The sequence below is a fragment of the Tamandua tetradactyla genome, chromosome 6 (genome assembly GCF_023851605.1).
Source record: "Tamandua tetradactyla isolate mTamTet1 chromosome 6, mTamTet1.pri, whole genome shotgun sequence".
Taxonomy (NCBI): domain Eukaryota; kingdom Metazoa; phylum Chordata; class Mammalia; order Pilosa; family Myrmecophagidae; genus Tamandua; species Tamandua tetradactyla.
Window position 1 is genome coordinate 167,756,386 of NC_135332.1, and position 117,801 is coordinate 167,874,186.

General features: G+C 37.8%; 2 protein-coding genes and 1 long non-coding RNA gene across 10 annotated transcripts; 1 reads left to right on the top strand and 2 right to left on the bottom strand.

Moving 5' to 3' along the window:
• Window positions 1-3,377: 3,377 nt before the first annotated feature.
• Window positions 3,378-67,243, bottom strand: C6H8orf76 (chromosome 6 C8orf76 homolog). Its single transcript, XM_077167582.1, has 6 exons — window positions 67,065-67,243; window positions 61,042-61,137; window positions 59,963-60,106; window positions 53,793-54,235; window positions 20,226-20,358; window positions 3,378-3,731 (listed from the first exon to the last, which is right to left on the bottom strand). Exons 1-6 carry the CDS (start codon window positions 67,179-67,181, stop codon window positions 3,534-3,536), a joined length of 1,131 nt encoding a protein of 376 aa, XP_077023697.1. The 5' UTR covers window positions 67,182-67,243; the 3' UTR covers window positions 3,378-3,533.
• Window positions 67,244-79,247: 12,004 nt separating this feature from the next.
• Window positions 79,248-99,659, bottom strand: ZHX1 (zinc fingers and homeoboxes 1). Of its 8 annotated transcripts, none has more exons than XR_013178467.1 (5): window positions 99,362-99,656; window positions 92,716-92,832; window positions 83,156-85,986; window positions 82,699-82,765; window positions 79,248-79,517 (listed from the first exon to the last, which is right to left on the bottom strand). XR_013178467.1 is itself a non-coding variant. In XM_077167580.1 (5 exons), the coding sequence occupies exons 3-4, from the start codon at window positions 85,772-85,774 to the stop codon at window positions 83,159-83,161; spliced, it is 1,206 nt and encodes a 401-aa protein (XP_077023695.1). In that variant the 5' UTR covers window positions 85,775-85,986; window positions 92,716-92,832; window positions 99,362-99,659; the 3' UTR covers window positions 79,248-79,517; window positions 83,156-83,158. The 8 variants fall into 8 exon arrangements, 6 of the variants coding, with proteins under 6 accessions (XP_077023695.1, XP_077023691.1, XP_077023694.1 ...); XR_013178466.1 differs by having other exon boundaries at window positions 82,670-82,765; XM_077167580.1 differs by lacking the exon at window positions 82,699-82,765 and having other exon boundaries at window positions 83,156-84,192; window positions 85,603-85,986; window positions 99,362-99,659.
• LOC143689014 (uncharacterized) lies at window positions 84,130-92,672 on the top strand. The gene is made up of 4 exons (XR_013178469.1): window positions 84,130-84,192; window positions 85,603-85,730; window positions 91,401-91,561; window positions 92,515-92,672. It is a non-coding gene; the product is annotated as an uncharacterized LOC143689014 (long non-coding RNA).
• Window positions 99,660-117,801: the final 18,142 nt, after the last annotated feature.

The window sequence follows — 117,801 nt, forward strand, 5'->3', positions numbered from 1 at the left end:
CAGAGGGTTAAAAGCTAAAAGCTAAAAGCATGGTTAAAGTTGGCAAGTAGACCAGGATGGAGACAAGTCCAAGACAGACTAGGGGAAAAGAGCATTTCCGGGGGGCCTAGGAGAATGGGAGAAAAGGGTGTAGCTACCAAAAAAAAAAAAAAAAAAAAAAAAAAAAGGCAGGGCTTTCAAATTGCCCTAGCACTGCAATAGATCTATGGAGTTAATATGTTGCACCAACAAAATAAGATGCTGGCCAATTAACTCAGCAATTCTGTTCAACAATTATTTATTGAGATGCCAGGTAGTCTGCCCTTGGGATTCTAATATGAACAAAACAGTCACAGTCCCTGATATTACAAAGTTTCAAGTCAATCATGGCAAACAAATGGGCAATTTCAATACAGAATAATAAGGGTTGATATGGGAGTAAAAGGGTAGTAAAAGAGCACAAAATGGGGAGAACTGACACCAGTTGGGGTTTAGGAAGACTTCTGGGAAGCTAAATCTAAGTTGAAACCTAAAAGATGCATATGAATTAGCCGTATGATGGGGGCAGAGGAGAGGTTCGGACTGACAGCACGATGTGTGGAGGCCGAAGGGTGAAAGACACAGGACATTAATAGTGGGGAGGGGGGCAGATGAAGAAGCTCTAGGCAGGTATCTGAAGGGCTCGACAAGCCATGTTAGAGTTTAGACCCCCCTATCCTGAGAGTAATTCACAATTTAAACATTACTCCATAATTGGTGTTTCGATAGCGACAATACAATGCTTGGCACACAATGGGAGATTGTTAAATGACTGACTGACGGGTAAAAGGGAGAATTTTAGGTTGTATATAAGTTATCAGAATAAAATTGACTGAATGGATGGTTGGCAATGGAGAGATACTGAGGGATTTTCATAATTTTTAATGGTTCCTAATATTGAAATATCTATTAATCTTGCAAAAGCTATTTTGGATTAAGAGAGAAAAGACTAAACTAGCTGGTCATCATGCTAGCAAACCTATTCATACTAAAAAATGTAGTCAAATTATAAACACAATCATTCCCCTGATTTGGTAAGGGTACAAGAAATGGAGAAGTGAGAAGGAAGGCCATGCAAGAAAAATCCTGATGAACTCAACATTCTCCTAAAATTCTCTTGCATCTGCTGAGAAAAATTGAATATAAGCTGTGCAGGACATTTGACAAAGTTTAGTGATTTATTATTATTTTTAGCATTTTAGACATTTAATATATGCCAGATGTTATCATTTCCATTATTGTCATTATTAATCTTGAGTTGTCATTTTTAATCTTGAGTTATGCTAAACCTGGGGTATTCCAAGTATTATTCTCTGGCCTTTTATCTTTACTATTCATAAGGATCCACTGATCACTGATATATCACTTTTTCATGCCTATGGTTGAATGATATCACCTGACATTAAAATCTTAGGGAACTGTCCATGCATCGCCTGCTTAATAATTACAAGGTTCAGCTGACTGTCTGTATACGGACAGAGACAAAAATTCAGGTAAAAGAAACAGGAAGCAATCACTTCAGAAAAGTGTACTACCACATGTCTGACCAGCCATTATAGTTAAATGTGTGCCACTTTAAAGCCTCAGGCCTCAGATCAAATAACTTTCAGAAAATGTGGAGTTGGGCTGAGGGTACCAACCAAGGGCAGAACAATGCAAAAGCAAAGAATCAGTAGTACTGACATCCCACGACACTGTAATTTGCCCATCTTATACACAGCTCTCTGAGCCAGCGCTTCTCGTCTATGTGGCTCATCCAACAGAGGAACCTGGGTCTTCATCCCGGTTCATCCGAGCTGTTTACTGTGCCCCTGTCTAACTATGGTTGCTTCATTTGTATTTGGCACCAGGGTCTGCTAAAACAAGGTTGAGTGACTATTTACTAACAAGATATTACTTTCTGCTGATACAAAGGCATTTGCAGAAACTGGAGTGTGCCTTCCTTGGAGGGGAGTCATTTTGTTACTTGTTTGAGCAGCCCATTGTCAAAATCACATTAACATGGACCCTGTAGCCTTTTTTTTTTCTTTTTTCCATTTCAATATCTGCACATATCCTTTCTGATTTGTTTTATATTTGTGAAAGACCTTTTATTTTCCTAGAGCTGTTTAAGTAGCATCATAAGTTTGAATGTGTGGTTTTCTCTTTATCTTTCATCAAAATGACGAAGTGTTATAAATTAAGGATGGGTGTGGTCTTCCAGCTTATTTTTAGCTTCTGAACCTCTGGTATTTCAGATTATAGATCACAAACAAAACAGGTGGTGTGTGTACTAAGGCCTAACTAAATATTCCTGAGAAGTGATTTCTAATTGGTGCCAGACATTTGAGAGAGATTCATCATGTCCTTATCAACAGGATTGGAATATTCCCAATCAACTATAAATCTTCAGGGTTAAGCTTTAAAAGTTTTGTTTTTCCCATTTCTAGGGCTTCAGAAAAAAAACTGAAGAGTGAAGTTCCAGATCAAATGTTAAGTGGGCCCTGGATGTTTGGTTTAATTTTATATTTCATTATTCATAAAGGAGCTCATTCATCCCAGATAATTCATCAGATAAGGTTAGTGGCCCTTAATATCTGAAAAGGATGTAGTAGTTTGTGATTATCCTTTGTGTGGCTGAAAGGAAAGGATAATCACCCTGTAAGACAATGTTCCATGGGTCCCTTGCAGTTCTGCCTGTCTTACGAGTAAGGCACCAAATGTTCTTTGTTTCACACTACCTTTTCAAGGATGTTTGTGTAGCAAACTGCCTAAAAACAGTGATAGGGTCTCCCTCTGGAGCAAAGGGCAAACATGCTTAATGCCCATTATAAAATACTTAGGTTTCCTAAGCTCAAGACTCCTCTCTTGTAACGCACCCCACTCCATGTGCAGGCACACATCTGGACTCATCTATGCCATCCCCTTGGGATTTGGAGGCAAGAGCAACTGACAAAATACCCTGAAGCTTATACTGCTTGCTGGGCCATGAATAACAAGTCCTTTGTCTCTGATCCAGGAGCCTTACATCTTCTACCAGCATCCATGGAGCTCTGGCAGCCTAACTTGTTAGCTAGCAAGTAGGGTAAATCTCAGACTCTTCACAGTTCTTGACACATCCTTCTTAGGAATGTTTTACCATCACATTACAGCATTCTTGGTCATTTCTGATTTATTTACCAAAACAATATAGATTTTTATGCCATTTGATTATGTATAATAACTGTTTTTATAAGAACCACAAAATTTAAAAGCGTCTTTTATACACCCTGCCCACTGGTATATTCTGAAGGGTTAGCATGTACCAAAAAGGCTTACTAAGATAAAGTTTTTAAAAGTGAACACCAAACATCTATTAAAAAAAAAACCAAAACACCAAATTCAGTAAAAATAATTGGTGAGAAAACCATTTTTATAAAACATAAGTAACTGCTGTTAATCATTATATTCCAGTAACAGCAATGGCTCCTGTCTGAGGTAAACAAAGACAATTAATACAGTACAAGATGTTTTCTATTCTATCTTTAAGTGGATCACTAAGCCAAGATTTGTATCTCTGTTTGGAAGTGATTTTCAAGGGGACAGAACTGGTCTTTGATCTTTTTGAACCATTTGTCTTCAAATTCTTTCGAAGATGCAATCACCAAGGCAGCCAGGGCTTCAGAGTCTACACACTTCACCTCAGCATGAACTTCATCTTTTATTTTTTCTGGAATGATATCTTCACCCATAACCTATAAAAGGAGGGGGAAAGAAAAAGGATGGCCCAATAAAAGCAGCAGCAGACATGAAATGAAAGACTATATTATTCATCAATTATAAAGGCTTTCATACAAAGCAGAAAATACTTTGGTAGCCAGGGGACACAGTAAAAGAGATATTCCATCAGAAGAAATGATCCAAGGTCCACATATGTAAAACATCCCATATCTTTACTCATCCTCCCCTGGGTGGAAGAATCAACTGATTCAAATGTGGCAGCAAAACGATTTTGCCTACAGGTATACTGAGTCAACCTTTTTGTATCAAAGAGCACATTCTGTTGGCAAGAATACATCTACGAATGATTCTCCCTCCTTAACCCAGAGAGAGATCCCAATCCCTCTATAAATGTTACTATTTCCATCTCAGATACTGAAGGAACATGTTGATCCAATGAAGGCACGACTGGTCCCGAAGGGTCACAATGAGGCCCAGATAAACACAGGGTCACGGCCCCAGAACAGCAAACTGGACTCTGGGTTAATTTCTCCTTGAGAGACGTTCACAGTTAAACTGTAGAAAGCTTATACCTGAACGCTCAAAGTGTTCGGCCCCACCATTGTTAAGGATGATGAATTAAAATTAAGTTCCAAAACATTTCATACCATTTGTATGAAAGGTTACATAGCCATTAGGCAGGGATGTCATTTGGGAATTTAAGCCACATGGGTTTGGACTAGATAATCTCTAAGGTTCCTCTAAAGGCTGGGTTCAATGTGCTTATGAAAATGCAAATCATAATGTATCAGAAGTAAACTCAGAGAATGGTTTCTACTGGCTTTAAATCTTCAAAGACGATATAGTGTTTGAGGCAAGAAGAGATGAGATACATAGCTTAAGGAGGCACCAATCAGCATAAATTTATAAAACCACGATATTTTATCAATTCTAAAATACTTTTAAAAATGTATTTTGACATTTCTGAAATCAACATAACCACTGGTGAGCCACAGAGTAATAAGCAGCTTTTTATTTTTTAGTGGGACTAAAATAATGAAGTGTCATATATCTGATGACTTTTTGCATTCAATGAAATTTAATATTTTAAAATCTGGGATAAGACACCAAAATAATCTTTCTATAAAAAAATAGAGAGAATTTAATATAATAATTATATCCCAACAGTGCCATACTCCAAACAGACCCACAGCATTCACAGATGTCAAAAAGTCTGCTAAAATATTTGGCTATTAAATATTTTTTATATTTAATATAAAACTTTAAAACTTCTACCTGCCAAAGAACATCATAAAATATTGCATACATAAACAGTTAGTAGGTCTAATATAGACAGGGTTTTTAAAAATTAATAAAGAAAACAAAAACATACTAATATAATAATTAAAAAATCATGATGAGGCAATTCACAAAATGCAAATGGTCAATAAATATACTTTTTAAATGTTCATCTCAATAGTAATCAAAGAAATGAACACTAACACAAAAAATGTCATATTTTAACCTACCAAATTTATAGATTTTAAAAAAGTAATAATATTAAGTTGAACTATACAAAATTACTACTTACAGGTAAAAAGTTACTGAATATTGGACTTCCAGGAAGATGGTAAAATAGGACAGACTGAGTTCACCCCTGCTCCAAGGAACAGCTAGAGAAGTGACAGAAAAACGACCAGGACAGCAATTCCAGGGTTCAAATGACCTGAGAGGGTCTTCTACACTACAAAGGGAGGTCCTGGATGGAAAAGCTGATCAGTCCCTCGGCTCCACAGCCTGGAGCTCCCTTGGGCAACCGGAAGCCAGTAAACTAGCTTTCCCTGCTCATAGAAATCATCCAACCAGTGCAAAGAACTTACTGCTCCCCTTTCCAAATGGAGGTCCAGAAACCAGGAGAGCACAGACAGGGAGGCAGTGATGAGGAAGGAAACCAAGCTGCACTCCTTGACTGCCCCACACCCACGTCACCCCACGCCTCTCTGGACCCCACAAACCCGTGCCCCACCCTCCCGCACCTGTGTCCCTATCCCCCGCTCCCCAAGCACTCATGGTCCATCCCACCTGCACCTCGCCCCTCATCCCTGTACCCCACGCCCCCAAAGCATGTGTGCCCTCCCACCCCCATCCCACTGCCCTATACCCCAGCCTGACCCCACGCACATACGCACCCATGCCCCATTCACCCACACCACGCACCTGCCCGACCCCAGTGCCCACAACCCCTACACTCCATGCACACTGCACCCACGTCCCCAGGCCCAGCGAACAGTCTCCCACATGCTTCAATGTCCCCTGCGCCACGTCCTGCACTTGAGCCTTCCATGCCCCTCATGACTCCCCACTTGACTCTGCACTCCATGCCCCTGTACCAGCGAAATGCCCCTACCCCGTATGCAGCCCTGTGTGGTGCCCCACCCCTGTGCTGCTGTACCCCATCCCACAAATACAAAACCTTAGACAACAGAGGAAAATCAACTCCCAAAGTAATCCTATCAAGATAATTAAATGCACCAAGGTCAACAAAAAACCACAAAGCATATGAAGATGCAGAGATATAGCCCAGGCTATATCTCTGGGTTATATCTGGGCCAAGTTGAAACACCAGAGGAGACATAATCTTTGCAACAACCAGTCAAAGATATTGATACAATGCTACTAAATGAACTCAATGGTTTGGCTAATGACATAAGGATATAAAAAAGACACTAGAAGAGTATAAAGAGAATTTGAAAGAATAGAAAAACAGCAGATATCACAGAGATGAAAGAGACTGTCAACCAAATAAAAAATATATTAGACACAACCAACAGCAGATTTGAGGAGGCAGAAGAAAGAATACACAAACTAGAGGACAGGACAATTGAAGTCAAATGCACAAAGGAACAAGTGGCAGAAAAGATGCAGAAATTTGAATCGGATCTCAGGGAAATGACAGACAACATGGAGCACAAAAACATAAGAATCATTGGTGTCACAGAAGGAGAAGAGAAGAGTAAAGGGCAAGGAAGACTAGGCGAGGAGATAATGGGGGAAAACTTCCCAACCCCATAAAATATATATGCAAATCAAAAAAGTCCAACAAATCCCCCCCCAAAATAAATCCAAATAGGCCTACATCTAAGACACATACTAATCAGTCCATAAAATGTTGAAGAGAAGCAGAAAATTTTGAAAGCAGCAAGAGAAATGTGACTCACCACATACAAGAGAAACCACGTAAGTCTGATTTCAGAATACTCAACAGGCACCATGTAGGTGAGAAGGTATGATATATTTAAAATCCTGAAAGAGAAAGACTTCCAGCTAAGAGTTCTGTATCCAGTCAAACTGTCCTTCAAAAATTGAGGGAGAGATTAAAATTTTCACAGATAGACAAAGCCTGAGAGAATTTATCAAGAGACTGGCCCTATAAGCAATACTAAAGGGAGTTCGGTCAGCTGGGAAAAAAAAAAAAAAAAAAAAAAAGACAGGAGAGGGAGGTCTGGAGGAGGGCACAGAATTGAAGAATATCTGTAAGGGTAACTTAAAAGAGAAAGAGGAAACAGAATATATAGATCTGACAAATAAAAAAAGGATAAGAGATTCAAGAACTGCTTTTACAGTGATAACTTTGAATATTAACAGACTAAACTCACCAATTAAAAGGTACGAATTAGCAGAATGGATCAAGAAATATGATCCATGTACATGCTGTTTACAAGAGACTCATTTTAGAACCAAGGATACAAATAGACTGAAAGTGAAAGGGTGGAAAAAGATGTTCCATGCAAGTTGTGAGCAAAAGAAAGCAAGAGTAGCTGTATTAATATCAGACAAAATAGACTTTAAATGTAAAGATGTAATAAGGAGCAAAGAAGGATGCTACATTTTAATAAAAAGAACAATTCACCAAAAAGAATTAACAATCATAAATGTTTATGCGCCCAATCAAGGAGGTGCAAAGTGAATGAGGCAAACATTGACAAAACTGAAGGGAGCAACAGACATTTCAACAATAACAGTGGGAGACTTTAATACACCACTCTCTTCCAAAGATAGAACAATCAGACAGAGGATCAATGAGGAAAGAAAGAACTTAAACAATTTGATAAATGAATTAGACTTAATAGACATATATATAGATCACTGCACCTCAAAATACCAGGATGTGCATTCTTCTCTAGTGCTTATGGAACATTCTTTAGGATAGAACACATGCTGGGGCACAAACAGGTCTTAACAAATTTTAAAAGATTGAAATTGTTCAAAGCACTTTCTCTGATCACAATGAAGTGATGCTGGAAATCAATGAATACAAAGAACCAGAACTTTCACAAACATATGGAGATTAAATAACATATTCTTAAACAACCAGTGGGCCAAAGAAGAAATTGCAAGAGAATTCAGTAGCTATTTGAAGATGAATGAAAATGACAATATAAAATATCAGAACTTATGGGATGTGGCAAAGGCCATGCTGAGAGGGAAATTTATTGCCCTAAATGCCTATATTGAAAGAAACAGCAAAAATGGAGGATTTAACTACTCACCTGGAGGAACTAGAGAAAGAATAGCAAACTAACCCCAAAGCAAACAAAAGAAGAGAAATAACAAAGATTAAAGCAAAATTAAATGAATTAGAGAACAAAAGAATAACAGAAAGAATCAATGAAACCAAAAGTTGGTTCTTTGACTAAATCAATAAAATTGATGGACCCCCTAGCTAGGCTGACAAAGAAAAAGACAGAGAGGATGCAAAAAACAAAATCAGAAATGAGAGAGAGGTCATTACCACAAACCCTGAAGTAATAAAACCAATCATAAGAGGCTACTAGGAACAACTATATCCCAACAAACTAGACAACTTCAAGGAAATGTACAAATTCCTAGAAAAACACGAAGAACTTACACTGACTTGAGAAGAAACAGAAGATGTCATCAAACCAATCACAAGATTTAATCACTCATCAAAAATCTTCCTAAAAAGAAAAGCTCAGGGTAAGATGGCTTCACAGAGGAATTTTATAAAACATTTCAAAAAGAACAAACATGTTTCCTGCTCAAACTCTTTCAAAAAACTGAGGAAAGAGGAGGTACACTACAAACTCATTTTATGAAGCCAAGTCACTCCAATGCTAAAACCAGGTAAAGATGCTATAAGAAAGGGAAACTACAGGCCAATCTCCCTAATGATACAAAAATTCTCAACAAAATCAAATCAAATCCAAGAACACTAAAAGAATTATATACCACAATCAAGTGAAGTTTATACCAGGAATGCAAGGGTGGTTCAACACAAAAAAAATAAATTAATATAATATTGTACATCAAAAAAATCAAAAGGGAAAAATCAAATGGTCATCTTCACTGATGCTGAAAAGGCATTTGACAAAATTCAGCATCCTCTTCTGATAGAAACACTTCAGAAAGTGGGAAATGAAGGAAACTTCCTCAAAATGATAAAGGGCATATATGAAAAACCCCATAGCCAGCATCGCACTCAATACTGAGAGACTGAAAGTCTTTCCTCTGAGATTGGGAACAAGACAAAGATGCCCTCTGACACCACTACTATTCAACATTGTACTAGAAGTTCTAAGTACAGCAATGAGGCAGGAAAAAGAAATAAAAGGCATCCAAATAGGAAAAGAAGATATGTAAAATTTTCATTATTTGCAGATGACATGATACTATACTTTGAAAATCCTGAGATATCTATGATAAAGCTACTTGCCTAATAAACAAATTCAGCAAATTGGCAGGATATAAGATTAATGTGAAAAAATAAGTAATGTTTCCATACACAAACAATGACCTAACTGAGGAGACAATTAAGGGAAAAAATCCATTCAAAATAGCAACTAAAAGAATCAAGTACCTAGGACAAACTTAACCAGGGATGTAAAGGACTTGTATACAGAAAACTACATAATACTGCTAAAAGAAGATCTAGATAGGTAGAAAGACATCCCTGCTCATGGATAGGAAGTTAACTGTAGTTAAGATGTCAATTCTGCTCAAACTGATCTACAAATTCAATGCAATACCAATCAAAATTCCAACAACCTACTATGAAGACTTGGAAAAGCTGGTTATCAAATTCATTTGAAAGGGAAAGAGGCCTCAAATAGCTAAAAATATCCAAAAAAAGAATGGGAGAATAATCAGTTCTTGACTTTAAAGTTTATTATAAAGCCACAGTGGTCAAAGCCACATGGAACGGGCACAAAGATAGAAGGACTGACCAATGGAATTGAATCAAAGGTACAGAAATAGAATACCAAATTTATGGTCAACTGATCTTCGGCAAGGCCCCCAAATCCAATGAACTGGGACAAAAGGGTCTTTTCAATAAATGGGCATGGGAGAACTGGTTGTCAATAGCCAAAAGAATGAAAAAAAGGACCCTTATCATAAACGCTATACAAAAATGAACTCAAAGTGGAACAAAGACCTAAATAAAAGAGACAGTACCATTGATTGTACACTCTGGATGGACTCTGTGTGTAAAGATATCTCAATAAAAATATTAAAAAAAAAACGCAACAAATGCTTCTATGCCTCACAAGCCTTTGTCAATAAGTGAAGAGGTAACCAACTCAGCAGGAGAAAATATTTGGAAATCACATATCAGATAAAGGTTTGAGATCTGTACACATAAAGAAACCACACAACTCAACAACAAAAGAACAAACAACCCAATTATAAAATTGGCTAAAGATATTGTTCTAGTTTGCTAGCTGCTGGAATGCAATATACCAGAAACGGAATGGCTTTTAAAAAGGGAACGATACCTTAGACTGGACATTTCTACAGACGTGAACTGAGACATTTTCTGGGTCTTAGAACTGTAAACTAGTGACTTATTAAACTTCCCTTTCTAAAAGCCATTCCGTTTGTGGTATATTGCATTCCAGCAGCTAGCAAACTAGAACAGATTTTGGTACCGGAGAGTGCGGTGCTGCTGTGGTTTACAAATACCAAACATGTTGGAATGGCTTTTTAAATGGATAAGGGGAAGAATCTGGAGGAATTGTGATTAGCTTGATAGAGAAAGCCTAGAATGCTTTGAAGAGACTGTTGGTAGAAATGTGGATGCTAAAGATACCTCTGACCAGGCTTCAGACAGAGATGAGGCACAGAGAGGTTTATTTTAGACAGAGAGGTTATTGTAGACTGGAAGGAAAGCAAGCCTTGTTTTAAAATGGCAGATAATCTGGCAAAATTGACTAGTGGCTTTGGCTGGAAGGCAGATTTTAAAAGCCGTGAACTTGGATATTTAGCAGAAGAGATTTCCAAATTGAGTGTGGGAAGTGTAGCCTGGTTTCTCCTTGCAGCTTATAATGAAATGTGACAGGAAAAGAGATAAGTTGAGAACTGAACTCTTGGATACAAAGAAACCAGAAATTGAAGCTCTGGAAAATTCTGGGCCTCCGGAAAGGGAGACCCCAGAGAAAAGTGCTTCATGTGAGGATTTAACCAAATGTGGAAACAGCCAGTCATTTCAGAGAAAGTCAGGCTCGGACATGGAGTTATCCAGGAAGGATTTGTGGAAACTCCTCATGTCTGATGGGCATGATCCAAGGCTACTGCATAGAAAGCCAACGAGAGTGCTGTGGGACCTGTATAAACAGAGTTCCTGACAGTCTGTACTGGGCGGGTTCAGAGAAGGGACACACTGGAGGAAAAGTAACTTCAGAGGCAAAACCATGGAGGATGAGGTCTCAAGTCAAGAAGCCTTGGGCCAGGAGAGTGGACCCACACAAGCCCCTGGAGAGGGTAAGTTTGCCCCAAAGGCAGAGGATGGGCCTTCTACCTAGTTGCAGCGGAAGAGTCATGCTGCCTCAGGCCTTGGAGATGAAGCACATTCCTTGGGGTTTGGGGAGCTTGGCTGCCACCATATGGAAGGGTTGAGTGTGTGCCCCGGAGATGGCAGAGAGCCTGAGTGCAGCCCTAAAATGCTTGGAAAGAGTGAAGCCAAGAAAAGGTGGTCTCCCCAATGTTCCCTAAGTTTGTTTTCGGAGAGAGGCAGGCCTCTGCGTAGGCCCTTGGGAAGAGTGGGACTGCAGCTTTCAGAAGCCCCAAAGATAAATGACTCTCAGACTCTGAAATCTAATGGACTTTGCCCTAAGGGTTTTCGAAACTGCTTGGGTCCTATGACCCCTGTGTTCCTTCCTCCCTATGGAACTGAGTAGATGTATCCTGTGAATGTTCCTCATTTGTATGTTGGCAGCAAATAATTTGTTTTGCGTTTTTATAGGTCCAGAGCCAGAGGATAATTTTGCCTTAGAATAGACCATGCCTGTAAATAACTTTGATAGGAGTTTGTACATTTCTAACTTTGTATTTCATGTATATTGCTACTGAAATGGTTTAAGGACCTGTGACATTGTTATGAAATGAATGTATTTTGTATACGGAGAAAATATGTCTTTTTTAGGGTCCAGAGGGTGGAATGCGCTGGTTTAAAAGGATGTATGTCCCCTAGAAAAGTCATGTTTTAATCTAAATCCCATTTCATAAAGGCAGAATAATCCCTATTCAATACTGTATGTTTGAAACTGTAATCAGATCATCTCCCTGGAGATGTGATTTAATCAAGAGTGGTTGTTAAGCTGGGTTAGGTGACAACATGTCTCCACCCATTTCGGTGGGTCTTGATAAGTTTCTGGAGTCCTATAAAAGAGGAAACATTTTGGAGAATAAAAGTGATTCAGAGATTTGAAGAGAGCAGAACAACATAGCCATGAGAAGCAGAGTCCACCAGCCAGGGACCTTTGGAGATGAAGAAGGAAAATGTCTCCCAGGAAGCTTCATGAAACAGAAAGCCAAGAGAAGAAGCTAGCAGATGATGCCATGTTCACCATGTGCCTTTCCACTTGAGAGAGAAACCTTGAACTTCATCGGTCTTCTTGAACCAAGGTATCTTTCCCTAGATGCCTTAGATTGGACATTTCTATAGACTTGTGATTAGGACATTTTCTTGGCCTTAGAACTGTAAACTAGCAACTTATTAAACTTCCCTTTTTAAAAGCCATTCCATTTGTGGTATATTGCATTCCAGAATCTAGCAAACTAGAACAGATATGAATAGATATTTTTCTGAAGAACAAATATAGATCAACATGGATGGACCTTGAGAACATTATGCTGAGTGAGACTAGCCAAAAACTAAAGGACAAATACTGTATGGTCTCATTGATATGAAATGACATTAGTGAATAAACTTGGAATATTTTGTTCGTAACAGAGACCATCAGGAGATAGAAATAGGGTAAGATATTGGGTAATTGGAGCTGAAGGGATACAGACGGTGCAACAGGACTGGATACAAAAACTCAGAAATGGACAGCACAATACTACCTAACTGTAATATAATTATGTTAAAACACTGAATCAAGCTGCATGTGAGAATGATAGAGGGAGGAGGGCTGGGGACATACTGAAATCAGAAACATAGAAGTTAAAGATTGAGATGGTATAATCTAGGAATGCCTATATAATAACAGTGAAATGTACAAGGTACAATTTTAAAAATGTTCTTGCATGAGGAAGAACAAAGGAATGTCATTATTGGAGGGTACTGAAAATAGATGGTAATTAATATTTTAAAATGTCACCTTCTGTGTGAGACTAAAGCAAAAAATGTTTATCTGTTACAAAATTAATATTTTGACTAGTGCATTTCCTAATATAACTTATGTAGATAGTTTGATTGAACACCATAAGTACTTGGAATCTCAGGTAGGACATGAGATTTTGCTGGTTTGTCCAGAGTGATGCCCTGATGAATCCCAGAGTGATTTGATCAGTGAGTGGAAAAGTATCCGCAAAGCCCCCTTCGGGGAATGGTGAGAACAGGGAGAAATTCAACTTCCCCAAGTTGAATTCTTGATATTCTCACAAACAGTGTGGACAACCAAAGCTACAGGCAGAGCCCCCAGTCTTGGGGTTTGTTCATGTGAAACTTAACGCTGAAAAGGACAGGTCAAGTCTACTTAAAATTTAGGCCTAAGAGTCACCCCCAAGAGAGCCTCTTTTGTTGCTCAGATGTGGCCCCTCTCTCCAGCCAACACAACGAGCAGTCTCACCACCCTCCCCCTCTCTACCTGGGACATGACTCCTAGGGGTGTGGCCCTTCTTGGCAACATGGGACAGAGATCTTGGAATGAGCGGAGACTCAGCATCAAGGGATTGAGAAAAACCCTAGAATGAGCTGAGACTTAGCATCAAGGGATTGAGAAAACCTTCTCGACCAAAAGGGGGAAGAGAGAAATGAGACCAAGTGTCAATGGCTGAGAGATTTCAAACAGAGTCGAGAGGTTATCCTGCAGGTTATTCTTACACATTAAGTAGATATCACCTTGTTATTCAAGATGTAATGGAGAGGCTGGAGGGAACTGCCTGAAAATGTAGCGCTATATTCCAATAGCCATGTTTCTTGAGGATGATTGAATAATGATACAGCTGTCACAATGTGACTGTGTGATTGTGAAAACCTTGTGTCTGATGCTCCTTTTATCTACCTTGTCAACAGATGAGTAGAATATATGGAATAAAAATAAATAATAGGGGGAACAAATGTTAAAACAAATTTAGTTTGAAATGCTAGTGATCAAGGAAAGCGAGGGGTAAGGGGTATGGTATGTAAAATTTTTTTTTTCTGTTTTTGTTTTATTTTTCTGTTGTATTTTTATGTCTTTTTCTGAATTGATGCAAAAGTGTGGGAAATGATCATGATGATGAATATGCAACTATGTGATGACACTGTGAATTGCTGAGTGTATGTGTTGGGAATGTTTGTGCTTCTCGTAATTTTTTTTTTAATTAATAAAAAATTTTAAAAAAAAGCACATGAAGAGATGCTCATTTTCATTAGCTATAAGGGAAATGCAGACCAAGATAGTTTGATTGAACGCCATAAGTACTTGGAATCTCACGTAGGACATGAGATTTTGCTGGTTTGTCCAGAGTGATGCCCCGATGAATCCCAGAGTGATTTGATCAGTGAGTGGAAGAGTATCTGCAAAGTCCCCTTCGGGGAGTGGTGAGAACAGGGAGAAATTCAACTTCCTCAAGTTGAATTCTTGATATTCTCACAAACAGTGTGGACAACCAAAGCTATAGGCAGAGCCCCCAGTGATGATATTGTGAATTGCTGAGTGTATGTGTTGGGAAGGTTTGTGCTTCTCGTAATTTTTTTTTTTAATTAATAAAAAATTAAAAAAAAAAAGCACATGAAGAGATGCTCATTTTCATTAGCTATAAGAGAAATGCAGACCAAGAATGCAATTAGACATCACCTCACATCTATAAGAATGGCTGTAATCAAACAAACAGGAAAGTATAAATGTTGGAGAGGATGTGGAAAAATTGGAACACTTATGCACTGCTGGTGGGAATGTGAAATGCTACAGCCAGTATGGAAGATAGTCTGGCAGTTCCTTAGGAAACTAAATATCGAATTGCCCTATGACCCAGTAACACCACTACTCGGTATATACCCAGAAGAGCTATAAGCAGTGACAGAGACATTTACACACCGATGTTTAAAGCAGCATTATTCAGAATGCAAAACAATGGAGACAATCCAAGTGCCCATCAACAGACACGTGGATAAACAAAATGTAGTATATATACATAATTGAGTGTTATGCAGCCCTAGGACAAAATGACTTCCTAAAGCATACGATAACATGGTATGTTCTTGAGGACATAATGTTGAGTGAAATAAGCCAGACACAAAAGGACAGATACTTATGATCTCGCTTCTATGACCCTGGTAAACTCAGAAGCTTATAACATAGAATATAGGGGACATAGAGATACACAGAAGCTAGAAGTGGCTGAATGGTTACCTAATGAGGTTTAATTTAAATGTAAGGGAATGGATAGATGTGAAAACAGCTCATAATTGGGTCTCTAAGTAATAACTCCATATGAAGAAGAACATGATTGAAAAGGGTTGTATAGATCCATGTATCCCACTGATTTAACACAACAAATAGAAATAAGTTCTTTTTTTTAATTAATTTTTAAATTTTTTTAAGTGTAACAACAAACACAAACATTCTTACCCTACGAACATTCCATTTTACATAGATAATCAGTAATTCACAATATCATCACATAGTTGTATATTCATCATCATGATCATTTCTTAGAACATTTGTATCAATTCAGAAAAAGAAAACAAAAAAATTCATACATATCATACCCCTTACCCCTCCCTTTCATTGATCACTAGCATTTCAATCTACTAAATTTATTTTAACATTTGTTCTCCTTATTATTCAATAAATAAATTCTTACATGAACTACTTCAAAGGGATGAATCTTGTACACAGAGTAAATAATATCATGGTATATGGGGAAAACTACAATTGCATGCCATGATCTATGTTTAACAGGAGGATATCAACAACAACAGAGGGAAATAACTGAAGAGGGGAAGGAGAAGAGTTAAGGGGAGGCTTGGATTTTCTATTTGGTGAGGGTGTGTTTATCAGTTATTTTTTCTCTTTGGAGCAATGAAAATTGTCTAAAATTGAGAGTGCTGACTAGGTGAAGATAATGTGAGACACGGATTGCTGACTTTGGATATTATACATGATGCCTAGTGGATGGAGGTGGATGAAAGATACACTGAGAAACAGAATAGCGAACTGTAATGTATACATATGATCAAATATTGTGCAACTATAGAAAGAAAAAAGTTGTGAGGCATGCAACAAGGCACATTACATGATGTAAAATAAGCCAGAAACAAAAGAGCAAATATTGTATGGTCTCTTTCAGAAAATAATTAGAAGAAAATTGGGGCTAGATTGTAAGTTCTAGTCTTCTGTCACATTCACTCACATTTAGTCTGAAGCTGTAATTGTTATTTCCAGATTTTGAGAGGCTGTGCTATGTATGTATAACCTGGTATTTCCTGGGAACTTTGGGTACCTGTGTGACACCTAAAACTCAGAGTTGGAGTTCTGCAGCTCTGAAAGTCAACATTCCCACATATAACAACTATTAAAGAAACTGAAAGAGATGAGGCTTCAATTAGAGATAAGAATGAAACCAAACAGGTTGGGACTAAGGTAAATTAGAATACAGGGGTAAAGAGGATGTTTCTGTATTTTAGAACTTCACCTACCCACTCAGACCAAAGAAAGAGGGGGTTATTTTGTCTAAAGCCTAAATTTTCTGTAGCACATGATCTAACTCAATCCGTCTGGATAGATCATTTAAACAACCCAAATATTTAAACAACCCAAACATATGGAGTCCAGAAAGGGAATGAAGGCTTGTAATTCTGTATAGCTTAATGTAAAGCCCAGAAACATCCCAGAATGCACCAAGCAGATAATTAAAAAGTATTGCTAAAATATCCATTTTAGCTGGTTAAGATTTTCATAGGTTAATTGTAAAAATATTTCCTGAAATCAGGAAAATAGTAACACAGGTCATTACCATAGCAATGCAAATATTTGTAAGAACTTTCTCCTGGATAGTTTGAGCACATTCACAGTTTTGACAGCTGATCAAATGGTATTTAAGTTAGTGTTTAATATTTTAGAATTCAAGAGCTTTGCTATCTGAATTTGTAGATTTTTTCCTTGTTGCCTTAATTTTAAATTGGTTTATGAAACTTATTGTGCAAACACAGGTTTTACAATGATTATATGGACACTTTATGTAAATATGCCTATGATTAAGCTAACTAAGATATCCATTGTTTGTGGTCCTAGTGCATTGTTTTTTTTAATTTTTTAATTTTATTTTTTTTAAATACCAAAAAACACCTAACAAATGCAAACATTTCTATTTTGATCATTCTGTTCTACATATATAATCAGTAATTCACAATATCATCACATAGTTGCACATTCATCATGATCATTTCTTAGAACATTTGCATCTATTCAGAAAAAGAAATAAAACGAAAACAGAAAAAAATGTATACATATCATACCCCTTACCCCTCCCTTTCATTGATCACTAGCATTTCAAACTAAATTTATTTTAACATTTGTTCCCCCTATTATTTATTTTTATTCCAAATGTTTTACTCATCTGTTGATAAGGAAGATAAAAGCAGCATCAGACACAAGGTTTTCACAATCACACAGTCACATTGTGAAAGCTATATCACTATACAATCATCTTCAAAAAACATGACTTGGATTATGTCATTGGTAACAGAGACCAGCAGGAGTTAGAAACAGGGTAAGATAATGGGTAATTGGAGCTGAAGGGATACAGACTGTGCAACAGGACTAGATACAAAAACTCAAAAATGGACAGCACAATACTACCTAATTGTAATGTAATTATGTTAAAACACTGAATGAAGCTGCATCTGAGCTATAGTTTTTTGTTTGTTTGTGTTTTTTGTTTTTTTCCTTTTTTATATATATATTTTTATTTATTATTATTAATATTATTTTTATTTTTTCTCTATATTATCATTCTATATCTTTTTTCTGTTGTTTTGCTAGTTCTTTTCCTAAATCGATGCAAATGTACTAAGAAATGATGATCATACATCTATGTGATGATATTAAGAATTACTGATTGCATATGTAGAATGGAATGATTTCTAAATGTTGGGTTAATTTTTTTTTTTTTCTTAAAGCAATGCTTTAAGAAAATTAGCCCAGCAGCAATGTTCAAAATAGATCAAGAGAAGTAAGCAAGGAGGCAAGGAGAGAAAGCCAGGAAGTCACTGTGACAGGAGGTGCCAAGGGCCTGGGCTAGAGTGCTAGCAGAGGAAGAGAAATCAGAGGTGGACCCTGAAGGAAGGGCGAGCTTGGTGTCTGGCTAAAGGGAACAGACTACAGAGGAAGAGACTCAAAGATAATAAGGCTCTGTTGCTGAATATAAAAAAAAATGATAGACAGCATAAGAGAAAAAAATTAAGTCTGGAAGGAAGAGACTGCTTCTTCTTAACAAATATTTACTAATGGTGAAGTCTATGAAAGAAACCATACTCATGCTAGGTACTCAGGGGAATAGAAAGATTGACTGCCTGGGTTTTGATGAGTAATTCCATTTTAGACATTGTATACTGGAAGTGATAGTAGAATAATCAAGGGAAACGATCCAGTGGGTAAATAATTATGTGAGAAAAGTATTCCAGAGATGGAACAGAGATACAGATTGGAGAGTACTGAGTCCTGATATGAATATGGTTATGATTTCTGTGAGAGAAAGGTAGAGAGAACAGAGAACCCAAATTAAACCTTAGAGAATGTCATTACTTAAGACACAGAAAAAACTAATAGAGGGTGGTACAACAGTGACTCAGCGGGAATAATTCTCACCTGCTGAGCTGGAAACTCGGTTTCCGTTCCCGGAGCTTGCCCATGCCAAAAAAACCCAAACAAACAAACAAAAAACTGATAGAGTCCCAAAAGGCAGAGAAATATTAAGAAATATAGGAGACTGGCTCAGCAGGCAGAGTTCTCACCTGACCCGGGTTCAGTTCCTGGTGCCTGCCCATGTGGAAAAAAAAAAAAAAAGAAATATAGGAGAAAAACAGACTAGTGAAGTCCCTCAGAAGTAAAGAGAAGAGGAAATCAAACATGAGTGGTCAATAGTTACAAATGCTACAGAAAGATAAAGGAAAATCAAGACAAAGGGAAACTTACAAGAAACAGGACACCTGTGCACATCTGTGGGCTGGTACAAGAGAAGAGTTGAAAAGGCTGAAAGAGAAGAGACAGGAGAGTGTAGTCCTGGAACGGGGAAAAAGAATCACAATGAAAGCTAGTTCAGCTTTAGAAAGGAAGAAGAAACTAGCAATAGTAAGTATGCAATAGGCATTTCTTGAAAGAATGAATGGATAGAGAATTATACTCATGGGAAAAGTACTTGAACTATAGTTTCAATTATATGCTAAAAGGAAGTAGGATGAATAACTTAAAAATATAATCTGAAAATGCCATCCTAGACATTTCAATATCTTATTTTACCAAAATATAGCTTTTTTAAAAAGCTAATTAAAAGTTAAAAAAAAAAAAAAGGACATTTGAATTTCTCTGCCACTATCAAAGCAGTGGAGGAGAAAGAAAATGTACTTGGAGCTGAAAAACATGGGCTACATCCCCATACCAGCTCTGCTACTTATCTTTGGCAACTCTCGACCTCTCCAAGCCACAGTACCAGAGCTGCCTATCTCACAGGATGTTACGAGAATGAATGAAGATAACAAGCAAAGGAAAATAAAAATCAAAAACTGCTGCACAAACCTGAGTCTTCATTGATTCACTGGGCATCTATGATGTTCAAGCAGGAAGACACTAACAGCACCAACAAGTAAGTTAAACCCAGTCCCTGCCTCCTACAACACAGTAGGAGAATGGCAATGAAGAGGCTGACTTCGGTGATTGTTAAGTGATCAAAAGTCACACAAAAGAGGGAGAGAGAAGTTCTTTAGCAGATATGATTTGGCCAAGTTTTTAAAAAAAATGATATCAGAGCCAAGAAAAATATCTATGATGCCTCACTGCACATACAGCATCAGGGATACTCACCTCCGAAATCAACAGCAAAGTTTCTTCTTTGAAGTTGAATCCTTTCATTTTATCTTCAATTTCCTGCTGAGTTCTCAAGTTTTTCTCCAAAGCAAACGATGTTTGCTGAGACTGGGTGAATTGAAGTAAAAGCCTAAAAAATAGAAAAGTCTCAACGTGCAGGCACCACATAAAGGAAAGCAATAAGGAAATGCTCATTTACAGCATATGCATTTAGCTGCATGTTAGTCCTACTAGGCTAAAAAGAAGGCACCCTTTGTCCAGCTGACCAAGATGGTTACATAAGATGCTCCAGAGTGCCATTTCCCGATCAAAATCTCTGAACAGCTAGCAAAACTGGCAGAGCCATCTTCCTCAGAACCCAGGAAAACAATTAAAGGGTTACAGTAACTGGGTGAGCGCCAAATCAAGAAAACAGTTTTAAATGAGAAGTGAGGCTCATGGTGCCTTTTCTGGCTTCTCCCACAACCCATCCCTTTGTGTGGTGTGGAGCCAGAATGTGCTTCTATGTGGGCCCCTGGCCCAATTCTGGAGGAAGCAGAGTGACCCTTATGCGCATAGGTGCCTGAAAGCCAGTACCCATCTATCAGGTGGCAGCCAGAAAGACCCGACCAGGACACTTGCCTCTGGCCCACCCTCCTAGAACTTGCCCTGGAGGGAGAAGCAGTTGGCAGACTGTGTAAGAAACAGTAAGTCAAAGTAGCCTGGGAAAAAGGATTACAGGCTTTAGGACATGCTACAGAGGCATAGGAAGGAGAGATAAGTCTACTTCATAGGGAGTAGAAAAGATATTAGGAATCCTGCAATGGGGGAAATCCTAAAGCCATGAGAAATCTGAGCCAAGGACAAAACCCAAGCTCAAAAGAGAGAAAAGACGTTGCACCTTAGGCCAATCTAGATAGGAGGGCTAACTTCTGAAGACGAACACCAGCCAATGCAGAGTCAATTTGCAAAAGCTGTGAGAGGTATTTTCTGCATTTGTTTGTTTGTTTTTGTTAGCACCTGGTGCTCAAGGAAATCTCTGTTATAGCACTAAATTTGGATTCAAACTTAAGGAATAGACAGCTCAGAGACTAAACCCCAGAATTAACACAGTAAAATACTAAAAAGTAAAGTGTGTAACAAAAATTTAGAAGACAAAGAAACAGGAAATGATAGCCCATACAAAGAAACAAGATAAAAATTAAGACACCATCAAGTAAGAACAGATGTTGGATATACTAGACAAAGACTTTTTTTTAATTGACAAAATAAAACAACATATAAACACGAACATTCTTAATATATGAACAGTACATACTTGGTGTATAACCAATGGCTCACAATATCATCAAATAGTTGTATACTCATCACCATGGTCATTTCTTAGAACACTTGCATCACTCCAGAAAAAGAAATAGAAAGAAAAAACTCATACCATAAAACATACCATACCCCATACCCCTCCCTCTCATTGACCACTAGTATTACAATCTACTCAATTTATTTTAACATTTGCTCCCCCTATTATTTACTTATTTTTAATCCATATTTCTTCTGCTAGCTGCCAGAATATGATGTACTAGAATAAGAATGGCTTTTAAAAGGGGGAATTCAATAAGGTGCAAGTTTATAGTTCTAAGGCCAAGAAAATGTCCCAATTAAAGCAAGTCTACAGAAATGCCCAATCTAAGGCATCCAGGGAAAGATACCTTGATTCAAGAAGGCTGATGAAAAAAAAAAACCAAAAAACAAAAAAAACCAAACATGAACATTCTTAACATACAAAAAACAAACAAAAAACATGAACATTCTTAACATACAAAAAAAACCAAACATGAACATTCTTAACATACAAAAAACAAACAAACAAACATGAATATTCCTAATGTACAAAAAAAAAAAAAGAAGGCCGATGAAGTTCAAGGTTTCTCTCTCAAGTGGAAGGGCACATGGAGAACATGGTGAGGGTTTCTCTCTCAGCTGGAAGGGCCATGGTGAACACAGCATCATCTGCTAGCTTTTTCTCCTGGCTTCCTGTTTCATGAAGCTCCCTGGGAGGCATTTTCCTTTTTCATCTCCAAAGGTCACTGGCTGGTTCTCTCTGCTTCTTATGGCTGTGTTGTTCTTCTCCGCTCTTTCTGAATCTCTCATTCTCCAAAAATGTTTCCTTTTTTATAGGACTCCAATAAACCAATCAAGACCCACCCAAATAGATGGAGACACATCTCCCCTAATTCAGCTTAACAACCACTCTTGATTGGGTTACATCTTCAGGGAGATGATCTAATTACATACAGTATTAAATAGGGATTATTCTGCCTTTACGAAATGGTATTAGGATTAAAACATGGCTTTTCTAGGGTACATACATCCTTTCAAACCAGTATATTTACTCATCTTGGACAAAGACTTTTTAAAAATGATCTTCATTATGCTCAAGCAGATAAAGGAAAACATGGAGAAAGTAAAAGATATCAGAAAAAACATGAATGAATGATATGAGAATCTCAATAAAGAGACCGAAATTTTAAAAAGGAACCGTACAGAAATAATGGAGTGGAAGACCACAATAAGTGAAATGAAAATTCCCTGCGGGATTTCAACAGCAGATTGGAGCTGGCAGAAAAAAGAATCAGTGAAACTAAGAAGACAACTGTAATGAGGAGCAAAAAGGTTGAGGAGCAAAAAGAATAAAGAATTAAAAAAAATGAATGCAGCGTAAGAGACCTGTGGGACACCAACAAATGTACCAATGTATGCCTTATGGAAGACACAGAAAGGAGCAGAAGAATAATCAAAGAAACAATGTCAGAAAAGTTTCCCAAATTTAATAAAATACATGAATATATTCATTCAAGAAGCCCAGTGAATCCCAAAGATGGTATGAAGAGAAGCACACCCAGACACATAGCAGTCAAACTGCCAAATGCCAAGGACAAGGAGAGTGCTAAAGGATACCAGAGAAAAGCAATATGTTATTTACAAAGGAGTTCCAATAAGAGTAAGAGACGATTTCTCATCAGAAACCCTGGTGGCAAGAAAGATTACAGGATGGAATATTTAAAGGGCAAAAAGAAAACAACTGCATCTGGCAAGGCTGTCTTTGAAAAAGGAGGGTGATCCCAGGATTTGCCAGAACCTGGCATTATGGCATTGAGAAAGCCTTCTTGACTAAAAGGAGGAAGAGAGAAATAAGACAAAATAAAGTTTCAGTAGCCGAGAGATTCCAAATGGAGTTGAGAGGTTTTCCTGGAAGTTATTCTTATGCATTATATAGATATCCCTTTTTTTTTTTTTTTTTTTTTTTTTTTTTAAAGACAGAGAGAAGGAAGGAAGGATAGAAGGAAGGAAGGAAGGAAGAAAGGGAAACATCTTTAAACATTTTCTTGTTTTTATTGTATTCTGTTTCTCCGTTTTTGTTACATGGGCTGGGGCCGGGAATCGAACCGAGGTCCTCCGGCATAGCAGGCAAGCACTTTGCCCGCTGAGCCACCGCGGCCCACCCCTAGATATCCCTTTTTAGTTTAAGGTGTATCAGAGTGGCTGGAGGGAAATATCTGAAACTGCTGAGCTGTGTTCCAGTAGCCTTGATTCTTGAAGACAACTGCATAAAGATATGACTTCTACAATGTGACTGTGTGATGGTGAAAACCTTGTGTCTGATGTTTATCCAGGGTATTGAGAGATGAGTAAATAAATATGGATTAAAAATAAATAAATAATATGGGGGAGAAAAAAAGAAAAAATTAAAAATAAAAAGAAATATTACGGGGGATAAGGGGTAAAATAAATTGGGTAGATTGAAATACTAGTGGTCAAGGAGAAGGAAGGGTAAGGGGCATGGGATGCATGAGTTTTTCTTTTTTCTTATTTCTTTTTCTGGAGTGATGCAAATGTTCTAAAAATGATCATGGTGATGAATACACAACTATGTGATGATATTGTGAGTCACTGATTGTACACCATGTATGGACTGTGTATGTATAATGATCTATCAGTAAAATATATACATTAAAAAAAAAGGAGGATTAGATTAAGACATTCCCAGATAAACAGAAGCTGAGGGAGTTTGTTACCACCAGCAAGCAATGCTAAAGAAACTTCTCATACTGAAAGGAAAAAACACTAGACAGGGTGCTGAAATGGAATAAAAAGTAAGCATCTCTAGTAAAGGTAACCAGATAAGTAATTATAAATATTAGTACTGTTGTATTCTATTTTTTAAAGTAAGTCCACTTTTTACTTCTGATATTGATAAAAAGCAGTAGGTTCTCTGCCCAACATGCTCAAATGACTAATTCCTGAGACACCGGGTGTGACAGTTTGAATCTGGTGTGGACCCCAGAAAAACCATGTCCTTTAATCCTCTTACAATAGTGCTGGCTGGAGCTTTTTTGATTGTTCCCACAGAGATGTGACCCACCCAATTGTGGGTGGTAACTTTTGATTAGATGGTTTCCATGGAGATGTATCTTTACCCATTCAAGGTGGGGCTGCTTACTGGAGCCCTTTAAGAGGGAACCATTTTGGAAAAAGCTTAAGAGCCCACACTACCAGAGACCTTTGGAGATGAAGAAGTAAAACGCCCCCAGGGGAGCTTAATTAAACAAGAAGCCTGGAGAAAAAGCTAGCAGGCATTGCCATGTTCCCACATGCTTTCCCAGCTGAGAGAGAAACCCTGAATGTCAATGGCCTACTTGAACCAAGGTATCTTTCCCTGGATGTCTTGTATTGGACATTTCTATAGCCTTCCTTTAGACATTTCCACAGCTTTAGAACTGCAAACTTGCAACTTAATAAACTTCTCTTTTTAAAAGCCCTTCTGTTTCTGGTAAATCACATTCCGCAGTCTGCAAACTGTAACACTGGGGTTCCAAAGAAAGAAAGAGTTTATTGCTAAGCATGAAGCAGAAGATCAGATAGCCTAACAGCCAAAAAATCTGTCTCACTGAACTGCAGTAACTCTGTTGTTTTATAGTATCAAAAGATGGTATTAAGCAGATAATCAACAAGTATTGGCAAAGTCCATTGAGGGATGGGAGGAAAAAATATGGAACTATTAAACTTTATCACCAGAGAAGCCCTTAATACTGTGTCAAACATTAAGGACACCCAAGCCAATAAACCAAGCCCTGTTCTTGAGGCTTGCTCTTGTGAAGCTTATATAGGTAGTGGAGAAGCTTAGCCTACCTATAGGCATGCCTAAGAGTTACTTCTGGAGGACCTCTTTTGTTGCTCAGATGTAGCCTCACTCTCTCTAAGCCCAACTCTGCAAGTGAAATCATTGCTCTCCCCACTACATGGAACATGACATCCCAGGGTGAATGTCTCCCAGGTGGCATGGGAGATGACCCCCAGGGATGAATCTGGCTTTGGCACCGTGAGATCAACAATGCCATCCTGTCCAAAAGGGGGAAAAGAAGTATAACTAATAAGTTATCAGTGGCTGAGAGAGTTCAAATAGAGTTGAGAGAATACACTGTCTACGCAAGCTTCATGAGATAGGTAGACATTGCTACCTATCAAAACTTCCCAAACCACAACCAAAACCATTCCAGCCAATCCTAAAGAATACCTAGAGCAATATATAAGATTCCACAAAGGTTCCATTCACTAGGGTAACTTTCCAGAAACCTACAACCTCCAGATGGGTTCTTAGACCAGATAAATCCTGCACCTGGCAGGCCAGCCTCTCCTGAATATCAGCTAGCTCCATCTCCCTACCCCATATTATTATTACTTTTAAATTAATTTTTAAATTTAAAAAATATGACAAGAAAGAAACATAAAAATTCTTAACATATGATCATTCCGTTCTACATATATAATCAGTAATTCACAATATCATCACATAGTTGCATATTCATCATCATGATCATTTCTTAGAACATTTGCATCCATTCAGAAAAAGAAATAAAAAGACAACAGAAAAAAATTCATACATACCATACCCCTTACCCCTCCCTATCACTGATCACTAGCATTTCAATCAACTAAATTTAATTTAACATTTGTTTTCCCTATTATTTATTTACTTTTTTGCATTTTTAATTAATTTCTCAAGTTTTTAAAAAAGATACAACAAATGCAAACATTCTTAACTTATGATCATTCCGTTCTACATATATAATCAATAATTCACAGTATTATCACATAGTTGCATATTCATCATCACGATCATTTCTTAGAACATTTGCATCCGCTCAGAAAAAGAAATCAAAAGACAACAGAAAAAAATTCATACATACCATACCCCTTACCCCTCCCTTTCATTGATTACTAGCATTTCAATCTAAGCTTATTTTAACATTTGTTTCTCCTATTATTTATTTTTATTCCACATGTTTTACTCATCTGTTGATAAGGTAGATAAAAGGAGCACCAGACACAAGGTTTTCACAATCACGGTCATACTGTGAAAGCTATATCATTATACAATCATCTTCAAGAAACATGCCTACTGGAACACAGCTCTACATTTTTAGGCAGTTTCCTCCAGCCTCTCCATTACATCTTGAATAATAAGGTGATATCTACTTAATATGTAAGAATAACCTCCAGGATAACCTCTTGACTCTGTTTTTTTTAAAAATTTAAGCCCTATGATAAATACAAAGAAAATATCTGAAAAACATCTACAAAAGGAAGTAAGAGGGAAGTCAAAATCGTTCACTGCATAAAATCAAATAAATATGAAAGTGGACATAAACAGAAGATTTGAGGGACATAAAAGGTTTAACTTACAAAGACAAAACAGCAAAATGATAAGAGAAAGCCCTGGATTATCAATAGTTACTTTAAATGTAAATAGTTTAACTTTCCAGTCAAAAGACAGAGGTTGGCAAGATAGTTAAAAAAGCATGACCCAACTATATATTATTTTCAAGTGATTTACCTTAAATTCAAAGACATGAGTAAGTCCAAACGAAAGACTGGTAAAAATATACTACGCAAACAGTAACCAAAAGAAAGCTGGGGAATCTATACTAATATCAGATAAAACAGACTTTAAGTCGAAAACTTACAAGAGACAAAGGTCACTACACACTGATAGAGGGGTCAATTCAACAAGAAGGTAACAAATATACACATCTGATGGCAGTACCTGAAAACATATGAAAAAATATTGACTGATTTGAAGGGAAGAAATAGACGATTTTACATTAATAGTAAGAGACTTCAATATACGCTTTCAATAATGGTTAAGACAGCTTATTAGAAGATTAATAAGGAGATAGAAGACTTGAATGAAACTATAAACTAACTACACCCAACTAGCATATATAGAACACTTCACCCAATAGCAGCAGAATACACATTCTTCCCTGGTCCACAAGGATCTTTTTCCAGTATACACTAAATGTTAGGTTACAAAACAAGTCTAGCCACAGTGACTCAGCAGGCAGAGTTCTTGCCTACCATGCCAGAGACCTGGGTTCAATTCCTAGTGCCTGCCCATGCAAAAAAAAAAAAAAAAAGCATTCAAAACAAGTCTCTATAAATTAAAAAAATATTACACTAATACAATGTATTTACTCCAACCACAATGGAATGAAACTAGAAATTAATAAGAGAGAGAGAAATGGAAAATTCACATATGTGGAAATTAAACAATGCACTCTCAAACAACCAATAGGTCAGGAAGAAATTACAAGGGAAATCAGGAAATATCCTGAGGTAGATAAAAATGAAAACACAACATACCAAGATTTATGGGATGCAGCAAAGGCAGTACAGAAAAGGAAATTTATAGTTTTATAAGGCTACATTTTTTTAAAAAATAAAGATCTCAAATCAGAGCCCTAACTTCATAACCAGAGAATCTAGAAAAGGAACAAACTAAATCCAATGTAAGCAAAAGAAGGAAATACAGATTAGAACAGAGATAAATGAAACAAAGAATAAAAAAAAAGGACAATCATGAAACCAAAAGTTGGCTCTTCGAAAAAGGTCAATAAAATAAAAAACCCTTAGCTAGAATGACCAAGAAAAAGAAGGAGGATGCAAATAACTAAAACCAGAAATGAAAAGGGGACAGCACTACCAACTCCACAGAAATAAAAAAGATTATAAGAGGATACAATGAGCAACTGGACACCAACAAATTAGATAAGGCAGATGAAATGGGCAAATTGCTAGAAACACACAAACTACCTACGTTGATTCAAGAAGAAATTTAAGATAACACACCAATAACAATTAAAGAGACTGAATGAGCAATGAAAACCTCCCAACAAAAGAAAACAGATGGTTTCACTGATGGATTTTACCAAACATTCAAAGAAGTATTAACATCAATTCTGCTCAAAGTCTTCCAAAAAACTTAAGAGGGAACAGTACCTAATTCATTCCACAAGGTCCACATCATTCTAATCCCAAAGTCAGATAAAGACACTATAAGAAAAAAATTACAAACTAATAACCGTTATGAATACAGATGCAAATATCCTCAGCAAAACACTAGCAAACCCAATCCAACAGCACATCAAAAGAATGACACACCATGATCAAGTGGGATTTATTCCAGACATGCAAGCATGGCTCAACATAATAAAATCAACACAGTACACCACAGTAACAGAGCAAAGGGGAAAAAAAACAGGTTTATCTCAATTGACACAGAAAAGATATTTGACAAAATCTAGCATCCATTCTTGATAAAAAACACTTAGTAAATAGGAATAAAAAGAAACTTTCTCAACGTGATAAAGGGCATATGTAAAAAAACCTCAGCTTTTTTTACTAACAACATACTCAGTGGTGACAGACTGAAAGCTTTCCCTCTAAGATGAGGAACAAGATAAAAATGCCACATTCACCACTGTTATCAACACTGTACTGGAGATTTTAGCCAAATAAACTAGCCAAGAAAAAGAAATTAAAGGCATCCAAATTGAAAAGGAAGACATCAAACTTTCCCTATTTGCAGATGGCACGATCCTAGATATAGAACATCCTGAAAATCTACAACAAAGCTATTAGAGCTAATAAATATCAGCAAAGTGGCAGCGTATAAGATCAACATGCAAAAATCAACAGTGTTTCTATATACCAGTAATGAATAATATGAAGAAGAAATTAAGAAAAAATTCCATTTACACAGCAACTAAAAGAATCAAATATCTAGGAATAAATTTAACCAAGGATGTAAAGGACTTACACACGGAAACTATACAACATTGCTAAAACAAATCAAAGAAGTGGAAACACATACTATGCTCATGAATTGGAAATACTATCAAGATGTTAATTCTATTGTTTAAGATATGGAGTTGTGAGAAAGGTACTTTGAAAGAAAATTTTGAGATACTTGAAAGAAAATTTTGAAAGGCTCCTTGTAGATATTCTTATTCATCATCAAGATGTAGTAGTGTTTTTCTTCAAATTCCCAAGCATAACATCTTTCAGCCTGGAGTCCATGCAAAACTATGAGAAGTGATGTAACATGAGGTATAAGAGGCAGTGCTTCTCTCTCTAGTGATGACACTTGAGGCTGTCCACAGAAAACAAAAGGACAATCTTCCAGTGACACTGTCCCTTTGAAAGGAAAGGGAGTTTTAATAGGGAAAAATACCAAATGTGGGAATGAACAGTGAAAGAGAACTATTGGCTGCTTAAGAGAGTTGTAAGTCACTGCATTTGGAAAGACCTGGTTTGTCATAGAATGAAGTGAAATCCTAAACCCAGCACTGCCTGCTTAGCCCCCTAAATTAATAGAGCCCTCTTGAGACATGCCCTGGTAAAGCCAAGGGAGAACAAGAAACTCCAGGGCTTGAGCGAGCTCCCTTGGAGAAAAGGAGGAGGAGCCCCCATTACCACATTCAGCATGGAGCCTCTGCAACATCCCATGTTCCTGCACCAGTACTGACACCTTATCATTTTGATAAGGATCTTGTCTTACTACCAACTTAGTATTTGAAGTAATAGGATAGCCTGTCTATTTGCTGTTGCAAGACTGTGATATATTTTGGCTTGGTTTAAAAAATGAAGTTTAATTTTCCCACCCCACCCCCTCAAAAAAAAATGTCAATTCTACCCAAAGTGATTTACAGATTCGATGCAATCCCAATCAAAATTCCAAAAGCCTTTCTTGCAGAAATGAAAAAGGAAACCATCAAATTTATATTGAAAGGTAAGAGGTCCCTAACAGCCAAAACCATCTTTAAAAAGAATGAAGTTGAACTTCCAAGAAAATGGCAGAATAGGATAGCCTGAGTTCACCCCTGCTCCACAGAACTAGAGAAGTGACAGAAAAATGACTGATACAGTGGTTCCAAGGTACAAATGACCAGAGAGGGACTTCTACATTATGTAAGGAAGACCTGGATGAGAAAGCAGAGAAGTTACAACTGGGAGAACAGGGTGAGTTTACCTGGTTGTGACCGCACCTGGGGTGGGTGCTTCCACACTCCTAGTGCCCTAACAGCATGAGAGATCTCTCTCAGCACTGCAGCAAGGAGCTCCCATGGAGAACCTGGTCTCTGTGCTTAGGTAAGCACAGAGACCTTACTGCCAGAGCACAATGCCTACCTCCCACACCTGAGTTAGGCTGCTGTTGGTGACCGATTTGCACTGAGACGGGGGGCACTCCTTTTTGGGGGGGAGGCTGATCTGACAGTTGGCCAGCGATAGAGACTCCCTGGATCCTGCTACCTCTATCCTTTCACTGTGGAGCCCCAGGGTGCTCAAGGCATACAAGGGCGGAGAGGCGGGGACACGGTACTGAGCTGTGCCACACCACCCAGGCACTCTCTAGCTGGCTGTGGGCAGGGGTAGTTTAAAACTCAGTATACAGCCCAAGGTCATTCCACACAAGAGTCTGGGGACCACCAGATCCATCATGCCCACAAGTGGATTCTCTGGAGAAGTATACACACCCTATGGTTGGTGGCATTCAGTGTACACTGAGACCTGTGGCCTTGACTGGATTTGCACCTGGTTAGGTCCATGCCAAGTGGGCCGAATTAGTTGGGGAAAGTAGGGCCTGAGGGGAAGAGGTAGCCCAAGATCATCACGTGTAGGGAAGATGGGGAAAGTACAGTATAGCAAACTGCCTTTCTGCTTAGCTTTAAACAGATCTCCAGTTAGAACTGTTATCTCCCGCATGAGGTCCTGGACTTGGTTTGGAGCGTAATTACTGACAAAACTGATGCAAAAGGCGACCTTCAGCGCAAACCCAAAAACAACAAAATCTTAGATGAGCAAGGGAAATCAACTTTTAAAATAACCTTATCAAGATAATTAAATGCCTTGAAAGCAGCAGAAAATCGCAAAGCACATGAAGATGCAAGAAAATATGGTCCAGCCAAATGACCAAATTGAAACAGTGGAGGAGACACAGAATTTGGAATAACTAATCAAAGATGTCCACACAAATCTCTTAAATAAGTTAAGTGGGTTGGCTAAAGACATAAAAGATATCAAGGAGACACTAGAAGAGCATAAAGAATTTTAAAGAATAAACAAAAAAAATAGCATACCTTACGGAAACAAAAGATACTGTAGCTCAAATTAAAAATATCATAGAGATACACAACAGCATATTTGAAAAGGCAGAAGAAAGAATAAGTGAACAAGAAAACAGGACAACTGAATCTGAATGCACAAAAGAACCAATGGCAAAAAAGATGGAAAAATCTGAATTGCATCTCAAGGAAATGATGAATAACATGAAGCACACAAAAAATAAGAATCATTGGTGTTCTAATTTGCTGGCTGTCAGAATGCAATATACCAGACACAGAATAGCTTTTAAAAAGGGGAATTTAATAAGTCGCTAGTTTGCAGTTCTAAGGCTGAGAAAATGTCCCAATTAAAACAAGTCTATAGAAATGCCCAATCTAAAGTACCCAGGGGAAAGATACCAATGAAGTTCAGGGTTTCTTTCTCAAGTGGAAGGGCAGATGGCAAACAAAGTCAGAGTTTCTCTCTCATCTGGAAAGGCACATGGTGAACATGGTCAGGGTTCCTCTCTCACTGGGAAGGGAACATGGCAAACACGGCATCATGTGCTAGCTTTTCCTCCTGGCTTCCTGTTTTATGAAGCTCCCCAGGAGGCATTTTCCTTCTTCATCTCCAAAGGTCGCTGGCTGGTGGACTCTATGCTTCGTGGTGCTACAGCATTCTCTGTACTCTCTAAATCTCCTTCATTCTCCAAAATGTTTCCTCTTTTACAGGACTACAGAAACTTCTCAAGACCCACCCAAATGGGTAGAGACATGTCGTCACCTAACCCAGCTTAACAACCACTTTTGATTAAATCACATCATCCAGGGAGATGATCTGATAACAGTTTCAAATATACAATATTGAACAGGGATTATTCTACCTTTATGAAATGGGATTTTGATTAAAACATGGCTTTTCTAGGGGACATACATCCTTTCAAACCAGCACGACTGGTGTCCCAGAAGGAGAAAAGAAAACTTACGGGCTAGGAAGATTATTTGAGGAAGTAATTGGGGAAAGCTTCCCAACCCTTATAAAAGACATAACTATGCAAAATCAAAGAAGCCCAAAGAACGCCAAATAGAATAAAACCAAATAGACCCACTCCAAGATACCAACTAATTAGATTGTCAAATACTAAAGAGAAGCAGAATATCCTAAAAACAGCGAGAAAAGTGATTCATCACATACAAGGGAAACCACATAAGATTAAGTTCAGACTATTCAATGGGCACCATAGAGGCAAGAAGGCAGTGATATACCTAAGATTCTGAAAGCGAAAATTTTCCAGCCAAAAATTCTTCATCGGACGAAGTTGTTATTCAAAAGTGAGGGAAGAGATTAAAATTTTCACAGACAAACAAATGCTGAAAGAATTTACTAATAAGAGACCGGTACAAGAAATACTAAAGGGAGTTCTGTAGGCTGAAAAAATAAATAAATAAAAAAACAAACAAAAAAGGAGAGGGTGGTCAGGAGGAGGGCACAGAGTTGAAGAGTATTAGTAAGGGTAATTAAAAGGATAAAAAGGAGAGGGAAAAATACATATATAGATCTGACAAATAACAACCAAAGGATAAGGCAACAGATTTAAGAACTGCCTTTACAGTAATAACTTTGAATGTTAATGGAATAAACTCACCAGTTATAAGATACAGACTGGCAGAATGGATTAAAAAATATGACCCATCTATATGCCATTTACGAGGGAGTTGTATTAGACCCAAGGATACAGATTGGAAGTAAAAGGATGGAAAAAGATATTCTAAGCAAGCTGTAACCAAAAGACAGCAGGATAGTTACACTAATATCAGACAAAATAGACTAAATGCAAAGATGTTATAAAAGACAAGGATGCTACATATTAATAAAAGGGCCAATTCCCCAAGAAGAATTAACAATCATAAATGCTTATTCCCCAATCAAGGAGCTCCAAAGCACAAGAGGCAAACATTGACAAAACTGAAGGGAGCAACAGAGGTTTCAACAATTAATAATGGGGGACTTCAATACACCACTCTCTTCCACAGACAGAACAACCAGACAGAGGATCAATAAGGAAACAGAGAACCTAAACAATGTGATAAAAGAATTAGACCTAACAGACATCTACAGATCAAACACCAGAACATACCTTCTTCCCTAGTGCTCATGGAAAGTTCTCTAGTATAGATCATACACTGGGGCATAAAACAGTTCTCAACAAATTTGAAAAGATTGAAATTATTCAAAGCACTTTCTCTGACCGTATGGAATAAAGCTGGACATTGACAACTACCAAAGAACCAGAACTTTTATCAATATATGGAGATTAAATAACTCACTTTTTAATATAATCAGTGGGTCAAAGAAGAAATTCCAAGAGAAATCAGTAAATATCTGGAGATGCATGAAAATGAGAATACAACATATCAAAACTTACAAGATGTGGCAAAGGCTGTGCTGAGAGGGAAATTTATTGCCCTAAATACCTACATCAAAAAAGAAGAAAGACGAAATTTTGAGAACATTGACAGTTTTAACAGCCAATCAAACGGTAATTAAATTAGTTTTTAATACTTAGAATTTAAGAACTTTGCTATCTGAATATGCAGATTTTTTTCCTTGTTGCCTTAATTTATTAAACTTGTGCAAAAACAGGCTTTACAATGATTATATGGATACTTTATTTACATGCCTATGGTTAGCTAACTAAGATATCCATTTTTGGTGGTTCTAAGTGTGTATTGTTTGTATTCTTTAATAAAAAATATAGTTTAAAAAAAGAAGAAAGAGCAAAGGAAGGACTTAACTGCTCACGTGAAAGAACTACAGAAAGAACAGCAAACTAACCCAAAAGTAAACAGAAGAAGTGAAATAACAAAGATTAAAGCACTAATGAATTGGAGAACAAAAGAACAATAGAAAGAATCAATAAAATAAAAAGTTGGTTCTTTGAGAAAATCAATAAAATCGATGGACCCCTAGCTAGGCCGACAAAGCAAAACAGAGAGAGGATGCAAATAAATAAAATCAGAAATGAGAAGGGGGTCATAAGAGGATACTATGAACAACTATAGGCCAACAAACTAGACAATTTTGGTGAAATGGACAAATGCCCGGAAATACACAAACAAGCTACACTGACTTGAGAAAAAACAGACAATCTCAGCAAACCAATCACAAGTAAAGAGATATAATCTGTCATAAAAAATCTTCCTACAAAGAAAAACCCAGAGCCAGATGGCTTCACAGGCGAATTTTATCAAAGATTCCAAAAAGAACTAGCAACATTCCTGATCAAACTCTTCCAAAAAACTAGCAAAAAAGGAACATTACCTAACTCATTTTATGAAGCTAATATCACTCTAATTCCAAAACGGGAAAAAGATACAAGAAAGGAAAACTACAGGCCAATTTTGCTAATAAATATAGGTGCAAAATCCTCAACAAAATACTTGCATATCTAATCCCACAGCACATTAAAAGAATTATACACCATGACCAAGTGGGCTTTATTCCAGGCATGCAAGGGTGGTTCAACATAAGAAAATCAATGAATGTAATACAACATATTAACAAGTCGAAAGGGAAAAATCACAAGATTATCTTGGAAACAGACCCCCAGATCTATGTTCAATTGATCTTCAACAAGGCCCCGTTATTGGTTTGGTTCTGGCATCAACTTGGCCAGGTGATGGTGTCCAGTTGTCTGGTCAGGTAAGCATTGGCCTAATCGTTGCTGCAAGGATATTTTGTGGCTGGATGACAAACCAGAAGGCTGGTTTATTAAATCATCCGTCAGCTGACTGCAGGTATGGCTGATTACATCTACAATCAACTAAGGTGGTGCCCCACCACACCCCACCCCCACAATAAGATAATCCAATCAGTTGGACTGGATTCAATCAATTGAATACTTTTAAAGTGAAGAGGGCAGGCGGGCCACGGTGGCTCAGCAGGTAAGAATGCCAAGCCTGAGGACCCAGATTCGATTCCCAGTGCCTGCCCATGTAAAAAAAATAGTAAAAAAAATAAAAATAAATAAATAAATAAAAATAAAGTGAAGAGGGAATTTTCACTGCTTCTTCAGCCAGCGAGCCTCTCTTGTGGAGTTTGTCAAAACCCTTCACTTGAGTTGCCAGCTTCACAGCCTGCTCTCCAGATTTTGGACTTTTACATTCTCACGGCTGTGTGAGACACTTTTTTTTTTTAATTTATTAATTAAAAAATTAAGAAACAAAATAAAACATCAACATACATAATCAGTAATTCACAATATCATCACATAGTTGCATATTCATCATTTCTTAGAACATTTGAATTAATTCAGAAAAAGAAATAAAACGAACACAGGAAAGAAAAAAAAAAGATTATACCTACCATACCCCTTACCCCTCACTTTCATTGATCACTAGCATTTCAAACTACATTTATTTTAGCATTTGTTCCCCCTATTATTTATTTTTATTCCATATATTCTACTCATTTGTTGACAAGGTAGATAAAAGGAGCATCAGACACAAGGTTTTCACAATCACACAGTCACACTGTGAAAGCTGTATCATTATTCAATCATCCTCAAGAAACATGGCTACTGGAACACAGCTCTACATTTTCAGGCAGTTCCCTCCAGCCTCTCTGTTACATCTTGAATAACAAGATGATATCTACTTGATGCATAAGAACAACCTCCAGGATAACCTCTCGACTCTGTTTGGAATCTCTCAGCCACTGACACTTTGTCTCATTTCCCTCTTCCCCCTTTTGGTTGAGAAGGTTTTCTCAATCCCTTGATGCTAAGTCTCAGCTCATTCTAGGGTTTTTCTCAATCCCTTGATGCTGAGTCTCCGCTCATTCCAAGATCTCTGTCCCACGTTGCCAGGAAGGTCCACACCCCTAGGAGTCATGTCCCATGTAGAGAGGGGTAGGGTGGTGAGACTGCTCGTCGTGTTGGCTGGAGAGAGGGGCCACATCTGAGCAACAAAAGAGGCTCTCTTGGGGGTGACTCTTAGGCCTAAATTTTAAGTAGACTTGACCTATCCTTTGCAGGGTTAAGTTTTATATGAACAAACCCCAAGACTGGGGGCTCAGCCTATAGCTTTGGTTGTCCACACTGCTTGTGAGAATATCAAGAATTCAACTTGGGGAAGTTGAATTTCTCCCCATTCTCACCATTCCCCGAAGAGGGCTTTGCAGATACTTTTCCACTCACTGATCGAATCACTCTGGGACTCATCGGGGCATCACTCTGGACAAACCAGCAAAATCTCATGTCCTACCTGAGATTCCAAGTACTTATGGCATTCAATCAAACTATCTACATAAGTTATATTAGGAAACGCACTAGTCAAAATATAAATTTTGTAACAAATAAACATTTTTTGCTTTAGTCTGTGTGAGACACTTTTATAAATCTCGTATTTACAGATCTTTCCTATTGGTTGTTTCTCTAGAGAACCCTAACACAGCCCCCAAATCCACTGAACTGGAACAGAATAGTGTTTTCAATAAACGGCACTGGGAGAACAGAATATCCATAGCCAAAGGAATGAAAAAGGACTCCTACCTTACACCTTATACAAAAATTAACTCAAAGTGGATCAAAGATCTAAATATAAGATCCAATACCATAAAACTTCTATAAGAAAATATGGGGAAACATCTTCAAGACCTAGAAATAGGAGAGTGCATGTTCTAGTTTGCTAGCTGCCAGAACACAATACACCAGAAATGGAATGGCTTTTAAAAAGGGGAATTTAATGAGTTGCTAGTTTACATTCTAAGGCCGAGAAAATGTTCCAATTAAAACAAGTCTATAGACATGTCCAATTTAAGGCATCCGGGGAAAGATACGTTCGTTCAAGAAGGCCAATGGCATTCAGCGTTTCTCTTTCAGCTGGAAGGGCACACGGCAAACATGGCAGCGTCTGCTAGCTTTCTCGTGGCTCTACCAAAATGGACTCTCTCCAAAATGTTTCCTCTTTTAAAGGATTCCAGCAAGCAACTCCACCTTCAGTGGATGGAGACACACCTCCACGGAAATCATCTAATCAAAAGTTACTACCCACAATTGAGTGGGTCATATCTTCATGGGAACAATCAAAATGCTCCCACCCAGCAATATTGAATGAGAATCAAAGGGCATGGCTTTTCTGGGGTCCACCACAGATTCAGACCAGCATAGCGCATCTTGGACCTTACACCCAAAGCACAAGTAACAAAAGAAAAAATAAATGGGGACTCATCAAAATCAAATACTTCTGTGCCACAGAGGACTTTGACAAAAAGGTGAAGAGGCAGCCCAGTCACTGCGAGAAAATATTTGGAACCCACATATATGAGAAGGGTTTGATATTCAGTATATACAAAGAAATCACACTACTTAATAACAAAAGAACAAACGATCCAATTATAAAATGGGAAAAAGCTATGTAGAGGAAATACAAATGGCTAAAAAGCACATGACAAAAGTTCATTTTCATTAGCTATAAGGGAAATGCAAATTAAAACCACAATGAGATATCATATCACAGCTATAAGAATGGCTACAATTAAACAAACAGGAACCTACAAATGTTGGAGAGGATGTAGAAAAATTGGAACACTTACGCACTGTTGGTGGGGATGTATAATGGTACAGCCACTATGGAAGACAGTTTTACAGTTCGTCAGAAAACAGTATCAAGTTGCCCTATGATCTGGCAATACCACCACTAGGTACAGATCCAGAAGAGTTGAAAGCAGGGTCACGAACAGACATTTGAATGCAAATGTTCATAATAGCAATATTCACAATTGTCAAAAGATGGAAGTAAGCCAACTGTCCATCAACAGACGAGTGGAAAACAAAATGTGGTGTGTGTGTGTATATATTATATATGTGTATATATATATATGTGTGTATATATATATATATATACACACATACACATATATATAATGGAATATTATGCAGCAGTAAGAAGAAATGAGATCCTGAAACATGACAACATGGATGAACCTTTAGGACATAATGCTGAGCAAAATAAGGCAGACACAAAAATAGATACCGTATGATTTTACTAATTTGAACCCCCTCAAAAATGTAAATTCAGAGACTTAAAATGTAGAATATAGGGGACCCAGAGATAGAAAAGAACTAGAGGAGGGGAGGAGTTACCAAATATGTACAGACTAATTAACGAGATTGAACTTAAAAGTATGTGAATGGATAGAGGTGATGGTAGTTCATTAGTGGGTTTATGAGAAATAGTGCCACATTAAAGATGAATAAAACTGAAAGGGGTTATTTAGAGCCATGTACCTCACCAAGTGGCACTACAAGTATAAATTCTTACATAAACCACTTCAAAAGTATGGCACTTGTACAAAGAGTCAGTAATAAAACTACTTTATTGCATGCTATTGTCTATATTTAACTGGAATATATCACTAGTACCTCAACAATACCAGGGGTAAATAATGGGGGTGGGGGAGAGGAAAAAGAGTGAAAGGAAGTTTTGGATTTTCTCTTTGGTGTAGGTATGTCTGTTATTTTTCTTTCAAACAATAAAAATTATCTAAAATTGAGAGTGATGATGATTGTACAAAAGTGAGGATCCTGTGAAACACTATATTTTGGATAGAATATATGCTGTATGAATATATCTCAATAAAATCTCAGATTCAAAATAAGTAAATAGATTCAAGTGCTAGAGAAACTGCGAATGGAGAAGTGTATCTATTCAAGGGTAGCAGAAGGGGGCAGATGCTCTGGAGAAAAAGGTATGGATCCACAGGAGGCTATCAAGGGTCACCATATGATTAGGCAACCCTACTACTGGGCATATACTTGTAAGAACTGAAAGTGGGGTTCAAACAGACATTTGCACACTTACGTTTGTGGCAATATTATTCATGATAGCTAATGGATGGAGGTGGCCAAAGGGTACACTGACTGAGAAGAATAAGGGTGAACTGTGACGTATACATATGATGAAACATTGTGAAGCAACAGAAAGGAACAAAGTCATGAGGCATCAATGAGGTGAATCAACCGTGAGGACATTATGTTGAGCAAAATAAGTCAGAAACAAATGAACAAATATTGTATAATCTCTTAGAAAATATTTATGAGGAAAATTGGGGCCTAGATTGTAACCTTTTTCAGCAGTTACATTTATTCCTCAGCTTTAAGTGTTATTTCTAAATTCTGAGATGCTGTGCTATATATGTAGAACCTGGTATTTCTTTGGAATTTTGGGTACCTGGGTACCCAAAAGACACAGAGCTGGAGTTCTGTAGCTCTGAAAAGTCAAAATTCCTACATTGAGCAATTATTATAGAAGCTGAAAAAGAGATCAGGCTTCAAGTAGAGGTAAGAATGAAGCCAATCTGGTGGGACTAAGGTAATTCAGAATTCAGGATAAAGGGTAATACTGTCTATATTTTAGAACTTCACCTGCTGTATGACACCGAAGAAGAAAGATTTATTTTTTCCAAACCTAAATTTTATATACCACAATCTAGTTTAACCTGTCTGGCCATTTCAGTTAAATAACTTAAACACATGGAGCCTAGAATTGAGAATGAGGTCTCGCAATTCTGTATAGCTTAATGTAATACCTGAATACATACATTCCAGAGTATGTTGAGCCGATAATTAAAAAGTACTGGCAGACTTCCAGGAAAATGGTGGAGTGGAGTGAATCCTGCTCCATGGAACAAGAGAGGGGACAGGGTGAGAATGACCGGAACTGAGGTCACGGGGTGTGAGTAATCAAACAGGGTCTCTAAGGAGTTTGGGGGTAGGGAGCAGAAGGGGAATCAGGAGGGGAGAAAGGGATGGGTGGGTTGACCCACTGGAGGTGGGCTGTGGCATGAGAACAGGTGCACCTGGAGGGAACTGATCGTCCCTCTGCTCCAGCTGCCCCAACTGTTGGCTGGGGAAACCTTGCTGCACTGGCCTGTAGTTGACAGTGCCCCCGGGGAGCCCAGAGATGGACCAATCATCCAAGGTGGAGGGTGGGACAGACTCCTGGGCGCTGGGATCAATCACCTGCCTGGAGTGCTGGGAATAGTCGGCACCACAGGCACGGTGTCTGGTGGACCCACTGGGTGCTGGATACTGGCCAGCTCCTGAGTCCCTGGCAGAACCAGTGCAGCCCATGTCCAGAGACTCAGGTGTTCCCCCTGCTGTTGAGAAGCGGTAAATGCAAGTTGGATGCTACAGTAGCAGAGGGGGGTGCCTGAGGGGAGGAGGTGCCTCGGGATCGCCACCTGCTGGGGAGAAGGGGTAAGTGCAGGCAGGCTTCCTATCTGCCTAGTTTTTAGTTATTATTTATTTTCCTAATAGCCTTTTTTTCCTCATCCCCTTTTTATTATGAAATATAACATATATAAAAAAAAGCAATAAGTTTTCAAGTACATTTGAAATGAAATATCAATATTCAGCAGTCATATTCATTTGTTAAATCTTATCTTTTCTTATACTCCTCTCTTATTTTCTTTTTTTGTGAAAAATAACATATATACAAAAAAGCAATAAATTTCAAAGCACATAACAACAATTAGTTTTAGAATAGATTTTAGAGTTTGGTATGGTTTATAATTCACAATTTTAGGTTTTTAGTTCTAGCTGTTCAAAGGTATTGGAGACTAAAAGTATCAATATAATAATTCAGTATTCATACTCATTTATTAAACCGTCTCAGTATAATTCCACTATCACCTTTGATCTTTCTCCCACTCTTTTTCAATGTATTTTTTATTAGTAAGATAATTGTTTTTTTCATTTCTTTTTGTCTTTATAAATATTTTATATTTTCTTATTTTCCTGATTGTATATATTATTATTTTGCTGTTTGTTTAGTGACTTGGTTTATTAAAAATTTTTACACACAGCTATTCAGAGTCATCTCTGCGCACAAAATGAACATGACATGTATCCTATTTATACTTAGGGGAATATACGGATCATTGCCTTGGAAAATTCTATTCCCTTTTCTTTTTTAACTTTTTTTATTGTATAGTATAACATATATACAAAGCAAGTGTTCAAAGCACTCTTCAACAAGTGGCTACAGGACAGATCCTAGAGTTTGTCATGGGCTACCATACAATCCTCTCATATTTTTCCTTCTAGCAGGTCCAGAATATAGGAGGCTAGAGGGCTTAAATATTTATCATCACAAAAATAATTGACTTTTGATTCAGAGACAGCAGAACGATGTAGCCATGAGATGCTGAGAGTCCACTGAGCGAGCAACCTTTGGAGACGAAGAAGGGAAATGCCTCCCGGGGAGCTTCATGAAACAGGAAGCCAGGAGAGAAAGCTAGCAGATGACGCTGTATTCACCATGTGCCCTCCAGCCAAGAGAGAAGCCCTGACTGTGTCTGTCATGTGCCTTCTCACTTGAGAGAGAGACCCTGAACTACATCGGCCTTCTTGAACCAAGGTATCTCCCTGGATGCCTTTGATTGGACATTTCTATAGACTTGTTTTAATTGGGACATTTTCTTGGCCTTAGAACTATAAACTAGCAACTCATTAAATTCCCCTTTTAAAAAGCCATTCTGTTTCTGGTATATTGCATTCCAGCAGTTAGCAAACTAGAACAAATGGTAAGGTGCCAGCCAAGCTCTGGGGTCATGGGAGAAGGAGCTTTTATGGGAGGACTCTGAGACCACCAGAGAGAAGAGGGGACCGCTCCCTCCTGGGCTTGGGAAAGTGCTGAGTGAAGATGGCAGAGTAGGTGCCATTAGGTACAAAGAAGTGGGGGAGGACAGAATTCCCTGGGGCAGGAATCCACAGCCCCCTGCCCTAAACAACCCAGAAGAGACCCTGGGTATGGTGGAGAAAGAGGCCTCCTCTTAGCCCCCAACTTGCCAACTTACATGGGTGTCATTGTCCTGCCTGACCTGTGCACCGCTGAGTGACAGGGGATGTCATCCACAATACAGCCGCCTTTATCCCCTCTACCTCTTGGAGGAGAAAACTACTAAGAATACAACTGGCGTCCTGGGCCCCGCTGCCTGGCCTCCAATAATGGTCGGGAACCAGAGACTGTGCTGGGCCTGACAGAAGCGGATCATTTATAAAACATTAGCATTTCTTGTAGAGACATTTCACTCCCATATTACAGGACTCACTAAGTCTTGAAAAAAAAATTTAATCAAGTGCTTATACTCTTAAAAAAAAAAAATCGACTTTTCTCCCCTTCTTTTTGTGAAAAATAACATATATACAAAAAAGCAATAAATTTCAAAGCACAGCACCACAATTAGTTGTAGAACATATTCCAGTTTGATATGGGTTACAATTCCACAATTTTAGGTTTTTATTTTTAGCTGCTCTAAAATATTGAAGACTAAAAGAGATATCAATTTAATGATTCAGCATTCATATTCATTTCTTAAATCCTACCTTCTATGTATAAGTCCACTATCGCCTTTGATCTTTCTATACCTCTCTTTAGGGTTATTTGGGTCATGGTGATTCTAAGTTTTTGATATTGGAAGGGTCTGTCACTAATATGGGGTAGGGAGACGGAACCATCTGATGTTCTGGAGAGGCTGGGCTAGGTTTCAGGACTTATCTGGACCAAGGACCCATTTGGAGTTTGTAGGTTTCTGGAAAGTTACTCTAGTGCATGGACCCTTGTGGAATCTTGCATATTGCCCTAAGTGTTTTTAGGATTGGCTGGAATGGTCCTGATTGGGGTTTGGCAGGTTACGATAAGTAGTAATGTCTAAGTAAGAGCAACCTACAGAGTAGCCTCTCGACTCTATTTGAATTCTCACTGCCACTGATACTTTATTAATTACACTTCTTTTCCCCCTTTTGGTCAGGATGGAATTGTTGATCCCATGGTGCCAGGTCCAGTTTCATCTCTGGGAGTCATCTCCCACGTTGCCAGGGAGACTGTCATCCCTGGGTGTCATGTTCCATGTAGCGGGGAGGGCAATGATTTCACTTGCAGAGTTGGGCTTAAAGAGAGACTGAGGCTATATCTGAGCAACAACAAAGGTCCTCCAGAAGTAACTCTTAGGTATGACTATAGCTAGTATAAGCTTCTCCATTACCTACATAAGCTTCTCAAGAGTAAGCCTCTTAATTGAGGGCATGGCCTATCGATTTGGGTGTTTCTATATTATTTTTTATTATTCAATTTAGTTTCATTTATTTCTCTTATTTCTTAATTTCCTCTCCCTTTGGTGGGGATCAGTCTGAGTTTACTCCCAATATATGTTGGGTAATTATAAAGGGCATAATATGAAAAACCCATAGTCAGCATCATACTTAATGGTAAGAAACTGAAAGTATTCCCCCTACGACCAAGAACGAAACAAGGATGCCCACTGTCACCACTATTATTCAACATTGTTCTACAAGTTCTACTAGAGCAATTAGACAGGAGAAAGAAATAAAAGGCATCCAAATAGGAAAGGAAGAAGTAACACTTTCATTATTTGCAGATGACATGATCCTATACTTAGAAAACCCTGAGAAATCTATGACAAAGCAACATGAGCTAACAGCAAAGTGGTAGAATACAAGCTTAATGAACAAAAATTAGTAATATTTCTATACACAAGCAATTATTTACCTGTGGTGAAAGGAAAAAAATTCCATTCAAAATAGTGACCAGAAGAATAAGCCTAGCCAGGGATGTCAAGGACATAATACACAGAAAATTACAAAAAAATGCTAAAAGAAATTTAAAAATGACCTAAATAGATGGAAAGACATTCCATGCTCATGGACAGGAAGGTTGAATGTTGTTAAGATGTCAATTCTACCCAAACTGATTTACAGATTTAATTAATGCAATACCAATCAAAATTCCAATAACTTACTTTCAAGACTTGAAAAAGCTGATTATCAAATTTATATGGACGGGAAGGAGACCTCAAATAGCTAAAGATACCCTAAAAAGAAGGGTGAACTGGGAGGACTATCACCTCCTGATGTTAAAACTTACTATAAAGCCACAGTGGTCAAAACAGCATGCTACTGGAAGTATTGACCAATGGAACAGAATTGAAAGTGTACAGATAGAACATCAAATTTATGGACATTTGATTTTCAATAAGGCCCCCAAATCAACTGAACTGGGACAGAACAGTCTTTTCAATACATGGGCATGGGAGAATTGGATATCAATATCCAAAAGAATGAAAGAGGACCCCTTATATCCCACACAAAAATTAATTCAACATAGATTAAAGACCTAAATGTAAGAGCCAGTATCATAAAACTTCCAGAAGGAAATCCAAGGAAACATCTTCAAGATCTAGTAATAGAAGGTTGCTTCTTAAACTTTATACCTAAAACACAAGCAGCAAAAGAAAAAATAGACAAAAGGGAACTCCTTAAGATCAAGAGCTTCTGTGCTTCAAAGGACACTGTTAAAAAGGTGAAGAGGCAGCCAATTCAATGGGAGAAAATATTTGGAAACCATTTACTGAATAAAGGCTTGAAATCCTGTGTATGCAAAGAAATTATACAGCTCAACAACAAAAGAACAAAAAATTCAATTATAAAATGGGCAGAGGATATGAATAGACACTTTTCTGGAGAGCAAATACAGATGGCTAAAAAAGCACATGAAGAGATGCTTATTTTCATTAGCTGTAAGGAAAATGCAAATTAAGACAACAATGATATAACCTCACACCTATAAGAATGGCTGTTATTAGACAGCTACAAATGTTGGAGAGGATGTGGAGAAATAGGAATACTTATTCACTGTTGATGGGAATGTATAATGGTGCAGCCGCTGTGGAAAAGAGTTTGACTATTACTCAGAAAACTAAATACTGAGCTGCCCTATGACTTAGCAATACTCAGTATATATCCAGAAGAGCTGAGGGCAGTGACACAAAGAGACACTTGCACACTGATGTTCACAGTGGCACTATTCATAATTGCCAAGAAACAGAAAAAGTCCAAGTGCCCAACAACAGACGAGCAAATAAACAAAATGTGGCATATACATACAATGGAATATTATGCATCAGTTAAGACAAAACGATGTCCTGAAACATATGACATGTGGTTGAACCTTGAGGACATAATGCTGAGTGAAATAAGTCAGTCACAAAAGGACACATACTATATGATTTCATTATTATGACTCTGGTAAAGGTAATTTCAGAGGTTACACTGAAGAATACAGCAGACATAGAGGTACACAAAAGCTAGAGGAGGAGGAAAGGCTACCTAAAGAGGTTGAGTTTAAATGCAAGGGAACGGATAGAAGTGATGATAACTAATTAGTGGGTTTATAAGTAACATTGTTATATTGAAGGTAAATATGATTGAAAGGGGATGTATAGTGCCATGTATCCCAGTGATTAGATTATAAGTAAGTTTTCACATGAACTATTTCAATGTTCGATAGTGGACAAAGAATCAATAGCAAAGAGAAATAAGGGAAAACTTAAAATGCATGCTATGGCCAATAGTTAATGGGAAAAATCAATAATACCACAGGCAACTAACTGGGGGGAAGGGATAAGCAATAAGGGGTATTTTTTTTTCATTTTTAATGCAAAATTTCCTTTGCATTTTTATTTATTAGATTAGGAATAAAAGTCAAATGCATGGCAGACTAAAATCAGCAGTATTATGTAAGGGAAGATGACATTCTATAACAGGGAAAGCTGAGGACATAGAATGTCTGGAAACAGATAGTGCACGTGCAGTCCTGCCTGGAAGCAGAGGACTGCATGAGACAATTTCAAGTAGAGGTAACAATTCCAGGCTTTGAACATGCATTGCCTTAGGTGAGCCCACAACTACCACATAAGCAATGTGCAACTTTTTCCTTTTACAAAATGATGAGAGTTTGGCCATTACTCTGAAAGAAATGTCTACTAAAAATCTTAGTGTACATTATTTCATCCTAAAAAAAAAAAACGTGGAGTGTTTAGTTTCTGTCTTTGTAGGATACAGGCTACAGACAGAATTACAATAACGTGCACATACTACCCATCAGCACAATCAGAAAACAGGCAGACTGTCAGCATACAGACTGTATGAGAACATGTCAATCAGTCAGTATACGGACACTACCAGAGTCTGTCAGCCAGTGGGCGGGCAGACCCTGCTAGAATCTGTTAGTCAGCCAGCATACAAACACCACTACAGATAGTGTTCTACTATTACGAGTCTAAACTAAATTCCTGGACATTTCTGATGTCTTTGTTACCCCTAGGGGAAGTCAGAGATGTACCCTGCTGATGTTGCAACCTGGCTCAATTGTTATGTATTTAAAAAATACAAGCAGGTAAAAAAAAACTACAAACAAATCAAAATGCATACTGAAAAAGCCGCACGAAATTATCAAATTTCCTGACAATACATAACAAGGCTTCTGAGCTTAGTAAAGACAATGGAGTGTGGATAAGACTTCATAACCCAGATATAGTTCTCTCAATTATTGGACACTTTTCCCCTTGTCCCTTGGCTACCTGAAGCACCGATGAGTTTTTCTGGGACTTGAATCTTCTGCTCGCACAGAAACCACACGGCATATTTATTTCCAAACAGCCATAGCATATGGTTCTTCAAAATGCCAGTGTTTCTTAAGAGCAGATGTGGGTGCAAAGACGATAACTAGACCCTCCCTTGGAAAACCCAATCATTGAGACTAGCGGTACTACTATATTGTATATTGTATCTCAATCATTGAGACAAGAGGTACAACTAGATCGTAACTCTAACTTCCTGCAAAAACATACACAATAATATGGTGCAGACCCTGCACACAATGCATGGTCTTAAAAGATTTTCTTATACTGCTTTTCAACTTTCTGTAAAAACAAAACAAAAAACAGTACAGCTGAATTACAGCTAAACAACAACTTGGGACCTAGGAGATAGGAACAGAAGTGTATCCCCAAACTCTGCTTTAAATTCCTCTTTCAAATCTGTCAAAGAATTCCCCATTCAGCTTTGAAGAAAAGAATATAAAGTGACTTTCCTTTCTCCATTTTATACCAGTAAATTAAATGCCTGAGTCTTCATCTATTTCTTTCAAAACAAAATTTACAGTTTCAGCAAAGAATATTCTGGAGTCCATCTTTTCTTTGTTTGCTAAACCCCAATCAACATCAGTCTTGACTTCCTGGAACATATATAATTCCTGGAGGGTTCCTAGGTCAGATAAATCCTGAAACTCAGAAGGAACAGCCTCTCCAGGATTATCAATTAATCACATTGCCCTGCCCTTTGGGGACACCCCTTCTCAACACGAAAAAGTCAGAACAGGCATTCCACAAAGATACCTATAGACTGGGAGAAGAATGAAAGGAGGAGGAAGTATACAGAGAAAATGGGATTTAATAAACAAGTATGGCTGCTGAATCACTATATTAATATTCTATATTAATATTCCTTCTAGCCACCAGTGTTTTGGAGCAGCTAGAAGGAAAAATCTGAGATATTGGAACAGCAGCCCATGACAAACTCTGGGATCTGTTCTGTAACTACCCGTTGAAGCGTGCTTTGAAAATTATTGCTTTTTTCTTTCTTCGCTTTGTATATATGTTATATTATACAGTAAAAGAAGTAATAAAAACAATCTACCTCTAAAAGAAAAAAAAGGTACTGGCAAATCCCTTGAGAAAAAAATATGGAGAAAAAATATGGAACTATTAAACTTTCCCACCTGGGAAAACCCTGGTACTCTCTCAAACATTAGAGACTCCCAAGTTAATAGGCCAAGGCCTTGATCTTGAGGCTTGCTCTTGCAAAACTAATATCTGTAATGGAGAAGTTGAATTTATGTATAATAATGCCTAAGAGTTACTTCCCGAGAACCTCTTTTGCTGCTCAGATGTAGGCCTCTCTTTCTCTAAGCCCAACTCTGCAAGTAAAAACACCAACCTTCCCTCTATGTGGGGCATGACTCCCAGGGATGAGTCTACCCCTGGCACCAAGAGATCGACAATGCCTAACTGACCAAAAGGGAAAAAAAAACTGTAACAAAATAAGGTATCAGTGGCTAAGAGATTTCAAAAAGAATTGAGAGGCTATTCTGGAAGTTACTCTTATGCCAACTTCAGCTAGATATTGCTAATTGCGATGGTACGCCAAGCCCCAAATAAGTATTCCTATAAATCCTAAAGAATACCCAGGGCTCTATTCAAGATTCTATTAAAGTTTCACTAATTAAGTTTATTTTTCAGAAACCTATAACCTCCAGATGGTTCCCAGGCCAGATAAGCCCTGAAACCAAGAGTTACAAGTCTCTTCAAGAGTATCAACCAGTTGCATTCCCCTACTCCAAAATGTTGACAACCCCTTGCAACATGAAGCAGTTAGAATGGCCACTGTCCAAATATCCCTAAAGAGCAGGAGAAGGATCAAAGGAGGAGAATTTAACAAATGAGTATGACTACTGAATTATTATATTGATACTTCTTTTTAGCCTTCCGTGTCTTAGAGTAGCTAGAAGGAAATATCTGAAATACTAGAACTGCAACCCATAGCATACTTTGAAATTTGTTCCAAAACTACTTTTTAAAATGTACTTTGAAATTTATTGCTTTTTGTATATACGGTATATTTTATAATAAAAAATGTTAAAAAAAAAAAAAGAGAGAATGAAGTTGGCAGATTTCCTGATTTTTAAACTTATTACAAAGCTACAGTGGTCAAAACAGCATGGTACTGGCACAGGATAGACTTACAGACCAACAGAATTGAATTGAATAGAGTTGAGAAACAAATCCTCACATCTATGGCCAATTTATTTTTGATAAGAGCTAAATCCACTCAATGGGGATGGAATAGACTCTTCAACAAATGGTGCTGGGAAAATTGAATATCCATATGCAAAAGAAGGAAGGGTGACCCCTCTCTCATACTACATAAAAAATTAATTCAAAATGGGTCAAAGACCTAACTAACTACAAGAACCAGGACTACAGAACTCCTAGAAGAAAATGTAGGAAAGTGCCTTTAGGACCTTATGTTAGCTAATGGTTCTGCTCAAAGCAGGAGCAAGAAAAGAAAAAATAGATAAATGGGACTTTATCAAAATTTTAAAATTTTGTGCATCAAAGGAAGTCATTTTAAAGTAAAAAGGCAACCTAAGAATGGGAGAAAATATTTATAAACTACATTTCTGATAAGGGTTTAATATCCAGAATTATAAAGAAATCCTTAACAACAAAAGACAAACAATCCAATTTTAAAATAGTCAAAAGATCTGAATAGGCATTGGTCAAAAAAAGATACACAAATGATAAAAAAAAACACATGAAAAAAGGCTCAACCTCATTAGCCATTAGGGAAATGCAAATCAAACCCACAATGAGACACCATTTCACATCTAAGAAAATGGTTATTAATAAAAAGCAACAACAAAATATCAAGTGCTGGAGAGGATATGGAGAAATAGGAACACTTGCTCATTATTGATGAGAATGTGGGAAAACAGTTTAGTGGTTCCTCGGAAAGTTAATAATAGAATTACTCTATGACCTCGCAATCCCACTTCTAGAACTGAAAGCAGGCACTGCAACAGACGTGTACATCAATGTTCCTAGCGGCCTTATCCACAACTGCCAAAAGATGGAAACAACCCAAGTGTCCATTAAAAGATGAATGGATAAACAAAAGGTGGTATATTCATACAACGGAATACTTTTCAGCTGTAAAAAGGAATGAAGTTCTGATATATGTGACAGCATGGGCGAAACTTGAAGACATCATGTTGACTGAAATAAACCAAACCCAAGGGACAAATATTGTATGATCTCATAAGATGAAATAATTAGAACAAGCAAATCCACATTATCAGAAATTAGAATACAGGTACCAAGGGCCAGCATAAAGGTAGGGAATGGGAGTTAATGCTTAATTGATAGAGTTGCTGTTTGGGGTGATAGAAAAGGATGATGGTGATGGTAGCACAATATTGTGAATGCAATTAACATCACTGAATTATACATGTGAATGTGGTTGAATGGGGAAATTTAGGGTGTGTGTGTGTGTATCTGTGTGTGTTTGTGTATATGTAGAATAAATATTCAAAAACACAATAAAACATAGGTAGGACTGTACAATACAGTGAACCCTAATGTAAATCATAGACTATAGTTAATAGTATAGTTATAATATTGTTTCATCAATCATAATAAACGTAACAAACTAATGTAAAGTGTCAATGGTAGGGAAAATTGCATGGGAGGGTGACATATGGGAACTCTGTATTTTCTGTAAGTTCTATAAAACTACAACTTCTGTCATAAAACAAAAAAAAATGGCACCCACCCCCACTAGAAATATTATTTGAATCCTTAAAGCTTTTAATTCTGAACAAAGTGTTGCCCAATTTTACATGTGAGATTCATCTTTTCTAAACTTAATAGACCAAAGCTCCTCAAAGAAACCTTAGGGAGTAAAACCTTAAGAGGTTACAGCCTCAAAAGCGCTTCCTTTGGAAATCAAGCGACTGAAAACACAAATAGTTTGGAGTGAAAAGAAGCCTCCCAACTTCCATGGAAGCGTTCCAGATTTGTCTTTTGAAGTCAGTGGTCTAAAACCCTTCCATCTCCCTGATTCCACAGTTCCCAGACCTCAGTGACGAAGCAGACTGTCTAGCACACTTTGGTTACCCAAAGCAGGGCCAAATCTTGCCTCTACTGACCACTCTGCAATTGCCTCTCCATTACTTTCCCATCATGTTCATAACCTGGCCTTCTTCATTCTTGCTCCCTATAGTTCTCCTCATACAGCTCCTTCTTTTTATTATTATTCTTTAGAATATTGAATGCAAAGTCTTTTCCAATCACTTTCAGGCCTTGCTGGTCACCCTTCTGTTATGCCCAGAAGCACTCAGCTCTTGTCTTCCCTCATTTCACGTACTGAGGTATGTGCCAGACACTGCTTTAGGCACTGAGAGAGATTGGTGAGCAAAACAGACAGGTTCCTGACTCATGGAGTAGAAAGAGAGAAACTGAAGACCTCCAAATAAATGAGGTTATTTCAGATAGTAACTAAGTGTTACAGAAAAAAAATCCAAGACAGGGTGGATGCAGTGTTTCCTTTCAACAGGGTGACAAAGGAAGGCTTTCTAAGATGACAGTCAGGTTAAGACCTAAAATGATGAGGAGCCAGCCACAAAAACATCTGGGGGAAGAAGCCTTGCCAAGAGGCCCTTACACAAGAACCATCTTCATGTGTGGTCACAGACAGAGTGAGGGGAAAATTCTCAGTAAATGAAGTGAAAGAGACAGGCACGGCCAACTCATGTAAGACCTTGCAGGCCAGGGAAAGAAATTCAGATTTTATCTAAGTACAATGGGAACCCACTGGAGATACTTATAAAGGGAGTAATATAACCTGCTTTACATACAAGATCATTTTGGCTACTTTAGTCTAACTTTTTTATATTACCCACCTGGCCTCTATGAGCATTTAAATTTGTGGCCCCATTTATGTACTTACTTTCTCCCTTCTGCTCCTCCAATTACTTAAAAATGCAGCACATACTAGTTCTTCTATTTCATGCTCATTTGTTCCTCAACTGTGCAATCTTTCACCCCCCCACTCTACTAAAATTACTTCCTCAATGGTCACAAATGATCTCCTAGATTCCAAATCCTCTTTTCAGAATTGACCCTGCCTGTCTTCTCACAATCTTCTGCTTATGGGCTGCATAAACTTCCCTGAAATTTTTCATCTCTAGCTCCTTTATTCTGAGCCCCAGATTCCCATTAATTTCTAATGGAAAGCTCCAGCTGGATGTCCTACAGACACCTGAAACTCAGTATATCAAACCTAAAAGCAGACCTCCATCCCACATCTGCTCTTCATCTGGGTGTCCTACCTTAGGGAAAGGTGATGCCATCCACCCACGTGTCTGACGCCAACTCTTCAGTCTTCCCTGACTCTTCTGTTCTGCCTGCTCCCCAGCCCAGCCCCTCTCCCCACACAGTCACTGGCCACCAAGGCCACCCATGTCATCCTGCAATGTAAGCCATTTCTTGTTATTACCACTGCACTAGCCTAAGTCATCTTCTTCCTCAGCCTCTTTACTGGTGTCCCAAATCCAAACATCTTCTAATCATCAACCCAGCCTCCAGTCTCTCTAAATTAAAGGTCTTGTCACCTCACACCAGTATTTAAAACTTTCACATATTCATCAGGCCTTCAGCATAAGGACCAAACCCATTTAAAGTTCCAAGCTAATAAAAATAAAAATACTAAAAAAAAAAAAGTAATAACTAACATTTACCAGGCGCTTTCTTTATAATGTGCACTACAATAAGATCCTTGGATACTTTTAATTCTCACAACCCCATGATATAGGGATTTTCCCATTTCTCCATCTATCAAGATGAGCAACTGGAGATCAGAGAATTTAAGCAATTGGTGCAAGGTCACAAAGCTAGTAGTGGAGGAATTCAGAAGCATCCAATCAATTACAATTCATTAGGTGCCTACAATTCAATGTACTTCTGAATTAAAGTGACATAATCAATGCTAAATAAACACTTGCTAAATAAATTTTAAAATTTGGCAAATAGATACCACTCTCTGTAAACCTCACTATCAGTAATATTTTTTAAATTCTTCTGAGTTTGAAAAAGAAAAGCTCTCTGTTCCTTGGTACTATTTGATATAAAAGAGTATGGTTCGTCTCTCATAAATTACAGAACTGATCAATCAACCCCTTCATTCAAACTCTTATACTTTAAGGCTCCAAAGCCCTCAGAATCCCTAGGGGCAAATAATGGGAATACTCTGTAGTATGGATTCTCATTATTAGTAATTCCAACATAAAAACAGATTTTCCTCTTTACCAGACTTCTGTGAAACAGATAAGTGAAAAATTCCTTATTTAAAATGCCTCTTCTACATTTTTCAGTGTTTTACATATTTAATTTTCTTTTCCTAATTTTAATGTTTTCCAATTTCAACATTCCACCTTAGGCAAGGACACAAGTTGTATTCTTGAGCAAATATAGTTTTGTTTCTAAATCTTAAATACTAAAATGACACACCTTCAAGTGATTTTGTTGAAACCAGAGGGGAAAAAATCTCAAAATATATATACCAAGTATCTAGCTTAGAACTTTTTGAAGCTTAAAATTAGAAAAATAAAACCTTTACTCTGACCTTATTATTGTGTGTTATTTAATCCATTCTTGGCTTACCTGGTTCTTATAAAAGAGGCACATGCTTTCATCCGGGTCTCTATCAACACTGCCTCTTGCTCTTCTGCCGTACAGTTTTGAGTATTTTTAAGAGGTTTTTCATTTTTCTGACGGTTACTGCTATTTTCTTTCCTCTCAGGCAAGGTTTCAGAGAAAAACAAAAGACAGTCTTTTCCTGAGTGTGATAAGGAGGGTTTGGTAGTTCTGTCCCTTGAGGTAAAACTGCTCCGTTTCTGAGATGACGCAAATGATGCTGAAAGAGCTGGCTCCAGAGCCAGGTATGCCTCTGCCAATCTGCCCCAGTTCCAAGGATTAAAAGGATGCAATGAAATTAGTTTCTGAAGGCAGAAAATTGTTTTCTCCAAGTTCTGCAAACTTGAACAAATAGCAAACTGGAGGTAGAGCACAGTGGTTAAATGGTCTGTGTTGGTTGCTTTATTTTCCTAAGGAGAAAAAAAAATTTTAAACTTTAAGTCGCTTTCCCATATAAAAATTGAGGTACCTAAAATCCAAGTTGTATATGTTATAAATTAGTCAGAAGCTACACAAGTAAAGTGAACTTAATATATTTCAATAGACTTCATCTTTAAACTATAAACCTATGAAAATATAGTATCTAGTGAAACAGTCACCAGCCCTTTCTAAACTCCTGAGGTCATAAAGATGATCCACATGACAGTGGCCTGACAAGTTCAGCACTATATAATAATATAAATGTCAGTTTCTTTTCAATTTTTATTATAATCTTTATTGTTCTCGGCTAGAGAGCTGAAATACTCAGACCAATATTTTCAGAACCTGGACTAAAGATTCCATTTCAATTTTCAAGGCTTTCTAAAAATCCAAATGACAACTTCCTTAAGAATTTAAGCAGACTCTATTTCCAAATTTACTTGGCTTGTACATCTTGAAGAGGATAGCTCTGAAGCGCTCAGTGCTTTGTGATGCATCATGATTAAATCCATATGCCTTTCCTGGTAACTATTATCAAGGCCAATTGTTTTTGGCCAGGGAGTTTGCTTACTTTCCTTCCGATCAGAAAGTTCTCTTTAAGTTTTCTTAACCATAACCTCTTGTCTAATCTCCCAAATGGCAAATCCCCTCTGGATGAGGGGAAATTGGCCTTCTCTTTCTAAGTTCAAGTCTGTGGAGAGCAGATGACAGACTAAAATTACCTCTAACTTGATTTTAAGTCTAAGGAAAATCTGGACTACTGGTATTCAGATTAAGCTCCCATGGAACCACACTTAGCATGAAGTATGAGCAAAACTCCCCATTGGTAGCCCAAAGAAACTGATAGATCAGTAAGTAAAAGCCTGCTGAGGTCTCTAAATATTCATAGATTGGGTGAAAAAAATATAAAATAAGCCCCCATGCAACTTATTTGGTCATACTGTATCTTCCCAATGACAGAACTACTCTTGTTTTATTATTACCATTGTTTAGTGTTCTGTCCTTCCCAGTAGACCAAGATGCTCTCCATAACGGCTTTTGTTCAATGCTGAATTCCTAGTGCAGAGCACCGGACCTACGACCCAACAGTTAGGAATTTTCTACAGTCAAATCATGTCTCCCATGTAGATTTTATAAAAATACAATAAATAAAAGAAAGCAACATGTTTAGATTGTATCTATAACAACTGCAACTTTTCTTCTGAAACCAGTCTACAGTGCTTTATATTTTTCTAAACATTTTCATATCAATAAAGCAAGTGTGTGTTGGTATGGAGGTTGTTTCATATAAACCAAGATTTCAGTGACAGTTTTTTAGCATGATAAGTAAATAACTCTCTGGAAATTAATTCCGTTGAAACAAGTTTGAGTGATTTTTCCAAAATACTGCAACTCCTGTACTGTAATGAGGATGACAGTTAACATTTACTGAGTGCTTATTATGTGCCATATACCTTTCTAAGTGCTTTCCTCATTTATTTTCATGACCATCTATCCGATAAGATAGATTCTGTCATTATCCCCATTTTAGAGATGAAGCACATTCAGATGGTAACCAGCAGACCACAGTCAGTCATACTATTTGTCAAGAATAAAGGGTACTTCGGAGGAGCTGGTGCATTTTAATTAGCTTGGGATTCCCCATTATGAGCACTGGATATGAATGGTATGGATGTCTGTAGTTGATGACTTAGTATCAAACCCACAACCAGGCACGTAGTAGGAAGGAAATGTTTGTTAAGTGGATAAATGAGAGAGAGTCACTCACTGCAGAAAGCAGTTTTCTTAGCATAGCTTCAACAGGTAAACTTCTAGTTTACCAGTCACTATAAGGAACTGTTTGAATTATATGTTTAAAATATGTTATAATTTTTATCCAAAAATCATTAAAATGGATAGAGACAAAAGAATAAAATATTTAGGAATAAATAAAGAAGGATACAAAAGACTTATACAAAGAAAACTGCAAGAAATTGCTAAAAGAAATTACATAAAGACCTAAATAAATAGAAGAGCATTCTGTGTTCATGGATTGGAAGACTAAAAATAGTTAAGATGTCAATTCTACCTAAATTGATTTACAGATTCAATGCAATACCAATTAAAATCCCCAAAACTTACTTTTCAGAAATAGAAAAACCAATAATCAAATTTATATGGAAGGGCAGGGTGCCCTGAATAGCTAAAAATACGCTGAGAAAGAAAAATGAAGTCAGAAGTCTCACACTACCTGACTTTAAGGCATATTATGAAGCTACAGTGGTCAAAACAGCATGGTACTAGCATAAAGATAGATATACTGACCAATGGAATCGAATAGACTGTTCAGATGCAGACCCTCTCATCTATGGACAATTGATCTTTGAGAAGGCAGTCAAGCCAACTTGTGTGGGACAGAACAGTCTCTTCAATAAATGGTGCCTAGAGAACAGGATATCCACATGCAAAAGAATGAAAGAGGATCCATATCTCACACCCTATACAAAAATTAACTCAAAATAGATCAAAGACCTAAACATTAGATCTAAGACCATAATACTTTAAGAAGAAAATATAGGGAAATATCTTATAAATCTTATAGTAGGAGGCGGTTTCCTAGATCTTACACCCAGAGCATGAGCACTGAAGAAAGAAAGAAAGAAATAGGAACTCCTCAAAATTAAACACTTTTGTGCATCAAAGAACGCCGTTAAGAAAGTAAAAGGACAGCCTACATAAGGGGAGACAATATTTGGAATTGATATATCAGATAAAGGTCTAGTATCCAGAAATTATAAAGAGATTATTCAACTCAACAACGAAAAGACAAAAACCCAATTACAAAATGGGCAAAAGACATTCTAAGAAAAGGAAATACAAATGGCTAAAAAGCACATGAAAAGATGTTCAACTTCCCTGGCTATTAGGGAAATGCAAATCAAAACCACAATGAGATATCATCTCACACCCACCAGAATGGCCATTTCAATAAAACAGAAAATGACAAATGCTGGAGAGGATGTGGAGAAAGAGGCACACTTATCCACTGTTGGTGGGAATGTAAAATGGTACAACCGTTGTGGAAGGCAATTTGGCGGTTCCTTAGGAAGCTAAATACAGAATTGCCATATGGTCCGGCAATATCATTGCTAGGTATCTACTCCGAGGACATGAGGGCAAGGACACAAACGGACATTTGCACACCAATGTTTATAGCAGCACTATTTACAATTGCCAAGAAAGGAAAACAGCCCAAACAGATGAGTGGCTAAACAAGGTGTGGTATATACATACGATGGAATATTACGCAGCTGTAAGACAGAATAAAGTTATGAAGTATGTAACAACATGCATTGACCTTGAGGAAATTATATTGAGTGAGATTAGCCAGAAACAACACTGATATGAACTAACATTAGTGAATGAATTTGGAGAATTTCAGCTAAGAACAAAGACCATCTGGAGATAGAAATAAGGTAGATATTGGGTAACTGGAGCTGAAGGGATACTGATTATGCAACAAGACCGATTGTAAAAATTCAGAAATGGATAGCACAATACTACCTAACTGCAACACAATGTTAGTACACTGAATGAAGCTGAATGTGAGAATGATAGAGGGAGGAGGGCTGGGGGCACAAATGAAATCAGAAGGAAAGATAGAAAATAAAGACAAATGGTATAATCTAGGAACGCCTAGAATGTACAATGATAGCAACTAAATGTACAAGTTAAAAAACATTTTTGCATGAGGAAGTACAAAGGAATGTCAGTATTGCAGGGTGTTGAAAATAGATGGTAATTCATATTTAAAAAAAAAGGATAGAGAGAAAAGGTGAACAAACTTCAACAAAGGTTGTGAACACAAATGTTCCTATTTAACAGGCACTATGGGAATAACTAAACTGTCCATTTTGCTCAAGATTGTATACTGAATTGTCCCCCTACAAAATGTGAGGGGTCAGTAATTATGGTGACAAAAAACAGAAGTGGGCTAGAGCTAATACTGAAAGAAGAGAGTTCTCAAATAGGCAAGAAATTTAAAAGACAAAACAAAAAAAAATGGGATGTCAGAAAAGGTGAAAATGATGCAGATAGATAGGCTCCACCAAGATAATTATGTAAATACCCAAAGAAGGGGTAAGACTCATTAGCCTGTGCTGCCCATTAGCCTTAGCTGCCTGTCCTTCCCAGTAGGGTGCCCAGAAGCCTGATGAATTCTCCATGTCCTGACATGGGTGCTGGGAGCCTTCTATCAGGTCTTTCCCTGCCTGATAACCACCTGAGCCCTGGAGGCCTGGCATCTGCTAATCAGCAACAGATCTTCTCTGAGCCACAGGCACAAATTTACTGAGCTAGAAGGACCACAGAGCCCCTGTCACTAATTCGGTTGTTGCTGCCATCAGTGGTCTACAGAACACAAAAGTGACATGCAGGAGAGGAGGAGAAGGAATGCTGGGAGGAGAGAACTGACGGAAGAGTGGAATAGTAATGAAGGAGGGCGAATGACATCCGAAAAGGACTAAATGGGTCAGAGTGGCTGTTAATTTGCAGATCAGGGAGACTGGGGATGAAAGTGGTTAAATTCCATCAAGTTCACTGTTCATACCAATGTTCCCTTAAAAAGACAATCTATTTGCCAGCTTAAGAATTAACCCTCAATTAATAGAGAGTAGAAAAACACTGTGTTTTTCAGGTTCTTGAGACAAATACTGGCAAGATTTCTTCTCACGGGAAGCGGCTGAAGTCCTGTGCAAATAACAATGCAAAGCCCTCGCCAAGTAAAACTCAGGAGTTCCTCTTAGTTAACAAGCTGGAGGAGGACAGCTTGGTTGCATGCACACTAGATCCACAGGGTTCGTGATCAGTGCTATAGTGCCCCACTAATTTCCCTTGAAGAGGAAAATACACTGGGATTGGCCAATTTAGATTTCTGTAAAATTTACACACCCAAGAAAACAGAAGCCATAAATGCCTTAATCTGAAAACAAAAGCAAGCAGAATATAGAATTGCAAAGAACAATTGCCTTTCTTTAAACTTGAAAAAAGATTCAACACGTTCCATTTAGGAATTAAAAACACTATTAAGCTTGGCATAGTATAAGTATTTAGTCACTTTTTTCACAAATTTTTTTTTCTGCTTACAAAACTAATTTGTGTTTACTGTAGAAATTTTGAAAAATAAAAAGTCTAAAGAAGAAAAACAAATCACTCTTAATCCTTCCATTCTGAATATTCATTCCTAATGAGTAAAATATGAGGTTTTCAGGCAATAAAGAATTTTGAGCATTACATAAGAAAAAATATTAGAAAATTATGTCTACAGCTAGTGGTAAATGAAAGCGCGGGGTAAGGGGTATGGTATGTATAACTTTTTTTTCTCTATTATCGTTTTATTTCTTTTTCTAAATCGATGCAAATGTTCTAAGAAATGATGAATATGCAACTATGTGATGATATTTAGAATTACTGATTATATATGCAGAATGGAATGATATCTTATTGTTTTGTTTGTTGTTAATTTTTTTAATTAATAAAAAAAAGGAAAAAAAAGAAAATTATGTCTACAGCTCCAAACTTTTCATCATAATAAAGTTCTTACACTATTGATATATTCCTTCTGCTTATTCAAGCAGATTTTGTTGCTAACAAGAAGATTTTTTTGTTTTTTTACAAATGGACTATTCAACCATACTTGGTACAGGAACGTTATGAAAATGAGCAATGAAAACACTCACCAAGTTTGAAGCGACCTCTAGTGCTTCTGTGTGCCTTCCCAGGTGAGCCAGACACCGTGCCTGGCCTTCCTGGACATCCCTCGTCATGGCCAAATTGGTAGACGACAGTTTTTCGGAGATGCTGGAATACTCTTGCAGTGCTTTCTGATAATTGTTCATTAAAGAAAGGAAGGGAAGGAAGAAGAGAAGCAAGGGGGAGAAACATAGCAGAAGAGAGGATTGAGTAAAGGGATTTCTTTCTAAGTAGAAGGTAATATTATACTTGACCTGTACAATGAAAGAAGATGAGCTTAGAAAAGAGACTCTCCAAGTATTTCAAAGTTAGAACTATTTTTCTAAAAGGCAGGGAAGGAATGGCTGGAGAATACAGCCACTACGACTTTTGGAAACATTATAATACAGTAGAAAGGTATTTTGGAGTCAAAGAGACCAGAGTTTGAATGGTTATGTTATACCTTATTTGCTATATACATAAGCAAAATTTATACAGCTTTTCATCTGCAAAACAATAATACCGGAAATGTTTGTGAAGAGTAAATGAGGAGGGTGCACGGGTAGGTCAGTGGTTAGAATGCCTGCCTTAGGGCCATGGTGGCTCAGCAGGCAGGAATGCTCGCCTGCGATGCCAGAGGACCCAAGTTTGGTTCCTGGTGCCTGCCCATGTAAAAAGAAAAAAAAGAATGCCCGCCTTACAAGCAGGAGACCCGAGTTCGATTCCCAGATCATGTACCCCTCAAAAAATAAGTGAGGCAATATGTGTAAAACAACATGGCATCAAGGTTTGCGGTGTTTTGCTTCTGTGGTACAAAAAGTTATCTGTGTTGGCAGCTTCTATGTAATAAGAACATACAAAACCTGAGGGAAACAGATCTATAACGACTCCCAAAAGACTGAAACTTATTTTGGGGTTAGAGGGAACAAATTATAGGGAGCCACTTAGAAAAAAGACAGAAACTTGAGATTCTGCAAACAAACATAAAAGATTAAATTCTTCTTCATAAACAACAATATAAAAAATATGCTATAATGATAAAATAAGAGCCTGTTCAAGTATCACAATCTTATATATGTAATTCTACCTGATACTCTTGTCGTCTGTACGCCAGGTCCCCTTTGAATTTCTTGGAAGTTAGAGCTTCAATGTTATCGCTGCTGCCTGTTTCTTCATAAAACCACTAAAATTTGTGAAAACAGCATATTACAGAAAGTGAATCTGTGCTTTCGCATCTCAAACTCAGAAACAATTTCCCATAACTAAGCCTCAAAACAGACCCTATTTCTTCAGGATGAAACTCAAAGGAAAACATGACAAAGAAGAATGCCAATTTTAATGATAGCTGGATTTTTATTACAAGTTATCACAAGTAATAAACATAATTTGACACCTGTCAACTAAAAAAGCACACATGTACAGGTTTATCTACCACATTTTCAATATAGGGTTGTGGTGCCTAGGAACCTGTGTTAATTTGGCACAGTTCACACTGGTTCTTTAGCAGTTTTCTTATAGAGGAATTTTAGAGAAGATGAACAGGGACTGGCAGCTCTTTTTGGAAAGGACATAGGAAAGAAGAAATATAGTCATGGTGCTATTGTGAAAATGCTGCAAAGACAAAGGAAAATAAGCAAAAGGAGATATGAATGAGGGCTGAGAGGAGGCATCACTTCAATTAAATGCCAAGGACCTTGAGGAAACAAGTCTGAGGAAATGCCCATCTGAGGTATTTTATTCTCTTTCTTTAATTGAGAAATCTTTATACACATACATTCTATACATGGTGTACAATCAACAGCTCACAATATCATTACATAATTGAGCATTCATCACCATCACCATGATCATTTTTTAGAACACTTGCATCACTCCAGAAAAAGAAATAAAAAGGAAAAACTCATACATACCAAACACCATACCCCTCCCCTCATTGACCACTAATGTTGTTTCCATCTATCCAATTTATTTTACCCCTTATCCCTGCTATTATTTATTTATTTTATCCTTTTTTTTTTTTTATTCATGCCTTGGATTTACAGGGCATCAGACACAAGGTTTTCACAATTGTACAGTCACATTGTAAATGTTATATCTTTATACAATTGTCTTCAAGAATCTAGGCTATTGGAACACAGCTCAACAGTTTCAAATACTTCCTTATAGTCATTCCAATACACCTAAAACTAAAAAGAGATGTCTATATAATGCATAAGAATAATCTACAGGGGGGTGCGAGGGTAGTTCAGTGGTAGAATTCTCACCTACCTTGTGGGTGACCCAGGTTCAATTCCCAGCCCACGCACTTCCCAAAAACAAATAAACAAGCCAAACAAAAATAGAAAGAACAAACAAAAATTCAACAAATGATGATGCAGAAAGAGGATACTCACACAGAAAAAGAATGAAATGTGACCCTGAGCATATAGTATATATATATAAAAAAAGAATAACCTACAGGATAACCTCTTGACTGTTTTAAATTTCTCAGCCACAGAAAATTTATTTTGTCTCATTTCTCTCTTCCCCCTTATTGGGTTTCCCTTGTATGTGATGGATTGCTTTTCTCTTGCTGCTTTCAAGATCCTCTCTTTCTCTTTGACCTCTGACATTACGACTAGTTAAGTTTCTTGGAGAACGTCTATTTGGATCTATTCTCTTTGGGGTATGCTGCACTTTTTGGATCTGTAATTTTAGGTCTTTCATAAGAGTTGGGAAATTTTCAGTGATAATCTCTTCCATTAGTTTTTCTCCTCCTTTTCCCTTCTCTTCTCCTTCCGGGACACCCACAACACGTATATTCGTGCGCTTCATATTATCATTCAGTTCCCTGAGTCCCTGCTCATATTTTTCCATTTTTTTCCCTATAATTTCTGTATCTTGTTGGATTTCAGATGTTCCGTCCTCCAGTTCACTAATCCTAACCTCTGTCTCTTGAAATCTACCATTGTAGGTTTCCATTGTTTTTTTCACCTCTTCTACTGTACCTTTCATCCCCATAAATTCCATGATTTGTTTTTTCAGACTTTCCATTTCTTCTTTTTGTTCATTCCTCGCCTTCTTCATATCCTCCCTCAATTCACTGATTTAGTTTTTGATGAGGTTTTCCATGTCTGTTCGTACATTCTGAATTAGTTGTTTCAGCTCTTGTATCTCTTTGAACTATTGGTTTGTTCCTTTGACTGGGCCATATCTTCAATTTTCCTGGTGTGATTTGTCATTTTTTGCTAGCATCTAGACATTTAATTACCTTAATTAGTTTATTCTGGAGATTGCTTTTACTTCTCTTACCTAGGGTTTTCTTGCTAGATGAATTTGTTGTCTATTTGTTCTTTGACCTTCAGTTCAGCTTTTTCCGGACCTCTAGCTTAGGTTTTGTTTAACAGAGGATAATTTTTCAGTTCTTGTTTTCTTGTTTCTTGCCCTGCTTGCATGGTGCCTTTTCCCTCCCCATCCTTAGGAGGGTCTACGTAGGTATTATAGACTCCAGTCAGGTTTTCCTGGACTAAACTGGCCTCCTATCAGGGGGAAGGAGTCACCTGTGTCAGTTTTCCCTGAGGGTGAGACCCAGCAGGTTAAAAGACTTTCCTGTGAAGTCTCTGGGCTCTGTTTTTCTTATCCTGCCCAGTGTGTGGCCCGTCTGCCTGCAGGTTGCACCAACAAAAGATGTTGTGGCACTTTTAACTTTGGAAGACTCTCCCTGCTGGGGGCGTGGAGGAGACAGAGAAGAGGTTGTAGGCTGGTTTTAATGGCTTCAAACTGCCAAGCCCTGGGGTCTGAATTCCTTGAGAGAGGGATTCTACCTGAGTTGGGCTCCACCCCTTCCCTGGGGAAGGCACAGGTGGGAGACAGCCCTGAAAGCAGTCCGTTTCTGCCTATGCCTGGGGCAGCTGCCGCCCAAGAAGTCCCGCTGCTGAATCCAGAGGCTGCCAAGTCTCCACAGAAACACAGCCACTAAAACCTCCGTTTCCTCCCCTTTCCTCTTTTTCTGTGAGCCCAATAAGCGAACTCCGCCTTGACCAGGTTTAGAGTCTCTTTCCTTTCCCTCTGGGAAGCTGCCTGTGGTGGAGGGGCGCCGGGCGCCAGCCGCTACAGCTTGGGGAACTCATGGTTTGGGGAGGCTTGCAGTCGGTCCAGTTGGTCCGGACTGGGGTACGCTGTGTGTCCGGTCACTGACGTGGCTCCGGAAGCTGTTCTGTACTGTTTCTGGTTATTTAGTAGTTGTTCTGGAGGACGAACTAAAACGCGCACATTGCTAAGCCGCCATCTTGGCCCCTCCCTCTCTCTCTTCCCCCTTTTGGTCAAGAAGGCTTTCTCAATCTCTTGATGCTGGGTCTTGGCTTATCCTGGGCTTTCTGTCCCACATTACTAGGGAGATTTATACCTCTAGGAGTCATGTCCCAGAGGAATGAGGGCAGTGAGTTCACCTGCTGAATAGACTTAGAGAGAGAGGCCACAACTGAGTCACAAAAGAGATTCTCTGGCAATGACTCTTAGCCCTAATTTTAAGTAGGCTTAGCCTATCCTTTGTAGGAGTAAGTTTTATAGGGGCAAATCCCAAGATTGAGGGCTCAGCCTATTAATTTGGTTGTCCCCGCTGCTTGCGAGAATATCAGAAGTTCTCCAAATGGGGAAGTTGAATATTTCCTCTTTTCTCCCCATTCCCCCAAGGGAACTTTGCAAATACTTCTTTATTCACTGCCCAAATCACTCTGGGATTTATCAGGGTATCACACTAACCTGGACAAACCAACAAATCTCACACCCTATTCATGATTCCATGTACTTATGAGGTTCAAATAAACTTACCATACAACTTAAATTAAGAAATGCACCACCCAAAATATAAATATTGCATGGGGTATTTTATTCTTATCTACTGATGTAAACCCTATGGATAGAAAGAAAAGTAGGAACAAGGTATTTTGACTAAAGTGGGATTGAGGTTTCTTGACTAAAGAAATAGATATGAAAAGCAACCTGGGTGCCAGTTTTCCAGCTCCCAAGAAGTAGCTCATATTTCCTTCAGCTTAAACAGTGAAACACATTGAGGCTACAGGGTCTATTCCCAGTTAAATACTAATAATTCAAATGTAACCATATTTGTAATAGTTCCATGATGTCAACAGTGCTTGCCTCTCTTTCTAAGTGAGCGGCCTGAGTCTCGCTGTCCTGGTTATCTCTGTAATATTACTTTCTCTCTGAAGTAATATTACTTCAGACCCATCAATGGAGAAAGCTAGTAACTAGTCTTTCTGCTCTCCCCTAAGTGCAATGTAACTCAACAACAGTCTGTTTACTTAACCCACAATTTTCCTTTGTAATCCAGTCACACACTGGATTAGACAAGCCAATCAAAACTTCTTGAATATCTCCATACCTAAAAACTTCCACCAAATTTTCATTATCCTATTGAGAAATGGTCAAGTAAAGTTGGCTTTCAAATGATTACTTTTATTCTCCCACATAACCTGCAGGCCCACACAAATTCAGACAAAGGATAATTTCGAATACCCTCTCTGTTGAATGAGGAAGAGCTAAGAGGTGAAGTGCATGGATGAGGTATACATTTGGTGCCACTGAGAATCTGAGTGTGCTGGGATATAGGAAATCTTCCACCTGAACTCCTAGTTTTACACTTGGGGAAACCAGATGAATTGAATAAAGCCTCTCCTAGTTCACAAGCAGTATATTTTCCTACTCATATACCAGACAAATTTCAAAGAGAAGTGCTTTTGGGATTTTACTTTACAAGTGTAGAATATATTAAACTTGACAGAGTAATATCACTTAAATTATCTCATTTCACTCACACAAAGACCCTGTGGGCCAACAAGTATTTTTTTCCCCCAAATGACATATAAGGAAGTGACATCTAGGAAAGTGAGAGTTAAAGTCAACACTGGAGTTCAAGGGTCCTATCTCATAATCCAGGCTTTCTAATGCTCCACCATGTGGCTTCCCAATTCCATTCCCTTATTTCAGTCTGCATAATCTAGTGTAACCATAACTTGCAAAGACTGCATGTGATAAGGAAAAAATACAAGTGAAAACAAACAAAAATATTCACTCACTATAATTCAATAAATAGTGAGTGCCTGACATCTCTAAGTACAATTATTGCGAGGAACACATGAGCCAACATATGCAAAGAGTTCAGCACAGAGTCTGGTACAACTAAGTTTTCTATAAACATTAGTTATTAGTGGTGAGATGAGATTTACACACATGAAATACTACAAGATAATACTCTACTAATTCAAGAATATTCAGAGTTCCTATGATGAACAAAACCTATAAGGTGTTGCAAAGGGCATAAAGTTAAGAACTCACTCCATGCGATCATTTAGCTCTCGGGTCTAGACATTTTGTGAGAATACTGACAGGTGCCTTCATAGAAGCTAAAAAGCGAAGCGGAGGTGCCTGGCAAGACAAAAATGTGACTGGAAGGAAATATCAGAAAAGATTTCCTGTAGGAGGCAGCATTTAGGACAAGCCTTGAGGGGGGAAATGCAGATAACCCAACAATTTTAACCTTCAGAGTGGGGGTAGATATTCTGGACTGAGTAATTCACCCAGCAATGAATGAACAGCAGGGGTGGCTGCGGCCCATTGGTGGGACGTTTCCGTTTGGAGAGCAGACAACACCAAGGTTTGAAAAGTGGGCGGTGGCCGGATTTCGGAGAGCCCGGACTGTCCAACCTCACTGAAGGTTTTAGAGCAGGGGGAGAGGGGCAGCGGGCTGCAATCAGACTGACCAAAAGCTAGGTGGAAGTAAGACTGCGGACCCGGGCGCCCTCGGCGTCAGGAGTCGGCTGCGAGCACTGACGGGCGGACCGCGGATGAGGCCTGGGAAACACAGTTCCTCGGTGGCGGGGAAGGCTGGGGAGAGGCACCGCCACGCCGGGGAGCGTCTGAGCTCGCGCGAAGGGGAAGGCTGGGGAGAGGCACCGCCACGCCGGGGAGGGTCTGAGCTCGCGCGAAGGGGAAGGCTGGGGAGAGGCACCGCCACGCCGGGGAGGGTTTGAGTTCGCGCGGAGCGGGGCGCGGGCGAGCGGCGACGACGCGCTGACTGGGCCGCAGCCCGACCGAGGACGAGGCCTCCCTCACCTGCGGTTCGCAGCGCTTGGCGCAGTAGGACGCGGGCGCCCGGTACCGCCGCTCCCGCCGCTCCTCAAACACCGAGTCTTCGAACTCGCCGCCGAACACCCAGTGTCCGATATCCATCGCGCGCCGGCGGCCGGGCAACGAGACGAGGTGGCGCCTAGGGCGGAGCCCTGCTGCGGGCCAAACCGGAAGGGGCTGCCGGAGCCCAGAGCGCGGCATGCTGGGACGTGTGGTCTTTGCAGAGGCCCGAATGGGCCCGTGCTGGCTGGGAGTACTGGAGGAGCTGAGATTGCTATCGGACTCGCAAACCGACTGGACAAACTGACAAAAGAGGGCTTGTCTTCTCCGTGTCTGGGTATGGACGGAAAGTTCGTTCTTCAGCTGCACGCACCAAAAAACATTGGCCCCGGGATAACCTTAAAATCCGTAGGTAAAGTGTTTTTTAACGATATTCCTGGCATAATGTTAAACTATATGCACTGTTTCTCCCTCTGCTACCATCAAACTTGTAAAAGACGCAGTGATTCTCGTTTTTCAAATAAAGACATTGGGGCTTAGAGAGATTAAGTAACTTGCACTTAATAGGCATTATCTTTACAGAGAAGGGATAGTGATTTATTTCCCATAGGGAAGGATAGAGAGATTGAGAGGTGGCTGCTAAAGGCGTATGGGTTTTGCTTTTTGGAGTAATGAAAGTGTTCTAAAATTGATTGAGGCGATGAATGCACAACTCTGTGCATTATGCTAAAGCCATTGCTTGTACACTTTGTGTTACCGCCAGCGCAGCACTTTCCGTAGAAGGTCATGCCTGATGCGGTGCTCAAAGAAGAAACGTCTCTCAGCGGGAAGGTGATTTATTGCAATTGCACTTTGCAAGGAACTGGAAGAATCTTCCCCAAACCAGTTCAAAGTGGGGGTGTGAGCTAGGGTTTTTCTAGGTAAAGGAAAGGGGTTAGAGGTGTAAAACTAAGTAATGTCCACATACTTCATTCTTGTCAGATCAGCAATGATGTTGGATCACTGTGAGGAGAGCACGGGTAACTTCTCCATCCTATGTTGTCTCAGGCACATCTTGTTGTTCCAGTGTTGATTAGATTTAGATACTGAAACGTAAGTTCTTATGTGCAGGGTCTTCGTGATGCTTTTCTTAGCTAATCCTCAGGAATGTCAAACTTTTGTCTATTGAGGAAGAAGTCACTGATTCACTGGCCACAGGGTGCTCTTGATGCTATTCAGTCATCTTATTTCTGTATGCTGAACTGAGAAGGTCTGATTAATGTCTTGGGAGTTAAGTACAAAGAGTAAATTGCTAAGCTCAGCTAGGGCAAGCATATTTTCCAGCTATCATTTTAATGGATAGTATGACATGTGAATATATCTCAATAAAACTGCTTTTAAAAAGGAAAGTAGGACTTAGATTAAGTCACTTGCCCGAGATCAGTTATTAGATGGCTAAGAGCTGGGAAATTCAGAAGATGTGCTGCCACCCATAGCAAAGATCAAAGAGTAACTCACGCATTTATAAAATAGAGGACCTAGAAATCTACTCTGGGGGCTTTTCAGGGAGCATTAATTCTGCCCGGAGAAAAATATCAAAGCCCAGAATTCTAAGATTAACATTTACAGAACTCCTGTACTTTCAAGATAACCTTTGAGACTGGAAAGCAGAGATTGTTTAAAAATACCAGTCAATATTACCCAGCACAATATTGTGCCTTATTACACAGCAGGTAGTAAACATGGAGGTTCCCCCTGGCTTTTCTCCCATTTCTCCTTTACTTCCTTTCACCAGTTCTTTTTCCACCATATGGTGTCCCTTGAAATTTCTTTCCCAGAGCTCTTTTTTCAACCCAGTTTTCTACTCCACAAACTCACATGTGGGGAACTTCATCCACTCTCCAAAGTTTCAGAATCTACCTTTCTGGGCAGGCAGTGGTGGCTTAGTGGCAGAGTTCTCGCCTGCCATGCCATAGACCCAGTTCAATTCCCGCTGCCTGCCCATGTTAAAAAAAAAAAATCCACCTCTTTGATGATGACTCCCAGATTTATAACCAGCCCATACATCCAAAAGCCTTAAGAAGGGTGGCTCCACATGGATAGCCTCCAGGCATTAGCTACTGATGCATTCTTTGATGCAAGGTCTGTTTTTTTTTTTTTATAAAAAGTTTGTTTTCCTATCAGAAATATAATAGTCTTATTATGAAAAATGTGTAATTATAGAAAAATGGAAAAAAGTAAAACGGTATCTAATATTATGGATTGTAGAACAACAGCAGTGACTAATGGGAGGAGGGACGAGAGTTGAGACGAGGTTTAGATTTCCTCTTTGGGGAGGGTGTGTTTGTTGGTTTTCTTTCTCTTGGAAACAATTAAATTATCTAAAATTGGGAGTGTTGGTGGACTGTGGACTTTGGGCCCTCTACATGATCCCTGGTCAGTGTAGGTGGCTAGGGGATGCACTGACTGAGAAGTAGATTGGTGAACAATGATGCATACTTATGAATGAGTGTTGTGATGTTACAAAAAAGGAGCGGAGTTCTGGAGCAGGCGGCAATGTGGGTGAACATGTGGGACATTTGGTGGGGGTAGGATAGGCCAGAAACAAAAGAACAACAATGGTGTGGTCTCCTTTAGAAAATGCTTGTGAGAAGATGGGGGCCTAGATTGTAGGCTTTTGTAGCAGATACCTTTAGTCTGAAGTGTGATTGTTATTTCTGGATTTTGAGGGGCTGTTTTATATATATGTATGTATAACCTGATATTTAGAGATGGGAACGGAGCCGATCAGGTTGGGTTTAAAGTAGTTTGAAACGCAGGGGTAGGGAAGACAATGTCTATATTTAGTGCCATGTATGCTCTTTGGGACCAGGGGAGGAAAGGTTTGTTTGGTCTGGAGCCAAAGTTTTCTGTAGCAAATGGTCTAACTCGGCCTGTATGGCTCATTTGGACGGTTGAAGCACAGGGAGTCCAGAGTGGGAAGGAGGTCCTTAAATCCTGTATGGATTGATGTGGTTCCTGGATACATTCTAGAGTGTGTTGAGCAGATGACCAAGAAGTGTTGGCAGGGTCCCTTGAGGGATGGGAGAAAAAATGTGGAACTATTGAACTTTACCATCGGGAAATCCCCTGATACTGTGCTGAACTTTGGGGATGCCCGAATCAGGGGGCCATGCCCGAATCAGGGGGCCATGCCCTTGATCTTTTTATTTTTTAAGTATGATTTTTTTTTTATTTATTACACATACCAACACACAAACACAAACATTCTTACCATATGATCATTCCATTCTTCACATATGTAATCAGTAACTCACAATATCATCACATAGTTGTATACGTCATCATGATCATTTCTTAGAACATTTGCATCAATTCAAAAAAAAGAAATAAAGAGAAAACAGAAAAAAAATTCATACATACCATACCCCTTACCCCTCCCTTTCATTGAGTACTAGCATTTCAATCTACTAAATTTATTTTAACATTTGTTCCCTTTTTTATCTTTTAAAATTTTTGTTGATACAACGTATAAGCACATACATTCCTTTTTAAATTTTTTTATTAATTTTTAAATTAAAAAAATATGACAAGAAAGAAACACATTCTTAACATATGATCATTCCGTTCTACATATATAATCAGTAATTGACAATATCATCACATAGTTGCATATCCATCATCATGATCATTTCTTAGAACATTTGCATCAATTCAGAAAAAGAAATAAAAAGACAACAGAAAAAGAAATAAAACGAAAACAGAAAAAAAAAATTATACATACCATACTCCTTACCCCTCCCTTTCATTGATCACTAGCATTTCAAACTAAATTTATTTTAACATTTGTTCCCCCTATTACTTATTTTTAATCCATATGTTTTACTTGTCTGTCGATAAGGTAGATAAAAGGAGCATCAGACACAAGGTTTTCACAGTCACACAGTCGCATTGGGCCTTCAGCAATCATGAAAAGAGCCCAAAGGCTCTTACCACAATTGAGGATCTGGGGTCTGAAGACCCTCAGTTGCAAACTCTGCCTCAATTGATAGAGAGGTAAAAGGATAATGCCATTTTAAGAGAGTAAAGTAAACCAATGAAAAAGGAGGACATTTTGCACTCTGTAACTGTTAAGTATGTGTTACATACTTAGGACATAACCAGGTGTTAGGCAGAGTTAGGGAATAAATGGGAATTTGGCAAGTATCTAAAATTATATGGGTTGTGATAAGAATCTGTTTATAGATACAGATTATTTTATGGGGTAATATATATAAATTTTGCCATTTTAACCTTTTTATTATTTTTTTGGGGGGGTGCATGGTCCGGGAATTGAACCTGGGTCTCCCACGTGAAAGGCAGGCATTCTAACCACTAAACTACCTGTGCACCCGTTTTAACCATTTTTAAGTGTACATTAATGTTGCATTAATGACTTTTACAGTGTTGTGCTACTATCACCCCTTCAATAAACCTTTTCATCACCCAAAACAGAAACTGTTTATTGTTTGTTTGCTAAAGCTGATGAAATGCAATATACTACAAACAGGTTGGACTTTACAGTTTATTAACTTACAAGTTTACAGTTCCAAGGGCATGAAAATGGACAAATCAAGGTTCATCAAGACAATACCTGGACTCTAACGACAGGCTGCCAGCTCCTCAGGTCTGCTGGTCTCTCTCAACCCCTTCATAACTGTGAACAAGAGGATACCTTCTTCCTGAAGAAAGACTGCTGGTTATCTGGGATGCCTCTGTCATCTGGGAAGGCACATGGTGATGTCGGCTGGTCTCGCCCTTCTCTCCTGGCTTTCCTTGCTTCCAGCTTCTGGCTTCAGCAGCCTCCTCTTTGTTTTCCATGTGTCCTCTCTCAGCTTCTCTAGCTTTTATCTCTGAGCTTCTCTGGGGCTGTTTTCTGTATCTTCTGTCTTTTATCATTTTACAAAGGACTGTCCAGTAAGAAGATAAAGACTCACCCTGAGTGAGGTGGGTCATATCTCAAGTTAAGATCCTCAGCAAAACATCCTACTTACATGGGTCCATACCCATGGGAATGGATTAGCTTTAAAAACATGAGCTTTTCTGGGGTACATAACAGGTTCAAATCATCATATCCATTAAACAATAACTCCCCATTCTCCACTACCCGCAACTTCTGACAGATCTGTATTTAACTTTACGCCTCTTGTTTCTAAAGTTTTTTAACTATAAATATTTGACTTTTGTTTGAGGTGCCTGATAGAGTTTCCTATTACAAGGCAGATATCACCTCCTCTAGTTAGCCCTCCTTCTCCTTTCCTATAATTCCCCTGTTGGGGATTGAATCATGTCCCCAAAAGACATGTTCAAATCCTGAACCCCAGTCTGTGGTTGTGAACATATTTTGTAAATAGAGTCTTCACAGATCTTATTAAGATGAAGCCAAGTAGGATCAGGTAGGCCTTAATCCAAGATGACTGGAGCCGTTAGAAGCAACGGTAATTTGGACACAGAGGTAGAAGCCAGAGGAAGAGAAAGGAGACAGATGGCCATGTGATGGAGGTAGAGATTGAGCTATGACCTGAATGCTACAGGCTTTGGAGAAAGTGTGGCCTGTCAGTACATTGATTTTGGACTTCTAGCCTTTAAACTTGTCAATAAATTCCTGTTAAGTCAACCATTCTGTAGTGTTTGTTATAGCAGCCCTGGAAAACTAAGCCATGCCCCATGCTTCTATCCACAGTAACATTTATCACACTGTAGGCTTTTGGAAGTTAGAGAACAACCTAACTTCCAAAAATTTACAATTTTCACTGTTGTAAATTCAGCCCCAAGACAGGACTTGGTCCAAAGCTACTTAATCAATGCCTATTGAATGGGTGGGTGAAGGGCAAACAAAGGTGGGGCAGAACCAGGAAATCGCAGAAGCAGAAGCTGCCACTTCTCCATCCAAGTTTTTTGTGTTGACGTCCTATATATAGGTGGAAAATAGTAGGAACCAACATTTATTGAGCACCTATTATGTGCCAAGTTATGTAATGGGCACCCTATTAACTATTTCAATTAATTCTCAGTATCTCTCTCTGAAGTAAGCATTATTATTCCCATTTTTACAGATGAGGAAATAGAATCTAAGAGGTAACTAGCCAGCCCAGGGTCCCAAGTAGTGAGTAGAAGAGGCCAGACTCAAAGTCTATGTTCTCAGCTATCCCCACAAAACAAGACAGCAAGGCTTCATGAAGACATAGAGAACCAAGCCTGACTGTGACTGGCTGTGCCTGCCTCTCACCCGGGAGCCTAGGGACTCTGGTTTCTCCTCCCTGTGTGTCTCTACAGAATGCTTTCTCTATATAGCTTGTGCACATCCCAAGCCAAGACTCCCTAGTCTGGAGAAGTCAAGTAGTCAGAAGAGAATGACTAAGGTCACCATGTATGTCAGATTCCAAGTTTCTGACCAAGAGACTCTAATGGGCCAAATAGCTAGATATTCTCTTCTGTCCAAAGAGCAGGGCTGAAAGCAGCTTCTGACAGTGTGCAGTTGGCTCAGGAGCGGCTGTGGGTAGGAAGAAGGCAGGGAAGCTAGGTAGACATCCAAGTGCAGTCTACAGGAGTGCCTACGTGGAGTGCCCCCCATGCCAGGCACAGCACTGGGATCTTTACGTTGGCCTTGCCTGGGAGCATCCAGGCCCAGAGTCTAGACTCCCTGGGTACATCATTCCACAGCTCTGGATGCTTCAGGGACCAGGACTGTTCCACTGTACTTGGAAATTGCAGACCTTTGTACCCACTCCCATTCCAATTTTTTAATCTTGACTTCTACCTTTCAAAGGCACTCCCCTCTAGAACACCAGCAAAATACCATCTTTGACCATAGGCTTTAACCAAAAGTGGGAAGACTGGTTGTCTTCAAAGAGTTTCTGGCACTGCCCAGCAATAAACTTTCTGTGAGCAAGAGGAAACCAGAAGGAAGTTCTCATCACCCTTGAGCATGGGTGTCTGAGGTTACCGCATTCCTCTCTGGCCAAAGGGAAATGTTCCAGGTGCTTTGAGAAAGTCTGACACTTTTCTAACTACGAACTCCTTAGAGCTAGGCTCTCAAAGCCATCTGCAACCTGTTGCCAACCTAACAAACGTAGTTTTGTTCTCTTCATGCTGTTGTTTTTAGTTGTATTGAGGTATAATCTACAAACAATAAACTATACACATTTAAAGTGTTATGTTTTGAAGTATATAAACATCTGAGAAATCATCACCATAATCAACATATCCATCACACCCTCAAGTTTTATCCCATCTCCCTTCCAATTACTGAATTGTAGCCAGGCTGATCCTTTCCTGAGTAGGTCCCACACATTCTTCCCTCTGGGTTTTTCCCTCATCCTGCAACATACTCTGCCCTTACCAGGTCCCAGCTCACCGTTTCCTTTGTGTGAAAGGTCCTTCCAAGTGCCCTTCATCTGGCTGACTCTTACTCATCTTTCACTAGCTCCAGAAGACTTTCCTGACTGTTGTGTCTGGGTTACATGGCTCTTGGCTGGGTTCACATAGCATTGCATCTTCTAACAGGATACTTGTCATCCCATGTGGCTCTTGTATATGCACACTTTTCATCCCATGCTCACTTGTCCACCACCCCTAGTAGACCATGAGCTCATTCTGAGCAGGGACTGGCTCATCCATTCCTATGGTTAGCACTGAGCACAGGGCTTGGCACACATTTGATAAATGTTTGTTGAGGGAATTGATCTTTAGACTTTATATATGAATCTTCTCCCCTCTATACTGCAAGCTCCTTGGCCAATGCCTCTATACTTGTGCTCCTTGTATTACTATCCTTGTAATACTATCATACATGTATAGTATTCATGTATGAATTCATCACTTCAGTATATTTATTGGACGCCTACTGTATCAGGTGCTATGGTTATACCACTCAGGGTCCCTGCTCTCATGGAGGTTATATTAAGGTGGGGGGGGCATATATTAAGATAATAAATATGTAAACAACAAATAATTTAAGGATTGTGGTGAAATGCTAGGATAGAGAATGACGGCTTAGTAACCTATGAAATATCTTCCAAAATGGAATCAAATCTTTTCTTTTCTTTTTCTCACCCAAGCAGAAATGACTATTTGTAAATATTGCTCTTTTCCCTTTTCCATTTTTTTCTGCTTCTTTTGAGCAGCCATATCCACTATGGCTGGCATGAGTCCTTTGCCCCACATCTCCTACCCTTCCACCTACAAACACACCGATTTTCATAGATATTTACCAACTTACATTAACATTTTGAGCTCACTCATTTATTTCCCATTTTCTGTAAATTTTCATAGTAGGTACAGTCACGGATTCAGTTAAAAATTGTTAAGTCTTTGCTATAAGCCAAGCACTGTTTTCAGAGTGGAGGATACAGTGATAAATAAGACAAGATCCTTGCTCTCATGGAACTAAGTTATAGGAGAGACAAATAACAAACAAGTAAATGAAAAGATAGTTTTACATCATGGTAAATGTTATGAAGGAAATTAAAAGAGCAACATGTGAGGAAAAGGTTACTTTAGGTAGAGTGACCAGGAAATGTGCTTCTGAAGAGGTGCCCTTTAGGCTGAGCCTGGAATGAAGAGTAGGTGCTGGTCAAGAGGCCATCTGGAGGTAAAGCACTGCAGGGAACAAAGAGCATGTGAAAAGCCACAAGGCGAGAACTGAGAAGGCAGGACCGTATGCTGGAGCGCAGTGAGTGGCAGGGAGAGCTGGTGGTATGGCCTGAGCCAGGACAAGGAGGTGGGCAGGAAGATAGCAAATCAGGTGTGCAGTACACATTTACCGAATGAACAAATGTTCTCATGCTCCAGAGCCCCAAGTATTATATATTACTAGCTTCTTGACTATTTTCTTATGATTTACCATGCATGATACCCAAAATGTTGCTTTTTTCCCTGTCATGGACTTAATTGTCATAGAATCTGACTATGTGGTTGTGTTTTGGCTTTGCCCCCTCACCCTCACCCCTTGCCCTTTACAAAACCCAGTTTTTTATTCAGGTCACCAAGCCTTAAGCCAAACAAATTATTTTCCAGGCTTGTGAAGTACACTGTCTCTTGCTCAGATCATTTTATCCAGTATCACAGGCTGTTGTCCAAAAACAAAACACTGCCTGCCAACAGCAGCTACATTTGCAACCAGCCCTGCATTGCTGTTTCCTCCTCTGGCTCCAACCCCACAATCTTCAGTTCAATTCAATTAAATTTATTGAGCAAGTATTTTGTGAAGGTACTAACTACCAGAGACAATGGTTAAGGGTAAGAGCTCTAAAGTCCCGGTTTAACATCTCCAGTACTCACTAGGTATGTGAAATGGAGCAAAGTAACCTCTGTGAGCCTCAGTTTTCTCATTTATACAATGGGGTAATAATAGCATCCACCTCATGGACTGTCCATGGGAATTGAGGTAAATCACGTGCTATTTTCAACCTAGTGCCTGGCACATACTAAGTGTGCAGTGAACGTTAGCTAAAAAGTTAAGAAGGCGAGAAAAGTAGTTTCTATCTTCAAAGTGCCTCTAAGCTAGTGAAATTGATGTACTTACACAGTCAACTGTGACAAGTGTTGAATAAAGTCATAATAAGTGTTGAATAAAGGCCAAGACCTGTACGGTAGACGTGGGGGGAGCAGTTAGTACTGACTGCTGTGGAAAGGAATAAAGGAGGCTTGAAGTGATGACATCTGTGGAGGGGATGACATTAGAAGGACAAGCCAGACAGAAGAAATGCATTCAGCTATTCTTTCAATCAAGAGCTGTGCACCTACTGAGTAAAAAATGATCAGTTAACAAGTAACACATATAAAATGAGATGGAAAGTAATACGCTCCTTAAGAGAAATATAAAATGCAAAGGAAGTCAAGAGTTAAAGAGAGCTTAATTCTACCAGAGTAGTTTGTATTTAATAGTTCCATTAGAATATGTACTTTTAATATGTTTTGTCTCAGTTGCATTACAAGGGTTCTCAAACTTCGGCACACATCAGAATCACCTGGTGGGGGGCTTGGAAAACTGCAGACTGATGGGCTCCACACTGGAGTTTTTGTTTCAGGAGGCCTGGCTTGGGGCCTAGAATTTTCATTCTAAAAACTTTTCAAGGAATGCTGCTGGTATGGGGACTTCACTTTGAAAACTACTGCTCAACTTAAAGACCGGAGGCAACTAGGAAATCAAATAGAAGCGACTGATGGGCAGAGGAACCAAAAGCCTGTGCTCCCAAAGCACAATCGCATAGGGACAGGATGATCAACAGGATCTTTGTAGAGCATGGAAACTTGTCACACCAAGCACCCTGAACCTAATCACACAGAGAAAAATACAAAAGTGGGAAATCCTGTTTTTGGAAATGTGGAAATAGACTAAGCAACCCAGAGGAATATTCACCACATAAAAGTTCTAGAAATTAATATATTTCCTAATTTGAAGAAGTGGAAAGTCTTTATTGAATTATCTAAGAAAGGATGTAAGTTAAGCACACTAAGCTGTTTTTAAGAACTGACTCAGTTAATAAAACAAGAAAAAAAATCACTGAAAACTAATAATTGCTGCTAACTTTTATTTTGTATTCGAGGACACAATCAACGAGGAGAGGAGGGTTCTTTTGCTCTGTGAAATAAATATATTTAAAAGCTAGCAAACATCAGAGCAGAATTAAGTGCAAAACCTATAAAAGAGATGGGGGGAAATCACAAATAGTTATTTACAGCTATACAGAGTTAACAATGCAAGGGAAACACAATATAAATACATTCAAAGGCTTCATTTCCAATACTTGACATTTCAAAATTTGAAAACATTAAAACTATTGCCAAACAAAACTCAGACCACATTAGCAATGGTTTAAAAAAGGGAGCAATTTAATGATTATAATACAGAGTGCTTTAAGAAGTTTTTAAATGTGTAAAAGAAAAAACAGTTTAGTGCATTAAATTGTTACAGTCTTTACATTGCTTCTTTTTTTAAAAAAGTTAACAGTAGTATGAAAAAAGCCACCCACAAAGCCAGCTGTCTGAGTGAAGAAATCAGCTAAATTGCAGCATTTTGGAATTACTAATAAAGCTATAGTTAAAAAATAAAAAGTTTATAAAAATGAAAGCAGCATGCATATTCAAGACTTTTTCATAACATTTTCATTAGCTGACAATTAGGTAAAAAACAAGAGCATAATATTTATTATTCATTAAATTAGATAAAATAAACTGGCCAAACCCACTATATCTGGTCATTCAGAAAAACACTTTAAAATCCAAAGCTAATTAAACTAAACATTTCTTCTATGAAGAGAGCCCATTTTGAAAAATGGTCCTATAGTCACAAAAGAAAGGGTCCTTCTCAATGTGAATGAACAGCACCGGTCTTTACAAATAAGTTAGTATGAACTTTCAGTCTCCTGACATGGCAAGAGTTAATGGTTAACACTTCCGTGATTCATAAGTAAAAAACAAACTTTTAACTCAATATGACCAGTTCAGAATTTTTTCTGCTATTTGCTGAAATGTTACACAAAGTAGAATTTCATTGAAAGACAATTCTTGAAAATTCTGACCTGACACCTGTACACACATTTCTGGTTTCCACATGATTGTAAAAAAAAAAAAAACAAACCCACTAATATATATTACTACATGATTCTCTTTCACATTTTTGGTACATTTATTTCAATTTCTCCTTATGCAAATTCTTATGCCAGTTTCTCTTCCTTCTTCAGTATTTTCTTCAGTTTATTAAAAAGCAAATTCAGCTTCAAATGAAAAAAGTAACAGAAGTATTCCAAGTAGTAACCATAGCATTCATGAATGTGTTCAACGAAAGACCCAATCATTAAAGGCCTGTGATACCACAAAATCTTAATCTTCCAGAATGTGTATGTAGGCTGTTTTTTCACTTAAACCAAAATTGTGTAAACCCATGCATGACCTTTAATCTTAGTGTAGGGTAGATAAATAAGACTTAGAAATAAATCAGATGTTTTTTTTCCCATTTCTAACAATTTTTACTCTGTAAAATGTTTGGTCACTCAAAGCTATAAGCTTCATCATATATCAAAGAAACAGGCAATAAAGCCCATCTTACCAGACATACAATATTAAGCTGGACAAAATATAAGAGGACAAGCCCTAGTGGTCATTAAATCCCTCAGAAAGTCTAAGAATCAGAATGTCTCCATCATATCGAATAAAAATTTGCTGTATTAAAACTGAATTTTTACAAGTTGCTCTTTAATTAGTTTTCTATTTACATTGCAGAACTTCCACCAACTGCAGTAGCTTAACTTTGGCACAACATTAAGTTCCATTTCTTTTGGGTACTGAAAATCCTACTTTTTGAGACTGTATAAATGTCCCAAAATGTTTTCGGTTTTTTTTTCAAAGTTTAGGCCCATTCACAGTAAATCAGACATCTTGAGTTGAAGAATTGATCTCCTTCAAAGTTTTAGGCAGCTATAAAAGAAAAACATCATAAAAAACTGAAATTTTGAAGAAAACATATTTCTATTTTTACCACTTTTAGAAACAAAAAAGGTATAAATTAGCGATGGAAATATTTCCTCTGCATCTTCTTAATACTTAAATCACATGCCACCTACATCTTACATAATGCACTAGATTTTGTGTACAACTCTTATGCATATACCAGCCTTGCTTAAAGACACTGGTCACTTTCATGTAATAATTTATTAAAAATTATTACAAGTATATATTTCATTGTCACTATTTGCAATAAACAGACTGTGAAATCTAAAGACCCTTGTATTTTTTTCTATCTATTAACAAGGCTGGCATATGCAAAAGAGATATATATATATATGTATATATAGGTATGTGTGTATATATATACATACACACACACACACATATACACACACCTCACTTTCAGCAATAACTATTTTGGAAAGGTTTTGGTTACTTTTTTTTTTTTGGTAAATTGAACTATATCTAAAAGAAGAAATAATTAAATTAATTAGAGGAAACCTGTGGTGGATCCTTCAATAAGATGAAAAAATATTTTATTAAGTCAATGATAGGCTGTTAATTAATGTTTAATAATTTTAAATTTCTGCATATTTTAAAAGCAAGGCATACCTGTATACATACCACAAAAGTGTATGTATAACATTTTGAAACTGTCGCTTATGTGAATTTTCTGACCATAATTAATATACATTATAGTATCAATATCTAACATAAGAATTGTCCATATGCACTTGAAGTAAATTTGTCAAACTAAACTGTAAAAAAAGTTCATCTTATTTTTAGAAGATTGCAGTTCCCATAAAAATTGCAGAAGTTACCACCACAACAAAATTCACTGCGGCAACAAATGTGTTGATTTAATCTTGGCTGAGTGCACATTCCTGTGTTTAGCAATAAAAAAATGCCCATTAAAAATATTTTATGCATCTAGGTGAGAAGAAATCCTGTCCTGAAGATTTCTGATTTTAGGATTTGGAGGGCTGCACTTTAAAGATTAAGCTATACAAAACTACTTAACTTCTAGTGACTTAAAATGATTATGTCATTGTTCTATTTGAGATTTATATTGTTTATTAAAATAGGCAAATTTTTAGTTTCATCTGTTTTTCCACTTGGAAAAAAATGTTAATGAAAAGAAAAAACTGGGAAAGAATTGTTAAGCAATCTTAAGAATAGTGCCTGGCACACAGCAAGTTCTCTATAAAAGCTTGTAGATAAAACAAAGTAAATAAAACCAAGAAAGAAGGCATGGGGAAATTAAGAAAAATATTGCATAGTAGAGGTGCAAACTAAGCTAAGGAAATAAGTAAATACGCTCATAGGTAAAATAATAATCAGAGGACCTATGTTTAATTTCTTCCTTCACTGTTTTAGAACATTATAGTAATTTCTGATAGCAAAATGCTATTTGGGCTACTGATAGAAACATACAAATGTCTCAGACAAATGTTCTACCTTTATAAAAAGTGTACTTTTGTCAGCTCCTCAAAAAATTTAACATGGAATTACTACTATATGACCCAGCAACTCCACTCCTAAGTATATACCAAAAGAACCGAAAGCAGGGACTCAGATACTTCCACATCAGTGTTCACATGGCATTATTCCAACAGGTGGAAACAACTCAATGGCCATCACTAGATGAATATATAAACAAAATGTAGTATATCCACAAAATGGAATACTATTGAACCATAAAAAAGGAATGACCTTTTGACACATGCTACAAAACTGATGAACCTTGAAAACATTATGCTAAGTGAAATAAGCCAGACACAAAAAACAATATTGCAACTAGTGATGATATTGTGAATTACTGATTATTTATGTTAATTTTTATTTCATTTGTTAATTTTTTTAATTAATAAATTTTTTAAAAATTTATGATTCTACTTATATGAAATATCAAGAATAGGCAAATTCATAGAGAAAACAGATTAGAGGTTCCAGGGACTAGGGGGAGGGGAGAATGTGAAGATATTGCTTAATGGGTACAGTTTTGTAAACAGATAATGGTGATGGTTGCCCAACATTGTGAATATAATAAATAGCACTCAGTTATACACTTAAAATGCTTAAAATGGTAAAAAAAAAAAAAAAAAAGAAAGAAAGAAAGAAAAAAATGTCCAAGAAGATGTTCTCTTTGGAAATAAGCAAACAAACAACAAACCAATGCGTTGACTTCTTCAAAGGCTAAAAATATATTCTTTGTAGAATGTTTAATGTGGTTTACTGGCATTAAACCAAGAGTGCCAGTAACCAAGGGGCCTGGGACTTTGGTATTCAGCTGGGTTTTTTGTTTGTTTTGTTTCTCATGAGAAAGTTTGGTTTTCTGAGAAAATATACTTCCTCAGTTAAAATCCTGAGGTGAACAGAGCATAAGAATGGACTGAAAATAGAGCACCCCTATCCCCAAAAGTATACATTTATTTCTCTTCAGCTGCTAATCATGTGTAAGTTGCTTGGAAAGTATCCAAATGAAAAGTGTCATCTGGAAGGAAAAAAATGGTACTTTTATACTGTAACATTCCAAAACAAAGAGTAGAAAAAATAGAAACTGTACTACTGAATTCCTAAAGTATTAAGAATTGAACGTCCTAACTTCAAATCAGGTATCTGATTTGCAACTAGTGAAATTTTAATTAATCTAATCTATAAAAGAATTAACAGTTAAAGAACATGCCAAGAACTTTCAAATTTAAAACATATTTACTTGTATTTTTATGACTAGAGAGATGCATTGCCAACTAAATACAAAGTGTTTATGCTGGTTGCAGGTTTGTTTTATATCAAAGAATGAAAAGACAGTTTAGGCAATTGAACTAATTTAATGTCAAGTTTGTTACTTCCCTTTTAATGTATAACATTTTATATCTGAGAAATAACTTATATCAGTTTTTAAAAATAGATGCCTCCTAAGCAAACATGAATTTATATATGTGTGACCTTTAGCTTTTAACAGACCTTTAGCTTTTAACAGAAGAAGAAAATAATTCTAATACATAAAACATTTTAAACTCTAGTTAAAAATCTAATAAAGTTGTGGGGGCAGAGAAGCATACATTTAGGGTTTGGTAAAACCTGAAATACAATGAAGAAAAAAAGATACCCATTTTCACCTAGTTTCCTAAAACTGAGTAATCCTCACCCCTGTGGTAAGTCTTTCCTTCGGTATACTTTTCCCCTTCTTTTAGTTTTCTTTTTTGAATTCTTTCCTTAAATAGGCAAAAAATGAAGTTTAGTGGAGGGTGAGTTGCAAGAAATACATTTTAGTAATTTTTAATTTTTGTTTGTGAATCCTATCCCAAACCCCCCATCAATCTCCCTTCATAAAGAATGGGTAACATTCTTTTAGAACAAAGTAAAAAACTTTTCATATAAAAAAATAAATAAAGCAACATTAAACTCTATATAACAAACAATCATATTAATCAAACTACACATAATAATCATACATCTGTTGGCTATACTAGTGACACCAAGTCCTCTTATTAAGAAAAGGAAAAATTATTTTAGAAAAATCTATCGCAATTGAAGATGACTGATAAATACAAGGCACCTCATCTAAATATGGCTGATGCATATATACCCAGATAAAAACTTACATTTCAATCATCTGACTTAGAGAGCTTCCGCTTCACATGGCGTGGGGGTTCCCAAGTGTCACTATCATCTGTTTCTTCTTCATCCTCTTCCTGATCATCAATAATTTCATCTTCCTCATTTTCCTCAAACAGTTCTATACCTAATTCTGATCTTCTCTGTCTTTCTGCAAACCACTCTCTGACTTGCTCATAGCCCATATGTGATCTGTTAACAAGTTCATCAAGGTCTTGTTCGTTAAGAAATTTGTGCTTTAGGTAATAATCCTTAAGTATTGCCGTTCCAGTTTTAAATTTTATGAGTGATGGCACCCTGTCCCAGTTGTTAATTCTTTTGCTACCTCTAGGTCGCCCACGTGGTCTTCCCCTTCCCCTTCCTTTGGGTCTTCCTCTCCCCCTTTTTCTAAGGGAAGACAGACCATTCATACTACTTGAATTGGCACTTTGATAGTAGTAGTACCATTTTAAGTTTCCATTTTTCCAAGCATAACGGGTATCCCCAAACCAACTAACAATGTCTGTTCTAGCAAGCCCACTTTCTTCGGCCAGCTTGTCATACTCTTCGGGTGATGGCCACTGCGTTCGGACAAATGCACTTTTAAGCATGTGCAACTGCTCGGGTGTTTTTTTACATATCTTGCCTGTACTAGCTGATTTAGGTGGGCCAGATTCATCTCCGGGAGAAGTTTCTCCAGTCTCTTCTTTGGAGCTACCTGCATTACCTTCATCAATTTCCACTTTCTCTTCCTTTAAAGCTTTTGATTTCTTCTTCTCTGTAAACCAAGTATCAATTTCTCTTCTGGTAAGTTTGGTTTGCACTCTTAACCTATTTAATTCTTCATCTGTTAGTACAGAGCTGTTGAGAAAACTTGCCTGAAGAGCACTTAGCTGCTCTGCAGTCTTCTCTTTAAACTTTTGTGGAGTAAAGTCTGGAAAAGAATTCCAGGATTGTTTATGTTGTGAAGTAACAACAGTCGGGGATTCTGTGGTTTCATCACTAGAGTCTATAATAATGGTGGTAGAGGGATCATTGTTGAGATGTAAGCACTGATTACTCTTTGAATTTCTCTGGTTGTACCTTGTGTCACTAAACCATTTTTTAATCTCTCCTTTAGTCAACCCTGTTATTTTCATAAGTCTGATAATTTCTGAATCATGGGGAAACTGATTTTTAAGGTAGCTAACTTTTAATTCTGCCAGTTGCTCTTTAGTCTTTTTTGCCCGAATGCCAAATGAATCAGGGTTTGCCAGTGTGGTTTCATGTTTGACAAGTTGAGAAGTTGGAACTGCTGCTGCTGGCTTTGTTTCTGCAACAGGCTGAGTAGCAGGTATCTGACTTTTCTGTACATTTGTTTGATTTGGAACCCCTGCCACTGTCAACGCTATAGGTGCTGTTACTGGTAAGGTATTTGTTCCAGCTACTTGTGTAAGGACCAGACCTGGCTGACCAACTATTTGGCATGTCTGTAAAATGGATGGTAAACCATTACTTGCTGTGGAAATGTGTGTGGGAATAACGGTTATGGTCTGAGGTACAGTATGTACTGTTCCATTGAACTGTTTCCTTCTTGCCTCCTCTACCTCTTCAGGAGTCCAACTAACACCATGTTTTAGACGTTGGGCTGAAAACCATATTTTGATCTGCTCCTCTGTATATTTTGCTTGAGCAGAAAGAACTGTAATTTCTGACAGTGTTGGATAAGGGAATTTATTGTAAGTGTTAAGCAAAAGGGGGTTGTTATCCAATGCAGTATTGTAGGTAGGAATGCTATTAACAGGGATTAAGACTTTGGAAATCAAATTAGAATTCTGTTGAGCTGATACAGCAGTTATCACCTGTGCTAATCCAGGAAGAACTGCTGCTGGGGTCACTACTGTGCTGGCAGTATGTGGATGTAATCTATTTACAATGGAAGTACTTGTATTAGATTCAGAAGCTGAAGAACTTAGATTTTCTGCAATTTCTTCACTGTCCGGTTTAATTTCATTCTCTTTCTCTTCAGGAACATCTTCAACTGAGTTATGATGAACTGTAATCCGTTTGTTCTCTACTTTATTTTTCATCATTTTCATGATAGGAGTTTTACTGATAGATATTCCTGAAGAAGAAGCTTCTGTAGATTCTGCTTGCTCTGAACCCTCCTCCTTAACAAAACTGCCATCAAAAGTCAGGTCATTTATTGTTTGCTCAAAGATTGTCTGGTTATTACGTTTCACCATAGTCAACTTAAAATTCTCTTCTCCTGGGTGATATTTCAGATTATGCTCAGAAAGTGCATCATACCTTTTGGTAAGAAAATTGCATTCAACACAAACATAGGATGAATTTAGCACTACATTGGGATGTTCTGAATCCACGTGAAAAGTAAACATATTTAGATCTGGAGTTTGAAAAGTACAATATTTACATTCATAGCCACCTTCAACTTTTTTATTTTGCTGATTGTCAGAATCCAAAGATTCATGAACTTCGTCATCACTTGAGATACTCTCTGCTCTGGTGTTTTCTACAGGCGTGAGAACAGGAGGACCTTCATCCAAATCAGATATCAACTCAAGGTCTGGATCCTGTTCACTGGTGAGGACCATGCAAGGTGTTGTTGATTTTCGCCTGCTTGCCATTCTGATGTGGGGAAAATCTCAGTGGTGATTAAAAAGCATTAAAACTGTTCTGTAGTCTTCATTTGAAAACAATGGCTTTCGGTTCAAGTTCACGTTTGTGCTCAACAAGTCTTATTAGCAGCTTTTTCATGGTGCAATCAAGTAAAGAGCTTAATGTTGGCAGATAAAATACTGCTGAACTGCTGAAATTTTTGAAGCAAAACTCCAATCACCTACATTAAAATAAATTTAAAAATGTTTAAAAATGAGTGACCATGCTCTTTTAAACAAATTATACTTTTATAAAGTTGTTAGATAGCTCAGTTGTATAGATCTAGGATAAGGCAAGAACCAAAAAAAAATTCTGTAAGGATCATGTCCTTAAGCTGACTCACTAAAGGTCATATACTATACTCAGGGGTCAGCTCCCAGGCTTATTTATTTTGGGTTTTTAGCTAGCTATATATAAAAGAAGGGAAGGTAGGGATGGGCCTGCTATTGGCAAGCACACTATTATCCATTAGAAATGACAAACTGATAACAAAGGAGGAACTTTAAAAACGATAAAAAATTGTCATAGAGACTCAAAAACTAAGGCCAATAAGTGTATGAAATTCAATCTATCAGTTATGCTCTTTTTCCTATTGATTTATCTCATCAGCCCAAGTGCAGGCCCAAGTGTGGCAAAAAATAGCAAAGGTGGGGTAGAATGATCAAAATTTCAGAAACATTACTCAGTCATTCTCCACATAATATTACTGGAATTTATAAATCCTATCTAATCATAATATACTTCTGACCTGAAGTTTTTGATGTGTCCTCAATGCTGAAAGAATTAGTCCAAACTCCCAAAGGCACATATAATTCCTTTCACAACCTGGTTCCAACCTTATTTTCCTACCTCATTTCCTGTCATCCCTCTCCTTCCTCCTATATCCTTGTGCTTTAAGCATGCCAGAAATGATTGCTGTTCCTAAGACACTGAAGGCATTTTCATACCTTTACTCAAGCCATTCCTTATTCTAGGATAGTCCTCCATTGTTTGTGTACTTGAAGAACTCTCTTACAGCCCACAGGTCACCTTTCTCTTTAATCTGGCCCCATCTCCGCCCCCCTTTATTTTCTACTCTAGCATTTACCATATTACAGCAGACTAATATTGCATTTCTGTTCCCCACCGCCATCATCCATATCAGAGATCTCCTTACTATAGGAATTGTGTCTCATTTTTTTTTTTTTTTTTTTTTTTTTGGTAACAGCTTTACTGATGTATAATAAAGCTACTGAGACTCTGGATTGAACCAGGGATCAGATCTTTAGTCTAAAGGCACTCCTCGTAGAGCTATTTTGGCTGATGTCATTTTTGTATCCCCTTTGCATATAAGAAGGCTGGTAGTAGGTACTCACAAAATGTTTCTAAAAATAAACTAAAATGAATAGGAAAACAGTCCTACAAAACTCAGTATGCCCCTAGGGCATTAACATAGAGACCAGTAGCTGAAATCCATTAATTATATTCATGCAAACACATCTTAATAAGTTTTCTCTCTAAAATATTTGAAATAAAATTTTGATGCTGAATCAGTTAAAGTTTTCAGGCTTCTAAAGTCTAAACCAATAAAAACAAATAAAATGAATACAGTGGTCTCACTACTCTCCACCACAAATTAGAGCTATTTCATTCACTAGCATCATCCTGGTCCTATATGAATTGAGGAGAAAAAAGTTTGCTTCAACAGAACCATGTATAGATAATAACTAAGATCATAAAGCAAGACCAAGACTGTAAGAGGAGAGACACTGACTCAGTAAAGGGAGAAATATTTTTAGGAAATAGAGCTGTCCAAACAGAGAATGCCCTCCTTTTGTAGGCAATAAATTTCTCATTACTGGATTTATTCAAATAAAGCTATATGTTCATTTGATAGATTCAAGTCGAAGACAAAAAGTTGGACGAAATGTCCCTCATTTTCTGATTTCCCACATTATAAGATGAGGAACATTAGCTTAGTAACAGTAGTATCAAGAGTCCAAATACCTACTCTCAATGGTGTCACTCATTTTTTCTATAAACTCCTTTGATTTCTAAGAGATTATAAAGAAATCACTGAAATTTAAAACCATTTCCTAACTAAATAAACTAAGCTAATGCCATCTCTTAATTAATGCAATAGGGGACCACTATTTTTACCACTATTTTGTCAGGTACTAGCAGTCTAGCAAGGAATACAGGCAGTAAACAATTACTTAGAATAACTGACTAATGCAATGAGTGAAGAAGGATCAGGAACTATATAAGCACACTGAGGAGGCTTCCAGAAAAGAAGCAGAGAAAGCTTCCCTGGAGGGAGTAGGAATAAGTAGGAATAGTGTTATCCATCTCAGAGGCTGAGGAAATAAAAATGCTTCACCTACTCCAACACATTGGGTACTTAATTGATGGTATTTTCCAACCCCTCAAAAATTATTCTGGGGAGAAGGAAGAAATACTCTTTATATGATATCACAAACACACACACACCTTTTTTTTTTTTTTAATGCAACTAAATCAGGTGGCAAATTGAAAAGCAAAAGGAATAAAAATACAGAAAAAGAATTTCTCTGGTGTGGTTCCAATGCATCAGCTTTTATCATTAAAGGGCAATAGACTGGGACAGGGAAATTATAGTATTTTCTGAGTATTATAGAAATCACGACTAGCTGACAAACATGACATCCTCTATCTGAATGTCACTAAAAACACAGCTCAAAATCAATTTGGGGAACCTTGCACTATTTATTTGTAAAAAGGGGTTAGAGGTCAGTTGTGCAACTGAATAGTTAGATGACATTGCAATTAAAACACAATTATATAAGTAATAAAAATTTAAAAAACAATTATATTTAAGACTGTTAATAAAAGAAAAAGGTATGCTTTAAATACATCCAATACTAAAAATAATTAACTTTTGAAAATTATTTTCAGTTAAACTTTCAGTAGAGAAATATGTAAAGAAAATTGTTATATTACCATTAAAAAATGATAACCAAAGAGAGTAATTAAGGAATATGGAAAATATTTACTTGTGTACTGTTAAATTTTAAAAATCGGAACAAAAGTTGCATATTAATTACAACTATGGGAAAATATGCATGTATGTGGAAAAAAGACTATATGATAACATAAAACAATGAAGTATTCCAGTGAGATCATGGGTGAAATTTTTATAAGTGTGGTATTCACAAGTTCTCTTTGATATTGCAACATTGCTTTATTATAAAATACAACAGTAGTTTCAAGGCCTTAAAATTGCATTTATACTAAAATATTTCCATGGTCCTTTGTCTCAAATCAGAAACAAAGTTTCCCTTCCTTTCTTTAAGGGGGTACTGAAATTACCCCCTTAATATGTATAGCACTCAGACATTCTTTGAACCTGCTATTCCATGTTTCAAGAAGTAGGACTGGCTGTAAATGCTTTCAAGATCATCTAAAAGGTCTAGGTATAGATCCAGACCAAGCCAATGTCCATGGATCTTACTCATTCCTCTCCTGAAGGTATAATGTCCCGCAATTAATTTATAATGCTAACTCACCATGTTAATTACAATAAGGTTCTCTACAGAAAAGCATTTCATGAAAGCAAAATTTATTACATCACAATCTAAAAATCTGGGGCAGTTCTTCCATAATAGCAGCTTCTCTGGTATGGTCAGAAAGAATGTCTGTTTAGCTTCTATTATATTTCCAGGGTCTAACACAATACCTAACAGGGCCCCAATAATATTTGCTGAAAAAAATAAAACTGTAAAATATATCTGTTTTGTGTATTATAACATGCATCTTACTTCATTAAACTACAGTTATTTACAGTAAAACTATAAAGAAAACTGTACTTGTTTTATAGTAAGATAGTTTTCAAAAGCAAATTCCTAGGTAATAAAATTACCTTAATCATTACAATATGAAAGCATCCTTATATCTAAAACGTTTATTAAAATATAGCAGTGAATATTCAACAAATATTTACTAAACATCTACAGTTTTGTTGTAATAAGTCAGTTTTATGTCTGACTAGTACACACTTAAATTTGTGGCCTAACTAAAAGTAAAACAAGGAAGATAAAAACATTGAAAAATTTTTCCTGCAGTGAAATTCGGCAGAAAAGGGCAAGGTTCTTATAAAGATAACAAATGCAAATTTGAACTTAGAATTATTATTTCTGTTTCATGAGAAAACCAAACTTTAATGGGGTTTTACTACATTTTTAGAGAAACTAAAAAACCAAGTTTTCAGTATAATAAACTATAAAAAGTTAGTGGATTATTTCAAATTCCATGCTTAATATTTTTTAAAAGATTTTATAGTTAAGCAGAGCCATAACGGCACCAAATTTCTAAGCCTCTACTTTTTGGCTGCCTTGTACTTTAAATGATTAACAAGTAACACTATGTTGGCCTAGTTAGACACAAAAGCATGTTATTTTGCTAAGATGTTATGTGAATAAAACAAATCTTGTTTTTTAATATCAATGCTGAGTCAAATAGGGACATTTAAAAGATGTTTTAGGGATCATATTAGTTCTCATCTAGAACCAATAAAATAAAACAGTTCTTAGGGTAGCAAAATTATACATACTGAGAATCCTTTGGAATCTATATTTATATGCATATTGAGAATTCTTAGGTCCCTGTATTCAGTTTCACTTCTCCCTCTCTGAGTCGAGTTCTGTTTAGCCAGCTGAAAATACTTATTTCTACATACTTGTATTCAAACTAAAAGTTACAAATTTACCAACATCACAGAATGTCTGAAGTAATATAGGAGCAAAGAATAATGGGGACACAAATTGAAACACTGTCCAAGAGGACAGTTTTTTTTTTAATTAAAAAGAAAAGCATTTTAGTAGGAAAAAAAAATTGAGGGAATAGTCTTCCAATGTTTGAAAACTGTTATCTGATACAAAAAGTCTTTCAAATCCTTGATAAGAAATGAAGTTCCAATGTACATCTTTGTGGTTTCATTTTCATCTTACTCATTAATTTAATAAAAAATATCAAACAATAAAGTATTTTGGTTTTTTAATACACTTAAGAGATTTTTCAAAGTTAAAATATGAAAATATTTAGAAAAAATAATCAAGTTCTTAAAAATAATTAAATGAGGAAAATAACAATCAAAATTTTTACCCACAGGAAATATTTTTAAAAATTACTGGTAACCTAGAATCATTACCTGAGAAATAAATCTCAAAAAAATTTCCAAAAATGATCTAAGCTAGTCAATAAAAAAGTCAATAAAAAAACATATGGGAAAAATATATCTAATATAAATATGGACTAGAGATAACATTTTAATAGTATTATCAAGCTTAACAAAGGTATGACACTAATGCAAAGTATCAAGAATGGGGGTATATGGGAATGTTGTATTTTTTTATATGACTTTTCTATAAACCCATAACTTCTAAATGAAAAAAAATTACAATAAAAAATTGAAAAAGTCATTATGATATTGAAAAAACAGTGCAGGTGATAAAAGTGAAAGCATCTAAGAAACTGTGGTCAAAGATCATTTAATTTCAGAAGATCCCTTTGCTAATGCTAGTTAAAGCTTAAAGGTTTAGAAACTCTATCCTCTACCTGCTTTTTTTTTTCCCACCTCAGAAAGCAGACCTTAATGATGATAAAGATTAAAAGAAGAATCCCAGCTGAGCAGATTTCTCCCGGCAAACTCTGATTCCACATTCAAGGAATGGAATGCCTTTTTAAAAGGTCTCTCTTGGACATTTAACATACTAGCTTTCTACCTCCTGCTGGCATATATGGTATGTAACATATTGATACATAAACTAGCAATATAATGAAATCTATCTTGTTAAAGTTTGTGACTATGATGCAGAAATAATTTTCTACTGAAAATAGTTTCCCCTACTTTTCTCAAGGAGGGGTGTTAAGTCTTTCATAAATAGTGAAAGAATTCTATTCCTGGTTCCAAGTGAGATTATCCTTGAAAGGCTGAAAAACTATTCATCTGTCCTTTATCATCCCCATTTATAATATAAAATATCCTGTTTCACTGAGGATATAATCATTTGATTTTTTTTAAGAAAATAATTTTAGAGAGCATAGTAATCAGTATTGGAATGGTCAATTTGCAGACTGCTATAAATTTTTTTAAATAAAAGTGAACCACTACATTAATAACTGTTAATCAAATGTTTCCTAGTACTTTCTGGAATCATTTAAAATAACAACTGAGCTAAAATATAAATATTTCAAGCAGTACATAATCTCATGCCTTATTTATAAAAGCTAATAAATCAGGAAAATAAAATATAAAAATAATTACATACAAATATATGCAAATATTTAAATTTTGGTATTGGTTACCCTAAATCAAAATATTTGATTTTAATATCCTACTTTTTATAATTATAATTAACTTTTATTAGTAGACTATATCGACTATATATTGAAAATATATTTTCAGAAATTGTCCTTTTAAATCTGAACATATTTTTCTGGATATGGGCAAAAGAATTTCTAGATCAGTTTCCTCACACCACAGATCCCTGCCCTGCAGATATTCGTTTGTCTTATTTACCACTGTTACCGTAGCACCTGGCATACAACAAATTTCAGCAAATATTAATTGAAAAATCAATGATCAATATATCACAAAAATTTTATTATGACGTATGACACTGTTTACTTTTATTTTAAAGCAGCCAACACTCCATAGTAGTTGTTTTTTTTTGGTTTTTGTTTTTTGGCACAGGCAGGCTCCGGGAATCGAACTTGGGCCTCCGGCATGGCAGGCCACTGAGCCACCGCTGCACCACCCTCCCATGGTTTTTAAAGTTTGAAAGCATGTATCAGCCATTTTTAAAGAAAGGTTTGAAAACTTTAGCCAAATAAAGTATCATGGGATCTAAAATCAACACAGTAGGTATCTGAATTTTACCTTATCAAAACATACTTGCCATATCTTCCTCTGCATTCTGTCCTTTGAAGCAGAAGGGTGTTCCTTCATATTAGGAGTTGTTTAGCTCAGGCCATCATTACCAACAGGTCCAAAGTAGCTATCTGCCTTCTCCTACAGAAACGTAATAGCACTTTATTATTCTCAATATGATTCAGCCTTAGTTAGAAAAACGTTATATCTTGGCTTTTTTTAAGTGTGTTCGTTAAACTTTGTTATGGTTTTATATATAAAAAACATAAAATTTGCATTTTTAGCATTTTTAAGTGTATAATCCAGTGTAAATTACACTTAACAATGTTGTCCAACCGTCACCACCATCCATTACATCAAAACTTTTCATCATCCCCAAAAATACTCTGTACCCATTAAGCAGTGACTCCCCATTCCCCACTTTTCCTGGCTTCTGGTAACCTCTGACCTATTTTCTGACTGAATTTGCTTATTTTAGCTATTTCATATAAGTGGAATCATAGAATGTCTTCCTTTTGTGTCTGGCTTATTTCACTTAGCATAACATTTTCAAGGTTCATCCATGTTGTAGCATGTGTCAGAAGGTCATTCCTTTTTATAGCAGAATAATATTCAATTGTATGGAGAGACTAGTTTGTTTATCCATTCATCTGTTGATGGAATCTTGTGTTGCTTCTACCTGTAATAGGTTTTTAATTCCTTTATGAACACTGGCATACAAATAACTGTTCAAGATCCTGTTTTCAGTTTTTTGGGGTAAGTAGGAATGAACCATGGGGTCAAATGTAATTCTATGTTTAATTGTTTAAGGAGCCACCTAACTGTTTTCCATAGTAGCTGCACCATTTTACAGCAAAGTAGGAGGGTTCCAATTTCACCATATCTTTGCCTTGGCTTTTTAAAAAATATTTTTATTGACAAATCTTCACATAATTCAGTCCATACATGTCGTACAATCAAGGCTCGCAATATCATCATATAGTTGTGTATTCATTACCATGATCATTTTTAGAACATTTTCATCACTTCAGAAAAAGAAATAAAAAGGGAAAAAACTCATACATCCCATACCTCTTAATCCTCCCTCTCACATTGACCTTTAGTATTTCCAGCTACCCAATTTATTTTATCCCTTATCCCCCTATTATTTATTTATTATCCATATTTTTTTACTCATTTGTCCATACCTTGGATAAAAGGAGGTCAGACACAAGGGTTTCATAATCACAGTCACAATGTAAAAGTTATATCATTATACAATAGTCTTTGAGAATCAAGTCTACTAGAACATATATATCTTGGCTTTTTAAAAATAAATGTTTTGGGGGAAAAAATTAATTTCCTTGTAGAGATTTTTAAAAGAGCCATCTAAAATGCCAAACCCAATATTCACAGCAAACACAAAATTTAAAACTACACTTTAAAAAATCTATTTATATTATACAAAACAACAAAGTAACTATTTTCAGAAAGAACTTTCAAAATGTAATATATGCAGGCTATAATGTGAAGATCCAGATGTAAAAATTGGGAGTTCTTTAAAATTAGTACACAAAGGTTATAAAAGACAACTCAGTTAAAAAAAAAAAAGACAACTCAGTTAAACTACGGATTTGGGAATAGGTTTATATGTTTATATGTGTACACGAAAACCTACACATATCTGGACCCTAAACTATATATTAATTAGAGTGGAGATAATTATTAATGCTGGTTACACAAGCCAATAACAATTTAAATAAACTTGTGGAATTTCACCCCTAAATAGGTGGTATCAAATAGAATATTGAGGTTTATTAATTTTTTATAGAAAGCTACTACCCAAATGGCTTTACAAGCCTAAATATGAAGCACTGGTATTGTGCAATCAAAAAAAATAATTATCTGAAAATTCAGATTCATGCTCCCAAATATTGTGTTATATCATCCAAAATGGTTAAACCAATCAGGAAATTTTAACAAAAACCATAATTACTTCTCTTACTAGAATAACAATAAATAATACTTCTGAAGGGTGGTTCTTTTTTTTTTTGATATAAGCATTAAAACTTTGTAAACCATAATGAACAAATATTAGGGAAGTTAATTTCCCCAAAATACATTATTCCTTGATCCCTGCTTTTATTACATACAAGTTTATGAAGAGCCTTCAAGGCAAGAAATGATGTAACTACACCACTCCTCTATTAAAAAACTTCTATTAAAATACATCTAGGTTAGAGTTTAAACTAAATAATTATACTATTTTTATGAAAAGCAAAAGAGCATTTTCCTGGTTGGCTCAGTGGAACATACTGTTGCCTGTGCAGCTTAGGATTCTACAATGTCATTTCCTGGTATCTCCTTGTTCAGCCACTTCTTAGCTATCCATCTATAGGATGTGGATTAGTAGAGAAGACAGGAAACAGCTGCCAAAGAAGGAAGGTTATTTTTCAGAATGAATTATTAATATTGTAGTAAATTGGTACCTATTTGAATCCATTCTTAAATCACACAGTAATTGCAAGATGTTTTATAGAACGAGAATCTCTTGAGACAAGCTGCTAAGACATGTAAAGGCATAGGCAACTACAAGTGCAACAAATAAGCTCTTCAATACTTATGAATAAAAATTATACTTTCTTGATGTTATTTCAGTTCCTGATCCTGGGATTAAATTCAAACATTTCTCTCTAACTCAAAGTATTTTTTTAAATTTAAGATCAGAGTAAATTTCAAAATTAAAGAAGTTACCTCAACCATGTACATGATATATTAAAACAGGACAAGGTGTTGTGGCAGTAAAGATGGATTGTAAATAAAGGTCACACACCTGGGCTCTAGAACCTGAATGTCTATCACTTACTAGCTTTGTGACCTTGGACAAGTTACTACTTAGCCTATCTGTGCCCTAGACCATGAATCAATCAGAATTTAGCCCTCCCACCCCCACCCCTCACACTATCTCTTCAAGATGTATCATTACTTAAGACAATTTTAAGGGATGTTTCATAGAACTACCAAACCTCTGTTATAAATAACCTTAGATTAATGAGATGAAATTGTTCTCTTCTCACCAGCCCCTGGCTTCCAAGTCTAGCTCATGCCCAGCAAAGTGTTAAACTTCTCTTTGACAACATTGGAAAGTAAAAGGAGATAGATTTAGTATAGAAGAAAAACATAATTATGACTGAAGTGCTTAGAAATATCAGAACCTTCCCATTTCCTTTCATTACTCATAACAATCAAAAAAGGGAAAGAAAGGGGACAAAATGGAGTCAGAAATCATATGGGAGGTATGATGTTTCCAAAATTTAAAGACAGAAGTATTTTATTTAAAATAATAAATATGTATCATAACATGCTGGCCACTATAATATTTGAACTTTATTAGATAAGCTCTGATGAGTTGGAACTTTATAGATTTGTTTTAAATCCTGTTTTTAAAAAATATTAATTTTGTTCAGTTTTGACTGTCTTGAACAAACGTCACTCTCAAATTGCTCAAAATACTTCTTTTCCAAAGCATATCTTCATATTTGTTTAGACCGCCTTTATGCCATTTAAACACACTATGAAATACTGATAATATAAAATGTTAAAATTACATATCCTTTAAGACCAAAAAACTGGCAACTTCTACAAGAAATTTACATTGAATGGTTACTTAAAAAATAAATTGTATAAAATACAGATCTCCAAAATGCAAGCTTATATGCATATCCTGATTAGTAATCTAAATCAGCAGCTTCAGTCATGCAAATTTGGTTACTCATAACTATAGATACATCAGAGCAACTGGAATACAATAAAATATATCGGTAATATTATGTAACACTGGCTGTTATTCAAAGGCTAGTATCACAGCTTTTTTTTTTCTGAAGAATTTAAATTGCTTCTGAAATTGCAAAGGATAGTTTACAAGGATTTTTAAGAAAAATTTAGACTTAAAAAGCTATTATCAGAAACTGTGCAATAGATAATTCCAAATGTCTCCTTGATTTATTTGCATTTACTAAATGCGGTATTAGATTAAAAACTAACTTAGGCTTTTTCAACATTGTCAATATTCAAATAAGTAGGGTCTTTTGAGCCCAAATCTATAATGGCTCAACATAAAGGACTATTTCCTCGCATACATTTCTGATCATTTAAAAAATTCTAATAGCACTTTCTTTTAAGCCACAATTTATGGCAAACCAAGTCTCAAATATCACACTTCCGAGCTCAGTTAACATTATAAGAAAGAAGGGGGTATGATAGACCATAATATCACCTATGCTTAACAATATGAAATATAATACAAAAGGGAGAAAATCTTCACAGTGTACCACCTAACCTTATGCTATTAAGTTCGTTAATTAAATAATTATAAAAGTATATTCACATTTATTGAAAAAAAACTTACAATAATGTATCATTAAAGGTGAAATAATTACCACATCATTCATGAACTACCATCCAAATCCAGTGAAATAATAAGCTCAGCTACAAGAGATAGCAGCCTACTAATAAGAGTTACCCAGCACAAGCACATTTATGTTTTCAGCCTTAGCATATTTTCAAACCATCTGGCAAACCAATGCTACTGTGGTTTACCCAGCCTAATCTGCTCAGAATTGAATATAAAACTAGAGCTACATGCACTTTGGGAAAACTGAAGAACGGTACACATGTACAATAATGTTCCAAGTGAGCAGCTCTAAACTAGTTTATACTTGAAATGCTTTAAAAAAAAATCTCCATGAAGCTGTTAAAGCTCTTTTAAAAATACTAGAATGGTTAAAGAAATTAGTATGAATCATAGTTGCTATCAGTTACCCGTCTCTTTTATTCTTTTTTTTTTCTCATTTTAATCCTGATCATTAAATAAACCATTTGAAGAGGAAGTTCTACAAAAAAGATTCATGGATAAAGGAAACGGTATGATATTTATCTTGAAAGGACCCAAGAGTTTACATTCTGTTTCCTATAAAATTAGTCTACTTAGTCCTCAAATGCTTAGAGTAAATAGAGAAAAACTAAATGAAAAAAATACCCATTTAAAGCCCTTTTTCACTTATGTCCTGTTTCTGCGTTGTCTTTGGCAGCACTACATTTCTCTTGCTTAAAATTAGGAGTCAGAACTCTTACTTAAATTAAAATATCTATGGATATGCTATGGCCAACATCACTGTTAGAACCAACTCATATTCATCCTTACTACAGGCATAAAAACAAACAGCTTGTTCAGGATAATTTTTCAAAAATGAAGATAATACATGTAGTGCCATATAACACAAGTTAGAGCTTTCAGACAAAGACTGAGAAACAACTACCAATACCAACAAATCAAAAAGTGCATTCAGGTATCTATGCACACATCAAGCTGACAAATAGTTACTAATCCGGGAGGAAGCTGTCTCTCATCCCTAACCATGAACCATGCCATTTCCCAATTCTGTGATTTTCCCTTCTGCTATGCTCTTAATCTCCAAGAGAACTGCTTGCCTCCTTTTAAGTTACATGGAATTCCAACCCTAATCATATTACAAAATCTCTGTCAGTTAACCTTCCCTTACATTTCTTCCCTCAAACATTACCTCTTCACATATTTTTGTTTTAGAGCTGGGGTGAGATGACAAGAAAAGGGCTGTGGAATTCCTACTCTCCACTACATCTCTCCTCTATCCATCTCCATTCCCCCTTCCTGATTCCTCTACCCTGAGTGTCTCCCTTGAAACCTCCTCAAGGCTTACCTCTACACTAACCTAAGGATATCAAACAGAACTTTTTCTTCTCCAGGATTTTGCTCCTTCCTTATGATTACCCAAAATGGGTGGGGGCGGGGGGAGGCATATTGAAACAAAGAATTTCAAGCCCTTTACTTAAAACTCCGGTTTAGATAGTAGGGAAAGGGCAACCACAAAGGTTCTTCTTTCCTGCCATCAGACCCCCATTCCTCTCACATCTCCTTCCCAACCCTTCATTCCCCGCAAGAAAATAGTGTATTGTTCCCTTTAGGCCCTAAAGTTTGTAGTATTCCCTGGGTCATACTTCCCTTCTGGAACAGACAGATAACATTTCCAATCTCTTTAACGTCTCTCTAAGTCCCAAGGCTTCTTCAAAATGGTAATACAGTTCTCAAGGACTGAGCTCTAAGTCTTCCCCAGAAGTGGGGGGACAGCCTTCTCCAGAAGTGATCCCTGGGGCTCCAACCCTAATGACTGTGCGCTCAGCTCCAGCAGAATTTCTCCTTACCCACAGGGAGGCTGAGTCTCCAAGAAGCGGCCACATGCCCCTGGAGGGCAGGCTCCAGACCACTCCTAGGACCTGCAACATTGCTGGCGCCCTCCATCCCTGCAGCATCCTCCCCCGAGACCCAGTCTCCACTTCCTCAACAGTGTCAGGTTGCTCGTCCCCTCTCATCCAGGAGGCTGAGATTTTCCTTTACAGGGTCCATCCCTTGCTCCTTGCACCGCAGCAGAAACCCCGAGTGCTCGGAGGAAGCTCCGAGTCTGTCCCCGACGCAGGCCGGGTCCCTCCCCTCGGACGCCGGGTCCGCCCCGCCACCACGCTTAGGCTCAGCCCCCGGGGTCTCTGCCCAGGGGCCGGCCTCCCGCGCCCCACCCGCGCCGCCCGCCTGCCAGGCCCGCGCGGGCTCTGCGCTCTCGGGTCCCTCCCGCAGGCCGGGCCCGGCTCGCACCGCTACCTGCGAGAGCCGCCGCGCCTCTCAGCGCCCCGCCGCCGCCGCCATCTTGCATTTCAAACCGGCTGCACTTTTCAGGGAATCAACTCTGACCTGTGAACCCTAAACCCGGAACCGCTCGGTGGGCCCGCAGCCGGGCCTCGACAGCCTGGCGGGCTCCTGCGGAGCGTGGGGTAGGGACCGGGGTGGGGGTGCGAGGCGCGGCGCGCGCCCCAGAAGCCGTCCGGGGACGGGGAGGGGGAAGGGAGAGAGCTGACCGAGGCGGGCCCTCCCGCGCGCGCCCCCACCCCGCTCCGCGCGCGGCTGTCCACTCCCCGCCTCTGCAGGGGTGCGACCGCGGCCACTACGCCTGGGACGAGCGCGGGGTGGGTGGGAAGGGCCGCCGCGCCTCCTGTCAACAGAAGCCCCGCCTTCCCCACTGTCATGAAATGGCTCCGCCCCTGGTCGGCGAGGGCTTCGCCCGTTGTCAACAGAAACCTGGTCTTCTCCCGGGTCCACGCAGAAGGCAGCCCGCTGTCTCTTGTTCCCCGCCCCCTGGGCGCTCCGCCTTCCCGGTGCCACCAGTGGATCGTGAGAGGTAGGCATGCTGCTTTCTACTGGCCTGCCCCTTGTCATCGTCAACTCCATCACTAGTGGCCGTAAGGCCCAAGCCCCGCCTCTGCGGGAGCCCCCCGCCCACTGTCAACAGAAGCCCCGCCCTTTCTGAGATCCGTTTACTTTCTACTCAGAAGCCCCGCCTCCTGCCCTGCCCCGCCCCTTGCAGCTGCAGCCCCGCCTCTGCCAGTCTCCGCAAGAGCGGTGGCTCCACCCGCTGACACCGCAAAGCCAGTTCAACCCCACTGTGAGCTGCCCTGCTAGAACAGAGCCCCTCTCCGCTCGCTCTGCACCTCTGAAGCCCTCCTTTCTCCTCTCACAGACTCACCCTTCTGGAGGGCTTTCGTGGTCCTCGAATCCGGACTGCTTCAATGCGAACCAGCCCCGCATCAGGGGCCAGTTAAGGACACAGGCATCCGGGAAAACCGGACGGTGCCCCGCCTCTATCATCTCTTCACTCCCAGCCCCTATCCCATTTTTTAAATGAAGAGGAATACAAATCAAAGCGAAGAGAAACAACTCACCCTCGCCGCTACTCTGTACATATTCACAGGCCCAGACATGTGAGTCCTCTTTGACGCTTTGATGTTCATTCTCCATCCCCATGCCAGTCATGAACCCTTCGTGCTATGACAGGGTGCTTCACTGAGCCACGTCAATCCTAAAATGTGCAGTTGCTTAAAGCTAAAGCTTAACTGTTGAAATCAATATTTATTTGTAAGTTTCGTCCTAGAATCAAAGAACTTGTGGAAACAGAAGGAGAATTCCTTAATGATCTCGTAAACATAGATATTCAACCCTTCCATCATCAACTCCCTGTATTTACAATACAAATAAAAAATAAAATGTTTTTCACTATGTAAATACTCTGGCACTAACATGTGAACTACAGGACAAGAAGTGTCCCAGTAAATTTTCAAAAAACTCCCTAGGGGGCAGTACTGTGCCCATCGAACCTATGTTTAGAACTCCTCTCTGAAGAAAGGACATACTTTGGATACATGAATTATTTTGCTCAAATATTTTAACAATTTCTATAAACACCAATGTGTGCCAGGCAATATGGGAGATGCAAAGCTGAGTCAGGCAATATTCCTGTGCTCCAAAAATTTATAATCTAGTAGCCTAGCAAAACCACGAGGAAGAAAATGTACCAGGCAAGGTGAGAGAGAAAGAATCAAGGAGAAATACATGAAGGGACCGCTTTACAGATATGAACTGATCAGTGTAAACTTCACATTTCTCTTTTTTCCTTTCTTTTCTTTTCTTTTCCTTTCCTTTCCTTTCTTCTTTCTTCCCTCTCTCCTTTCCTTCTTTCCTTCTCCCTTTCTCCCTCCTCCAATCCTTCTCCTCCTCTTCTCCTTCTTTGGCACCACTTATAGAGTTACCTCCTCCTTGCTATAATCTGTCTGCTGTGTTCACAGCCCAATGCCAGCAGCCTAGAGTTCTCCCAAATTGAGGCCACACCCACAGAACAATTCTGCCCAGAAAAACAATTTCAATAGCACAGTGCTGAGAACAGTGTCCTTAGCTGAAATGCCAAATATTTGGTATCCTTGTACAAAACTTAAGACTGTTATCATCATCACTCAAAAAAAAAAATGGGTGCAGACTAAGGAATATGAATATATGTTTAGCATAGCAGATTGTACCAGCCCACATAAATCTGTTTAGAGATCATGCTTTCAGAGTAACTTGTTTTTTTAAAATCTACTCCTTTGTAAAAATTGTAAATATGACTTATTTCAACAGTTGTGTGACTCCAGATGTAAGTTTTTTCCCATGGTTTGGCACAGTTATAAGAGTCTAGATTTTTAAAGCATATGGTTTGCGTTTTGTCATACACAAAACTTCAGAACTGGTAGAGATGAGACTTTGTTCAGCAGGTTTTAAAAAGCATAGCACTTTTTCTATTCAGAGCCTCTTCTACCTTTGAAACAGTGAAAAAAAATATTTGTAGGAAATAAAGCGATTTGAATCAAAGCATTCTTTGCTAATTCTAAGCATTAGTGTCATCTGAAGAGGACCAGGCTCCCAAAGGCACTTTTTGCAGTAACTTCCATGTTATTATTTTTCCTTTTTCTACTTTTGGTAAAAAGTCTTCTTAAAAAAAGCATTGTACCATGAAATATCAGCTGAAAAGGCATCAAACTAAGACATTTTAAACTTTTAATTATAGTTAAGTGAACTTGAGAATTTAACCCTAGTTAAATGCTCCTACAATTCCCTTATATGGCTCCTTCAAAAACTGAACAAAATTTTCCTGCTAAAGTTAGTTTAGGCTGTACAAACTTTCAGAGTGGATTTAGGATCAAGTCATTTCCTACTGTTCTTAGCACTTGCTCTGTGAAAATAATGAGGCTATTGATAATAACAACAGAAAAAACCAAGTTGGTATTCTCTTGGTAACTATAAAACTATCCTTCCCACTCCTTCCCCTCTTTCATATCCTGTATGTCCGACAACACGACTATAGATGCAAAAACTGATTTTTCGGTATTTATTTGAGCAGTAACACTTAGATGCACTTTACTTTTTTATCGTGATGATTTCTGGTTTGGTTTACTCATTGGCATGTAACTCTATTTCCAACAAAAAGTAAGTGAACATATCAAGGGTACTTCTGAAAAACAAGGTGTCAATTGCTTCTATTTTTTTTCTAAAATATTTGTCACAAATAAACCTTTAGTTTGGGAATACCTAACTAAAAAGCAACATGAGAGGGCGGTGCAATGGTGGCTCAGGGGCAGAATTCTCACCTGCCATGCCAGAGACCTGGGTTCAATTCCCGGAGCCTGCCCATGCCAAAAAAAAAAAGCAAGATTACAGTGGGAAAATGCAATAATTCACTGTTTCAGAGTCTTAGCAGAAGAGTCTAGAGTTGCAGTTCTTAAATTTTAATGTTCAAGAATTACTTGAGAACTTTGTTTAAAAGATATATTCTCCGGCCGTGTTACCCAAAAATCTAATTCATTAAGTCTTGGGATGGAGCTATGAATCTACATTTTGACAGGCAACTGCTAACCTTTATGCAAGTGAGTCGCAGGCAGGCCTCACTTTGAGAAATATTGATCTAGAATAATGCTTATAATTTTTAAAAAAGCTTACTGCATTCTTGTAGAATTAGCCAAGGATAATAAGCTATAGAAAGTCCACACTTCTGAGAAAAAAATAGCCATTCCTAAAACGGTAATCATTACATAGTCATCAACACTAGGAAGAAAATTCTACTTCAGTCACCAAACGCTTTCAGATCCATTACAGATTTCCATTATCCAGGAAACCTTGTGGCTCATTCTGTGAACTCTGTGTTCACTCTGTGAACTCTAGATATATTATCTCATTTTACCCTCCCCACGTCTTTATGAGGTGTCTAATATTATTTGCAGTTAACATATGAGGAAGCTGAGATTGGAGAGATTAACATACTTAACCTTAGGTAACTAAGCTAGGTTTTGAACCTGCCTTGACCAATTCTAAAACCTCATGACATGAGGCATACAATGCTTCTCAAATGGAAGGTGTTGGGGATTGATTGGATTTCATACTCCACAAAAGACATATTTTAGTCTTAATCTGCATTCTTGTAAGTATGAACCCATTTGTAAATAGAATCTTTGAACATATTTTTTGTTAAGGTATGGACTCATTTGTGAATAGGATCCCATTTAGATGAGGCCAAATTGAATCAGGGTACACTTTAATACACGTAATTGGTGTCCTTATTAGTGAAGGAAATTCATATGTGGTCAGTCAGAAGAATCCAGAAGTCAGGAGAAGCCAGAAGTCATCCGAAATCAGAGGAGCAGACACAAGGAGACAGAGATTGTCTGAGTCTGGAACACGACAGACTCCTGGAGGAAGCAAGCCTTGCCTATACTTTGATTTTGGAATTCTAGACTCCAAAACTTTGACATAATAAATTTCTGTTGTTTATGTCAACCCATTGTGTGGTATTTGTCATAGCAGCTTTGGCAAACTAAAACAGAAGGCACTGCATTTGCCAAGCTACAGTGTGCCAAGGAACTGAGAAAGTTTACTGACTTTGGAGTCAAATGGTCTTATTCAAATCCCAGATCCTCTGTCATTTACTAACCATATCAGTAGTTGTTGCTACAAACATATCCACAAAGTGAGACACTTCAGAACTCCATCCCTCTACAGAAGATTTGAGCAAGAACTAGCAAAGGCATCTTTCTAATCCCTTCAGAAAACAGTTAAAGGATTGCAGTAACAGGGCAAGCACCAAATAAAGAAAAAGCCCATTTAAAAACAGTAGGGTCTCATAGTGCCCTGGAAGCCTTTCCTCCACCCCCTCACTCAGTGTGGAGCCAGCCCAAATTCCCAGTACAAAGCACTGGTTCTAGTTCCAAAGAGAGCTGAGTAACACTCATGCATATATTGGGAACACATATGTCACCCAGTCTGTCTAGTGGTGACCTGAGGGATGCACTGTCCCAGAACTTGCCCTAGAAAGTAGACTCAGCAAGTTCTTCTACAGAATGCTGTGGAGAATAATCAAGTGGCTGTCTGGAACAAGGGGTTGTTGGCTGAAAGACATACAGTACAGCATGTGTGCTGTAAGGAAATAGTTTCCTAGGTAAGAGGGGACATTCACATTTGTGTAAATGCAGGGATTCCCGGGGCCACAATAGCATGCCCAAGACAGGATGTATGCATGTGCGGAAAGGATCAGGGAAGGTCTTACGCTTTGGCTAGGAGTTATCCTCCAAACTTGTTGTGTGGGTAAGCCCTGAAGAGGAACACTCACACATATCAATCTGCAAAGACCGGGAAAGGTGCTCGCCACCCCCCGCTTCTTCTTTCTTGTTAGCTTTCAAGGAACGCTCTGTCATAACACTAGCTAGATAAAAGCTTAAGGAATAGATATCTCAGAGTCTCAATTCCAATGATAGTACAATAAAATATAAAAATGTCCAGGTTTCAACAAAAGATTACAAAACATACAAAGAAACAGGAAAAGATGTCATGTGCAAAGGAGAAGAGTAAAACATTAGAAACCATCAACAAGGTGGACCAGACCTGGAACATTATAAGACAAAGACTTTTTTTTTTAAGTATAGATTTTTATAAATGGCATAGAAATGGTGAACTTATAGAGCACAATTTCCTTCTTCTAAAATAACCATAATTTGCAAATTTTCATTCTTGTAGACCTATATTTCTTCAAGCTCTTACTTCTATCTCTCAGCCGGGGGAGGGGGCCAGGCTTTGTGGGTCTGATGGAGCCTGACTCTGGGTCATCATCCGGCCCCTCAGACCAGCCTGAGTTACCCAGCAATACAGAGGCTTCCCTGAAACTCTCATTTCTTCCCAATTCCTAGAGCCAGTGCTTGTCCTCTTGGCTTCAGCAGACAAAGACTTTTAAAAAATGGTTCTAAATATGGTCAAAGAGCTAAAGGAAAACATGTACAAATAACTAAAGGATACTAGGAAAATGATTGATGAACACAAAGAGAATATCAATAAAGAGATAAGTTATGAAAAGGAACCAAATAGAACAGAAAAGTAAAATAACAGAAATAAAGAATTCCCTTGAGGGGTTCAAGAGCAGATTGGCACTGGCAGAAGAAAGAATCAGTTGACCTTGAAGATAAGACCATTGAGATGATCCAGTCTGAGGACCAGAAAGTAGAAAGAATGAAGGAAAGTGAGCAGAGCCTGAAGAACCAGTTGCACATCATCAAGCATCTCAATATACACATTGGGAGAGTCCTAGAAAGAGAAAAAAGAGAGAAAGGGGCAAAGAGACCATTTGAAAATATAATGGCTGAAAATTTCCCAAATTTAAAGAAAGATATGAACATATGCATTCAAGATGCTCAATGAATTCTGAACAGGATAAACCTAAATAATTTTTCACTGCACTATGTTATAATCAAACTGTTGAATGCCAAAGATAAAGAGAGAATTCTGAAAGTCACAAGAGAAAAGCAATATACTACATACAAGGGATCCTCTATAGGATTAAATGCTGATTTCTCATTGAGAACCATGGAGGCAGGAAGACATATTTAAAGTGCTGAAAACAAACCATTGCCAACCAAGAATTCTGTAATGTGCCAAAACTGTCTTTCAAAAATGAGGGCAGATATACAATTTAAAAAAAGGTTAAAAAAAATGAGGCCGGAACATTCCCAAATAAACAAAAGCTGAGAGACTTTGTCACCACTAGATTGGCTATACAAGAATGAAAGGAAAGGACAGTAGACAAATGAATGAAGCCACATGCATAAATAAAGATCTCTGGTAAAGATAATGACACTGGTAAATATAAATACTAGTACTGTTGTATTTTTAATTTCTAACTACACTTTTTATTTCATACAGGATCTAAAATGTCAATTCACAAAATGTAGTAATAAGTCAGTGGTTTTGGACTCATAATATAAAATATGTCATTTGTGACAAGAACTACTTAAAGGTCGAGGGATGGAAAAGTATAGGGACATAATTTATGTGTGCTATTGAAGTTAAGTAGGTATCACAGTGATAGAGTGTTGTAGATTTAGGATGTTAAATTTAAGCCCATGGTAATCAGAAAGAAAATATCAGAGGATATGCAAACTCATAGTGACAGAAAATAGATTACAGGTTACCAGATTCAGGGGATAAGAGCAAAGGGGACTTAATGCAAAATGAATATAGGATCTCTGTTTGGGGTGAAGGGAAAGATGAAGTAATGGTCGTAGGGTACTGCAGCGTTGTGAATATGCACAATCCTCCGGAGAGTTATGCTTGGGAAGGGTTGGATTGGGAAGGTTTATGTTGTATGTGTGTTCCCACAGTTTAAAAAAAGAAAGAAGGAAACTAAAGCGATAATGACAAACACAATACATGATACTGGATCAATCTAAGAATGGAGAAAAGGCTCAAAAGGACATTATAGGGACATAAGAAAAACCTAGAATATAGAATGTAAGCTTTTTATAATGTTAAATTCCTGAATTTCATAACTGTACTTAAGGTGATTACATAAGTGAATACCCTTGTTTGCAGGAAAAGAACATGAAAGTGTTATGTGTTCAAGGAGTATGATATGTGCAACTTGTTCTCAAATATTCTGAAAATAGATGATAGACAGACAGGTGATACATAGATAAAATGCTACAACTAAGGTGACAGAATGTTAAAATGTTGGATCTGGGTATCTGAGAAGGTGGGGATATATTGGAGTTCTTTGCATGTGATTCATATTACTTTTTCAGCTGTCCTGCAAGTTTGAAATTATTATAAAATAGAAAGCAAAACAAAAACTCAGTGGCTTAAAAGACTAAGTAATTACTTAGCTCACAAGTCTGCATGTCAGCTCGTGGTTCTGCTAATTGGGGCCAAGTTTGGTTGATCATTGCTGGACTTGCTCATGCATCTGTGGCCAGCAAGGGGGCTGTCTGGGAGCTGTCTGGTCCTGGATAGCCTCACTCATGTATTTGGCAGTTGGCTGACTATGGGTGGATCATCTCGTATGGCCACAGTCACATGTCTGGTGGTTGTCTGGCTGGACAGGGGTGACAGGGCCATGTGTGTCTCATCTGCAAGTAGGATAGCCTGGATTCATTCACATTTCAACCATGGAATTCTAGGAAAGCGAGAAGAAGTATGTATGACCTTGTGCCAGTTTGAAAGGATTAAGTTCCCTAGAAAAGCCATGCTTTAATTCTGATCCATCATGTGGAGGCAGCTGCCTCAGCACTTTAGGTTGGAACTTGATTAGATTATCTTCATGGAAATGTGGCTCGTCCAATTGTGGGCATTAACCGTTGATTAGAGGGAGTTGTGACTCCACCCATTCCAGGTTGGTCTTGATTAAGTTAGTGGAATTCTTTAAAAGAGGAGCTATGAAAAAAAAAGAGGAGCTATTTTGGAGAAAGAGAGAGCCACGAGAACCCCAAGAGCCCACACAGCCAGAGAGAGACCTTTGGGGATGAAGCAGGAAAATGCCCCCAGGGGAGCTTCATGAAACAAGAAGCCTGGAGAGAAAGCTAGCAGAAGTCCATGTTCACCATGTGCCTTTCCAGTTGAAAGAGAAACCCTGAACGTCATCAGCCTTTATTGAGTGAAGGTGACCTCTTGTTGGTGCCTTAATTTGGACATTTTAATAAATGTGCTTTAATTGGGACATTTTCACAGGATTAGAACTGTAAATTTGCAACTTAATAAATTCCCCCTTTTAAAAACCGTTCTGTTTCTGGTATATCGCATACTGGCAGCCTGCAAACTAGAACACACCTCTTGAAGCCTGGGATCACAACTGACACACTGTCACTTCTGCCACATTTTATTGGTCAAAGCAAATCACAGGGCCTGATGGGTAGTGCAAAGTCACATTGCAAAAGACAAGGATACAGAAAGTGCAAACAATTATGACCTTTTTTTTTGTAATCAACTTACCACAATATGTGATTAAAGGTAGGTTTAAACTCTATCTGTCTTTTTCTCATCTGTTTGATGAAGATAATATTATGATGACTGTGCCTTACCTCAAAGACTTGATCGTTCATGCAAAGGGTGGGGCTTGTCTTAATTTCTCAGAGAATATGCTCATGATGGAAATCCTCTAGGGTCTTTCCAGCCTTAAAGTCTTCTGCATCCACCTGGTAGAGCAATTAGGCTGATTCTGCATCCACCTGGTAGAGCAATTAGGCTGATTCTGCATCCACCTGGTAGAGCAATGTGGCTGATTCTGCATCCACCTGGTAGAGCAATGTGGCTGATTCTGCATCCACCTGGTAGAGCAATTAGGCTGATTCTGCATCCACCTGGTAGAGCAATTAGGCTGATTCTGCATCCACCTGGTAGAGCAATGTGGCCCCTCAGGGCAGGACTTTGGCTCTGATTTTCTCACTCTGGATTTCACGCTGTTCTAGGTTGTGAGGTGCAGAAGCCCACTCCAGCTAGCTCAGTTGAAGGAGCCCATCGCTCTATTCCTCTCGGCATGTCTGCTCCATCTTTTATTCTCTCAACTCTCCTTTTAATACTCCTGTCATTTTCAGTGTCCCAATTCCAAAAACGAAAGAAAGAATTTGATTGGCTCAGCACATCTCTTCTTAAAAGGTCAGCCTAGTCCAATGTACCATGGCAGGAGAGGTGGGCGGTAGAAGTGGGTGGGGTGTTGATGTGGGGAGAGAGGCAGTGAGTAAGGACAGTTCCTTCAGAAGGAGGCTGTAAGCCAGCAGACACGGTGATTCACATTTCCGGGACACAGGCAGCCTTCTCTAATATTTGGAATTACCTTCCCATCAGGTAGTCAAAGTGTTCAACTTCAAGGACCCTATAAAAATCCATGTCCTCTCTGAACATTTCTTGGTAAAGTGGAGGTAGGGTGGCTATTTCTCCTGTCCGCTTGCCAAATACCGACTTCACTCTTTAGCCCTAGCACAGGAAAAAAATCATCACTATAAACAATGAAATACTATCCAAGCCTGTTCTTTCGGTTGCAACTGGGCTTATCTACAATACTGCATATCACAATGTCCTTCAGTCCTTGACAGCATTAAGTAACTACTGATTAACCCTTTGTATTGGTCATTTATAAATTAAGTCTTTTTTAAGCTCCAAGTCCAAGAAAAGGGGGTCACACTGGGGGCTTTTTGAAGGCTTTTTGTATTATGAAGGCTTCATTTTAAGTTAGGTGTAATCAAATATGTGTTTATACATTTGTTATTTGTTTACACATTGTCTAAGGCAGTAGTTTTCACCCTTGGCTGGACAACAGCATTTGGAGAGCTTTTAAAAAAACATCTATGCCCAGCACCACTTCCAATAATTCTGGTTTATTTGGTTTAGGATGATTTACAGACATTAATTTTTTTATGGTGAAATATATATACAAAAAGCAATAAATTTCAAAGTACATTGTAACAAGCTGTTATAGAACAGATTTCAAAGTTTGGTATGGGTTACATTCCACAATTTTAGGTTTTCCTTCTAGCTGCTCCAAGAAACTGGAGACTAAAAGAAGTATCAGTATAATGATTCAGCAGTCACATTTATTTGTTAAATCCTGTCTTCTCTCATAACTCCTCCTTCTCCTTTGATCTTTCTCCCAATATTTAGGGGTGCTTGGGTTATTACTTTTTCATGTTGAAAGGGGCTGTGGATAATATGGGACATGGGGATGGAACTAGTTAATATTCTGGAGAGGCTGGTTCCTCTGAGTTTCAGGTTGTATCTGGCCAAGGACCCCATCTGGAGGTTGTAGGATTCTGTAAAATAATCTTAGTGCGTAGGACTTTTGTAGAATCTCAGATAGAGCCCTAGATATTCTTTAGGGTTGGCAGAAATGGTTTTGGTTGGGTTTTGGAAAACCATGGTAAAGAGTAATATCCAGCTGAAGATTACACAAGAGTAACCTCCAGGATAGCCTCTCAACTCTATTTGAATTCTCTCAACAAATATCTTATTTGTTGTAATTCTTTCCCCGTATGTGGGCAGGTAGGCATTCTTGACCCTACGGTGCTAGGGCCAGGCTCATCCCTGGAATTTATATCCCATGAGACTTTCACACCTGACAGCATTAATTTTTAAAAAAGCTTTCCAAATTATTCTAAAATAATGTCAGAGTTGAGAACCACTGACCTCAGGTACAGGAGACAGAGGGGAGGCAACCAACTCTTATGAAGGACCTCTACCTGCCAGACCTATAGGGCTTTACTATATTATTAAATTTTCAAAGCAATCCTATGAGTATTAGTCCTACAGCCCCCATTTTAGAGACAAGGAAATGAGGCTCAAGAAGATTAACTTGCTCAAGTTCTACAATTTGTTGAGACAACAGTGTATTTGGGTTCAAATATTGGGTAGTCAGGAGCCTAGGTGGGGCTAGAGGTTGGGAAGATTTATTTCATTGTTTATAAAGGGATTCAGCACAGAAAAAAGATTCACCAATATTTCGCCACAATCTTTACAGATTTCAGTCTTGCCTTCAAACCAATTTTTCCATCACAGGCTCAACAACCGTCATGTGAACCCATTATCTCTATTCTTCAGAATAGATTAGGCTATGCTACTGTGACAAACCCCAAATATCCATACAAAGATTTGTTTGTTATTCATCAAGGCTTCTTATTGCTCCCATTGATAGTCCAGGGCTGCTCCCTTCCAGGTGGTGACTCAGGTGTCCAGCTGCTGCTTCTTTTGACTATTTCATTTAGAATACGTGTCTTCTGTGTTGCCAAGGAAGGGGAAAAAGAGATTCCCACCAGCTATTACTTTAACTTAGAAATGACATATGTCACTTCTGTTTAGAGTTTGCTGATCATTTCTAGTCCTACACTCCTAGTAAATATAGACGTTTTGGTGAGCAATAAAATGTCTCTGCTATGTTACCTTAACATCTTTTTTGAAAACATGTTCAAGAGGATTGTAACCCATGTTTGACTCCTCAAGCCCTCCTTTCCATAACAGTGAAGCCCCCAGTTCATCCTTTTATGATTGGGATGATACAGATAATAAAGGTAAACCTGAATTCTTTACTTGAGACATGAGGCAATTTAGGTGTGCTGACATATCATTTTACTGTATTATAAACTCCTTGGAGGAAGTTTATAATACCATAAAAACCTTGAAGGTCAGAGACCGTATCTCATTCTTATTTTTACCTCTCCTAATGTATACAGTTGGCACTCAATAATAATAATACACATATACATACATGCATACATAAATTCAGCAAATATTTATTGACTAAGACAAACATAATCCCTTTCCTCATGATTATAATTTATACTATGGTTGAGTCTTGGCATTACAATGTTATTTTGCTACCATTATCTCATTTTAATTATGAATATCAAAAACTGAAAATATAGACCAATTAGCTTGGACTTATCACTAAGTTAAGTTCTTGATTTGTAATCTGCCTCCTTCTCATACATTTTTTCCCCTACTGTTTCATAGCTGGATGAGAGGTATGCAGTTTATAGCCAGCAAGGTGATAGAATGCTATGCTTATATTATGCATATACTTATAAGGTTAAGCACCTTCTTTGTGACCATGCAGGTTGATTTGCAGACTTTTAACAACTTTCTTGAAAAATACTTGCCCAAATTGAAAATACAGACTCAAACAGAAACTTTCAACCTGATGTTCATTGCAGCATGATTCACAAGTTGGAAGCAACTCAAGTGTCCATCAACAGATGAATGGATAAACAAAATGTGGTATACACATACAATGGAACATTATTCGGCTGTAAAAAGTAATGAAGTTTTGATTCATTTACAACATAGATGAAACTTGAAGATACCATGTTGAGTGAAATAAGTCGAACACGAAAGGACAAATATTGTATGATTTCATTTATATGAAATATCTAGACTAGGCAACTTCAGAGAGAAAGAAAGTAGATCAGAGGGTGCAGGGATTGGAAGGAGGAGAAGAATGGGGACATATTGCTCCATAGGTACAGAGTTTTTATTTAGGGTGATGAAAAATGTTGGAGCTAGGTAGTGGTGTTAGTTGCACAACATTATGAAGTCACTAATGCTACTGAATTATACATGTGAAAATGCTTGTGGCAAATTTTAGGTTATATGTATTTTATCACAATAAAAAGTCTTAGAGCAGCTAGAAGTAAAGACCTAAAATTGTGGAATTGTAACATATGTCAAACTCTGAAATCTGTTCTACAACTAATTGTGGTGCTGTGCTTTGAGATTTATTGCTTTTTTGTATATGTGTTCTTTTTCACAAAAAAAGAAGGAAAAAAAAGTCAATTGTGATGATAAAAAAAACCACTTAAGCCTTCTAGCCTCCTATATTCTGGAGCAGGTAGAAGGAAAAAAATCTGAGAGGATCATATGGTAGCCCATGACAAACTCTGGGATCTGTCTTGTAACTACTTATTGAAGAGTGCTTTGAAAACTATTGCTTTTTTTTTATTTGCTTTGTATATATATTGTACTATACAATTAAAAAAAAAAGTAAAACACTTGCCCAAAGATAATAGAGGGGCAATCTAAAAATATCTTTTATAATATAATAGAATATATATAAGATATGCATACATTTTCAGTTTGAATACTGAAGAATATTTTTTCTAATCTTTGTTTGCTTTCCTTTATATATTTCAGATTTCATACTTAAAATAAGAATTATAGCTTAAGGGTAATTTAATGTTTTTATAAAGATATTTTTATTACCAAAGGCTTAAAATCACTGTGCAGAAACTTAAAAAAAAATAGAGATAAGAAATCCATCCATGGTTCTTCTTTCCTAACCACTATTAGCATTTTGGTATATTTCCAGATTGGCTTTTTTTAGATGAAAGAAAATATGTTCAGTTATTTCTACTTCTCCCTCTGCAAGGTAACTTGGTTTAGAATGTAAGAAAATGGTCTCTTTGGACAGACATTTTCTCTTAGCCAGTATTTTAGTGATTATATTTCATGCAACATCTGTGGGGTGATGGTTCAGAAGAAACCAGGAAAGTAACTTGAGTAACGGTGGTAATTTACATTTTCTCCCTACTGGGTTGGGGAAAGACTTAAGAAAATTTGAGGAAGCAGAAAAGAGACATATGCTGTGGTCCTAAATAAAAAGTATGCAAACTGAATGAAAAAATAATTACAGAAAGAAAGATTGGCGGTAACTTATCTTCTTTCTCAAATAATCAAAGCAAAAAAGCTTGTCTCATTTTTAAGACCCTGATTTTCCTAAATATTCACCACAGTAAATAACTATAATTAGGATTCATCACACGTAATCAGTTTCCAAATTATTTCATGAATGCATTATCCATTGCAATGAGCCCCTCTTTTTCCCTCAAGCCAGTTGAACTTTCACAATGGTGCTTTAACCAGCACTTGCAGCTCACAATGTCTGTGTGTCCAGGGTACCCAAGCCTGGCGCTCTTTGATTCATTAAATCTTTTAGTCCCATATCTTTTGGGCATTTAAATCATTTTGATTTGGTGTATGCTCTGAAGATAGTAGGCAAAGAGCCCTCTCGCTGCATGTTAAGTGCTATTCTCTGACTCCCAGCCAGAGCTCAGATGTTGGCAGGGTGACTGCTGTAATGTAGTGATTTCATTTCCAACCTTAGCACATTAAAATCGCATAGCCTAAACACAAAGCTTCCAGATATTTCCTTTTACAAAAAAGAAGAAAAACGTAATTTAACGCTGCTATGAAATAAAATGGGAAGAAATTTGAAAATACATTTGTTTCCACAGTAAAATATTGGGGATATTAATGCTGGTTTGTAAGGCTCAATAAGAGCCGAGAAACCTAAAAAAAAAGTATAAATGGAGTTGGGGGATTTCATATTTTTCTTCTTTTACTTTATAAAAGGACTGTCTTAGGTTGAGCTCACCCTAACATAGACCCCGAGTAAGTGGTTTTTTTGGGAGGTGATGCCAAGACATGCTGGTAGGGGAGTGGGGAAGATGAAAGGGAAGGATGGGGAACACGAATAAGTAGGTTATCACTCTGGGACCTGGGGCTCAATCTCAACAGAGAACCTAAAGACAAAGTGTAGAACGCCTCTCGGAGTTCTCCCACCCAAGGGTCAAGGGATCTGGGGTGTTTGTTCACCAAGTCCCACCCATCTCGGGCTGGTTGCTATTTCCTGGAATGTTAACTCCTATCACTTTCAGTCCATCTCCAGCAGGGATCATGAGAAAACCCCCAGCTGAGGATTGCAGAATCTTTCAGGAAGCTGCCATTGGCACATATTGCAATCTCAAATGCCTAGGGGACCTAGACAGGACACCTACCTGTGTCTGCTCCAGAGAGGCAGTAACGTATGGTGGCTAAGAACACAGATTTTGAATCACATAGACCTGGTTTGATTTCTGCTACTGCCACTTATGTGTGACATTGAGCAAATTTTTAAATCTAAGCTCCAGTTGTTGTTTTTTTTTTTTGTAAAATGAAATAATACTAGAACCTATCTCCTAGAGTCTTTGTAAGGATTAAATGAGATACAGCATATACCGTGGTCAAAGTGAGAGTTCCCCATATGTATCAGAGAACTAGCACATTAGAGATTATGTCGGCAGTTCAGTATTGCTGGGTGAGAGCTTTGTTAACTTTTGTGACAGACAACCAGGGTGGCTGCCTGGTTCTCGCTTTGTTATGTGGGCTTCCAGTAACCATGTCTAAATTACGTGGCCTTGGTCTCTGGCCATACCAAGGTGAACATCTAGAACAATCCAATTAATTTATTTTAGGACTTTGAAATCTAGAACAGAGAATCACTGAACCTGGGTCTCTTTGTCTTTACTGACACAGTTTTGTCACCTATTTTCAGAATCTCTGCCAAGAACTTGAAGCAGACTTTCAATTGTTCGTAAGGTATCTTACATCTTTCTAAAAATGCTACCCTTCAGAGAATCCCCTGATACTGTGTCAAACTTTAGGGACACCCAAATCAATAGGCTATGCCCTCGATCATGAGGCTTATTCTTGTGAAGTTTATTAGGTAATGGAGAAGCTTAGACTACCTATAGGCATGCCTAAGGGTTACTTCTGGAGGACCTCTGTTGTTGCTCGGATGTAGCCTCAGTCTCTCTAAGCCCAACTCTGCAAGTGAAATTTTTGCCCTGCTATGTGGAACATGACAGCCTGGGGTGAAAGTCTCCCTGGCAATGTGGGAGATGACTCCCAGGGATGAATCCAGACATGGCACCATGGAATCAACAATTCCATCCTGACCAAAAGGGAGAAAAGAAGTGTAATTATTAAAATACCAGTGGCAGACAGAGTTCAAATAGAGTTGAGAGGCTACTCTGGAGGTTGCTCTTATGCAGGGTTCAGTTAGACTTTGCTACCTATCGTAAACTGCCAACCCCCAACCAGGACCATGCCAGCCAATCCTAAACAACACTTAGGGAAATATATAAGACTCCACAAGGGTTCCATGCAGTAGAGTTATTATCTAGAAACTTACAACCTCTAGATGGGTCCCTGGTCCAGATAAGTCCTGAAACCTAGCCCAGTCTCTCCAGAACATCAGATAGTTCCATCTCCCTACCCCATATTAGTGATAGACCCTCCCAATATGAAAAATTTAGAATTGCTATAGCCCAAACACCCCTAAAGAGAAAGATCAAAGGTAATGGCAGAGTTATACATAGAAGATAGGCTTTACCAAATGGATGTGAATGCTGAATCATTAAATTGATATCTCTTTTAGTCTCCAGTATTTTAGAACAGCTAGAAGTAAAAGCCTAAAATTGTGAAATTATAACCTGTATCAAATTCTGAAATATATTCTACAACTAATTGTTGTGCTGTGCTTTGAAATTTATAACTTTTTTGTATATATGTTATTTTTCACAAAAAAGAAGGAATAAAAGTCTATTATGATGTTTAAAATGTTTTTAAACCCTCTAGCCTCCTATGTTATGGAGCAGTTAGAAGGAAAAATATGAGAGGATCATATGGTAACCCATGACAAACTCTGGGATCTGTCCTGTAACTACTTGTTGAAGAGTGCTTTAAAACTATTACTTTTTTCTTTCTTTGCTTTGTATGTATGTTATATTATACAATAAAAAAAGTTAAAAAAAAATGGAAGAGTTGGAGAATAAAGTTGAGACACATATACAAGAGTATAGCAAAAAGACAAAGATGCTAAATAAAGTTGAAAAAATGTTTTGGAAAAATAGGATATCTGTCCAGGAAGTAGATCATCTGAATAATAGGCATTCTTGAGAGAAAAAAAGAGAGAGAGAAAGAGAGAGAGAGAAGGAAATTATCAAAGAATGAATACAAGAACGTTTTCCAGAACTCAAGAATGTAAGTATCCATTCAAAGGTCTCAATGAAGGCCCAACACAACTTTTGAGAAAAGTATGGCATCAGCTATATTTTAAAACTTCAAGTTCTGTGTGAGACCAAAGAAAAAGATGTTTATTTGGCACAAAATTTATGTTTTCAGTAGCACATTATCTAATTTAGCTTCTATGGTCAGTTTATTTGAATACCATAATTACATGGAATCTTGACTAGAGAGTAGGATCTTGTTGGTTAGTATAAGTTAGTATAATGCCTGGTACATCCCAGACGAATTCAGGCAGAGAATGAAAAAGTATTTGCAAAGTCCCCTTGGGGGACTGGGGAGAAAGCAGGAAATATTAAACTTCCCCATCTAGGGAATTTCTGATATTCTAGCAAGCAGTGGGGTAACAGGTTGAGATGGATAGATGAGTAAAACAGTAAGGACAAAAAATAAATAAATAATAGAGGGTAGATGAGGGGTTAAAACAAAATTAGGGTATAGTGCAATACTAGTGGCCAATGAGAAGGAGGGGTAAGGGATATGGGATGTATAGGTTTTAGGTTTTTCCTTTTTTCTTATTTCTTTTTCTGGAGTGATGCAAATGTTCTAAAAATGATCATGGTGACGAATACCCAACTACGTGATGATATTGGAGCCACTGATTGTATACTCTGGATGAATGTATGGTGCATGAAAATATCTCAATAAAAGTAAAAAAATAAAAAGAATTTTAAAAATGACCCTTTTTGCTAAAGTTAGCCAGAGACAATTTCTGTTGCTTGCAACCAAATGAACCTTACCAGTACAACCCAGTTATTATTAACCCAACATTCTACCTAACTACATAAAGATGGTTTCCTCATATTTTGTGCTTGTTCCTAAAGCAAGTAAAGTTAAAAAACTCACAACCTTCCAGTTCTTTTCGCAGTCATTTTACTGACTGACTTTGCAAAGCTTAGAATAAACAATGATTAATTGGATGGATTTCAGTCTCACCAGGATGCCCAACATATAAGCAATTAACTATAAGCAAAACAAAATTTATAGGTGTGAAATGGGATAAATCCACCTGACGCAGCTTCTAAAACTATGATAAAGATAAC

What these genes read in the sequence shown, in the direction of transcription:
- C6H8orf76 (XM_077167582.1), bottom strand. Translation starts at nt 67,181, where the DNA reads ATGGATATCGGACACTGGGTGTTCGGCGGCGAGTTCGAAGACTCGGTG. An exon ending in CCAAGCGCTGCGAACCGCAG is followed by an intron (nt 61,138 to 67,064) that starts GTGAGGGAGGCC and finishes CACAAATTTTAG; the next exon opens with TGGTTTTATGAAGAAACAGG. An exon ending in CTTTGCTGTTGATTTCGGAG is followed by an intron (nt 3,732 to 20,225) that starts GTGAGTATCCCT and finishes CTCCTTTTATAG; the next exon opens with GTTATGGGTGAAGATATCAT.
- ZHX1 (XM_077167579.1), bottom strand. Translation starts at nt 85,774, where the DNA reads ATGGCAAGCAGGCGAAAATCAACAACACCTTGCATGGTCCTCACCAGT.